Here is a 144,179-nt window from a genome sequence, read left to right as displayed (position 1 = left end):
CTCAAACCAAACAAATATACACTGGAAACACAAAAAATAAAAAGCAACAAACTAAATTGTGTCACCAGAGAAAATCACCTTCACTAAAAGGAAGACAGAAAGAAAGAGAAGAAGGAAGAGAAGATCATAAAACAACCAGAAAACATACAACAAAATGGCAGGAGTAAGCCCTTACTTATCAATAATAATGTTGAATATAAATAGACTAACCTCTCCAATCAAAAGATATCTGGTGGCTGAATGGATTAAAAAAAAAAAAAGACCCAGTGATGTGTTGCCTACAAAAAACACGCTTCACCTATGAAGATGCACATAGACTGAAAATAAAAGGAAGAACAAAGATATTCCATGCCAATGGAAACTAAATAAGAGCAGGAGTAGCTATACTTTCATCAGACAAAAATAGATTTCACAGCAAAAAAACTGTAAGAAGAGACAAAGAATATCACTATATAATGATAAAGGAGTCAATTTAGCAAGAGAATATAACAAAATACATATATGCACCCAACACTGGAGCAACCAGATATATGAAGGAAATATTATTAGAGTTTAAGAGAGAGATAGGCCCCAATACCATAATAGCTAGAGACTGCAGCACTCTGCTTTGAGCATTGGACAGATCATCCAGATGAAAAATCTTCAAAGAAACATTGAACTTAATCTGCACTATAGACCAAATGGACCCAATAATTACAGAACATTTCATCCAATTGCTGGAGAATACACATTCTTTTTTCCTCAGCACATGGATCATTTTCAAGGATAGACCATATGTTAGCTCCCGAAACAGGTCTTAAAACATTCAAATAAATTGAAATAATTTTAGGCATCTTTTCTAACCACAATGAAATAAAACTAGAAATTGATAACAAGAGAAACTTTGGAAACTACACAAACACATGGAAATTTTAAAATATGCTTCTGAATAACCAGTGGGTCAATTAAAAAAAAGAGGAAAAAAATTGAAAAATGTTTTGAAAGAAATGATAATGGAAACATAACATGCCAAAATCTATGGGATACAGCAAAAGTGGGACTAAGAAGGAAGTTTGTAGCTCTAAGTGCCTACATCAAAAAGGAAGAAACACTTGAAATAAATAACCTAATGATGCATCTTTTTTTTTTTTTTTGAGACGGAGTTTCACTCATGTTACCCAGGCTGGAGTGCAATGGCGCGATCTCGGCTCACCGCAACCTCCGCCTCCTGGGTTCAGGCAATTCTCCTGCCTCAGCCTCCTGAGTAGCTGGGATTACAGGCACGCACCACCATGCCCAACTAATTTTTTGTATTTTTAGTAGAGACGGGGTTTCACCATGTTGACCAGGATGGTCTCGATCTCTTGACCTCGTGATCCACCCGCCTCGGCCTCCCAAAGTGCTGGGATTACAGGCTTGAGCCACCGCGCCCGGCCTAATGATGCATCTTAAAGTACTAGAAAAGCAAGGAAAAACCAAACCCAGAATTAGTAAAAGAAAAGAAATAATAAAGATCAGAGCACAAACACATGAAGTTGAAATGAAGCCAGATGTGGTGGCTCACACCTGTAATCCCAGCAATTTGGGAGGCTGAGGCAGGCAGATCACTTGAATCCAGGAGTTCAAAGCTAGCCTGGACAGCATGGTGAAACATCATCTCTGCAAAAAAATTAGTCAAGCATGGTGGCATGTGCCTGTAGTCCCAGCTACTTAAGAGGCTGAGGTGGGAGGATTACTTGGGCCTGAAAGGTGTAGGTTGCAGTGAGCCAAGATCATGCCACTGCATTCCAGCCAGGGCGATAAAAAGAGAAATTGAAGTAAAGCAATAATACAAAAGATCAATGAAATAATACATTGTTTCTGGAAAAGATAAAATTTACAAACTTTTAGCCAGGCTAACTTAAAAAAAAGAAAAAAAAGAAGACCCAAATTAATAAATTCAGAGATTAAAAAAAGAAGACATTACAACTGAAACCATGGAAATTTAAAGGATTACTATTGGCTTCTATAAGCAACTGTATGCCCATAAGTTGGAGATGGACAAATTCCTAGACACATACAACCTACCAAGATTGAAACATGAAGAAATCCAAAACCTGAACAGACCAATAACATAAAAGGAGATCAAAGTTGTAAAAAAAAAAGGTCTCTCAGTAAAGAAAAGCCTAACGGCTTCACTGCCAAATTCTACCAAACATTTAAAGAGGAGCTAATACCAATTATACACAGACTATTCCAAAAAATAAAGGAGAGAGTATTGTCAAACTCATTCTACAACACTAGTATTACCCTGATACCAAAGCCAGACAAACACATATCACAAAAAGAAAACTATAGGCTGCATTCCTTATGAATATTGATGCAAAAATCCTCAAAAATACTAGCAAACCAAATTGAAAAACACTTTTAAAAAGTCATTCATAATAGTCAAGTGGGACTTATCTAGGGATGCAATGATGGTTCAACATAATGCAAATCAATCAATGTCATACAGCATAACAGAATGGAGAAAAAAAAATCTGATCATTTTAATTGATGCTGAAAAAGCATTTGATAAGATTCAACATCCCTGCATAATAAAATCCCTCAAAAAAATAAAGTGGGTAAAGAAGGAACACAACTCAACATAATAGAAGCCCAATATGACAGACCCACAATTGGTATCATATGGAATGGGGAAAAACTGAAAGCCTTTCCTCTAATATCTGAAATAATACAAGGATGCCCACTTACATCATTATTCAATATAGTACGGAAAGTCCTAGCTAGAGCTGTCAGACAAGAAACAGAAATAAAAGGCATCCAAATTGGAAAGAAAAAAATCATAAATTCCTTGTTTACAGATGACATGATCTTATATTTGGCAAAAACCTAAAGATTTTACCAAAAGGGCCGGGCGCGGTGGCTCAAGCCTGTAATCCCAGCACTTTGGGAGGCCGAGGCGGGTGGATCACGAGGTCAAGAGATCGAGACTATCCTGGTCAACATGGTGAAACCCCGTCTCTACTGAAAATACAAAAAATTAGGTGGGCATGGTGGCGCGTGCCTGTAATCCCAGCTACTCAGGAGGCTGAGGCAGGAGAATTGCCTGAACCCAGGGGGCAGAGGTTGCAGTGAGCCGAGATCGCGCCATTGCACTCCAGCCTAGGTAACAAGAGCGAAACTCTGTCTCCAAAAAAAAAAAAAAAAAAAATTTTACCAAAAGAACTGTTAGAACTGGTGAACAAATTCAGTAAAGTTGCAGGATACAAAATCATATAAAAACAGGAAGTACTTCTGTATGCCAACAATGAACAATCTGAAAAAAAAATCAAGAAAGTAATCCCATTTATAATAGCTACAAATAAAATTAAATGCTTAGGAATTAATTTAATCAAAATGTAAAATATCTCTATAATGAAAACTATAAAACATTAATGTAATAATTTGAAGAGGACAAAAAAACATATTTCATGTTTGTGGATGTGAAGAATCAATATTGTTAAAATGTTCATACTACCCAAAGCAATCTGCAGTTGCAATGCAATCCTTACCAAAATACCAATGACATTCTTCATAGAACTAGGAAAAGCAATCCTAAAATTTACATACAACCACACAAGACCCAGAATAGCCAAAGATATCCTGAACAAAGAGAACAAAGCTGGAGGAATCTTGTTACCTAACTTTAAATTATACTACAGAGCTATAGTAACCAAAACAGCATGATACTGGCATAAAAAAAGAAAAGCCACATGGACAAATGTAACAGAATAGAGAACTCAGAAACAAATCCATACACCTACAGTAAACTCATTTTTGACAATGTTGCCAAGAACATACACTAGGGAAAAGACAGTCTCTTCTATAAATTGTGCTGGGAAAACTGGATATCCATATGCAGAAGAATGAAACTACAACTCTGTTACCATATATGAAAATCAAATCAAAATGGATAGAAGACTTAAATCTAAGACCTCAAACTATGAAACTACTACAAGAAAACTTTGGGGAGACTCTCCAGGACATTCAATTGGGCAAAAGTTTTTTAAGTAACATCCCATAAGCACAGGCAACTAAAGCAAAAATGGATAAATGGGATCACATCAAATTATAAAGCTCTACATAGCAAAGGATACGATCAGCAAAGTGAAGAGACAACCCACAGAATGGGAGAAAATATTTGCAAACTACCCATCTGATAGGAACTAATAACCAAAATATATAAGGCGCTCAAACAACTCTATAGTAAAAAATCTCATAATCTATTTTAAAATGGGCAAAATATTTGAATAGGCATGCCTCAAAAAGCAATACACAAATGGCAAATAGCTATATGAAGAAATGCTCAGCATCATTGATGGTCACAGAAATGCAAATGAAAACTATGATGAGATATCATCTCACCCAAGTTACAATGGCTTTTTTTTTTTTTTTTTGAGACGAAGTTTCACTCTTGTTACCCAGGCTGGAGTGCAATGGCGCGATCTCGGCTCACCGCAACCTCCGCCTCCTGGGTTCAGGCAATTCTCCTGCCTCAGCCTCCTGAGTAGCTGGGACTACAGGCACGCGCCACCATGCCCAGCTAATTTTTTGTAGTTTTAGTAGAGACGGGGTTTCACCATGTTGACCAGGATGGTCTCGATCTCTTGACCTCGTGATCCACCCGCCTCGGCCTCCCAAAGTGCTGGGATTACAGGCTTGAGCCACCGCGCCCGGCCACAATGGCTTTTATCCAAAAGACAAGCAATAACAAATGCTGGTGAGTATGTGGAGAAAAGGGAACCCTCATAAACTGTTTTTGTGAATGGAAATTAGTGGAACCACTATAAAGAACAGATTGGAGGTTCCTCAAAAAACTGAAAATAGAGCAACCAGACATCATCCAGCCATCCTATTGCATGGTATATAACCAAAATAATGGAAATCGGTATATCAAAGAGAAAATATGAATTTCCATGTTTATTGAAGCACTGTTCACAGTAGCCAAGATTTGGAAGCAATCTAAATGTCCACCAACAGTTGAATGGATGAAGAAAATGTGATACATATACACAATGCAGTATGATTCAGCCATGAAAAAGAATGAAATCCTGTCGTTTGCAACAACATGGATGAAACTGGAGATCGTTGTGTTGAGTGAAATAAGCTCAGCTCAGAAAGATAAACTTTGCATGTTCTCACTTATTCGTGGGATTTGAAAACCAAAACAATTGAACTCATGTAGATAAAGAGTAGAAGAATGCTTACCAGAGTATGGGAATGGTAGTTGTGAGGGTGGGAGGGAGGAAGAAGGGGATGGCTTATGGGTGCAAAAAAAAAAAAAAGTTAGAAATAAGGAACAAGACCTAGTATTTGGTAGCAGGGCAGGGTGACTATAGCCCATAACAATTTAACTGTACATTTTCAAACAAATAAAAGAATATAATTAATTGGATAGTTTATAACCCAAAGGATAAATGCTTAAGATGATGAATACCCCATTTACCTTGGTGTGATTATTATGCATTGCATGCCTGTATCATAATTTCTCATTTATCCCATAAATATATAGACCTACTATGTACCCACACAAATGTAAAATATTTTTTTAAATAGATTTTTTAAGTGTGCCATTCAAATCTTCTTTTTTTTTCTATATTTTTGAATGATTTGGTGATGAAGTGGTTGTGCTGAATTGCAATGACTGTCTTAATACAATATAGTTTTGATTAATAGCAGCTTAATTTCAATCGAATATAGAAATTATGGAGTCACATTGGATAAGGGCCCACCCTACTCCAGTCTGACTTCATTTAAAAAAAAATTTTTGGGCCGGGCGCGGTGGCTCAAGCCTGTAATCCCAGCACTTTGGGAGGCCGAGGCGGGTGGATCACAAGGTCAAGAGATCGAGACCATCCTGGTCAACACGGTGAAACCCCGTCTCTACTAAAAATACAAAAAATTAGCTGGGCATGGTGACGCGTGCCTGTAATCCCAGCTACTCAGGAGGCTGAGGCAGGAGAATTGCCTGAACCCAGGAGGCGGAGGTTGCGGTGAGCCGAGATCGCGCCATTGCACTCCAGCCTGGGTAACAAGAGCGAAACTCCGTCTCAAAAAAAAAAAAAAAAAAAAAAAAAAAAATTTTTGGTTACAACATAGTTCCATCCTCTCCCTTATTATTGTCATACAAATTACATCTTTATACATTATAAGCCCATTGAAAAGTCTTTAATAATTATTATTTTTTGTGATTATATTTTAAATTGGATAGCAGAAGAGTTACAAACAAAAAATGCATTTATACTACCTTTTATTTTCTTATGTAAGTACCTTGAGCAGTACTGTTTATTTCTTCATGTGGATTCAGTTTATTGCATAGTGTCTTTTGATTGCAGACTGAATGATTCCCTTTATTATTTCTTGTAGAATAAGTCTACAAGCAAAGCCTCTCCTGAGTTTTCATTTATGTGGAAATATATTAATTCTCTTTTGTTTTTGAAGAATAGCTTCTTCGGATGTAGACTCTTTTTCTCTCAGCACTTTAAATATATTTTCCCACTGCTTTCTGGCTCCATAGATTCTGATAAGTCAGCTCTTTATTCTACTGAAGATCCCTTATAAATGTTGATGAATTGCTATTCTCTGTTTTCATAATTTTCATTTTTCTTTGGCTTTCTACAGTCTGACTATGATGTGTCTATGTGTGGCTCTCTTTAAGTTCATCCCACTTGGAGTTTGTGTAACTTCTTGGATATGTAGATTGTTTTCTATCAAATTTGGGAAAATTTCAACCATTATTTCTTTAAACAATCTTTCTGCTCCCTTTTGCTTCTTTTCTCCCTCTGGGACTTTTATAATGCATTTGTGAATATGCTCAATGGTATCCCACAGGTCCCTGAGGCTTTGGTTCATTATTTTATTTTATTGGCACCTCCACCTCCCAGGTTCAAATGATTCTCCAGCCTCAGCCTCCCGAGTAGCTGGGATTATAGGCACATGCCACCACACCTGGCCAATTTTTGTATTTTTAGTAGAGTTTCACCATGTTGGCCAGGCTGCTGTTAAACTCCTGACTGACCTCAGGTGATTTGCCTGCCTCGGCCTCCCAAAATGTTGGGATTACAGGTGTGAGCCTCCGTGCCTGGCCATTATTCTTTAGTCATTTTTCCTTTTGTTCCTTAGACTGGAAAATTTTAATTACCCTGTCCTCAGATGAGCTGATTCTTTCTCTTGCCTGCTCAAGTCTGATGTTAAGCCCCTCTACTGGATTTTTCATTTCAGGCTTTGCAATTTCAACACCAAAATTTCTATTTGGTTCTTTGTTATAATTTACCTATTTTTATTTATAGTTAGGCATTATGGTCATACTTTAGTTCTTTACACATGGTTTTCTTTAGCTCTTTCAAGATAAGAACTGACTTAAAGTCTTTTTTTCTGGTAAATCAGATGTCTTAACTGCCTCAGGAACAGTTTCTATTGATTGTTTCCCTCCTCCCACCCACTCCCCATGTAAGGACCACACTTTTATGTTTCATTGTATCACTTGCAATTGCTTTTGTTTTTGAAACTGGACATTTTAAATAATATAAGGCAGTAACTCTAAAAATCAGATATCCCCTACCCCAGGGTTTATTGTTTTTTGTTCATTTATCTGTTTGTTTGTTTGGAGACAGGGTCCTGCTCTGTTGCCCAGGCTGGAGTACAGTGGTACAATCATGGCTCACTGCAGCCTTGACCTCCCAGGTTCAAGCAATGCTACTGCCTCAGCTTCCTGAGTTGCTGGGACTAAAGGTATGAGCCACTGCACCTGGCTTGGTTTATTGATGTTGCTGTTTGTTGCAGTTCCTTGCTGCTGTTTGTTTAGTGAATTCTCTGGACTAATTTTGTAATGTCTGTATTCCATGTGTTTTGTAGCTACAGAATTCTGCTGGATTAGCTTAAATGATCAGCTAATGATTTAACAGATGTCTTTAAATGCTTTGACCCAATAACTATTTTCCCCTTTTCTGAGTGTCTCTATGTTTGTATATTGGGGCACATCTTCAGTGTTCATATAGTTTTGGCTTAACTTTCACTTCCTGCTTGAATAGGGCCTCAAGTTCAGCCCAAATCAAACTATTGAGACTCCTTCAAGTCTTTCATGGGCATGCCCACTGCCCTGCACATTCACACAGACTTCTAAATCTCCAGTAATGCGTCAGAGCATTTTATTTTTATTTTTAAAATTTTATTTTAATTTTTTTGAGACAGGGTTCTGTTCTGTCACCCAGGATGGAGTCCAGTGGCATGAACATGACTCACTATAGACTCAACCTTCTGGGATCAAGTGAACCTCCTGTCTCAGCCTCCCAAGCAGTTGGGACTACAGGTGTATTTTTTTTATTGTTTGTAGAGGTGGGGGTCTCACTTTGTTGCCCAGGCTGGTCTTGAACTTCTGGCCTGAAGCAATTCTCCCATCTAAGCCTCCCAAAGTGATGGTATTACAGGAATAAGCCACCATACCTGGCCGCAGAGCATTTTAAAGCCTCCTATGAACATCTCACTCTCTAGAGAGTCTTTTTTTTTTTTTTTTTGAGACGGAGTTTCGCTCTTGTTACCCAGGCTGGAGTGCAATGGCGCGATCTCGGCTTACCGCAACCTCCGTCTCCTGGGTTCAGGCAATTCTCTTGCCTCAGCTTCCTGAGTAGCTGGGATTACAGGCACGTGCCACCATGCCCAGCTAATTTTTTGTATTTTTAGTAGAGACGGGGTTTCACCATGTTGACCAGGATGGTCTCGATCTCTTGACCTCGTGATCCACCCGCCTCGGCCTCCCAAAGTGCTGGGATTACAGGCTTGAGCCACCGCGCCCGGCTAGAGAGTCTTAAGTTTATGGTCAGCCTCTTGTTTGCCCCAATTTATGTTGAGATTTATGTGACAGAAAAGTTAAACAATTGCTTTGCAATAAAGTTTTCTTGTGGAGTCAGCTGAAGCCAGGATGTCTGGTCAAATAACACCCTGTGTATGGGGTTTCTCCAGGGAGCTGCCTTTCAGGTCAAATAGTGAAAATGGTCTCAAGATGAGACTTTTTGAGGAGCTCCCAAATCCAGTCTGCCTCCTCCGGTGAAGGCAAGCGTGCTGGTTCTCACAGCTCTCATGTTTGCGAGGCTACTAGTTTTCAAGGCTATCACAGAACTGAAAAAGGGAGATGGGGGTAGATTAAATTCCAATATTGCAAACCCTGCTGTTCTTACCAAGATTCAGTAGTTTTTCTTAAATAAATGCTTCTTGAATTGCTGCAAGCATTTTGTTAATTTCCTCAGTTTTGAAAAGGTTGATTTTGACCAATTTCTAGCATTTTTGTTGCTTTTATAAAGGATTATGTGTACTAAGGTCTTCTCTGCCTTTCCCCACAGCATGCATTTTTAACTACTGCCTGAATCTTAGATTTTCTTGGCTAATTCAGAGCCATTCTTCAAGTTTTCTCTTAAAAATCTCTTCCTCCAGGATACCAAGTAAAAGCTTGACTTACACAAGGAACTTTAGGTGGCCTTCCTATCTTGTTGCTCCTTAACACTAAGTTAACAGGTAGTTACTATATGATGAGATATTCCTCCTGGGGAATTTTAACCTTCTTGAGAATAGGAATACTATCTCTCCCTAACACATATATCATAGGGATAAGGTCAATTTAATGTAAGAAGGCAATCTGTTTTACTCTGAATTTTAAAAAGCCAACAGGTAAAAGTAACGAAAGGAAACCAGAAACTGGGAATGAATTGAATACACTTTCTAAAAGCAGTTCCCTTAAGAAAAACTCCCATTTCACTTATCCTTGTTACTAAATTAATTGCTGCTCCTAATCCTTTTCTAATCTATGCATAAGTTCTCAACTGGCCCTAAGGCATTGGCTTTATTAGCATATGAGTCATTTTGAAGTATAATAAATATTCGGAAAGTCCTTTCTCCTCTCTTGATAATTGTCACTACTTTAAGAGTGTTTTTCCATAGGCAAACACAACAAATTCATCTCTAATTCCATTTGTTGAAACAAGACTGGTGAAGCAGAAAAAGATGGAAAATCATAAAGATGCAGCAGAACAGCTTCATTCTAGCACCTTCTCTATGAGAAAAAAAGAAGAAAGATCAAAGAAATTTAGGGAAAATACTACAATAGAAAATATTTCAGAACCTAAACTTTGGTATGACAGCCAATCTCCAAACTAACCTCTGTACGAATCAGATAAGTGGAATGTTAATTGCTCTGTCACTCATCAGTGTATAAAGCAACCTCTCAGTTTTGTGTTTTCTCTGCCTTATCATGCTGCTACTGTTGGTTGTTGTTGAGAATGGGCTGAGAAATTTAGAAGAGCTACTTGACAAAAGGAAATTGGGCAACTGTGAAGAGGAAAACAAGTGAGATGGCAGCTGGCGAGGATGAAAAATGATGGTTTGAGAGGGAAAGTTGGAAGTGATAATTGGTATATAAAGGTTATGAGGGAAGGCAGAAATACCAGCTACATGCTGAATTAGAACAATTTCCTGCCTGTGTTTTGACAGAGCCTACAGGGTGCTTTGGGTTTAGATATGTAATATTAATTGATTTATAAATCAATATAAATGGAGTTACTTTGGGTTGTTCAGATTTTCTTTTATTCTAGGCTTTGCTCTTCTTTTCTACTTTAATTTTACTTTGATAAAACTTTTCAAAATATTTGGAATTAAGAAGATAGTTTCATAGAGCATCTAGTTAAAAGTGAGGCCAATGGAGCCTCCAACTGAATAGAAAATAATTTTGATAATTTAATAAGTCTATAAACAATATATTGGCTGAAAGCAGCATTTTCTTAGGAACCATCAAAGCTAGCTTCCAAGTCAGGATGCCATACTAATAGTCAGGTTGTATCAACTTCCTTGGAGAATATGCTATGCTTCTGCAACGTGCTTTCTGTCTGTCTAGAATACCTTTCTCCAAGCTTGAATACCTGACAAATTTCCAACACATTCCTCCATATATGAGCTTAAACCAAACACCTCATGCTCAAAATTTTGATACTTTAAAATGTGGTGTGTGTGTAATACATTCTGGAACCAGACTGTCTACCAGCTTTATCACTTCAAAGCTGTGAGTTATTGGGGAAGTCACCTAATTGCTCTATGCCTCAGTCTCTTCATCTGTAAAATAAGCAGGATATTAGTATCTACTTCATAATGTACATGTGTAGATTTAATAAATAATTACGTAAAGGCTGCATATCTAAGCACACATCAAGTGCTCTACAAGTGTGTGATTTTATTCTTCTCTCCTCATGGTTCATTGATTCCTTGTGTATCCACTCTGTCCTTCTGATAAATGTCTGTTATAATCTTTATTGCAAGTAGTTGCCAGAATGTCTGTTTCCCTGGATTATACTATGAACTTGAGAGCAGAAACCATATTTTAGCAATCTTTGTATTCACAGCATTTAGCACAGTACCAGGCACCAATTGTATTCAAAATGTCACCCAATTGCTCTCACACTTGCTCTCATGCTCGCTTTCTTGCACTCTCTCTCTTGTTCTCCCTCTTTGATGGTTCCACTTTCTACTCCAGGTCTATAATTCTCAGCATTTCCTCAAAATATGTCTTTTGTCTACACAAATTCCCTGGATTTAGACTGTCTAGTCTTTGCTGATGACTACAATTTACTTGCCAGTCACATATTCCCACCAGCACTCCAGTGTCTGGCTTGCTATGATCTAGCTTCAGAAACGCTGCCACCTCCTCAAATGAACTCTGTCCCCAAATTCAACTTTGAGTCGTCCCTTTCAAACTACCCTCTTTCTTGCCAAAATTGTGATTGAATTGCCTAGCAAAACTGCTTTCATCATAGTACATTATGTTGTGTTGGGTTTTATATTGTTGGAGTTCAAAATGCTGGAAATCAGAGCTCTATCTCTATATTTCTGAATACCAACACAAATAAGCACAGTCAGTTACAGATAATTATTACACATATATAGATAATATTGATTGAAAATATAATCACTATGCCTACTTCTTCTTGATGGAGCCCTCCTCTAATTTCCTGATGCTCCCTCCATTCCTTTGCTCTCTTTCATTCTTTACGCCTTTGCATGCCTCTTTCATCTTATATCTCGCACAGCTTTAGGCTTATCTCCTCAGTCCATATTCTTTCCTTTTCTTCATTTTTTTTCATATACAAAGTTTGTTTTATAAGGTTCTACTCCTTCACCTAGCATATTCCTCCTAACCCTCTGGCTCCTTACTTCACCTTTCAAAATAAAAACAAACAGGCAATTTGAAGTCAATTGAACATTTCAGGAATGCTTCCCATGCTTTGTAGCTGTAGATATGAGTAAAAAAGATTGTTTGATTCGGCAAAGATCGTTGGAGTAGGGGTTAGGAGTGGCAGTTTCAAAAATTGCAGATTCAGTAAACCCCATATCGTAGTGGCTTAATTAAGGTACAATATGTTTTGGTTAGGGACCAGAAGACAGCTACTGGTGATCATGTATTGAAAGTACTATAATGCAGTTGCTCCGTCACAACTGCTTCCTTGAACATTACTTCTTAAGTTGTTTGGAATGAGTTAAGCTGATTTGCCAGATTCATGTTCTGCAATTAATAAGCAATTCAGTAAGCTAGATAAGATGAATATAGTTATTAGAAAGAATGGCATGAAAAGCACGTATTCCATCTGATTCTTAAATTCAGCAATAAAACAGCTTTATTTAGAGTAAATAGAACCCCAGAAGAGCTTATCTGTTTCCTATTTTTCATATATATATGTCTCTCTGGGAGGCCACAGGGAACTCTAGGATTGCAATTTTAGCCCTCAAAAATAGCATGAGAGACAGAAAACCTCTTGGGATAACAAGGAGGGTGGTGGTATTCAAATGAGCGTGTATCAGATGTCCTTTTCTTAAAACTCCAGGACAAAAAGACAATATTAAGTACATCAGCCTTTCAGGAGACAGATAAAGATGAAAGAGTAGAATTCAGGAAATGTAGAATTTAGGATTGAAAACCAACCAAAACCAAACTTGAATGAGAGAAAAAACATCAATTAACCAAACAAGTAGAATACATTTGTATGGAAGAAGTTGGTTTTTAAAAGCCATGCAAGCATGAAGTTCCAGTACTGATGAAGAACATACTTCTGGTTCTAAAAATGCATCTTGAACATGTTAATGAATGTAATAAATGCATCCAGTATCCAAACATCAAGGAAGGCCTAATATATCTAGAGAAAGTGTTGCTGATACTGGTATGACTAAGAGAACCATGAGATCTGACTGCCTCCAAATAGCATTTCCTTCCCCACTCAACCTCCACATTCTTTTTGACTTCCCCATAACCCACCCCTTTTCTTTTTCTCTTTTACACATTAAACTAGTCCCGGTAAAGGACTAGCAGAGGGTTTCAGAAAGAAGTTTTCCACTGCACTGAATTGACCTACTACAGAAAAGCACAGACTGTGAGGAGGAGGGAAGTCAGAAAACAATACCTTCCCTGATTCTGCAGTCTTCACGCTATCACTGAGATGTGTGTATGTGTGTACCTGCACACATGTAAGGCCCACAGCGTTTGTGGGGTATATACCTCATTCTCTGATCATCATACATTTTTTCTTTCTTAAAGCAATAAGAAAATAAAATTCATAAGAGAAAAATCTGTCTCTCCATGGATAATATTCAGCTCATGTCAGCATAGCACTTTTTTCATGTACTATTATGTGCTTTGCACTGCTACAGTTTTCATATCTTTTGTGATGCCCTTGAGCATCTCAGATGCTTTCTTCTCCTGTTTGCTATTTTGCTGATAAATCAGAAATGTGCTCAACTATTCCCATTTGGTGCACACATACACGTATCCTGTGGTATGTATAGCATACATTTTACATGTGCACACCTAAATATGATATTTAACTGGGAATTAGCATGTCTTTCAGAGGACAGAAATATTTTTCATTTATTCCCATTCCTTGTAATTAGAAAAAAGTATTTCAGTGCATGTTTATTATTTGAAAAACTACTTTGGTGTTACATAAATAATATTGAGATCTTAGGGTTTTTTTTTAAGTCCAATTTTATTAATTAGTTTAAGAGGATGAGAGACAAAAGCTGAATGACTTTCAGCAGACATTTGCAACTGCAATCAAAACCATTTGTGCTCCTTTTCCAATCACCAAAGAGATTAAAATCATAGTCATCTTACTGGACTGTATTTTTGACAGATCCTGTAATAAAGGATAGAGCTGATAATGCAGGTGGTAAGAAATTATTCCCCTGAATGCTGGTAAGGTATGAAAGCTACATTTTTAAAAGAACTGGTTTTGGTGAATAGATTTCAATTGTGTTTGCAATTCAGAGTTATTTTATTCTAGAGATTAAGGATATCTTTATCACCAATGGCTTAGAGTTCTGAAATGAAATATAGATCTAATTCATTTCATTTTCCTGTGTCAGTGATGCTCTTTCCCCCTTTCATAAAGAAACTGGCCACTTAAATTTTAAAAAGTTTATGGGAAGTTTCCATGGTGACATCCTTATCTTGGTAAAACAACGACCTTGGCTGGGTTTTCGGCTGGATCGGATGTGACTAAGGATTTGAGGATTTGATGCATCTTGTGTCAAGCTGAAAATAACACTCTTTTCCACTTGTGAAGTGATACCCGGACTAGCAGAATTTTTCAGCCTTATCTAATTTTGTCCCATACTGATTGTTCTATTCCCATATACTGAGAGTAATCTATTAAGTGCTTGGACTTTCAGGGAAACTTTCTTTTGTTTTCCTTTCTCATCCCTTAATGAGTATCACCAGTTCTGTTTTAAAGGGCAGCACAATCTTTTAAAAAGAGGAACTACATGTTCAATTTCTAGCTTTGTAACTAAGTTATGTGACTTTGAGTAAATCAATTAACCTATCAGATTGAAACTGTTGTTACTTCAGGTTAATATTTTGCTATTTCTATTGAAAATGATGATGATAATGATAGTTGATAATGACATTTTGTTTTTGTGTGAGTGAAATATTAATAATTTTCAGAATGTCATCCCCCTGAGCACATAAGGAATAGCTTCTCTATGAGAACCAGAGGAAGTATAAATAGCTTGTATCCTGAGCCAGAAATAGATCAATCATTTCTTGAGCTTGTGTTAATCATTTGTGCTTTATAACTGTACCAAGAACAAGGAGCCCCCCTTAAAAACTAAAATGTAGTATTTAAGTAATGGGCCAAAACAAAAACCAAACTAAAATGCAATAGGGGGTTTCTAACGGGTGACACTTTGGGTATGGATGAGGTGGAAATCTTCAGTGTGGCTATGAAGCACTGATGATATCTAATGGTGTCATATCAGATACTTGGGACATAGAGTGTTGCAATCAGTTATGTTTTATGTTCACCTGTGTTATTAGTTATGCTTACTCTAAAGTTTTCAAAGGATTTATATTTAGACATGAAGTAAAACAGTCAGAAGATTATTCCAATGGTAACATCACTCAAACTTGCACTCTGATGTGTTTTGTGAATAAGAAAATAGTGTGGAATTAGTTAAATCATTGGAAACTACATATATCTAAAGGTACTCCTATTCCATCCACTCTCAATCCTTTACCCTGTTATTTTTCCAATATTACATATATTTTCTGTTTATTATAGTCTTCTCTCTGACCAAAAACATAAGATCTATGAACTCTAGTAACTGGAGAAATACTTGGCATACAGCTATGATTAAAAAAAAAACTTGTCCTTTGGGAAAGGGATTAAAAAATGTCACCCTGAAATATGCCACTTTGGCATAAGGATTATTTTGAACTAAAGGCAATTAAGACAAATCACTTTATGAGAAGAGTTCTCTGCCCTCCCCTATTTCCCTTATGAAGGCGTCTCCCCTCTCTTGTATCAGAAAGAGAACAGTCCTTATCACTAGAGACAAAGAAGGTACTAAGATGAGTCTATAGAAACAAATCTTACTAAATAACCATTATCTACCATTTAGTTTCCCTAATCTACTTACCCTCCCACAATTTATTGCCCCTAGAAGCCCAAACCTCCTTTCCTTTGTCTAGTCACTTCTCCACAGTTCGTCACCCTTTGTTAAAATGGTATATAAATCCCTGTGTCTAACCACTTCTTTGGGTTTTTTTTTACTTCTTTTCTGTGAACCCCCATGCACATAACATACAATGTGAATGCCTTTCCTCTGGTTACTCTTGTCTTTTGTCAGTTTAAATCACAGGTGGCAGCTACAGAATCTGAGCATAGAGGAAAAGTTTTTTCTCCCCTGTAGTTCAATAGACAATTACCCAGAACCCAAATGCTATATTTTACTATGCCACAGTCTCTATGAACTACCATTACTAATGTTAATCACTGAAGAATAGGCCGGGTGCGGTGGCTCACGCCTGGTTTGTAGCCTGGTTTGTAATCCCAGCACTTTGGGAGGCCAAGGTAGGTGGATCGACTGAGGTCATGAGTTCAAGACCAGCTCGGCCAACATGGTGAAACCCTGTCTTTACTAAATATACAAAAATTAGCCAGGTGTGGTGGCATGCGCCTATAATCTTAGCTACTAGGGAGGCTGAGGCAGGAGAATTGCTTGAACCCAGGAGGTGGAAGTTGCAGTGAAACAAGATTGTGCCATGGTACTCCAGCCTGGGCAGCAAGAGGAAACTCTGTCTCAAAAGAAAAAAATCACTGAAGAATTACAAATTTTAGGAGGGTTTTACTTCATTGCCATTTGAAAAGGGAAAGATGTTATAAAAATCTGATTACCTCTTGGGGGTGTATCACACACATGAAGGCTATTAGTCTAATATGAGAAAAGTTGGCACAAAACAATATGTATAGAAAAGTATGGCATTTGGTATCATTTGAGCACTTTACAGATGTCAGATTCTTCAAGTGCTTTTTGTGTTTTTTTTTTTACTTAATAATCCTTTATGAAGTAGATAGCTTTACTAGCCTTGTTTCATAGATGAGGAAACTGAGGCACAAAAGACCAAGTAATTTGCCTAACACCCAAGATTAGAATCTGGGTTTGAGCCTAGGAAGCCTCCCTACAGTACATACATACTTGCTCACTACACTCAACTACATGTCTATGACAACACTTAGCTATAATAACATGACTGAGGCAAAAATTATATTTAAAAAGGGAGTTGGGGAGTCAAGGAAGAGGTCATCTCCTGGGATCATAATCAAGTGAAAGTTTATAAGGTTACCAAAAGTGAGAGTTTATAAGTGCAGATCTTATCCCTCTGCACTTCAGTAAACATTGTGCATTAGGTGATAGGAAGAAGACAGAGGACAAACCTGATAAGAACTTATCTCACTCTCTAAATCTAGTAACAACAATTCTTTTGCATCATACTAATTTTGAGTAAATCGTTGAATAAGGGGGAAAGATGGCACTACATTCATAATCTTCTATAGGCAACCTGGAGGAGAAGGATTTAGATAGCACAATAAATGGCAACCAAGGTAGAGAAAGAAGATGGATCAAAACCCCATGGGTGAAGAAAAATAGGTGAACAGACCCAGGATGAGTAAGTGGGCTACAGAAGCTTTTATTGGAAATTAAAATGACGGCACAGATAACAATGAAGAGGAAGGCCGGAGAAGTGCCCAGATAGGCCCTTAGACAGGGGTTTTCAGCATTTAAAGACGTGAAAATCAGAATTCTAAGCAGAACAGATTCATATTAATTAAGCTTAACTTACTATTTTACATTAATTTGACATTAAGAACTAAAATTGCCAAGAGGAAATGGATTCTGCTTTTCTCCCCAGTTTATTCTTTCCCCATTGGCATGCTATATGAGATAACTAAATATTTTTTTTCCCCATTTATTTATTTTATTGCATTTTAGGTTTTGGGGTACATGTGAAGAACATGCAAAATTGATGCATAGGTACACACGTGGCAGTGTGATTTGCTGCCTTCCTCCCCATCACCTACATCTGGTATTTCTCCCCTTGCTATCTCTCCCCAGCTCCCCACCCCCCACCGTCCCTCCCCTATTTCCCCCCAACTGACCCCAGTGTGTAGTGCTCCCCTCCCTGTGTCCATGTGTTCTCATTGTTCAACACCCGCCTATGAGTGAGAACATGCGGTGTTTGATCTTCTGCTCTTCTGTCAGTTTTCTGAGAATGATGGTTTCCAGGTTCATCCATGTCGCTACAAAGGACACAAACTCATTGTTTTTGATGGCTGCATAATATTCCATGGTGTATATGTGCCACATTTTCCCTATCCAGTCTAATGTTGATGGGCATTTGGGTTGGTTCCAGGTCTTTGCTATTGTAAACAGTGCTGCAATGAACATTCATGTGCACGTGTCCTTATAGTACAACGATTTGTAATCCTTTGGATATATACCCAGTAATGGGATTGCTGGGTCAAATGGAATTTCTATTTCTTGGTCCTTGAGGAATCGCCACACTGTCGTCCACAATGGTTGAACTAATTTACACTCCCACCAACGGTGTAAAAGTGTTCCTATTTCTCCACATCCTCTCCAGCATCTGTTGTCTCCAGATTTTTTCATGATCGCCACTCTAACTGGCGTGAGATGGTATCTCAATGTTGTTTTGATTTGCATTTCTCTGATGCCCAGTGATGATGAGCATTTTTTCTTGTTTGTTGGCCTCATGTATGTCTTCTTTTGTAAAGTGTCTGTTCATATCCTTTGCCCACTTTTGAATGGGCTTGTTAGTTTTTTTCTTGTAAATCTGTTTTAGTTCTTTGTAAATTCTGGATATCAGCCCTTTGTCAGATGGGTAAACTGCAAAAATTTTTTCCCATTCTGTTGGTTGCCGAGTCACTCTAATGACTATTTCTTTTGCTGTGCAGAAGCTGTGGAGTTTGATTAGGTCCCATTTGTCTATTTTGGCTTTTGTTGTCAATGCTTTTGGTGTTTTGGTCATGAAGTCCTTGCCTACACCTATGTCCTGCATGGTTTTGCCTAGATTTTCTTCTAGGGTTTTTATGGTGTTAGGTCTTATGTTTAAGTCTTTAATCCATCTGGAGTTAATTTTAGTGTAAGGTGTCAGGAAGGGGTCCAGTTTCCGCTTTCTGCACATGGCTAGCCAGTTTTCCCAACACCATTTATTGAACAGGGAATCCTTTCCCCATTGCTTGTTTTTGTCTGGTTTGTCAAAGATCAGATGGTTGTAGATATGTTGTGTTGCCTTCGAGATCTCTGTTCTGTTCCATTGGTCTATATCTCTGTTTTGGTACCAGTACCATGCTGTTTTGATTACTGTAGCCTTGTAGTATAGTTTGAAGTCCGGTAGTGTGATGCCTCCCGCTTTGTTCTTTTTGCTTAGAATTGACTTGGCTATGCAGGCTCTCTTTTCGTTCCATATGAAGTTTAAGGTGGTTTTTTCCTGTTCTGTGAAGAAGGTCATTGGTAGCTTGATGGGGGTAGCATTGAATCTGTAAATTACTTTGGGCAGTATGGCCATTTTCACGATATTGATTCTTCCTAACCATGAACATGTAATGTTTCTCCATCTGTTTGTGTCCCCTCTTAATTCGTTGAGCAGTGGCTTGTAGTTCTCCTTGAAGAGGTCCTTTACATTCCTTGTTAGTTGTATTCTTAGGTATTTTATTCTCTTTGTGGCAATTGTGAATGGAAGTTTGTTCTTGATTTGGCTCTCTTTAAGTCTGTTATTGGTGTATAGGAATGCATGTGATTTTTGCACATTGATTTTGTATCCTGAGACTTTGCTGAACTTGCTTATCAGTTTCAGGAGGTTTGGGGCTGAGACGATGGGGTCTTCTAGATATACAGTCATGTCGTCTGCAAATAGAGACAATTTGACTTCCTCCTTTCCCATTTGAATGCCCTTTATTTCTTTTTCTTGCCTGATTGCTCTGGCTAGAACTTCTAATACTATATTGAATAGGAGTGGTGAGAGAGGGCATCCTTGTCTGGTGCCACATTTCAAGGGGAATGCTTCCAGTTTTTGCCCATTCAGTATGATATTGGCTGTTGGTTTGTCATAAATAGCTTTTATTATTTTGAGATATGTTCCATCGATACCTAGCTTATTGAGTGTTTTTAGCATAAAGGGCTGTTGAATTTTGTCAAAGGCCTTCTCTGCATCAATTGAGATAATCATGTGGTTTTTGTCTTTGGTTCTGTTTATGTGGTGAATTACATTTATAGACTTGCGTATGTTGAACCAGCCTTGCATCCCCGGGATGAAGCCTACTTGATCATGTTGGATAAGCTTTTTGATGTGCTGTTGCAATCGGTTTGTCAGTATTTTATTGAAGATTTTTGCATCTATGTTCATCATGGATATTGGCCTGAAGTTTTCTTTTCTTGTTGAGTCTCTGCCGGGTTTTGGAATCAGGATGATGTTGGTGTCGTAAAATGATTTGGGAAGAATTCCCTCTTTTTGTATTGTTTGGAATAGTTTCAGAAGGAATGGTACCAGCTCCTCTTTGTACATCTGGTAGAATTCAGCTGTGAACCCATCTGGACCTGGGCTTTTTTTGGGTGGTAAGCTCTTAATTGCTGCCTCAACTTCAGACCTTGTTATGGGTCTGTTCAGGGTTTCGGCTTCTTCCTGGTTTAGGCTTGGCAGGAGGCAAGTGTCCAGGAATTTAACCATTTCTTCCAGGTTTATTAGTTTGTGTGCATAGAGTTGTTTGTAATAATCTCTGATAATGGTTTGAATTTCTGTGGAATCTGTGGTGATATCCCCTTTATCGTTTTTTATTGCATCAATTGGTTATTCTCTCTTTTTTTTTTTTATTAATCTGGCTAGCGGTCTGTCTATTTTGTTGATCTTTTCAAAAAACCAGCTCCTGGATTTATTGATTTTTTGAAGGGTTTTTTGTGTCTCTATCTCTTTCAGTTCTGCTCTGATCTTAGCTATTTCTTGTCTTCTGCTAGACTTTGAGCTTTTTTGATCTTGCTCCTCTAGCTCTTTCAGTTTTGACGATAGGGTGTCAATTTTTGATCTCTCCTTGCTTCTCATGTGGGCACTTATTGCTATATATTTTCCTCTAGAGATTGCTTTAAATGTGTCCCAGAGATTCTGGTATGTTGTGTCTTCATTCTCATTGGTTTTGAAGAACATTTTTATTTCTGTCTTCATTTCATTGTTTATCCAGTCAACATTCAAGAGCGAGTTGTTCAGTTTCCATGAAGCTGTGCGGTTCTGAGTTAGTTTTTGAATTCTGAGTTCTAACTTGATTGCACTGTGGTCTGACAGACTGTTTGTTATGATTTTCGTTCTTTTGCATTTGCTGAGGAGTGATTTACTCCCAATTATGTAGTCAATTTTATGGTAGGTGTGATGTGGTGCTGAGAAAAATGTATGTTCTGTGGATTTGGGGTGGAGAGTTCTGTAAATGTCTATTAGGTTTGCTTGGTCCAGGTCTGAGTTCAAGTCCTGGATATCCTTGTTAATTTTCTGTCTGGTTGATCTGTCTAATGTTGACAATGGGGTGTTAAAGTCTCCCACTATTATTGTGTGGGAGTCTAAGTCTCTTTGTAAGTCATTAAGAACTTGCCTTATGTATCTGGGTGCTCCTGTATTGGGTGCATATATATTTAGGATCGTTAGCTCTTCTTGTTGCATTGATCCATTTACCATTATGTAATGTCCCTCTTTGTCTCTTATGATCTTTGTTGCTTTAAAGTCTAATTTATCAGAGATGAGAATTGCAGCTCCTGCTTTTTTTTGCTCTCCATGTGCTTGGTAAATCTTCCTCCATCCCTTTATTTTGAGCCTTTGTGTATCCTTGCATGTGAGATGGGTTTCCTGGATACAGCACGCTGATGGGTTTTGGCTTTTTATCCAATTTGCCAGTGTGTGTCTTTTGATTGGGGCATTTAGTCCATTTACATTTAGGGTTAATATTGTTATGTGCGAATTTGATACTGCCATTTTGGTGCTAGCTGGGTATTGTGCCCTTTAGTTGAGCTGGTACTTGTTGTTCCTTTATATGTGTAGAGCCTCTTTCAGGAGATCTTGTAGAGCTGGCCTGGTGGTGACGAAATCTCTGAGTACTTGCATGTTCCCAAAGGATTTTATTTTTCCTTCACTTACGATGCTTAGTTTGGCTGGATAGGAGATTCTGGGTTGAAAGTTCTTTTCTTTAAGGATGTTGAATATTGGCCCCCACTCTCTTCTGGCTTGTAGGATTTCTGCTGAGAGATCTGCTGTGAGTCTGATGGGCTTCCCTTTGTGGGTAACCCGACCTTCCTCTCTGGCTGCCCTTAGTATTTTCTCCTTCATTTCGACCCTGTTGAATCTGACGATTATGTGCCTTGGGGTTGCTCTTCTTGACGAATATCTTTGTGGTGTTCTCTGTATTTCCTGGGCTTGAATGTTTGCCTGCCTTGCTAGGTTGGGGAAGTTTTCCTGGATAATATCCTGAAGAGTATTTTCCAGCTTGGATTCATTCTCTTTGTCGCATTCAGGTACGCCTATCAAACGTAGATTAGGTCTTTTCACATAGTCCCACATTTCTTGGAGACTTTGTTCATTCCTTTTTACCATTTTTTCTCCAGTCTTGCCTTCCCATTTTATTTCATTGAGTTGACCTTCTACCTCTGATATCCTTTCTTCTGCTTGGTCAATTCGGCTATTGATACTTGTATATGCTTCACGAAGTTCTCGTGTTGCGTTTTTCAGCTCCATCGATTCACTTACATTCCTTTCTATTTTGTCCATTCTCGTTAGCATTTCGTCAAATCTTTTTTCAAGGTTCTTAGTTTCTTTGCCTTTGGTTAGAACATGTTCTTTAAGTTCACAGAAGTTTCTTACTACCCACCTTCTGAAGTCTGATTCTGTCATTTCATCACACTCGTTCTCCCTCCAACCTTGTTCCCTTGCTGGTGAGGAGTTGTGATCCCTTGTAGGAGGAGAGGTGTTCTGGTTTCGGGTGTTTTCATCCTTTTTGCACTGGTTTCTTCCCATCTTTAAGGATTTATCCACCTGTCGACTTCGTAGTTGCTGGCTTTCAGATTGGGTCTCAAATCTTTCAGATTGACATTCTGTTTGCTGATGATGAGGTTATTTCTGTTTCTTGGTTTTCCTTCTGACAGTCTGGCCCCTCTGCTCTAGGTCTGCTGAGGTTCACTCCAGGCCCTGCTTGCCTGGGGTTCATCTGCAGTAGCTGTTGAACAGTAAGGGTTGCTACCAGTTTTCCTCCTCTGCTATCTTTCTCCCAGAAGGATACCCGCCTAGTGTCAATCTGATCTCTCCTTTTTGAGGTGTCTCTTTGGATATATACGGGTCAGGGAGCTGCTTGAGGAGACGGTCTCTTCTTTATAGGAGCTGAAATGGTGAGCTGTGAGCTCTGTTGTTCATTCAGAGCTGCTGGGCAGGTACGTTTAGGCCTGCTGCAGCAGAACTCATAAACTGCTTTTTGTTCCCAGGTGCTCTGTCCCAGGGATTTAGGGCTTTATTTATGAGTTTCCGCTATGCTGCCGCTGTCTTTTTTTTTTTTTTTCCGTTCAGACCTGCCCTGCCCAGCAAGGAGGCAGCCTAGTCACTGTCGGCCTATAGAGGCTTTGCTGAGCTGCTGTGGGCTCCACCCAGGTGCCGAGTGAACTTCCCTGCAGTCCTGTTTATATGGCTGTAGTTAGAACTGCTTTGGCGATGGTGGCCCGCCTCTGTTGAGGCAGAGTCTCTCTGCTGTGGCGGGTTGCCTTGCAACGGCGGCTGCCTCAGCATTGGCCGACTACCTCCGTTGTGGCGGGCTGCCTCAGTAATGGCAGACGCCTCTCCCCCACAGAGCTGGACCATCCTGCGTTCAGCTATGCTCGCTGTGAAACTCTAAATCCAGAGTTTCTGGTTGCTGTTCTTTTGTGGAGGTGGGACCAGTCTAGCCTGATCGCCTGGCTCCCTGCCTCAGCTCCTTTTTTAAGTTGGTATTCCAGTCGCCTGTCGAAGAGGCGCCGGGGTCTGTTTGTTTTCTCCTGCGGCTTCTCACTGTGCTGGCTTAAACAGCGGCACTGAGGTTTGTGGCACTTTTTTTTTTTTTTTTTTTTGCCCTGGAATCTACTGTCCTGGTTCTCTACTCAGTCCCCCTTTTTTTTTTTTTTTTTTTTGAGACGGAGTTTCGCTCTTGTTACCCAGGCTGGAGTGCAATGGCACGATCTCGGCTCACCGCAACCTCCGCCTCCTGGGTTCAGGCAATTCTCCTGCCTCAGCCTCCTGAGTAGCTGGGATTACAGGCATGCGCCACCATGCCCAGCTAATTTTTTGTATTTTTAGTAGAGACGGGGTTTCACCATGTTGACCAGGATGGTCTCGATCTCTTGACCTCATGATCCACCCGCCTCGGCCTCCCAAAGTGCTGGGATTACAGGCTTGAGCCACCGCGCCCGGCCCTCAGTCCCCTTTTTAAACAGATGAATGGGCGACTTCCCATGGCTCCAATCGCCAGCCAAAAGGGCACCCAGACCGGTGTATTTTGTACGGGAACCGCTGCTCTGGGGCGCCGACAAAGCAGCCACGCGGGGCAAAGCAGCGGCACCGGCCAGCACAGCCACGCTGGCCGAAACAGCCGCGCTGGCGACCGTGGAGCTCCTCCGCCTGGGAATTTCCTAGCCTGTGGGCAATAAAAATGCGGCGTCCACTCACCCTCTGTGCTTTCACTGGAAGCTGCAATCCTGAGCTGTTCCTGAACGGCCATCTTGGATCTATCCTACGAGATAACTAAATATTAACAAAAGTTTCATTGGTGAACAAAATATTTTATCTTTCAGCAGGGGCATTCCAAATACCGCTTGTTTGGGGTAATCTTTGCTTGTCTCAGTGACGTTTTGTTTCTATTTTTGAAGCTGGTCAAATCTCCAAATTCCTTTCTTTGGATGTGCTAATGGTTTCATTCAGCCTTCTATCAAGTCTGAGAGTCATTTTCTTTCTTTCAGTTGCCTGAACAATTTTCTCCTCTCATTGACTAGGTGTTAATTTTAAAGCCTCGATCTCAGGGGACATTCAAGTATCCCTTATTGTCATATGATCCTTGATTGGGAGACCCCTCACTATAATTCTAGCCATGTATGAAATGTTCATGTCACTTGCTCTGTAGTTCACTTGGTTCTTGCAATATTCTCCTTTTAGTTCCTTGAAGATCACAAGCTCTCACCTCAGAGATTTCACACATGGTGTTGCTTTCTCCTGCAAAGCTCTTTGTATCCAGCAAGAAATTAATTAATGCCCATTGCTTAAACACATAGAAAACGTCTTTGGGGACCAATTCCTGGACTAGAACACTCCCTTTGTTATTTTCTCTCACAGCACACTGGTTTCATAAAATTTAACAAGATGCGTAATTATATATTTATGTAAATGTTTGCTTATCTAGCTTTTCCCACTTAGTGATGTAAGGGTAAATATGCCAATTCAAATAACAGGTTTAAAATCTCCACATTTAAAATAAGGGAAGAGACCCCCCCCCACCGTTTTTCTTTCAGAATTTCTTTCTCTGCCCTTTTTAAGTGTACATAAATCTTTCTAATGAGTAAATAACCCTCTTGCCAGCCTCACAATACAGGAATATTTTCCCAGTGACCTGAAATGTAATAGCAAAGCCTACCTTTAATCATAAAGATAAAAGAAAATTAGCCATTTTATCTGAGAATATGAATGTAATAAGTTGTATCCACTTACTTGAATAAAAGAGTGAGCTTTCTTTCCATCTTTGCAATTTATTTAGTGATTTGCCTGTGCTCTGCCTCACATTTTGATTTGTTACTTATTCTTTTTTTATTTTTTTCTCAGTGTATCATCCCTCTAATGTTCCTTATTCAATAATAAACTTGTTTTTGACCTCTATTACCTTTGTGGAGACACTTTCTGGGCTTCGAGGAGATTTTGTTTTAATTATATTCCCCTAAAAATGGCAAGCTCCATGAGAATGCTAACTAGGTCTATTTTGTTTACCACCACATTCTCTGTGCATACACAGTGACCAGCTCAGTGTAGAAGTCAAGTAATTGTTCAATGAAAGAATAAATAAAAAATCTGGCAGGAGTCTCTATTTTCCCCTCACTTTTTTCGCAGGGCTATTATGAAGACCAAATGGAGTCAGACCAATTTACTTGGGAGCATTTGTTCTATTGCTATTTTGTAGTAGGATTAAGGACATGTTTAAATCTTCTAATCTTCAGTTTCCTCATCAATAGAATAGGAGTAACAATAGCACCTACATCAGAAGATTATTATGAGGATAAATTGAAAGATTGCATTGAAAATAAGCAATATAGGCCCTGGCACATAAGGAGCAATAAATCAGCTGCTCATAGTTTATTTTAATTGTTTGCTCCAAATAAATAAACATGTTCGTTGGAACTTAAGGACCACAATGATAAGAACAGCTGTAGGTTGAAAGAGGTATGAAGAATTGCCTGTGGCGTCTTGGTAGAAAATTTTGTGATTTTCTTATTCCACCTTATTCCCAGGTTTATTTGGGCTTTTCCATTAAGCTGACACCATGGGACTTAAGTTCTTATTCCAATCCTTCTTCCTACCTTTCTTCAGTTGTCTATAAACAGTACCTCACTCAAACAGGAATTAATAAGTGTGAGACATATCAGGGTACCTATATGCCACAAGCAAGCAAACTGCAAACTTACATTAATAGATTCTGGCCTTTTTCATTTTCTCTCCTGACTGGGGGTAGCTTCTCTCTGAGAAGAACTTTTTTTATTTTTGTATTTATATATTTCTTTATTTCTAAACGTTAAGCTGTAATGGAAGTCAGCTTGTTTTTTTTTGTTTTGTTTTGTGTTTTGTTTTCATTTTCTTAAGCCTCTTGGATTTTTTTAAATTGTACTTTAGGTTTTGGGGTACGTGTACATATCATATCATGCAGGATTGTTGCATAGGTACATACATGACATGACAAGGTGGTTTGCTGCCTCCAACGCCTCATCACCTATATCTGTCATTTCTCCCCATGTTATCCCTCTCCAACCTTCTCACCCCTTACTGTCCCTCCTCTATCCGCCCCCAACAGACTTCAGTGTGTGATGCTCCCCTCCCTGTGTCCATGTGTTCTCATGAAATGCCTGCCTATGAATGAGAACATGCGGTGTTTGATTTTCTGTTCTTGTGTTAGTCTGCTGAGAATGATGGTTTCCAGATTCATCCATGTCCCTACAAAGGACGTGAACTCATTGTTATTTTATGGCTGCAGAGTATTCTATGGTGTATATAACTTTCTATCCTTTTGTCTTAACTCAGGTAAGAGAGATCTCTTCTCCTTATGCTTTCCAGTGGGTGAGCCCAGTAGGATTATTTGTGGATTTAGAATCTTTTAAAACTTCCTTCGTCAGATCTAGAATAAATTATGCTAACATTTTTATGGTTCCTCCTATAGGAGAAGACAAATACTTTTCCCTCTACCCTCCTAGGTTCAATAGCTGGGGCCCGTGGATCAAACTGATAAAAGACAGATGAACAAGAACATTAAACTATAGAGGTTCACATATAAAACTGTGGCTTATGGAAGCAGCAGATGATTGAAGCTTATGTACCATCTTAGGCTGATATGGTTAAGTTTTGTGTCCCCATTCAAATCTCAGGTTGAATTATAATCCCCATGATCCCCATGAGTCAAGGGAGAGACCAGGTGGCAGTAACTGATTCATGGGGGTGGTTTCCCCCATGCCATTCTCATGATAGTGAGTGAGTTCTCACAAGATCTGATGGTTTTATAAGGTGCTGTTTCCCCTTCACTCCGAACTTCTTCTTCCTGCCTCCTTGTGAAGAAGGTGCCTTGCTTTCTCTTTGCCTTCTGCCATGATTGTAAGTGTCTTGAGGCCTCCTCAGGCATGCTGAACTGTGAGTTAATTAAATCTCTTTTCTTTATAAACTACCCAGTCTCTGCTATGTCTTTATATCAGTAGGAAAACAGACTAATACATAGGCTAAATGAAAGAAAAGGGGTTTTGAGGACAGAAGCAGTGGCTCATGCCTATAATCCTAGCACTTTGGGAGACCTAGGTGGGCGGATCACTGGAGGCCAGGAGTTTGAGACCAACCTCATCAACATGACGAAACACTGTCTCTACTAAAAATACAAAAATTAGCTGGGCATGGTGATGCATGCCTGTGATCTCAGCTACTTGGGAGGCAGAAACACAAAAATCTCTTGAACCTGGGAGGCAGAGGTTGCAGTGAGCTGAGATCGCACCATTGCACTCCAGCCTGGGTGATGGAGCAAGACTGTCTCAAAAAACAAAAAACGTAAAACAGTTTGGGCCTTTTGGGCAGAAGGGAGAAGTTATGGGAAGATGAGAGCAGGCAATGGATGATAAATAGGGTTGTCTTGTTATGCAGATAAGAGGCTTTCAGGTGACGAGAATTGTCTCCTGAAGAGTAACTCTCTTCCTGGTAAGATACATGCTTACAAATGGAAATTTCCATTATAAATATACATTTCTTTCATAAAAATGTAAATCTATATTTTATTTTTAGGTAGTTAAGGGAAGGTAAAGAGCTTTTCCTGTCTCTATTGGTTCTCAATTGCCTTTAGCTCAAAACTATCCTATGCCAAAGTGGCAGAATTTGGAGTGGCATATTCTGGTACCTGTCACTTCCCACATCCCACATCCCCATACGCTGCTCTGAACATCCTTAAGTAGATACAGCATGGTCAGAACAAAAACTATCAAGTGTTATGATTTTAAGTATTTTAGAAAAGTTAGGGTGTGTGTGTGTGTGTGTAGCATGAGTGAATAGGAGACAGTTATTCATTAAAGATCACTAAGCCAGGATTAAGAAAGCTGGCTTTCCATACTGAGACTACCAGTGTGTTATGATGTGAACTCAGGCTAATGATTTAATTTCTTCGTTCATTTATTTCTTTTATTAAAATCAGAACTGACTATGCCTTTCTGCAAACTAGTTAGCTGTGCTTGCTACAGCACTCAGCACAAATAAATCACTCCTTATTTGTGTAACCTATAGGTTAATGGAGTGATCCATGGGGAAGTTACATGTGGAAATGATGAGGGGGCATTTTAAATCCCTAGGATAAAAGCTTCCACTGCATTTAATGTACTCTGACTCACCATAGTACTGTCCTCAGAATCCTGTGCTTTCAGAATTTTAGTAATGAAACCTCTAAGAATGGGATTCATGTTATTTTTGACATTTTAGCATTTCAGTCTAATATGGAAGCACTATCTTCAGGAGTCAGCTTAGGCGACCTGTGCAAAGAAAATCGGATGCTGAGATGATTTTATGCTCTGCTTTCGAAACATATCTCACAGTGAGATAAAGTAGTAAGAGTGATTTCCTTGTGTGACTCATAAACTGATTCTGGAGGCAGTTGCAAGAATGAGTTCTACATATTGCTAGAATAACTGCGTAGCTTCTGTAACCATATTTACTGGACCCCAAATCACAACACATGGTTTGAACAAGGATTTTTCCTGATTTATAAATATCTGTGAAAAGTCTTACAAAATTATTAAGTAATAGCTCATTCTACCCTTAATCACCTATATTGAGAATAATAAAATTATAGAACATCTGGATTATCTGTCCTGGACAATTTGGAACTGATAATTACCATGTGTACAGCCAAAATGATTATCTTGATGAGGACAAAATTCCTTTAAATGCAATTATGCTTTCATATTTATTTAAACACTAGTCTTACTCTCTTATAGTCATATCTTGTATTAAAGTATATAAGATGCCCTAAAAAGAAAATAATAACCAAATGACTGAGTCTGTTGCTTTCTTCCTCTGAGTTAATAGATTACCATAGTAGGTAATAATTCCATATTCCACTGTGTTAGAAAAAGGTAGTTACTAATAGACTATGATACAGTTGTTATCTAACCACACCTATATATCAGACAAAATGGCTCAGTGTACATCTCTCATTTGGCATAATAGTGATCTTTGTCACTGAACTTTAGATATATCAAAGGATATATCTGGTTTGTTTTTCGGAAATAGATATCCTGATTTTCCCTTGATATTTACATGGCTATAGGAGACCATTATCCCTGGGACTGGGATAATACTTCTTTTTTAACTAACAATTTTTTAAAAATAATAAAATAAATACATCCCCCGGCCCTTTTAAGTTTCTTCTTTTGAAGGTCAGAATTCAGCTTTTCTTTTTGTTACAGTCGGTGTGTTACAGATTTTTGCGTCTAAGGAGTTTCAGCTTCTCCATATCTCCTTGTGGTCTCCATGTGTACTATACTAGGTTTCTTATTTTCAGTGAGTTGAAGTCACTGCTGCTGGACATGCTAATTCTTTTCTCTGACTATGAACAAGCCTCAGCTTGAGGAAGGTAGAACAAGGATGAGTAACAATTCATAAGCCAGAAGAACCTATCCGGGCCCGCTTCTACTACCTTGCTGCTTGCCAGATTCTTAGGCCTCTCAGAGTTAGACTCCATAACTACAGAATTAGCCAATGTTTGGGAGTTTTCCCAGATTTAATTTGCATGAAAGGCCACCTTTCACAAATACACAGTACCAGAAGGCTGATCAAAGACATTATCCTCTCTAGTTTTTTAAGATGAAAGAGATTCAGTTTGTATCCAAATGAGAAGTGCCTTCAAAAATAGATGGCTATGGGTAGAAGAGTGGGAAAAAAATCTAATTATTATTTAGTTCTTTGTAATTACTTTTAGCCAAAATTGAATTGACAGTCTTGGAAATATTACCAGAAGAATAAAATGGGCAACATATCTTATTATCATACAAACTTAGTTTTATGCTGATATTACAACACTGCCAATCAAATTGGAAACTCAGTTCTTACCTAGTCAGTAGAAATGAACAGTATTTTTTTGTTGTGAATCTCTGTTTTGTAACATTCAGAAAAATCCAGGAGGTACTCTTTTCAGTTCTTTTGGCTACATCTCTGGGTCCTATTTTAAAGCTAACTCTCAAAAAGCATTGCAAAGGACCTCTTCAGAAAAGAGGAGAGGGTGTACTCTGAGACTGTGTTGCCATGTCAACTCAAGATAATTTGAAAATGAAAGCCAAACAAACCAACCAGGATAGGATTTGTGTATTGGTGGTCATGTTAAGACTTTGTAGGGGCCAAAGGGGAAAGTTCTCGTTTGACCTATGAGGGTTTCCTGAAAATCGCTGACAAGATGCAGATGAATATGAGAAAAGGCATACAAATTTATTTAATATACATATATGGGAGACTTCAAAATGAAGACTCAAAGATACAAGTCAAATTGTCCATTTTTATGCTTAGGTTCAACAAACTATGGATAGCTATGTAGATGTATGATTGGGTAAAAAGGGCATGATCTAATGGTAATAGACTGAGTGGGGAAACCCACCAAGGCCTGTCAGTCTAGCTTCTTCTTGGCCTCTCCTTCCTTCTGGGTGTGGGGCAGGGCCCTCTCTGGAATGGGGATCTTATGGCCTATAGTCCAACAAGGTAGGTCAGATGAATTCTTTACGGCCAGTGTTTACACAAAAAGGCGGAGGGAAAATTAGAGTAGCGTTTTTAGGTTTTATGCCTGGCTTTCAGGAAAAGAGGTTCTGGTTTTTCTGACCCTCCTTGGGGAAGAGGGATTCTAGTTTTTATGGTAGCCTCGAGGGAGGAGGGGACAGAGAGACAGGAGGCAAGACAAAGAGAAAAACTTCTGCTTCTGAGAATGCTGCTGAGGCCTTCATTTTGGGGTATCATGTTCTGAGCCTGAATCACTTCAAATGCTCCACTTCAACCTTCATCAAATCCACCAGCTTCATTCATTTTTTGTTCAAAATACATTTTCCAGTATATTTAAACAATCAAATTTAATGGATAGTTTGGACTCTTTTCTGGACGCTAATTTCCTTGCTTCCAACTTTGCAAGAAACTAGAACTGACCGATAGGGGTAAGACTGGATAGAAAAACACTATTTGTCAATAAAATTGCTGTATATATACCATACTTCTACTAAATACTGCACTTAAACACTGAATGCTTGATATAAAATATTCTCAGGCTGCTTAATGTTTTGAACCCTGAGATTGTGTGCATGTGTATACAAAAATGTTTGCAAAGTCAATTTTGTAATCTTTCAGAGAGTACACAGTTAATAGGTGGGTGGCACAATGTGTCAGTTGAAGGAGAAAGTTAAGCTGTTAGAAGCAGTGTGGTGTCATTAAGAGAACATGGACTTTTGACTCAGACAGATGGCCTGTGGCAAGTTATTTAATGTGTCTGTGTTTCAGTTTCTTTAGATTGGAAAACACATATCATTGCTGCTTCAAAGGCCTACATAGAAGATGAGTATAGGAAGTGTTTACAAAATATCTAGCACTGTGCTTGGAACATACTGAGTGTTCAAGAAAAAGTGCTTGTTATCTGAAAATCTAGGCTCCAGAACATTTTAATATGCACTTATTTAAAACAAATATAGTTTTTATTTTCTAAGAATGCTCAGGTTATGGGACTATATTTGATATGAAAAATAACCCTGTTATATAGGAAATATACTAATTATATTCTAATTTACAAGTGACAAATCTGAGAGCCCAGAATGTATGTAACTTTCCCAAAGTAATCCAGTTAGCAAGTGGGAGACAGGACTGAAATGTAGGTGTTTTTGCTCCTAGTCAAGAGCTGTCTCAATGGTACAGAAAACTCATGAGTTCAGAGGGATGAAAATACAAGGAAGAAAGGAAAAACAATTACAACGGAAGTTAAATCAGTTATTTATAATTATTTTGTAGTTTTCAAAGAAGAGGTGATCCTAAGATGGGCCCTTTGGAAATATGTACATTATTATTTATGAAGTCAAAAGAATAAGAAAAAACTGAATTGCTCTGCCCAAGAAAAGGGTAAACTCTTAGATGTGGAATGTGCTTGATTTAGGAGGCCAAAGCCAGTAAGGTAGGCCAGATGTGGGTGTTGGTAGTTAAAAGAAACTTTGGAGGGACAGGAGAGATGGCTCATTAATAAGTTTTCTTTTTTTAAAAAAAAATCATTTATTTAGGTTTTATTTTTTAACTGACACATTGTAATTGTACATGTATATGGGGTAAAATTTGATGTTTCCATACCTATGTTGTACAATGATCAATTCAGGGTATTTAGTGTATTCATTACCTCATACATTTATCAATTTGAATTTTTAAAATAATTTTGGTTTTGGGTGTGATGTAACCCTAACCTCTACTCTCCTAATAAATCATTAGCAAAATGTTAACTTCTTAATAATGGTAGGAGAGTAGATTTTCTTTGTCAGGCTGAAGAAAGTGCCAAAATATATTGCAGGGTTAGTTGGAATAATTTTTATCTTCTTTCCACATCAGTCACATCTAAGTTACAAATGAGTAGATTGCCATCTTTTAAACTTTCAAGAAAATTAAGAGTATTTTACAGGTCTTTCAATGTTTTCTAGCAGAAAGCCCCCATAAATTCTAATATACACAATGGCTAAACCAGTGATATAAAAGAGGGAGGCTGACTGAGTGGAGGGTGTATGCTTCATCCAAAGGGGACTGCCTCAACTCAGACCAGGCAGATGGCTTCAGTGTGGAACTGAGTGTTGCCAGGTCTTCTGATATTCTTCAAAAACAAAGAAACAAACTGGTGATCTGAAATTTTATGTGAAATTTTCTGATTTTAAGATATCTACCATGTTTTAAAAACAAAATGAAATAAATGAGCAAATGGAAAACATTGTGCTGGCCAAAGAAAACAATCTACAAGCTGGATCTGCCTCTGGACCACCTGTTTGCAACTTCTGCCAGCAGTGCCAACACTTGCACATGCTACAAATTAAATTTGAAAAGCATTGGTATACATACATCCTAAACACCCCAGGCTAGGGATTTAATAAGTAATTGTATAAACTGTCTTCTCAGTACCTAAATTTCCTCATCTGGAAAATTAGAAAAATCATCGTGCTTTCCTTATAGGATTGTTGTAAGGATTATATATATTAGTACATTATTCTCTTCATTCACCTTTCATCCATCTTCTACAATCACTCAAAGTCTCAATTTACCTCTAGTTAATCTCTAAGCGATAGTTGCATAGCTAACCAATAATGACTAGATACAAATGGAAGCAGTGTTTATGCCTTTTTCTTTTAATGCTTTCCTTTACTCCCTAGTGCTAGTCAAGAACTAAGTTATGGTTTTGACTAGTACCATGTCTCTCCAAATCTTCCTAAGGCCACAGGTAAATTTCTAACTGATCTCCTGCAGGACATTTCTTGTCAGTGTTCCTACAATGGTATGAAAATGAGCTTTTTGCAGGCACTGTTTTAATCTCACTGCTTTAGTCCTAAAAATTCAATATCTGTTCTTCAGCCACTATTTAAGATCAAGCCGCTTTTGTTGTTTTCAGGTTTTTGAGAAACAAAAGTGGCTTGGTCTCAAGTAGTGGCTTACAAAAATAAATGCTTACCTGAATTCAAATAATACCAGTCAAATCCACTCGACCACATATAACTACTGCATTTTACTTGCTGCATAAACAATCTGCTTCTATCATGCATTATTGTGTTATAGACATTTTTCCAGTCAGTAAGTTTCATTCAATAAATAAAAACAGCATAATATGTAAATAGCTTTCTAATATTCTCTTATATCATGATTTATTTAACCAAATATCTATAAATAAGCATTTAGATATTCACATTTCTTTGCATTTTTAAGCAATGTAAGGACTACCATTTTTATATATAATTTTTTTCCTGAAAATTTTCTGGAGATATATTTCTAGAAAAGGAAGTATTGCTTCGTGAGTATTTATACATAGGTTACATTTTTATACTTGCTGAAACATTGCTTCCTGGAAAATGTATTGTATTTTGTAACTCCAAGAGGGTAAGAATGACTGTATACTTTTCTATATTTGCACCAATGCTGGATATTGTAATTTTCCCTTTTATGAGTTTATCTTTGCAAGGCTTATAAAAGACAAATGCTATCTCATTGCTGTTTTTTGGCTTGGATTTTTTTGTTTGTTTTGGTTTGTTTTTTACATTTCTTAAATTATTTGGTCAAATATCTTCTTATATTATTTCAGGAAAATGCTTTTTGTTTTAATTATGAATTGTCCGTTCCTGCTCTTTGCAAATATTTCTATTAGAACATTCATTTTTTCCCCTTATTTATTTATAAGTACACCTTTTATTAAATCTACTGTTTGACATATATATTACAACTATTTATGAAAATATTTTTCCTATTGTTAATTTTCCATCAACCTATGGGAAGCATGTTGCTTAGAGAATAATGATTGTGATAATAAGTAAAAATCAACATTATAGGCTTTACTATGTATCAATTACTGTTCTAAGTTAATTACATGGATTCATTCATAATCCTGTCTACAAACCTACTATGATTATTTTTATTTTCAGATGAGGAAATTGAAGTACAAGGAAGGTAGTGACTTGGCCAAGGTTTTATAGCAATTATGCTGGACTTGAAACAAGATAATCTGGAAACACTCCATTCTCTTAAGCACTGTCAAAGGTAAACAAAGCCATATAGCACTAAAATGGTAAGGACAGATTTTTTTTTTTTTTTTTTTTTTTTTTTGTGACGGAGTTTCGCTCTTGTTACCCAGGCTGGAGTGCAATGGCGCGATCTCGGCTCACCGCAACCTCCGCCTCCTGGGTTCAGGCAATTCTCCTGCCTCAGCCTCCTGAGTAGCTGGGACTACAGGCACGCGCCACCATGCCCAGCTAATTTTTTGTATTTTTAGCAGAGACGGGGTTTCACTGTGTTGACCAGGTTGGTCTCGATCTCTTGACCTTGTGATCCACCCGCCTCGGCCTCCCAAAGTGCAGGGATTACAGGCTTGAGCCACCGCGCCCGGCCAGGACAGATTTTTTTCAATAATGCTATTGCAATGGGGAAAACAGTGAGCTGAACTCAACTTTTCCCCATCTTTTGATTGTATTATTAGATTTTTTTTCCTATAGATTTGTGTGAGTCCTTATGTATTTGTGTTATTAGATCCTGATAGATAGGTAGTTTGCAAATATTTTCTCCTATTCTGTGGGTTGTTTTTTTACGTTATTGATTGTATCCTTTGCTGTGTAGACGCTAACTTTATGTGACCTCATTTATATTTACTTATACATATCAAATATATAGATAATTGTATATCTTGAATCTTAGTATTTAAAGTGTTGAGTTTTTGTTTGTTTTTAGAGACAGGGTCTCACTACTGTTGCCCAGGCCAGAGTGAAGTGGTGCTATTCTAGCTCACTGCAGCCTCATACTCCTGGGCTCAAGTGATCCTCCTGCCTCAACCTCCTGAGTTGCTGAGACTACAGGTGCATGCCACAACACGTGGCTGATTTTTAAGTTTTTGTAGAGATGGGATTTCACTTAGTTGTCCAGGCTGATCTCAGGCTTCTGACATCAAGTAATCCTCCTATCTTGGTCCCCGAAGTACTGGGATTACAGGCATGCGCTACCATCTCCAGCCTAAGATTCTTTATGCTTTAATTTTTTGTTGGCTTGATTGATTAATAACAGTGAAAGATACATGTTAAAGCTACTAAACACTGTTACATATTTTTTGTCTCTTTATTCCTAGAATTTAAAAATTTGTGTGTGTGACCAATATGAGCTCCACAAATATAGTGTGTAAATGAAGTTAAATCTCTTTTATTTATTCATTTAGTTACTGGAATTCCACACATTTGATCAACAGTAGATCTACTACTAACTGAGGATACCTCCATTCCTTACATGGATAAAAGCTCCAAGGACCTTACTTAGTTCAGCTCCAAAAATCAAATTAGGAAAATGACAGGATTGCTTCTTGGGCCATTATTTCCATTGCCTTTTCCCACCACAAAATTATAATGCATAGGATTCTTCCTGTAATTATAAGTAGATGGTATTTGTGCAGTGGCTTAAGAAAATTAATTATTATTGAAATATTTAGCATTAATTGAATGCTTATTATAACTGATGAAAACAGTAATACACACTTTACATCAAATGAATCCAATATCTGAACAGCCACTGTATAGAAACACCATGTTACTATTTGAATTCTAAGCTCAACCAAGAAGACCAGGCATGTAGGGTTTCAAGGTTGCAGATCTTAATGCCAAGCTCTTAGATTTCATAAGCCCAGACACCATTCAGAGCATCAGCATGTTCCAGGAAACATATGTCTGGACTGTTTCCAGGCCCTCTTCTTTCATGGACCTAGAACTGCTTTCCTCTTTGAAGATCTACCCTAAGGAATCATGTAGGTTAGTTTTTAGGACTCCAAAAGTATCAAAGATAGTGAAATATAGGTATTTCTACCTTATTCTCTTCCTTGAAATTAATTGCATACATAAAAAAGACAAAAACCATATTTATAGGAGATTTGTGTCACATCTAGAACATATAAAACAAAACCTTCTGTTATATGAATTTTAAAAGAAGCCATTTATTTGAAATACTATCTCAAAGAAAATATTTAAGGGTTCCAAATGGACACAATAAGAACAGAAGGACTTAAGTTACAAGCTGGTAGAGAACAGGAAAAAAAGAAAGAAACAAATAAAAGTATTACTAAAACAAAAACTAGAAAAGAAGCAGCAAAAAATAACAACTCTAGCTGAAAACATAGCTAAGGATATGGAAGAGTAGAACAAGGAGAATGAACAAATAAAATGAAAAGAATTTTAAAAATGTAAAGTGTCTTTGGACATGATAGCTAATTAGGACAATTGAATTATACCATGCACATAATTTTTGTACCTGAAGGAGAGAATAAAATTATATTTTTAAAATATAAAAAATAATATAATAAAACCTTCCAGAGATAAAGGAATACCCAACTCTCTAATTAAGTGCAGATTTCCATCATATAGTATTAAATGATGTCTATTAGGAGCACAAAAAGGATGTGTGTGTGTGTGTGTGTGTGTGTGTGTGTGTGTGTGTATTAATGGTGATTACTTCTGATATTAGAAAGGAGGAGTAGGAGGTAAACTCATTCTTATTGTATACCCTGTCAAACTGCTTGAAAATATAACTATTTTGTGTGTTTTTTTAATGATATTAATACTAAAATTTCCCTAAATGTTATTTGTGTCCCTCTTCCCTGCACATGAGAATGACTAGTTTTTTGGGTTTGACAGTTTTTAATGAAAAAAAAAAATTAAGTACTTTGGGAGGCCGAGGCGGGTGGATCACGAGGTCAAGAGATCGAGACCATCCTGGTCAAAATGGTGAAACCCCGTCTCTACTAAAAATACAAAAAATTAGCTGGGCATGGTGGCGCGTGCCTGTAATCCCAGCTACTCAGGAGGCTGAGGCAGGAGAATTGCCTGAACCCAGGAGGCAGAGGTTGCGATGAGCCGAGATCGCGCTATTGCACTCCAGCCTGGGTAACATGAGTGAAACTCCGTCTCAAAAAAAAAAAAAAAAAAAAAAAATTATAGCAAAGCTACCCTTAAGGCTTTGAATGTGATTTGTCCTCATAAGGAGAATCTCATGTTGGGATAAATTGAAACTCATTTCAATTTCTGGGTACAGGCTTGAGGAAGAGGAATAGCACCTACTGAGGAAGGACATGAAGCCTTTCCTGGATCTTTCTCCTCTCTCTTCCTTATGGAACAAAAGCCTTAAGCTACCAAAGGGACAGGACCAAATTCTGTCATAGGCAGACCACAATTGAAGACCGATTGCATCTCAGAGAATGGAATGAAAAAAAGGAGAAACAAAATAAAGCAACAAGAAGACTATCTTTGAAGTAGGGGTAAGAACATATCCTGGGAGCAAATTATTACATATAACCTGTTGCTGGCAGAAGGAACAGGCTCAGTGAAATAACCCATCTCCCAAATGCAGGAGCACAGTACCAAACTAAGACTGAGGATGGACCATAACATCAGAGAATATCTCCCTGCCCCACACCAACAGCCTTCCCAGTGTTAAATACCAATATAATGTCATCAGTCAACCATCTGGTGGTACTAGGTGTTACTAATCTAGTAATACTAATCTAATGTTAGTACAGAGGCAAGAGCAAGACAGACCCTCTGAGGCACAGGTGCAAACAGAAGACATAAACCTGAGGGTGGAACAAACATTGAAAGAAAAAGAATACACCAATCCCAACCTAAGCAGAATATAACACCAGAAGATTTGGAGATTGGAGCACTGAGGGTGCACGATGACAAAACCCAAATCTAGCTCAACCAAAAGCCTGGAAAAAGAATAGGCATGCTCACTTCAAGTCGTAAACTATTTATCATAGTTTCTGTCGCCTGACATATCTGGTTTTCAACAGAAATACACACAATATACAAACAGGCTAAGGAAAACATAATGCCAAATATAAAATAACCAGTAGAACTAGATGAAAAATTGACTCAGATGTTGGAACAAACAAAGAATTTAAAATACTTATGATTAACGTGTTACATGCTCTAGTTCAGGGGTGTGCATGCTTTTTCTGTAAATGGCCATATAGACCTTGTGGGCCCTATGATCTCTGTCACAACTACTCAGTTCAGCCATTGTAGCACAAAAGCAGCCACAGGCAATACATAAATGAAAAGGCATGGCTATGTCCCAATACAGTTTTATTTGCAAAACCAGGTTGTGGTCTTTAGTTTGCCAATTCCTATTCTAGTTGACAAGGTGGATGAATAAACAGAGGGTTTTAGCAGAGAGATGTAAACTACAAAACAGGATCAAGTGAAAATGCTAGAAATGAAAAATACAATCAAAGATATAAAAATATTTTCAATAAATTCATCATTAGACTAGTCACAGTTAAAGAACAAATTCAATGAACTTGAAGAGAGATCAATAAAAATTCACCAAACAGAAAAAAAGACTTAGAATGATCAAACAAACAAAAATCCTGCAGAGCATCTAAGAGCTTTGGGATAATGGGACACTATCAAATGGTCTAACATATTTGCAGTTGGAAGCTTTTTTTTGGGCTTTGTGTGTGTGTGTGTGTTTTGTCAGCTTATAAAATTATATCATTTAATGTTTTTATTTTTAATTTTGTGGTTACATAGTAGCTGTATATATTTATGGGTGCAACTGGAATCTTGGAAGGAAACTGGAGAGAGAATGTGGAAGAAAAATATTTGAAGAGATAATGGCCAAATGTTTTCCAAACATAAAATCACAAATCCGCACATCCAAGAAACACAGAGAGCTTGGAGCAAAATAAATACCGACAGAGAATACACCACAATCAAACTTGAAAACCAAAGATAAAGAGAAAATCATGGCAGCCAGAGAAAAATGATACATATAGGAAAAGAATAACATATCAGATTTCTAGTCACAAGCAATCCAAGGCTGAAGCCATTGTAAAGACATTTGTAAAGTGATAAACAAAAAAGAAAATGACAATCAAGGATTCCATGCTAAGTTAAGTAACTTTGACAAAGAAAGAAGAAGTAAATGTATTTTTTTCAGACAGACAAAAACTAAAAAAAATCCATTGCCAGCACAATTATACTATAAAAAGTTTTTTTTTTTTTTTTTTTTGAGACGGAGTTTCACTCTTGTTACCCAGGCTGGAGTGCAATGGCGCGATCTCGGCTCACCGCAACCTCCGCCTCCTGGGTTCAGGCAATTCTCCTGCCTCAACCTCCTCAGTAGCTGGGATTACAGGCACGCGCCACCATGCCCAGCTAATTTTTTGTATTTTTAGTAGAGACGGGGTTTCACCATGTTGACCAGGATGGTCTCGATCTCTTGACCTCGTGATCCACCCGCCTCGGCCTCCCAAAGTGCTGGGATTACAGGCTTGAGCCACCGCGCCCGGCCTTATAAAAAGTTTTTAAAAATTCTTTAGGTAGAGCAATATGACACTAGATAGATTAGATAAAATATTAGAATTAACAAATGATCTACAAAGTTCTCTGGATCACCAGCTAATATAAAAAACTCTCTCTCACACACACACAAGCATGAAAACTGAAAAAGTTCAAAAAATCATTAATATAGTACTAAAATCAAATGCTATAAATAGATTTAATAAAAATTGTGCACAACATCAACACAGAATACTATGAAACATTATACAAATTAAAGAAGGCATGACTAGATCAAATGATAAATCTCGTTTATTTTTTTATTTTTTTTATTTTTAAACATGTATTTGTAATGAAACAGGCATTTAAAATAAGATGAGCTTGGGGCGTCTTGAAGTGCCAGAAGGTAAGAAAGTGCTCAAAACCCAAACCAAACGTAACATACAATGATGGGGATGCGTGAAAAGGATACGTGAATACCCAATGACCAAAGCAATTTGAGCAACAAAATAAAGTATTATCACATTGTAACCCAAGGTATAAAATACATATCCAGGAGTCTATACTAAATGATCAAATAAACAAATAAGCAGGAGAGAATAGCTAAATCCCCCATGCAGAACCATTCCAAATAATTTATATAGCTACTCCAACCTCAAGGAGGGGTTGCATAAATATCCCTACTTAAACTGTAGGCTGCACATAGTGATTTATCTCTGGAAGGTACAGTAGGATAAGAGGGAAAAGTCCGGGTGCAGTGGCTCATGCCTGTAATCCCAGCACTTTGGGAGGTCGAGGCGGTTGGATTACAAGGTCAGAAGTTAGAGACCAGGCTGGCCAGCATGGTGAAACCCCATCTCTACTAAAAATATATATATAAAAAAGGCCAGGCGTGGTGGCTCACATCTGCAATCCCAGCACTTTGGGAGGCCAAGGCGGGCAGATCACCTGAGTCTGGGAGTTTGAGACCAGCCTGACCAACCTGGAGAAACCCCACCTCCATTAAAAAATACAAAATTAGACAGGCGTGGTGGCACGTGTCTATAATCCCAGCTATTCGGGAGGCTGAGGCAGAAGAATCGCTTGAATCTGGGAGGTGGAGGTTGTGGCAAGCTGAGATTGTGCCATTGCACTCCAGCCTGAGCAACAAGAGGGAAACTCGTCTCAAAAACAAAAAAACAAACAAAAAACAAAAATCAAACAAAAAAACTAGCCGAGTGCAGTGGTGCACGCCTGTAATCCCTGCTACTCAGGAGGCTGAGGCAGGACAATCGCTTGAACTCAGAAGGCAGAGGTTTCAGTGAGCCAAGATCGTACCACTGTACTCTGTCCTGGGCGACAGAGTGAGACTGTATCTCAAAAAAAAAAAAAAAAAAAAAAAAAAAAAAAAATGCGGGGCTGGGGATGGGGAAAGAGTGCCTTTACAGTGGAGGAATCTGACAAAGCCTACTTCAACCAAATGATCAAAGTTAACCTCAACAGTGACAGGTCATGTTGTTACTATGTAACTTTGAAATGATGTGATAAAAATGGCACTTCACCTGTGTCTTCCTCTCCAAAATCCATAACACCAATCTAATCATGAGAAAAACATTGGAACAATCCCAGTTGAGAGACACTCTGCAAAATAGTTGGCCAGTACACCTCAGAACTGTCAAGGCCTTCAGAATCAAGGGAAAGTCTGCCACTCTGTCACAGCCAAGAGGAACCTAAGGAGATATGACACAGCGCAATGTGACATCCCTATTGTGCAGGATAGCAGCTACTCAGAAGGTGTTACTTGGATTTTTTGCAGCTGTTAGTGATTCTCACACCTTTGGACTTCCAGGAGCGGCTCCTACTGCCATGAGAGTTCTCTGGCTTTTCTAATAAGGAAGATTCTGGCCAATTGGTCCAAGAAAGGCCTGGATTTTCTTCCAGGATATTGTCTCTGCAGAAATGCTCCTCAGGGTGGAAGGTGCTGCTGCAGCAAGGCATGTCCTTGTTTTTGCCATGAAAACATAGTTTTCAGGTATGTAGTCTGTGGCTGAAGCAGAAGGTGAACACTCCTCACACTCCTATGTCTTACTGTTGGATCTAAGAGAGGAGCAGTCCCTATGGGTTCCGTGGGATCCACATGTAGCACACAGAATGAGGCACCACCTCCCTTCATCCTCAAAGCTGTCTCTGCCTTGTTCATACAGACAGATGGGGGCATCACAGTGCTGATAGCGCTGATATAACTCTGAGAAAGCCCCTGGCTCAAGTTCCCAGACAGCATCTCTGTCTGGAATATGAATTCCCATTCTCAGCATTTCTTGAGGAAACTCTTTTTGATTGTTACACTGTGGGCATTTGAAGAAATGCTTTGCTGATGTGTGGGCATATTTCTGTATGCACTTGCGGTGATAGATGGCTTGACTACAACACGGGCTCTGGATGTTCTCAATACTCTGTTGGGATAAGTCTTCACAACACAAGATGCAGCTTTCCTCCCCTACACTCCCCTGTTGGATGTTCTGTATTGGGCAATGTTTTTCACAAAATGATTTGTACTCTCCAAAAAATTGTGAAGGCAACCCCTTTCTTGGACACCTCTCAGGTGGCCATCCTCTCAGTTGTCTATCCAATCTGAGAAATGACAGCAAGATTTATCATATTTTCTTCTGCTTATATTCTACAAATTACATTGGTCTCTTTATTGCAGATTCTTAGTATATTGTTTTAATTTCATTCAATGGGTTTTATATTTGAATTATATATCTCAGGGTTGTGTTACAAGGTTGGGCTACTTTTTAAATCTCAGTCATACTTAAGCGCTCCCCGCCCTTTTTAACTCTTTTTATGTTTTCTTATTGAAGGAAGTGTTATTATCAGCTTGAATTCATAACACTTTCTTTTTTGGACTGTACCTTACTCTCAAGATTGGTAATTTTATCGTAATAGTTGGTCTTTCTTTTGTCTGTAGAGAAAGTAAATTTTTCTTGGCTACCACTTTCAAACAGTCTCTCCAATCTTTAGATGTTCCTTTCACATACAATCCTTACTTTAGCTTATACCAAGTAGCTCTAGGTAGTAGAAAAACAAAAGTTGTAAAATATAAAGGAATTTGAGTTAGTCTTTTGATATACCTCTTGTGAAATTGTCTTTTTTCAAGACTTTGAAATTGATATTTTCACAATTTCATATGAGAGTAAAAGCTTGTATTCTTGTCCATGTTTCCTTCCTCTGTCTTTATTTGTATCATTTAATGGTTTATGGGGTGATTGTTAGCAAACCAATATGACTGGAATTCATAACCAAACAAATATATTGCTCATTTCATACAGTCACCTTGCAGGACCATACACATACTCTAGCAGTGTTGACATTGCTGCAAATCTGAGTGAATTTCAATTTTGGGAGCTGTCATCAGAGCCAGTTGATATATAACACACAAAAAATAACTTTCATCAACTTGTAATTACACCTCAATTTGGATCTTATTTGGACAAGTAATGCAAAATTTGTTTTCTAAGCTTTTTTTTTTTTTTTTTTTATTGGCTTGACTTCTGAAGGTAATTTACACCTTCATGCTTTGTGTTCCTACTTGTGCTAATCTTTTCTCCTCTGCCATATAAAGCAGTGATTTTAAGATAAGTGCTTTAATAATAAAAGCACAAAATGCTTGCTGTGGAATTTAATGTAAATCACAAATATAATTTTTTAATGCCAAGAATTATAGTATTTCTGCATTAATGGTGTCTTATATAGCATAATAAATGTGTTCGCCGAACAGTTAGAGAGCAGTATGTTTTTTTTTCAACTGACAAATACCAAAGAGAGTTTGCACCAAGGGAGAAATTTTCACATTAGCGTCACAAATTGTAGATCTTTATGTTTTACTTGAAACATATTTGGAAATCCAAGCCAACAAGCCAGAATAGTTTTTCACTGCGCTTAATTCATTTTTCTTTCTTGCCTTTGGGGCTTTCTCATCTTCCTCTTCATAGATGTCCTCCCTGTATCTGGATGCTTGTGGACTTCTCAAGACAGCACCCCACTTAGAGAGTGGAGGCAAATCAAGTTTTTTCCGAAGTCAATTGATTACTTAACTCTGTTTTTAAAGTCTATCTCAGGCAAAATGGTGAAGTAAATCGAGAGCATCTTCTCTTCACCTTCACCTCCTGATCCTTTCTGTTGGTGTTCTCAAACAGCTCACTGTTCAATCCCCTGACTACCCTTCTAAGCTTCTGGTAACCATCCTTCTACTCAGTATGTCCATGAGTTCCATTGTTTTGATTTTTAAACCCCATAAGTAAGTGAGAACATGTGTTTGACTTTCTGTGCTTGGTTTATTTCACTTCACATAATGATCTCCAGTTCCATCTATATTGTTGCAAATGACAGGATCTCGTTCTTTTTTATGGCTGAATAGTACGTCACTGTGTTTATATACCACATTTTCTTTATCTGCTCCTCTGTTAATGAACACTTAGTTTGCTTCCAAATCTTAACCACTGTGAACAGTGCTGCAGCAAAGAGGAGTGCAGATATCTCTTTGATATACTGATTTCCTTAATTTTACATATATACCTAGGAGTGGGATTACTGGATTGCATGGCAGCTATATTTATAGTTTTTTGAGGAAACTCCAAACTGTTCTTAGTAGTTGTACTACCTGACATTCCCAAAAACATGTATAAGGGTCCCCTTTTCTCCACGTCCTTACCGACATTTGTTATTGCTTGTCTTCTGGGTGTAAGCCATTTTAGCTGGGGTGAGATGATATCTAAACGTAGTTTTGGTTTGCATTTCTCTCATGATCAATGAAGTTGGGCACCTTTTCATATACCTGTTTGCTATTTGTATGTCTTCTTTTACAGTCAAAACTTCCTAAGGTAAACTCATACAGGTTGATGAAAATGGTTTTGGACTTTTCAGGATCATGGAAGTAAGATGGAAGAAAAAAGAACCTTTTGAGCTTTTCAAAACACAGCTTGTAGGCAGCTACCTATGTAACAGCAGTATTCCTGTTGGATATACTTTAATACTCAAAAACATCAAGACAATGTAACTGCTAGACTTGTATTTTGGATATAACTATAAGCAGTTGGAGATGAAAAACTTGTGAATATCTTTTTACGGTTCTATAAATAATAGCATCAGCTTCTCAATGGAAGAAAACAGAATTTTCTTCCTCCTCTTTGGCATTTATGTAAAATGAATGACTTCTGCATATGCTGATACATTTTTGTAGTTTATCTTCTGCCATCCACTGATGTCTAATTGAGCTATTTTTACTAACACTATTATTATAGGCTAATGTGATAATATGTTCTCTGACTGGGAATTATGCCAAAAGAAAAATAGTAATAATAATAGCATTCAATGTTAGCATAGAGCTTTTACAACTTTCAATACCTATCCTCATCGATAACTTTCTTCTCTTTTCCAGACACCTCTACCAGTTAGGGAGCATGAGTATAATCCATACTTTATTGATGAGAAAATTGAAGCACAGAAGGTGTGACTTGTGCACGAGTGCATAGCCAATTAGAGGCAGAATTGTTTTTTTTTTTTTTAATATTACTGTTGTATACCACACCATTTCTACTACAAACAAGTAAAACCAGAGGGAAAAAGACAGCAAACTATTGATTTTTATTTTCTTTTTCCACTTAAAGTCAGAGCAGTCATCATAATAATATCAATGATCAGTATTTTTGGACTGTTCTCATCCATACAAAAGTAAGAATATATTAAACACCTACTGTTTGTCCAACATGACTTAGAGATTCATGAAGGCTAATGCTGTCACCAATTGGTGAACAGAGTTCAGAAGCTCTTCCTATTAGCCTTATTTACTTTCACAGAGTGACTAGGGATGGGAAGAATAGGATAATTACTCAATACTAAGACAATTGCATTTTTTTATAAACTAGTTCTAATTGTCACAGCCAAGGTTCCACCTTCATCTATTATATAGTAAATAGCACTAATATTATTAAGTTGTTATATAATGGAGTATTTTACTTTAAAAATACTTCAGTATATACAGTGTAGTATAAACGTGCACAATTAAAACAACTTCACTGTAGGGATAGTTCATTAGCATTTAAAGTACTTCATATTGGCTGAAGCTATGAAAATTCTGGAAGATAACATTGGAAAAACTCTTCTAGACATTGGCCTAGGCAAGGATTTCATTACCAAGAACCCAAAAGCAAATGCAATAAAAACAAAGATAAATAGCTGAGACCTAATCAAACTAAAGAGCTTTTGCACGGAAAAAAGGAACGGTCAGCAGAGTAAATAGACAACCCACAGAGTGGGAGAAAATCCTCACAATCTACGCATCTGACAAAGGACTGATATCCAGAATCTACAATGAACTCAAATCAGTAAGAAAAAAAAAACACAATCCCATCAAACAGTGGGCTAAGGACATGAATAGACAATTATCAAAAGAAGATATACAAATGGTCAACAAACATATGAAAAAATACTCAACATCATTAATGATCAGGGAAATGCAAATCAAAACCACAATATGATACCACCATATTCCTGCAAGAATAAAAAAATCAAAAAACAGTAGATGTTGGTGTGAATACGGTGAACAGGGAACACTTACTGCTGGTAGGAATGTAAACTAGTACAGCCATTACGGAAAACGGTGTGGAGGTTCCTTAAAGAACTAAAAGTAGAACTACCATTTGATCCATCTATCAATGGATAGATCCATTGATCTATCCCTTAGATACCCACTAAGGGGTATCTATCCAGAGGAAAAGAAGTCATTATTTGAAAAAGGTACTTGCACACTCGTGTTTATAGCAGCACAATTCACAATTGCAAAATTGTTGAACCAACCCAAATGCCCATCAATCGATGAGTGGATAAAGAAACTGTGATATATATATATAATAAAATTAAAATGATAATATAATCTTCACAAAGCTAATGGGAGCACTAAATTAGAATAATCTAAACAAAGGAATTACTACAGTGCCTACTTTAGAGTAGATGCTCAACACGTGATATTTATTGTGTGTGTGTGTGTGTATATATATATATGGTGGAATACTATGCAGCCATAAAAAACAATGAATTAACAGCACTTGCAGTGACCTAGACGAGATTGAAGACTATTATTCTAAGCAAAGTAACTCAGGAATGGAAAACCAAACATCATATGTTCTCACTGATATGTGGGAGCTAAGCTATGAGGATGCAAAGGCATAAGAGTGATACAATGGACTTTAGGGACTTGGACTTGGGGGGAAGAGTAGTAAGGGGGTGAGGGACAAAATACTACAAATTTGGTGCAGTGTATACTGCTTGGGTGACGGACGCACCAAAATCTCACAAATCACCACCAAAGAATTTACTCATGTACTCATATAACCAAATACCACCTGTATCCCAATAACTTATGGAAAAAATAAATTAAAAAATAAAAATAAAAAAATAAATAGTTTAAATTGGAATCTACAAATTAGAAATAGTTACCTAGGATTTCAAATATAATCAAAGCCCATAATGGAGAATTTGTATTTAGAACAAGATACATTAGAAATATATTTCATTGATGGTGTTCAGGAGAGATTGCTGGCTAGAAAGATAATAAGGTCTTATGACCTTACCATAACCAGGTATAAAAATATTGTGAGCCCAGCAACTATGATTCTCTGTGCAGAACTTAATATCCAAAACTCCATTGATTCCATATCCATCTACTTCACAGAGGACTCTGCCACCTGATGTGAGTACCACACTGGCTGCCCCTGCTCTAGAAATATCATTGCATTTATCCAAGGGTAAATCTTTTCTGCAAAGTGTTAGTCTGTGTGTCTCAGGATAGAGAGTGGGAATTAACCTGGGCTGCATGCAGTTATGTTTTTGTAAATATAAATATTTTGTGCACATCACAAAATTTGCAAGGCTTGTTTTCAATGTAGCATACCACATGATGGTGAGGTTTTGCCATAGGAAATCTACAGCCCTCACCAAATGCTGACTACCAAAAGCTCCGTTTAATACCAAAAAGACCTGATAATTCCTAAATAACAAAATTACTGTAGGACTTTTTAAATAGACTGCTTACAGTGTGCTAGACACTCTGTTAAATATATTGCCTATTTTCTCTTATTTAATCTTTAAATCAAATTTATAATTTGTAGGCTTTTTACAAATTTTATTTTTTTCATCTTAATTTTTCTGAAATCAGACAAGATTCAGTGTGTTAAAGATGATATGGCCATAGACTCTACCTCATTTTTCTGATGAGGAAACTGAGGCTTAGAGATTAGGTAACTTGGTCAAGATTTCCAAGTATTAGAGCTGAAATTCTTATTCAGATCTATCTGCTCCCAAATGTAAACATGGGCTTGTGTTTGACAAAATGTAAGATGTATAGCTTGGTGGTATACAAGAATAATTTCAAGTGATAGACAGACATAACCTTTAAAAAGAATAACTCAGTGATAAAGCAGTTTTTTTTTTTTTTTTTTTTTTTTTTTTACAATCTTTTATTTTTCTGACTGCCCAATCAAAAATGACTCACATTAGGCCAAGTACAATGACTCATGCCTGCAATCCCAGCACTCTGGGAGGCCAACGTGAGCAGATTGCTTGAGCCCAGGAGTTCAAAATCAGCTTGGGCAACATAGTGAGACTCTGTCTCAAAAAAAGAAAAAAAAAAATGACTCATATTCAAGTGATTCTCTTTAATATTACTCTATGTTATCTTCTTCAAGGAATTTGTGCTAGCTCAAATTAACCTGCCTATTTATTTGATTTGATTGCTTTTTAAACATCTTCACTCAGTAGGATCCCAAGGAGACTAGTATCTTGAGTATCCATGTACCTAGTAAGAGCTCAACAAATATCAATTATATGAATAGATGAATGTATTATGTCAAAAAGAAAGTTCCAATTTGGTGCTAATGAGTCATTAACATCTTTTTATCATTTGCTAGTTTTCCTTTTAATAGAGGGCAATCAGGCTTGGGGTGAGAACATTTGACAGAAGTATGTAGATAGAGGCTGGTTGTAGTGTCTCACACTTGTAATCCTAGCACTTTGGGAGGTCAAGGTGGGTGGATTGCATAAGCTCAGAGTTCTAGACCAGCCTGGGCAACATCTTAAAACCCATCCCTACAAAAAATACACATGCAAAAAATTATCTGAATGTGATGGCCTGTGCCTCTCGTCTCAGCTACTTGATGGGGAGTAAGGTGGGAGGATCTCTTGTGCCTAGGAGGTCGAGGCTGCAGTGAGCCGAGATTCTGCCACTATACTCCAGTCTGGGTGACAAAATGGGACCCTTTCTCAAAAAAAAAAAAGGAAGTACCTAGTTAGAAATTATACCTGTTATTTATGCCTAGCAATGCTGAATTTCTATTCAAGCTGCTTCTTTTTAAAATAAAGTTATGCAATTACAAAATATGAGTGTGTTAAAAGAAAATATTAAGTAAATAAGTATACAGGCATTGGGAATTTATGGCAATGATTGTGAATGTTACATTTTATCATCAATGAAGATATAATATTTTGTAGTAGAGAAATAAATAAAATGTGCTTTAAAATGCACTTCAACAATAAAATTGAATAGCAAGGTTCTAGAGGAGCTCCAAAATAATTTTTTTTTTTTTCAAACAGAGTCTTTCACTGTCTCCTGGGATGGAGTGCAATGCCGCAATCTTGGCTCACTGCAACCTCCCCGTCCTGGCTTCACATCACGTGATTCTCTTGCCTCAGTCTCCAGAGTAGCTGGGATTACAGGCGCACACCACCACAACCAGCTAATTTTTTGTGTTTTTAGTAGAGACGGGATTTCACTAAGTTGGCCAGACTGGTCTCCAGCTCCTGACCTCGTGATCCGCCCACATTGGGCTCCCAAAGTGCTGGGATTACAGGAGTGAGCCACCGCGCCCAGACTCAAAAGAATTCTATACCATGATTTCTACTCTCAGTTCAAATGGGAAGACAACATGTATTGAGTGATGTTATTCTAAGTGATCAAGAATCCTATCATAATGCAGAAAGAAATTTTTAAAAAGAGAGAAATCAATTTGGGCTTGAGTACACAGGAAAAAATAGCTTTGTAGTTGCAGAATTCAGTTGTGTTCTAAAATAGAATTTTACTAAACACCCACCGACTGATTTAACCAATACCAGTTGAAAATTCACAGTGAGGAAAATGATGTACCAGGCATTCTCACAGAAAGTAACCTAAACGTGCTTCCTCCTGCTCTGAAGACAATCACAATTCAGTGGAGAATTGACTTATAGTGCTTCTCTCCTATGTAAGTTAATATAAAGTAAAAATTGATTCAGTAAAAAGAATGAGCAGTTGCATCTACGAAGGGATGATCAGATCAAGAATAACTTCCTACAGGTGATAGCTTTTGAGGTAAGTCTTTAAGGTTGAAGAACAATATTTGCATAGTTAGGTGAACTAAGAATAGATAACAAACTAAGCTGAATAAAATGTAGAGACAGGAGTCAACATGGTATGTTAAAGAGGTGAAAGGAGGAACATCACACATCAGGGTCTACAGCAGGTGGGGAGGTCAAGGAGGGATAACATTAGGAGAAATACCTAATGTAGGTGACAGGGGAATGGATGCAGCAAACCACCATGGCATGTGTATACCTATGTAACAATCCTGCAAGATCTGCACATGTACCCCAGACTGAAGAAGGAGAAGGAGAAGGAAGGAGAAGGAGAAGAAAAAAAGAGAGATGAAAGGGAACCTGGCTTGTTCGGCTCATGAAAACTGGCTTGATATATGTGGACAAATCAGGGGCACATCTATGTTTGATGAGGTCCTCTTTAAGATAACTATTAAAAAATTATGAATGCAATATTAGGTATGAGCAAGTTATTTAAAATAGGCAAACAAATTTCAAATTTTAGAAAGCGAACAACATTTTAAAAATATAGAAAAATAACAAATATTTTATTATATTATAACTTGAATGCCTCTATAATTCTTTTCTTTATATAAGTTTTGCCTGCTATTTATCGATTGCCTCTTTATAGGATAATAGTTTTGTAATTTAAATGTCTATGGAAAGAATTGAGAGATGATTCCTTTCCCCTATAGTATGACAAAAATTCATCTTTATAATTGTTTAAAAAAGGTTTTTTTAGTTTCACAACTAATTATCAATAAGGTATGACAGATTTAACATTCAGAGAAAAAATAATGTCATGTAAATTTGTAGAATTTTCAAATTTGGTAAAACTTTCAAATTTTCTTTAAATGTGAGCTGAAAGTTTTCTTGGCATTTCAAATTTTCTTGTACAATGACAAATTTTAGACACTCTTTGTACTGGTGGCTCTCATAACAAATTGTCATCAACATCCTCATTGTAATGGAAAATTCTGAGTTTATTTTTGCCAGTGTGAGATAGCTTGTCTACTTCCTTTTAGCCAGATTGCAAAAAGTCCTATGACTCTATTTCCACTTCCAATGCCATCTGACATGAGACAAAATCAGAGTAGATTAAGACAGTGGTCTTGACTGAATGTAGTGAAAGTATGCTACTTGTGCAAATTTTTCAGAAATATATGACCATGTGAACATGTTGCTGAGGCCCTGCCAGGGCCTTGAAAGGGGTCTGTGCAAGTGAGGGGCCCAGAGATTTTTATTAGCTTCTCATAAATTCCACCTCTGAATAAGATTTTTGAGTACTTTGCATGCCAGGATGAGGAGGGCGAATCTAAGAGATATATTGGATGAAGAAGTAAGATATATTGGATAAAGGATGTAAAGTAAGGAATACAGAGTGCTAATGTGAATTTATAAGATGTAAATTCCAGGATAAATTTCTTTGCTAGGTGATAGTCTAGTGGCTCGAGAGCAATTGCTCTTCTGTGGTTGAACTTTGTGTTTCTCTAAGAATCTACTCCCGTAAATGAGAAGTATACAGTAACCATAAAATGGCTCATAAAACCTTTGTTAAAGGCATATTTAACATTTATTTAATCCTTCATGATAATTGGATTCCCATTATCATATTCAATACTGTGTTCCAATATTTAGGTACCTGTGAATAGAATGATTACTACCTTATTTTGCAGCAAACTGACTGATACAAATAACAGTGTCATGCAGGATATTGCCAGCCTATAGAAGCTAAGGGGTAATAAAGAATGGTTAGGGGAAAAGTTCTAATATGCTAAACAGTGAAAAAATACAGTTCATTTTAGAGTTTATCAGCTAAATTCACCTTGAAACTAAAATTTTATGGAAGAATGAACTCTGGATGATGCTGCAGAATAAAAGCTTGGAGCTAAGTTTAACCGACGAGTAATTCTGGGAAAAAGAAATACACTGAAAAAAACATTTTGATTCCTAGTACATTAACCATTTCTATGGTACACCCTGGATGACTCTAGAGAATATCATTTATCTTCTGAAAGGTGAAGCAACAGATAATCCCCAGGAATTAGGTGAAGCAACAACAATAAGATGGCTTTTAGGTTGTCTGTTCTTTTGCTTTGTTTTAGACAGTAACTTATATTGATGTTCAGCAAGTACAAATTATTTTTTATTGTTTATTAGTGTTCCCTGAATAGATGTAACTAATAATGGTCACTGTATCTGAGCATCTACAATCAGCCATTCTAAGTTGTTCTCTGCCTTTCCAGTTTCTAGCAAAGCCTCCAAATTAGAGTTGCAAATTTACTCTCATTATAGCTCACGTGGACAAAGAAAATGAAATGACTCTCAGAATGAAAGAGTCTTTAGAGAAACAGCAACCAAATGGAATGCATAGACAGTGTTGGAATCTTAACTGGAACTAAATCAAATGTAAAAATGTTTTGAAAAAATTAGATACATTTAAATATGGACCGGGGATTAGAGGATAACATGGAATTAGTGTTAATTTGGGGGTTGTATGTGGTAATGGCATGATATATACGTTAGTATAAAGTCTGTATCAATTAGACAATGCATACCAGAGTTTTGTGAGTGAGATGACATGATATCCGGTATTATTTTAAAAATAATTCTGCATCCATACATACAGAGTTCCGACTTAAAAGACGAAATAAAATTGGTAAAATATTGATAATCACTGAAACCGGGTAATGTGGATAAAGAGTTTATCGCACTATTCTCTGCTTTTGTGCAAGTTTGGAAAGATAGATACTTAGTTTTTTCATCTTCAATGTTTCCCTTTACTCTTTGTTGTGGCCCCACACTTCATCCCTCCTTCTTCCTCAGTAGTATAGTTAGTGGAGGACATGCTAATAAAGGCTGGGAAAAAAATCTGAAAGTTATCCACAGATACATCACATTCAAGGGTTTACACACACTGCCACGGAGAAACCAGAACTATGTTTAGGCAATATTACCTCTTAGTTATACTCTTAGGTGATGAATTTGTTAAAATTAATTGAGTTCATACTAATGAAGAACTTTGGTTGAATAAAATATTCTAGCAGTAAATATCACATGCTGAGCATCTACTCTGAAGTAGGCACTGTAGTAATTCTTTTGTTTAGAGTATTCTCATATAATACTTCCATTAGCTTTGTGAGGATTATATTAACATTTTTATTTAGTTATTTTTTTAGTTCTTTCATTTGTTTTATTTATTCTTTTTCTAAAAAAAAAAAAAAGTCTTTTTAACGCAAGTTTTTCAGTGCACTTACAATTTACCCTCTATTTTTTACATACTTTTGTGTGTGGTAGTAGGAATCTAGAGTTGGAAGGAGGGCAATAAGTATGCTTAGCTTACCATCTTTCCCAGACTATTTTCGTCAATGTTTATTTATTTTTTTGTAAATTTTTTTCCCATTTATTTATTTTACTGCATTTTAGGTTTTGGGGTACATGTGAAGAACATGCAAGATTGTTGCATAGGTATACACGTGGCAGTGTGATTTGCTGCCTTCTTCCCCATCACCTACATCTGGCATCTCTCCCCTTGCTATCTCTCCCCAGCTCCCCACCCCCCACCATCCCTCCCCTATTTTCCCCCAACTGACCCCAATGTGTAGTGCTCCCCTCCCTGTGTCCATGTGTTCTCATTGTTCAACACCCGCCTATGAGAGAGAATTATTTTATAAATAATAAATTGATGTAAGGTAACCCATTGCATACAATTGCATGGCCCAAAGTTTTCCTGTGGTAGGGTCTTTCCACATCATTTATGTAATAATTTGATTCTAATTTGAAAGCACAAAAGGGGAAAAAAAAGTGCATATTGCTTATGTCCCTTGCATCAAGTAGGCAATGTGCTAAGCATTTCACAAATGTCACCTCATTTCACAATAAGCTTCCGAAGTAATTATCATCATTGATATTTTTCTCAGAATTGTAGGTGAGAAACTGTCAGCCTCATCAAGTAATTTCTGCAAGATCACACAGCTGATGAATTTGTATTCTCCTACTCAAGATTGCCTGCCTCTGAAGCCTATGTTCTTAAAAGAAAGAAACTACATGCTTTATCTTGTAGATAAGTAGTAAATCTATTAATTCCAGAAATATATATGAAGCACTGACCACATGGCAAGCTCTGTGTTGGATGCAGGAAGGAATACAAGAAAGGTTGCATGAGGTGATTCCTACACTTAGAGAAACTTATGATCTAGCTGAGGAGAGGGGACGCGTACACAATAACAAATAATATGAGAACATATACTTTAGCCTAACAAATGTTAGAAGACAGAATTTGGGTTTTATTAAAATGCAAATAGCACTTTAAAAGATTTGCCACTTAAGCCCTCATAGTATATGTTGAGTACTCAAAAATCAATATTTTTCTGGAACAAAAGTTTGACAAAGTATGCATTTTATGTATTTTTATTTCTAGAATTTAATATTGTTGTTCCTGGGAGTTTGTGGTCAAAGTGCTTTGAAATAAAAATGAATTATACCATTAGGAAATCTTACACCAATAGGTGAATAACGGGAATCACTTTCATAATAAATATCAAGGTTTACTCAATCCAGTAACTTTAAAATATGAAAATACTGTGGCCAGAGAAAACCATTAGGGAAAAGATGTGGTTCCCTTTGGTCTTGAAATATACACTCTTTAATCTTCAAGAAATAGATTACAGCCAGGCGCAGTGGCTCACTCCTGTAATCCCAGCATTTTGGGGGCCAAGGCGGGCAGATCACCTGAGGTCGGGGGTTCGAGGCCAGCCTGACCAACAAGGTGAAACCCGTCTCTATTAAAAATACAAAAATTAGCTGGGCATGGTGGCACACATGCCTGTAATCCCAGCTGCTCCGGAGGCTGAGGCACAAAAATTACTTGAGCCCGGGAGGCGGAGGTTGCAGTGAGCCGAGACAGCGCCATTTCGCTCCAGCCTGGGCAACAAGAGCGAAACTCTGTCTCAAAAAAAAAAAAAAAGAGAGAGAGAGATACATTACATATTCCATAAGCAGAATTCATATTGTCATATTGCAGATCATGTTTAGGGAATTATCCCCAACATTGGAAATGAAACTGGAAAAGTGTCTGATTAAGTGAGATATCTTAACAGATTAGCAATCAGGACATAGGGATTCAGTCCTGGTTCTCCCACGATCAGAGTAATCTTGTACAATCCTTCTTGATGCCTAGTCATCAATTTCTCCATCTTAAACTAGGTGACCCTCAAGGTTTCTTACAGTTTTGGCATCCCAAGATTCTGTAGCCCTGTCTGTAGAATAAGATGCTTTATTCTTGTCTTTTGTATATGCAGAGACTATGTTAGTACCTATACTCGAGGTAGAACTTTCCTCATATACGTTAACAGAGCTACCACATTTGTAGCCAAAATAAGAATGAAACTAGTCAGTGTGTGAAGAGTTGGTTGTGTTGAGAGATGGAGTCAGTAGGATGATTTTGTAATTTTATAGGTATGAGTGCTGAGAAATCTCATGTCCAGATATGCTCTGACCCCAAAGTTAACACTGATGCCAAGGTTACAGTTTAATTTTTTTTTCTTTTCTTTTTTTTCTTTTTTTGATCCCAAGTTAAAGGATGGATAGCTTAGAGAGAAGTAACATTTTGGGCTACATAAGACATAATATCTCATAACTATTTATTTGACAGCATGAGGGTAGTAAAAAGTGGTAAGGGAAAGAGTAACAGAAGGCACCACCCTCAGTCTCACTCCAAGACTATTTTTATTTCTCAATTACAACTAGAGGTGAAAGAATGTGATTTTTTTTTCTTCTTAGTTCAGTCTATGTATTTTTTTCCCCTACCATGTATTTTCTTTGGCAACCAGGAGACCATCAGTGTCTCTTGAGAAAGAGTATGGGGACAATTCTGGAAGCACATGATGTTATCTTGTTCTACAACATAAAAAAGATATTCAACCTCTTTGCTTATTATGAATATAGGAGTATAGAACACCTCCATTATAAAGTATCTCAATATTTCATACCTCATTACCCTGTAGATCAAATGCAGTCACAATTGCACACCTAGTTATGATTTCTCTCCGTGTCCCTCTGTCTCCCCTCTACTCCCATGTGGAATATGTTTCATGTAAGTGCCATCTTTTTCTCTAGACACAGGCATTGTAACAGGCTTCACTCCATATCTCATTTATTTGACTGAGAACCATTTTGTCAGTTCATTTTGTATTTTAATCTTATGTTTGTAACATGATTAAGCTTCTTTAAAAGCAATTCAAGTGGACTTATTTATACTTTTGTGAAATATATTTTAAAATCTATGGCCGCTCACCTGAAGTGAATGAGTGTTATCGTGATGGCCCAGTTAGGCATATCACCTTGAATATTATTTCTTTTTATCATCTCTAAAACAATGATAGCAGGTCTAACACAGCTTTCTGATTAATCATTTCATTCTGCAAAACTGAAAATTATTCATGGAGGGGTCATTTATTCCCTTGTTATATGTATAAAACATTAAAATTCTAGCTGTCTTAAAACATGGGAGCTGTCATGGGTAAAGTTATGAGAGTGCTCTGGTTAAAAAGTGACACTTGAAAGGCAAATACAACATTTTAATAAGCTTAGGAAAGATGCCAAGGATTTAGTGCCTTTTGCAAAACATTGGCTACATTGATTCTAAAACATGCCAGGCATATTTTCTCCTCAACAACCCTGGAAGTGCAATACAAGTACAATACTTTGAAATGTGTTTGCAGGATTATGGGAAGCACACATATTAAATAAAATTCAATTGCTAAAATCTGTTTCTGCCCAGATTAATGAGCGGAAACAAAACATCTGCCAGTAACCTGTGTTTGGCTATATTCCTTTAAACGTACTAAGAAAAGATACAGATGCTTTTCTTTTTTATTTCACTACATGTTTGTAAGCCTTCTGGATGAAAGGGGACTTGAAAATTATTTTCAATTTTCTTTATAGTTATCTTTGGGACTCGTTTAGTCTAGAATATTCTTTTAATTTAGCATATTCCTTTGAAACAGTTTTAACTGTCTTTATGATATTGCTGCCATGGAAATTAGCTCAGCTCTAGGATTGGAACATTTTGACAAAAATCAGCCTCCTGTCATCTTTAAAACTAAATATATGTCAAATGTTTTGTTAGAATGTTTTTAAAGGAAGAAATCAGAGACTATTTTATATCTTAGGCTTTTCAACTACAGAAATATGGGCTACTCTATTTCTACAGGGTAGGCTATAGGTTTACCCAAAACAATATTTGGTTTCTTCTTCTCCTTTTACCAAGGCTTGCCTCTTTTTTATGTCTTTTGATTATTCATGTTACCAGTCTGCAAGCTGGCATTAATATTAACTAATAACCTTTCTAATATTAACTAATAACTTTCTAAGAGGGAGGGTCTTCTCAGGCTACAGAAGAAGCAACACTAAAAAACAGAAGGCATATTTAGCTATCAGAGAAAAAAGGGAACATCAGAACTGTGACTTCTAAAATGGACTCCTAAATTTGGGAAACAGGAGGGTTTCCTGTACCTATTGATGAGGTAACCAAAAGTACGGAGAATGCTTTTTCTTTACTGGTAGAGCAACGTAATTGCACGGAAGAGTGTTTTAGAAGCTATTCCTCCTATGAGTGTCAGCTGAATGAAACTCAATATTTAACTGTTGATGAGTATCTATTACTGTCAGCTGAATGTATTTATCACTGCCACATGCTGTACAGCTTCATCATCCTTCAGGAGAATTCTCTATCAGTCTCAGTTGATGTAGGGCTCATACCTAGAACACAGAGGGCTTATAATTAGTCATTTTGACTTGAAATATAGAGAAAAAAGAAAAGCTATATTTATCTAGTACATAATTATGGGATTTTGATTCTGGTTTTTTGAAATTTCTAGATAGCTGAAGATTAGCAGGAAATGCCATTTTACTTATTTTTCAAATAAACTTTACTTCATAAAGGAGTTTCAGGTTCACAGTAAAATTTAATGGAAGGTATAGAGATATCTCGTCTGTATCCTGCCTGCACATATGCATAGCTTCCCCCACCGATTTTATTTCTATACTGGAATAATACACTCTTTCTTTCTTTCCCATATCCCATAAAATGTGCCACGCAAATTGCTTGCCTTTGTAGTTAAGGAAGGCTTTAAGGCTATCATCTTGATTGAAGATTCATTCTCATTATTCAGAACATTATGTGTAGAAGAGGTAGATTTAGAAAATTGGGGTGAATGTAGGCTGACCCCAGGTTGACTATTAGAGATTAATTTTCTTTTTCAGCCTTTTAAAATTTAAACTCTGATCTCTTCTTTTCTGGTAAAGTGCAGATAAGATACTCAGTAACTTGAAGATGCTGGCTTCTTGAGTTCTGGTTAACAAATATATATTTTTATTCATAGACAAAGCTAAAACTAAGGCAGGATGATTGGGACTTTGTCTCAGAACATAAAAATTGAAAAGAGGCAAAAGTTAATAATGCTCATTCTCAAAAGCTTAGAGACTAGTATAAATGGAAATCTGCCAGAAAGTGGACTAGTAACATACTTCTGTGAACTATATTATAAATTTTAATTTAAATTCAATTAATTCAATTCTGCTGCATTTTCTTTAGTGAGCTTTACCTTCTGAATAAAATATCTGCCTTCCCCCATCAAAAAAAAAATCCTACTTTAACATCATACAAATGTATGTCAATTCCTACTTGTCTACAGGCCAATTTATTTTTCAAAATCTTGTTATTAACATCAATTCTATTTACTTTAGATTGTTATTGATATTGACTTTATGAAAGGTACCTGAGTTAATGGAACTAACTGCATTTAAACAATATAAGATTCTGTCTGTAAAAGTCTCTTGAAATTATACAATTTTGTTATTTTTAAAATAATAAACATGGTTGTTAAGTACTTTTCAGTTCATCTGACTTAGGCAGATCTCACAGATGGAGAAAGAGTGCCAACTTTCTTTCTGTACAGAGATTGCCCTTTAACACCCATTTTTATCCCATCCTGGCACCAGAAAGATCATAGCAGAGTTCAACAAAAGCTCAGAAAAGACAATGGATAGCAGATGTCCATTGTGAAATTTTTAAATGTGGCATTAATCCAGCTGGGAAAGAAAGACCTTCTATAACCATGTTTATAAGTTAAAAATACTGTTGCTAACTTCAAAGACAAAAAATGTCATCCAGTAACTCATAGGTGGAGGATGGTGATGATCAATGGGCAGCTTTTTGGACCAACATACCCACATTTACATCCTGGGATTCTGATGCACTTCAAAAGGAGAATATTTCTCAATAAAGAGCTCAAAAATAAACAAATGCAATACATACTTGTCCAGCAAATACAAACCGGCCTGTGGTAAGGAAGTTTGGGTGGGTGAATGGTGGCAATTTTAGATGGATGGAAGAGATAACTATTGGCATAATTTTTTTTTTCTGCAAAGAAGACATCTAATGAGAACATCCAAGAAGAAATATTTCTGCTTCTGGATATAGAAAATCTTGGAGAAAGTCACACCTGAATGAAATCATATATTCATGGTTATAATAATATCTAATGGTTAAATAAAAAGCATACTTTTGTATTTGGAAAGAAACTTGTAGTCGTTTGTCATATTTTTCACAAGAGAAGAAGATTTGCCTCTGTGACTATTTTTGGATGAGGTTCTCATCTCCAAACTTTAATGTTTTAAAAAATTCTTTCCTGCAAAGATGTGCAGATGGCATCAGGATAACCTTTGATATCTAAATGAGGTCAAAATGAAGGAGGAGAAAGAGACAGCATTTCCAATTTTGGAATAGAGTGTTAGAGATGCAAAGCCTTATATAATGGTATTACTTGATTTAGGGCCTTATAATTAAAGAAGAAAAAAATAATTTAAAAGCTTTGAATAGTCTGTATAACAGAGAAAAACATTATGACACGTTCTTTGTTCACAAAGTTGTAGTGAAAACCTAATACCAAAAAATAGTCATGCTACATGATTATCTGTGTACAAAATCTCAAGGAGCCTACCTAAAAAATCTCTTAGATCCTGTGTTAGTTGTGAAAGAAATTGACAAAAATTTTTAAAAATTAAAAACTCCTAGAATTAACAAGTGGATTTAGCATTGTCACAAAGTTATTACATAAAAATAAATCATAATTTCATATAACAGCAAAGAACAAATCAAATTTTCCAATGGAAATAAAAATTAAAATTACAATATCATTTACAGTAGCCCAAACTGAAATATTTAGGTATACATCTAACAAATCATGTACAATATCTATGTGCCGAAAACTGTAAAATAATGAAGAAAGTAATAAATGAAGAGTTAAATAAATGGAGAGGCCTACTACGTTTATAGACTGGAAAATCCAAAATAGCAAAGACGTTAATTTTCTTCAAATTGATTATTTAATAATCCCTAAAAAACCCTGGCAGGATTTTCTGTAGATGTATTTAAAATGCTGGTTTAAACATGCATATGGAAAAATAAAGGATGTGGAATATCTAAAACAATTTTGAAAAAGAATAAAGTGGGAAGAATCACATTACCTTTTCTTAAGTGTGTGTGTGTGTGTGTGTGTATGTGTGTATAAAATTACACTTTAGGTTCTGGGGTACATGAACAGAACACGCAGGATTGTTGCATAGGTACCTACATGGCAATGTGGTTTGCTGCCTCCATCCCCCCTTCACCTATATCTGGCAGTTCTCCCCACGTTATCCCTCCCCAACCCCCCTACTCTCCGCTGTCCCTCCCCTCGTCCCCCACAACAGACCCCAGTGTGTGATGCTCCCCTCCCTGGGTCCATGTGTTCTCATTGTTCAACACCCGCCTATGAGTGAGAACATGTGGTGTTTGATTTTCTGATGTGTCAGTTTGCTGAGAATGATGGTTTCCAGATTCATCCATGTCCCTACAAAGGACAGGAACTCATCGTTTTTTATGGCTGCATAGTATTCCATGGTGTATGTGTGCCACATTTTCCTTGTCCAGCCTATGATCAATGGGTATTTGGGTTGGTTTCAAGTCTTTGCTATTGTAAACAGTGCTGCAATGAACATACGTGTGTATGTGTCTTTATAGTAGGATGATTTATTATCTATTATATATCAAGTAATGGGATGGCTGGGTCAAATGGAATTTCTATTTCTAGGTCCTTGAGGAATCACCACACTGTCTTCCACAATGGTTTAACTAACTTACACTTGCACCAACAGTGTAAAAGTGTTCCTATTTCTCCACATCCTCTCCAGCATCTGTTTCCAGATTTTTTAATGATCACCATTCTAACTGGCATGAGGTGGGATCTCAATGTGATTTAGATTTGCATTTCTCTAATGACCAGTGATGATGAGCACTTTTTCATATGTTTCTTGGCCTCATAAATGTCTTCTTTTGAAAGGTGTCTGTTCATATTCACTTTTGAATGGGTTTGTTTGTTTTTTTCTTCTAAATCTGTTTTAGTTCTTTGTAGATTCTGGATATTAGCCCTTTGTCAGATGGGTAGATTGCAAATTTTTTTTTTTCCATTATGTAGGTTGCTGGTTCACTCTAATGATTGTTTCTTTCGCTGTACAGAAGCTCTGAAGTTTAATTAGATCCTATTTATCTATTTTGGCTTTTGTTGCCAATGCTTTTGGTGTTTTAGTCATGAAGTCCTTGCCTACACCTATGTCCTGAATGGTTTTGCCTAGGTTTTCTTCTAGGATTTTTATGGTGTTAGGTCTTATGTTTAAGTCTTTAATCCATCTGGAGTTAATTTTAGTGTAAGGTGCCAGGAAGGGATCCAGTTTCTGCTTTCTGCACACAACTAGCCAGTTTTCTCAACACCATTTATTAAACAGGGAATCCTTTCCCCATTGCTTGTTTTTGTCAGGTTTGTCAAAGATCAGACAGTTGTAGATGTGTGGCGTTGCCTCCAAGGCCTCTGTTGTTTTCCATTGGTCTATATCTCTGTTTTGGTACCAGTACCATGCTGTTTTGATTACTGTAGCCTTGTCATATAGTTTGAGGTCAGGTAGCATGATGCCTCCAGCTTTGTTCTTTTTGCTTAGAATTGTCTTGGCTATGTGGGCTCTCTTTTGGTTCCATATGAAGTTTAAGGTGTTTTTTCCCAGTTCTGTGAAGAGGGTCATAGATAGCTTGACAGGGGTAAAGTTGAAAGTATAAATTACTTTGGGTAATATGGCCATTTTCACGATATTGATTCTTCCTAACCACGAGCATGGAATGTTTTTCCATCTGTTTATGCCCTCTTTTATTTCCTTGAGCAGTAGTTTGTAGTTCTCCCTGAAGAGGTCCTTTACATCTTTTTTTAGTTGTATTCCTAGATATTTTATTCTCTTTGTAGCAATTGTAAATGGCAGTTCATTCTTGGTTTGGTTCTCTTTAAGTCTGTTATTGGCGTATAGGGATGCTTGTGATTTCTGCACATTGGTTTTGTATCCTGGGACTTTGCTGAAGTTGCTTATTAGTTTAAGGATATTTTGTGCTGAGACAATGGGATCTTCTAAATATACAATCACATCGTATGCAAATAGAGACAATTTGACTTTTTCCTTTCCTAATTGAATACCCTTTATTTCTTTTTCTTGCCTGATTGCTCTGGCTAGAACTTCCAATACTATATTGAATAGGAGTGGTGATAGAGGGCATCCTTGTCTAGTGCCAGATTTCAAAGGGAATGCTTCCAGTTTTTGCCCATTCAGTATGATATTGGCTATGGGTTTGTCATAAATAGCTTTTATTATTTTGAGGTAGGTTCCATCGATACCTAGTTTATTGAGAGTTTTTAGCATAAAGGACTGTTGAATTTTGTTGAAGGCCTTCTCTGCATCTATTGAGATAATTGTGGTTTTTTTGTCTTTGGTTCTGTCTATATGGTGGATTACGTTTATAGACTTGCATATGTTGAACACATTACTTTATTTTAAGACTAAGTAATTAAGAGATTGTGGCAAACGAATAGACACAGATCAGTGTAATTGAATACAGAGTCTAGTATATACTCAAATAAGTATGAAGAATTGACTTTTGACAAAGGTGCAAAAAGCAATTCAAAGAAAGAAGGGTAGTTTTTTAACAATTAGATATTGATAGGTTAAAAAAAGGAAAGAAAAAAAGAAAGTTTCAACTTAACTTTCACAATTTATATGAAAATTAACTCAACTTGATTATAATTCTAAACTTAAACTGTAAAACTATAAAAGTTTTAGAAAAAAGAAAACACTCAGGGTTTAGGATTAGGCATTAAGTTCCTAGACTTGAAACCAAAGATATGATCTATAAAAGTAAAAATCAAAAATTAGATTTTGTCAAAATTAAAAACTTTTGCACTTGAACAACCATGTTAAGAGACTGAAAATGTTAAGACACAGACAAGAAGGAAATATTTGTAAGTTACATATCCAACAAAGGACTTATATACCAATTATTTAAAAAATACCTTAAAATCAACAAAAAAGGAAATCCAGTTCGAAAATGGGCAAAAAACAGGACAAGATATTTACTAAAGAGGATACACAGACGGTAAATTAGCACATGTAGGGGTGTTCAACTTGATTAGCCATTAGAGAAATTCAAATTAATACCATGAAGTGAATCATACCATATACCTAAAAGAATGACTAAAATAAAAAAGTAATGGCAACGTCAAAATCTGGTGAGAATTTGGAAAAAGCAGACCACTCATAGATTATTGGTGGGAATTTAAAGTGGCATAGTCACTCTGAAAAACATTTTGGCAGTTCTGATAAAGGACCACATATATTTACCATGTGACCCAGTAATCTCACTCCTAGATATTTACCCAAGAGAAGTGGAGACATGTTCACACAACATCCTGTATAAAAATGTTTGTAGTGGCACCATTTGTAATAGTCAAAAACTGTATATAACCCAAATGTCTTACAACTGCTGAATGGATTACAATGGAATACTACTCAACAATAACTTGGAACAAATTATTGATACCGATAACATATATTGCTCTCAAGGGCATTATGCTGAAATTTAAAAAGCTGTTTCCAAAGATTACCTTGTTATGATTCCATTTCCATAATACTCTTGAAATAACAAAATTACAGTGATAGATAACAGATGTGTTTACCATGCGTTAGGGCTACCTGAACTGTGTGACTATGTAGAGATAGCATAAGGGAGTTTCTTTAGGGTGATAAAACAGTTGTGAATCTTGATTGTGATGCTGGTTACACAGATTTGTGCATGTGATAATATTTTACATAATTATACACCAAAAATGAATGCATGTAAATATCATTACAATCTGAATAAAATGTGTAGATTGTTTTACTCCTATGTCAATTTCTTGGTTTGTTAATTGTACTATGGTTTTGTTAGATGTCATTGGAGAAAGTCAAGTGAAACATACATGAGAAGTCTCCGTGCTATTCTTGCAATTACTAAATTAGTTTATAATTACTTCCATATAAAAAAATGAAGAATTGAATGACTAAAAGAATGCATGAGTAAAAGAAGCGATAAACAAACAAACAGAGGCCTGCAACACTGCTTAATTAACTGATGACAATCTGTTTAAAGAAAAGAGCAAAGAATAAAAATTGAAAACATGCTTTTTTTTTCCTTTCATACAGGATATTATTTTATAGTCAATGCTTACTATTCTGGATTCATTAGGAATCCTGAAGCACTGAAGATGTTAAATATTTTACAGATCATTTCTAAGGTTGGCACAGGAATGTCACAGATGGGCTCAAAGATTAACAAAACACACAGGTCTCTGCAAGACACCCAGCAGCGGTATAGTCTATGAGCTATTTGTTTAATACCAGCTGCAACATTTGGAAAGCAGGAGTGGTCTCTTGGGATATGAAGAGAAAGGAACACTGTGAAATTCTACCTGATGCCTCAGAATTTGATATTTGTCTTCTGTTGCCATTTATTATTAAAAAAAGTATATAATACAACTCAAATTTTATTTTTTCTACTTCTAAACAATGATCAAAGTAATATGTGATTAAGGGAAATATTTATTTAATGCTAAAAATTCCTTTAAAAAAGCATAGTGTATAACTGTTACAGTTAACATATCTTTCCCATTAGTGGTGACTCTGTCTTCTGGTCCAGCAGATTCACATTTGTCAAGAGGTTCTGTATTCTTTCAAAGTTTGCATGAAACCAGAGAAGCAGGTACTGACAGTGAAGGGCAAAAGGAGATGGTGGCTGACAGTGAGCTATGAGGGATGAAGGAATACCAGTATGCTTCAGATGGGAATCACAGGTAAAAAACATAGCAATATAATTTAAAAATATTCAATGCTATTAGTGATTATTCTTTCAAACTAAAGGCTTAGTCACACACTGTTTACATTTATAAAGCAGTATTCTTTCTTTTCTCAAGCATTGATGCTTTTGATAAAAATTAGTGTGCAACCAGGTTAATTAATTAAACGTTTATTCAATGGCTACTGTGTGATAATCATTGATTACAACCTAATTTAAAAAAAAAACATACAAGGTCACTGCTTTCATGAAGTTCATAGTACATCAGGGAAAGAAAACATTTAAAAAATAATAACACAAACAAATATTTCACTTTTTAAAAAAATAAAGACTACAAAATCTATAAAGACTTTGCCATAAAGAAAGGCATGGTGCTATGAGGGTAAGTATCATGAGATATACAGTACATATGATTCCTTTTCTAAAGAAATATCATTTAATCTGAGATCCAAAATATGAGGAGCCATTAGCCAGGTGAAGGCAGAGGGGTCATTTCAAGCAAAGGAACTGGCACATGCAGAAGCTTTAATATAGGAAAAGAGCTTGGAGAATTCAGTAAAGTAAAATAAATGTGTCTGGAGGGTAGTAAATAACAAAAACAGTAAACAGAGGTTGGTAAGATAGGCATAAGCAGTTTCAGGTCTGGTCCTGTAGATCACGAAAGGAGTGTGGATCCTATTTTTATTGCAATGGAAAGCCATCAAACACATTTAGGCAAAGGAAGACATGATTAAAGTTTTAATGTTTAAAAAGTTTGCCCAGGCTACTGTAGGTCAAGTGTGGAATTATGAAAAAGGTTTAGTAAGCTATTCAATAATCTGTACTTGTTTTATTCTCCCACATCTTAATATTTTGGAAAAGCACTAGATTCATTCAAGACCATTGGTTTCTCATACTATCTCTGATGAAGTGTATAGCTGTGAGCAAGTCAATAAGAATATCTCATATTTGCCTAGCTTATATTTTTGCAAAGTATTTTATGTAAGTTTTATTTTGCCTCCCAACAGCTGTAACAGGTACATAGATAAGATTTTATCATTATTTGAAAAGGAGCACAAACAACTGTAAAAAGTCATGCACGTAGTTAGTGGCTGCCAGGGAACCAGGGTATGCATCATTTGACTTCTTGTTTAGTTATTTTCTCCAACTCCATCATGCTGACTTCCATGCTCACTCTCTCTCAATTTCTCCATAGGCATAAAGAAAATAATTTCTTTGTCTAATAATCACAGAAATTAAATGGTTCTAATGAGATAAAGGACACACAAAATGTTCAAAAATATGAAGTATAGTTATGTATCTCTTAATGACAGGAATATACCCTGGGAAATACATCCTTAGGCAATTGCATCATTGTGTAACCATCAAAGAGAATTAATATGGTTTGTCTTTGTGTCACCACCCAAATCTCATGTTGAGTTGTAATCCACACATATTGGAGGAGGGGCCTGATGGGAGGTGATTGGATCATGGGAGCAGATTTCCCCTTTGCTGTTCTCATGATAGTGAGTTCGTTCTCACAAGATCCGATGGTTTAAAAGCATGTGACACTTCCCCCTTTGTGCCCTCTCTCTCTTGCTGCCGTGAGAAGAAGGTGCTTGCTTCCCCTTCACCTTCCACCATGATTGTAAATTTCCTGAGGCTTTCCAGTCATGCTTCCTATTAAGCCTTCGAAACTGCAAGTCAATTAAACCTCTTTTATTCATAAATTACCCAGTTACAGGTAGTTCTTTATAGCAGTGTCAGAACGGACAAATACAAGGGTACTTACATAAACCTAAATTATATAACATATGTAGGATATATAGTAAAACATGTTGCTCCTAGGCTACAAACCTGTACTCAACACTGTAGGCAACTGTAACCCAATGATAAGTATTTGCATATCTAAACCTATATAAATGTAGAAAATGTACAGTAAAAATATGGTATTGTAAAACTATGGGACCATCATGGTATGTGCAGTTTGTTGTTGACCAAAATGTCATTATGTGGCTTATGATTATACTATCCAAATGTAGTATCTTGTAATTCTAAAAGCCAGAACTACTAAAAATGCAAGTCAGAATTCTGGGAGATATATACTTTTATTCATTTAAAAAAAAAAAAAACAGGAAAAACAAGGCAACCCCAAAAGACAATACTCCTGTATATATTCTTAGGTAAGAAAGTTGCTCCAGAGCACTATTCACAATAGCCAAGATATGGAAGCAATGTAAATGCCCATCAATGGGTGAATGGATTCAGAAAATGTGGTATATATACACAATAGAATACTATTCAGCCATTAAAAAAAAAAAAAAAGGAAATCCTGTAATTTGAGACCTCGATGAACATGGAGGACATTATGCTAAATGAAATAAGCCAGACATAGAAAGATAAATACTTCATGCTCTAACTTAGGTGTGGAATCTAAAAATTCAAACTCATAGAAGTAGATAATAGAATGATGGCTACATAGTAAGGGGCATGAGAGTCATTTAAGAAGATGTTGGTCAAAGGATGCAAAATTTCAGTTAGGAGAAAAACATTCAGGAGGTCTCTTGTACAACATAATGACTCTAGTTAATAACAATGTACTTGATATGGTTTGGTTCTATGTCCCTACTTAAATCTCATCTCGAATTGTAATCACCACATGTTGAGGGAGGAACCTATAACCCCCATATGTCGAGAGAGAGAAGTGATTAGATCATGGCAGTGGTTTCCCCCATGCTGTTCTCATGATAGTGAGTGAGTTCTCATGAGCTCTGATGGTTTTATAAGGGGCTCTTTCCCTTCCACTTTCTCCTTTCCTGCCAACATGTAAGACGTGCCCGCTTCCTCTTCTGCCATGATTTTAAGTTTCCTGAGGCCTCCCAAGCCAGACAGAACTGTGAGTCAATTAAATGTCTTTCCCTTATAAATTATCCAGTCTTAAGTAGGATCGTTTTATCAGTGTGAAAATGGACTAATACAGTACTGTACACTTGAAAATTGCTAATAGAGATTTTAAATGTTGTCACCACAAAAAATGACAAATATGTGAGGTAATGGACATGCTAATTAGCTTAATTTAGCCATTCCTTTTATATATTTTGATAAATATATACATATAACAAAACATTTTGTACACTCTAAATGTGCGCAATTTTTGTTATCAATTTAAAAACAAAGTTTAATTTTAAAAAAGCTGGTCTGGGATTCCAGCCCTGAATAGGATGGTATTTGCATAAGAAGTTAATACTCACGCTTGTGTGCAATTCTAGACAAGGGCCTGAATCTTATCATTTTTAACTTCCCTGTACCTAGTATAGGGCCTAGAGCACATTAGTCATGCCGTAAATAACTGTTGACAGAGCAAAACTTCAAGACTTTTCTCCAGTCCCTATGGAATGACTCAGTTCGGGAGTGACTCAGTATGTTTGGCTGCATGACATCCCTTATTTGCCTATAGCTATATTTCTTAAGATGAGTTCTAATAATCATTGATTCCAAATAAGTGTTACTAGGTAATCCAGGAAAATGGTTTCACGTTCAGTAAGTCTGTGAAATATTAAAGTCTGCATCACTAACTTAGAGCTTCACAAAATATCAAAGCATCAATAATTCTTGTAGTAAAGAAACCTGCTTAATTTTTTTTTAAACCATCATTTTCCACAACTCTAGAACACTTTTTTTTCCCCCTTCTAATAATTACAAACACCTGATACTTTTTGGAACATGTTTGAAAAAATGCCTTATGCCTTTTATTCTTATCTAACTCTATGTAACCAGAAGAATTAAACTGCCTCTTATTATCATACTACATACCTCTTCTCCTATTCAGGGATTATGGACTAGAAAACCCCTGGTTAGGAATTACTGGCACCCGAAGTTTTCGTAGTTGAATTTTCCTAGCTAAAAAAGTGAATATTAAGAGGATTTATGGCAATATTATGGCTCTTTCTTACATAAAGCATGTCTGAAGGGGCAAAGTCTGATAGGCGTAGGAGAATAGTGGGTAATAAAAGAAACCAAGACTATCTTCATTATTATGTTAAATATGCTTTTCACTAGAAAACAATCTGTCTTACAGGTTATGGGGCAGTCATGCCTAGTATAGGTCATAAAAGACAGAAGGCATCTCATAAATGATTGTTGATTCTCCTTTTCATTATAGGGTTAGAGTCATTTTTCTGAGGATTAATATTTGATCTTGAAAAAGAGGTGTGTGTGTGTGTGTGTGTGTGTGTGCATGCGCGTGTGCCCGCACACACACAAATGCACTTGTATTTCTGTGACCCAGGAATTTCAATTTACGGTATCCTCCCCCCAAAATAAGTGCACATTTGTACTAAAAGATGTGAAAAATTTTACGGTCAAAACTGAAAATAACACAAATGTCAAACAATATAATATTTAGATTAATTGCTGTAAATTCATACAAGAGAACAATGAAAAGAAGAAACTAATACAACATAGAAAAACATAAATGTGCCTCATTTACAATAATGTTGAGTGAAAAAATGCATACTATATTTATTTTATTTATATGAAGTTTAAAAACAACCAATATTGATATATAATGACAGAAGTCAAAATAGTGGTCACATCAGGGGGCTACTGACTAGGAAGTAGTATGAGGAGTTTGAATATGTTCTACATCTGAGTAGTAGTTACACGAATGACGTCAAGGGGTGTCTGCTAGCATGCACAGAAAAGGAATGGCAACTTATGAGGAAACTGTCCAGCGTTTCTCAGGGGTGACAAGTGCTTAATAATGGTCTATATTTGAACCAGGAGCACTAAGGAGCGCCTTAAGAGACAGACGCTAGAGAGAAGAGAGGGAGAATGGAGTACAGGCAGGGGAGGAATCAGTGCTCTGGTTACATGCAGCATGGTGGCCATGATGACCTGATTGCTTTTTCTATATAGTAGAGACAAGTTGTACATTGGGTTGAATGAATTTTATGCTATAACACATGCTGAGAAAGCTAATATGGAATATCTACTGTTTGCCTCTCCATGGAGTTTCTTGATTTAGGGATTGTTTTGATAGTCTGTCATCATGCCCAGAACTCAAATAAAATTCACCAGTTAATCACGATTTCTCAATCAGTACTGAAAACTCATGTTATTTAGCTAGAAGAAAAAGTGTTACAAGAATGATTCAGGAAGAAGGAACAAGATGTGGGAAGGTGTAGAGGTTTGAAAATGCATCGTTCTTTTGGATAATTATAAATATTTCATTATGGCTTGAATCAAAGAGGCATGTAAGAAACTGATGGGAGATGACAAGAAATGTAGCAGTCACCAGATTATAAAATGCTCTCAGTAACCAGCTCCCGTTCCATTGGCATTTAAAACACTTTCTGGGCCGGGCGCGGTGGCTCAAGCCTGTAATCCCAGCACTTTGGGAGGCCGAGGCGGGTGGATCACGAGGTCAAGAGATCGAGACCATCCTGGTCAACATGGTGAAACCCCGTCTCTACTAAAAATACAAAAAATCAGCTGGGCATGGTGGTGCATGCCTGTAATCCCAGCTACTCAGGAGGCTGAGGCAGGAGAATTGCCTGAACCCAGGAGGCGGAGGTTGCAGTGAGCCGAGATCGTGCCATTGCACTCCAGCCTGGGTAACATGAGTGAAACTCCATCTCAAAAAAAAAAAAGAAAAAAAAAAAACAAAACAAAAAAAACACTTTCTGGAAGGACACTGATTAAGTCCATATGCAGTTTCTTGACTTAGAAGTCAGGTAGCATGTAGACAACGTATATTAGAATGAAACAGATATTTAGGGAAATATAGCTATAACAACTTTTATCAGAAGAGAAAAAATTTCATCGAATTTGATTTATGGTGTCCATGTCAAGCATTGCTCTAAGTCCTTCATAAATATTGGTCCATTTAATCCTCACAGCAATTTTCTGAAATAGGTTCCAATATTATCCCTGTATAACAAATCAGACAGTTAAGGCTCGGAGAAGTTACTCAATTTACCTAAGGCGGCACAGCTTGTAAGTAGTAAATCTAGGCTCTAAATCAAAGTAGCCTGGTTCCAGAGTCCGTACACTTGACCATTACACTATGCTGCCTTTTCATTGTCTGATTGACTCAGAAACTATGGTATGCATACACATATTAGAAAAAGCACTCATGAATGTGGATTTCACTAAGAGGGTAATGGGGTATTGGGAACCCACTAAGTAGTGTCTCCTGTAGAGTATATTTGTTTGATAATCATGCATATAAACATGATTGGATGTTCAAGCAATTTAGATTCCACACTATTTGAATTTAAAATGCAAGGACAGTAAAACTTTCATCAGCTTGAAATTACTTTTTAAATGATGTCAATGCATTTCGAGTCAATTTGAGAGGATTAAGGGATAATATGGATTTGCAAAATACTTTCAAATGCCAAGGAACTGTGAGGGCACTTGTAGGATTACACAGTATATTTAACAGATTTAAGCGAAGCTCTGAGTTTTAAATTCTTTGCTTTCACTTTTGAAACTAACTTTACAGAGTGAAATGGTGGCTATACTAGGCACCAAAACATAGGTTACAAGTGTGAACTCTTATGGGTCTAAAGTAGTGATACTTTGAGCCATTTGTTACTGATTACTGATTTAGGGTGTTTCCTTACCACATGACAGAAAAGAAAGAGGGCTGGAAGCCTAGAAACTTGGCAGAGCTCTGCTGCCCCAATCTCACTTCAAACAGAATGGCCATGTTGCTGTCTTTGGAGAGTAAGCATTTGCATAGTTTAAACCACTGATTTCATGGCTTAAAAGCTTTTAAACAACACTGAACATTATTTAATTGTTTTCGTTCATTTCATTTAGTCAAGATTCGCTAAGGTTATACGTTCACACCCATTAGGATGGCTATTGTAAAAAATAAATGAACGTTGGTGAAGATGTAGAGAAACAGGAAAACTTGTGCATTGTTGGCAGGAATGTAAATGGTGCTGCTATTATGAAGAACGGTATGACAATTCCTCAGGAAATTAAACATAGAAATACTATTTAATCCAACAATTTCACTTCTGGGTATTTACTCAAAAGAAGTAAAAACAGGGACTAAACCAGCTATTTGTTTAACCATGTTTGTAGCAGCATTATTGATAATATCCAAAAGGGAGAAGCAATCCAAGTGTCTATCAATAAATTAATATAATAAAAAGTGGCATATTCAGATAATGGAATATTATCCTTAAAAATGAAGTGAATTCTGACACAGGAAAAAATCTGGATAATCCTTGAGGACATTAGGCTAAGTACAATAAGCCAGTAGCAAAAGGACAAACATTATTTGATTCCACTTATATATGATACCTGGAGTAGTCAAATTCATAGAAATAGATAGTAGAATGGTAGTTGCCAGGAGCTGGGCCGAGACAAATGGGAAGTTGTTTAATAGGAAGGAAATTTCAGTTTGGAAAGATAAAAAGAGCTCTGGACATGAATGATGACGGTTGCACAATAATGTACTTAACACTACTGAAATGTATGCCTAAAAATGGTTAAATGGTAAATTTTATGTATATCTTACTACAATGAAAAATACGTTTAGGCCGGGCAGAGTTGCTCATGCCTGTAATCCTAGCGCTTTAGAAGGTCAAGGTGGGAGGATTACTTGAGTCCAGGAGTTCAAGACCAACTGGGGCAATGTAGTGAGACCTCATGTCTATAAAAAATTTAAAAATTAGCCAAGCGTGCTGGTGCATGCCTGTAGTCCCAGCTACTCTGGAGGCTGAGGTGGGAGGGGCATCACTTGAGCTTGGGGGGTGGAAGTTGCAGTGAGCCTTGATCATGCCACTGGACTCCAGCCTGAGCAACAGGGTAAGACCCTGTCTCAAAAAAAAAAAAAAAAAAAAAAAAGTTTAATAAAAAGCCATCATGGCAGGATTTAGACTTGTAAATTAAAGACAAACAGTTTTACTAAAGTCTAGTTGATAAGACATTTGCTACTATTCATGAAAGATACTTCGGTGTACATTATGTTTTTTAGCATTTTTAAATTAAATTAAATTAAATTTTTTTTAGAGACCGGATCTCTGTTGCCCAGGCTGGAGTGCAGTGGTGTGATCATAGCTCATTGCAGCCTCCATCTTCTAGGTTCCAACAACCCTCTTGCCTCAGCTTCGAAAGTAACCGGATCTACGGGTGCTCACCACAAGACCCGGCTAATTGTTTAATTCTTTTGTAGAGATGGGATCTCGTCATTTTGCCCAAGCTTATCTTGAACTCCTGGGGTTAAGCTATTCTCCTGCCGTCATTCCCCAAAGTGCTGGGATTACAGGCATAAGCCAACACATCCAGCCCCTACAGGATATTTTTTAGAAAGTGTTTACTCTGAATTAAGAATTTTGCATTTTGCTTAGTAAACAAAATAATTAGTAAACATTAAGGAAATTAGAAGAAAAGCTCACTAAAGTTATATATCTATGTAGCAAACCAATTCTACCAATCTAAAATAATGGTCCTTAATTACTCTTCAGGCAGTTAGCACTAAATTATTAATGGTCACGTGGCTAGCTACACCGTTCTAACATGCCAATCAGTTTATACAAAATAGTTCAACTAGCAGGCAGCTGTGCTTAGATGTAGCTGAAATGATTCCTGATAGGCTAAAGCTGTTCTTGTACTTTTACTCTGGCTTCAGCAGGTTAAATCTTGTATATTTTTATGGTTCAAACCTAAGGGACTGTTTCAGACCCCAAGACTGGCTATTACTGAAACATTTCATTAAGAACATTAAGAACAGATGGCTTCAAGTTGTTGATATTATCAGCCCAATTTGGAAAGGTTTAGACTTAGAAATCGAAATATTATGAGTCATCCAATGTTACATCGTAAGATCTTTGCAAATCTGGAAATAAAAAACAGAACTTTTAAAGATTAGAATTATTTTTCCAATAGTTAAATGGGACCCATGTTACATTCCACCAACTAGAGCAACTTAGAATGTGAATTGCATCACATTTCTGAAATAAAAAGTAGACTTCCAGAACTGACTTTTCTTAATGTCATATTAATGAAATATCAAGGAAGGCTGCGATGTACCAAAACTTGTTCTACTTGTATAAGTTCTCTCCTGCTTTCTGAAAGCCAACTATAATTGAGGTGGAAAGGTCTGTTAGAACTCTTTCATTTCCATACTATAGAAGAACTTTAGCAGAAAATTTCCAAACTAGGACGGAGTTATTAAACCTGAATTAAGATTCAATTAATCCTTGGTATGTACTACAAGTTGGGGTCTCCACAGCAAAGCCTTTTTTTCTTTGTAGCCAAAACACTTTGTATATTTTGTGAGTTAAATTTTGAAATTGGTTTTATTTTTAATGATTTTTAATTATTTTAAAAGATTTAATTTGAATTTTAAAACTATATTCCATTTTGTCTCCACATGTATTAACTTTCCCATTTCACTTGGAAACTGAAGGACAAGGTGATCGAGTAAAATAGAAAAATACCAGATTCTCCCACTTTTGCTTTGAGTATGTTATGGAGGTAAGGGCTATGATTTGGAGACCAAATACCTAAATCGGCCATTAATTTTTGGGTGCCCTCTTGATAAAGAAGTTTTTGTTTCTGCTGCTGGTCTTTTACTGTTCTTTAAATGGATTTTTAAAAAGGTAACATTCTCATGATTCAAAATTCCAAGTGGGCCAGGTGTGGTGGCTCAAGCCTGTAATCCTAGCCCTTTGTGGGGCCAAGGTGAGAGGATTGCTTGAGGCCAGGAGTTCAAGACCAACCTGAACAGCAAAGTGAGACCCACCCCCCCACCTCTACAAAAGACAAAAAAAAAAAAAAAAAAAAAAAGCTAGCAGTGTGATGGTTTGTGTCTTCAATACCAGCTATATAGGAGGCTGAGGTGGGAGGGATTGTTTGATCCCGGGAGGCAGAAGTTGCACTGAGAAAAAAAAAATTCAAAGTGTACAGAAAGGTAAAAAATAATAAAACCTCTTCCTTCTGTCTCCTAAGCACTTAGATCCATTTCATTGAACCTATTATAAGATTCGTGTTATGCTCCCAGAAAAATTGTATGTATATATATGTGTATGCATACACAAACACACACACAAGTAAATATAAGTATCTTTTGTTTTCATTTTTAAAGCAATGCTGGTGTACTATACACTCATTTATTCACCTCATGTTTTTTCACTTTACAATGTATCTTGAAGATTGTCCCATTTATACATTTATTTATATATTAATAAAAAAGTTCCCATGTATTGTTTTTGTTTCTTTGATTGCTTGAGCCACATAGCATTCCACTTTATTGGTATATCATAATTCATTTTAACCCATTCCCTATAAACAGCATTTAGGTTGTTCAAATTTGTTTTTATTACAATTTTCAATAAACAATCTTGTGCATACATCATTTTTCCTATATGCAAATCTATCTGCAAGATAAACTCCAAGGATAAAAATGCTGTGAAATTGTTGAGCGCCCCCAATACTAATGATAGTTTTTTATGCCTTCTTGAGTAAATTTTGGTACCTTACATTTTTCTTAAATATTATGCATTTCATTGTAATAATCAAATTTGTCTGCACAAACTTGAATAAAGTACTCTTATTATTCTTTTAGATGTCTCCATCTATGGTTAATTTAACATTGTTTCCCTTAAGGAACACCCTCATGTTTTATTTTGATTAGAGTAGCTTAATCATTTGTGGCTTTTATTGTTTTTATTCAAAGAATCAACTATTTTAATAAAATTCATTAATATTTATTTTATCATTTTAATTTCAGACTTCTGATTCACTTTGGCTTATTTTCTGTTTGTTTTATTCCCCCTAACTTTTTAAGCTTGATGATCATATGTTTAAATTTGCATGCTAGTATGTAAGTCTGTGAAATATAATTTGGGCACTGCTCTAGAAGCATCAAATGGGTTCTAATAAGCAGTGTTTTAGCTATCATTATTTGTTAGATACTCTACAATTTAAGGTTTCATTTTCTTTCTGACTTGTTCGAGAGAAAGCATCTAAAACACATTTTTTTGTTACTGGTTTTGTCATTAGCTTTTACTTTAGTTGAATTATGATTAATGAACATTGTTTCACTTTTCTTACATTTTGAAAAATGATTTTTCTTCTAGCAAAATATATAGTCATGGTTTGGGGAGAATGTTTCAAGTGTTTTTTAATAGAAAATGAATTCTATATTCAAGGTACAGAATACGATACATACCGAATAACTTCACCTTCCTGTGTTATTCAGGTCTTCTACATTTATTCTTTGTCCACTGGGTCTAACACAAAATGAGTGCATGAATAAAACTACTGCCAATAATGCATTTCTGCCTACTTTAACAATTTATAACTTATTGTTTTGACTCTATAATAATGTTGAGCCACGTTATTGGGTGCAACATTTAAAATTATAAAATGTTAGCTGTGACCTTTATAATTGTTACAACTTTGTTGTTAATTTTAATGTTTAGCATTATACAATAGTACTTTTTTTGTTTCATTTAGAGCTTTTACATCAGATTCAACCTTGTCTGATATTAAGATAATGATACCTGTTATTCTTCTTTGCACATTCTTTTATTTTCAGTCTTTGTAAATCTCTTCGCTGTAAGTATCTTTTTTCACCCGTTCCCTATAGACAGCATTTAGGTTGTTCAAATTTCTTTTTATTACAAACAATTTTCAATAAACAATCTTGTGCATACATCATTTTTTTGTGATCCACTTAATCAACCTTTTCTTTTAGTGAGTGAGTTGAGCTCATTTACTTTCGGCGAAATGTTATGTTTTCTTTTTGTATGCTTTTAAAAAATCATTTATTAAGTGAATTATTTATTTGCTTTGTTTTCTGCTTCTTCAGATATTTAGAAAAGTTTTATATATTAATATGTAATAATATTTCATTCACTTATGATGAATATTTTATTTAATAATTGTAATTCTCTATTTTTATGTTTATTTTTGTGAGAATATTAATTAGGGTTGGTCAGTAAAGCAGAAGCCATTCTAGGAATTTTTTGAAATTTATTTTTATTTTCATTTTGTTTTTTATTGACAAATAATATTTGTACATATTTATGGGGTACATGAAATATTTTTAAATGCATAAGATATATAATAATCGAGTCAGGTTATTTTGGGTATCATCTCCTTGACTACTTATTTCTTTATGTTGGGAGCATATCAAGTCCTGTCTTCTAGCCATTTTGAAATATACACTACATTATTGCTATTTATAGTCACCCTACTGTGCTATTTAACTCTAGAACTGATTTTTTTTCTATTTACCTGTATGTTTTTACACATCAACCAACCTCCCTTTATTCTCCTGCACCCTTACTCACACACATTTCCCAGCCTCTAGTATCTACCATTGTACTCTCATCTCTATGAGATTCACTACTATAGCTTCTATGTTTAAGTAAGAAGATGTGATGTTTGTCTTTCTGTGCCTGGCTTACTTCACTTCATATAATGACCTTCAGCTCCATCCATATTGCTGCAAATGACATTATTTCATTTTTTATGGCTGAATGAATAGTATTCCATCATGTGCATATACCAGATGTTCTTTGTCTACTGACGGACACTTAGGTTGATTTTATACTTGGCTATTGCAAATAGTGCTGCAATAAAATGGGCGTATAGATATCCCTTTGAAATACTGATTTCCTTTGCTTTGGATAAATACCTAGTAGTAGGATTGGTGGATTGTATGGTAATTCTATGTTTAATTTTTTTTTTTTTTTGAAATCTCCATGCTGTTTTCCACAGTGGCTGTACTTGTTTACATTCCCACCAACAGAGAATCAGAGTTGCCTTTTCTCTGCATCTTTGGTAGTATTATTATTATTTTGGTAGTATTATTATTTTTTTCTTTTTAATAATAACCATTCTAACTGAGTTAAGATGATAAATCATTATAATTTTGATTCGCAATTTTCTAACCATTAGTGATGTTGAGCATTTTAAAAAATATACCTGTTCAACAAATCATGTGTGACGCCTGTAGGGATGTAACTGTACCTTTCAAATATTGTTTTCATATTGCTGTGATGGGGATTTGAGGTTCCCTATGTACCACTGTTTTCAGAAACTGTAGTTTTATACAGGTGCCGACCCTCATTGTGATGTATGTGCTCTGCACATTGACAAGCCGACCGCCATGATAAGTGTTTATCGTGTATAAAGACGCCACTGGACTGGATGTACACAATTGTTAAAGGAATTAAAAACTATTAAAAATGTGTCTTGAAAACAAATAAAAATAAAAAAATAAAAATATACCTGTTGGCCAGTTATATGTCTTCTTTTGAAAAATGTCTATTCATGTCTTTTGCCCGCTTTTAAACTGGATTATTTACTACTGAGTTGAGTTTCTTGTACACTCTGGATATTAGTCCCTTTTTAGATAAATAGTTTACAAATATTTTCTTCCATTCAGGAAGTTGTTTCTTCACTCTGTTGATGGTTTCCTTTGCTGTGCAGAAGATTTTCAGATTAATATAGCCCCATTTGTCTATTTTTTGTTTTATTTGCCTGTGATTTTGAGGCTTTAGCCATAAAATCTTCACCTAGATCAATGCCCTGAATGTTTTGCTTATGTTTTCTTCTAGCAATTGTATAGCTGTAGGTCTTAAATTTAAGACTTTAATCCATCTTGAGTTTATTTTTGTATGTGGCGAGAGATAGCGGTCCACTTTCATTCTTCCGCATGCAGATATCTAGTATTCCCAGCACCATTTATTGAAGAGGGTGTACTTTCCCCAATGTATGTTCTTGGCACTTTTGTCAAAAAAGAGTTGGTGGTCCCCAGGGCCCCAAGATGATGTGCTTGGGCACTGCAGGGGTGAGGCAAAGTTGGGCTGGTGGGGCTTGTCCTCAGATCACTTGTTGATGTGTGCAGATGTTGGCTGTGGTAGGCAGGTGTGGGGTGATCACCAGGTCCCAGTGAAATGCTCAGGTGGAGGCAGCAGCAGCTGCACTATGGCCCCGCTTCTTGGGAGTGTGGTGCTGCTTTCAATGGCAGCAGCCACAGGCAGGTAGCTGGAAAGCGTGCACTTTGGCTCTAGGTGGCGCTGTGGGTGAGTAGCTTGACCTCAGGGCACTTGTAAATGCACAGGAGTCCCACAGCTGAGGCAAAGGGGTAACTGCTAATGGCTTGCACTTCAGCCTGGGCAGGAGCAGCTGGCAGCAACAGTGGCTGTGGCTGAGAGATGTCACTGGGGCTCCAGGGATGTGGAGACACAGGGGCTGTTGAGCCCCAAGGCTGGGTGAAGCCTGGTGAAGGATGGACTCTTAAAATGGACAAGCAATGGGGAAAGGATTCCCTGTTTAATAAATGGTGTTGGGAAAACTGGCTAGCCGTGTGCAGAAAGCAGAAACTGGACGCCTTCCTGACACCTTACACTAAAATTAACTCCAGATGGATTGCAGACTTAAACATAAGACCTAACATCATAAAAATCCTAGAAGAAAACCTAGGCAAAACCATTCAGGACATAGGCATAGGCAAGGACTTCATGACTAATACACCAAAAGCAATGGCAACAAAAGCCATAATAGACAAATAGGATCTAATTAAACTTCAGAACTTCTGTACAGCAAAAGAAACAATCATTAGAGTGAACCAGCACCCTACAGAATGGAAAAAAAATTTTGTAATCTACCCATCTGATAAAGGGCTAATATCCAGAATCTACAAAGAGCTAAAACAGATTTACAAGAAAAAACAAACAAACCCATTCAAAAGTGGGTGAAGAATATGAACAGACACTTTTCAAAAGAAGACATATATGAGGCCAACAAACATATGAAAAAATGCTCACCATCACTGGTCATTACAGAGATGCAAATCAAAACCACACTGAGATACCATCTCATCTCATGCCAGTTAGAATGGCGATCATTAAAATATCTGGAGACAACAGATGCTGGAAAGGATGTGGAGAAATAGGAACACTTTTGCACTGTTGGTGGGAGTGTAAATTAGTTCAGCCATTGTGGAAGACAGTGTGGCGATTCCTCAGGGACCTAGAAATAGAAATTCCATTTGACCCAGCAATCCCATTACTGGGTATATACCCAAAGGATTAAAATCGTTCTGTTATAAAGACACATGCACACGTATGTTCATTGTGGTACTGTTTACAATGGCAAAGATTGGAATCAACCCAAATGCCCATCAATGATAGACTGGATAAAGAAACTGTGGCACATACACACCATGGAATACTAGCAGCCATAAAAAACAATGAGTTAATGTCCCTTGCAAGGACATGGATGAATCTGGAAACCGTCATTCTCAGCAAACTGACACAGAACAGAAAACCAAACACCGCATGTTCTCACTCATAGGCCAGTGTTGAACAATGAGAACATGTGGACACAGGGAGGGGAGCATCACACACTGGCGTCTGTTGGTGGGGCTAGGGGAGGGAGAGCAGGGGGTGGGGAGGGTTGGGAAGGATAACAGGAGGAGAAATGCCAGACGTAGGTGATGAGGGGATGGAGGCAGCAAACCACCTTGCCGTGTGTTTACATATGCAACAATCCTGCATCATCTGCACATGTACCCCAGAACCAAAAGTGCAACAAAAAGGAAAAAAAAAATGGTGCCATGCTGTGGCTGCTGAGGACTCAGGGGGTGTGTGAGATCCAGCATGAGCTCCCCTCTCTGGAGCAGTGCCAACTAACAGTCTCCAGGCAGCTTCCTGTGTTAGTCTCAGGGCCTGGGAGGGTCAAGGGGCTCTCCTGTGGCTAAGATTGCAGGAGTCTATCGTGGAAATGTGAACCACTGGGAGTCTCTCACTTACCCTTTCTCCTGCACTGGGAGGCCTCTCAAGGCTCTCAGCTGATCCTGGATGTGCAAGTTGCTTAACTTCCCTCTTTTTCCTTGTGTTAGATGTTTCTTGTCATTCATCTGTTGAAGTCCAGTGTTCTGTCTTACATGACCTATTCAAAGTGTGACTATCTACTCACTATTTTGGTTCTTCTTTGTGGAGGAGGCAAGTACCTGATGCCTCTATGCCTCTAGTCAGCCATTTCAAAGCCCCTCTTCTTCCAAATGTCCTTTCTAGGAATTTGGTAGGAGAGATTTTAATACAAGGATTTAGAGGTTCGCAACCCTTTGTCAGAGCTACAGAAATACAGTTCAGGGAAGCTTCTGCTGGAGTTTATAAAAACAAGAAGTGGCAGGATTATAAGAAAGTCCATATGACCATCTCAGTTGCCGGAAGTACTGAAAAAAGTGATTCATAGGAATTTACCCAGAACCTAAAATAAACATGAATCTCAAAGAAAGCCACCATCACTAATCTCAGCTGCTCACAGCTTTAAAAGAGTGATTTTTCAGAAAGTTACCTCAAGCCACTGCAAAACTTTTATCTAAATTATCTGTTCATGCAGCTGTTCACAATTGTCATCCATTGTTCAGAGTTGCTAACTGGCTCTTCTGTTTTGTCTTCATGATCTCACACAAGTGCCTTTTTTTGTTGTTTTGAAAGACTTTAATTTGGAATTACACAAGGAAAGGGTTTCTGGGAAATGTAGTTTTAGATTTCTTCTATTCAATGAGGAGGAAACTGTAGGAGAGGATGGCAGTAATAACAAGCAGACAGAACAATAAAAACAAAACTACAAAATTGTATTAAAATCCCTCTTTGTTGGAGCACCACAGTGGTTTTATTTTTCACTGAGCTGCCCCGATGGATATACTTATGATGGGGAGATAATAATAATAACATTATTAAATTAGCATCATAAACAATATAATAAACTGATAACAATATAATAAACTGATAAGTGCTTTGCATATATTGACATTTAATCCTCATAACAACTCTATAAAAGTGAGTGGAAATATTACACTAAATTTTTATGCTGGAGACCCAAGGCAGAAAAGGTTAAGCAAATTGCTCAAGGTTTTGTAGCTAGAAACTAGTAGAGTCAGGATTTATATACAGGTAGTCTGACTCCAGAATCCTTGCTGTTAAACACTGTACTTTTGTATCTATTGTATCTTCCTTTCCTTCCTTCACCTTGTCTTTTATCTATCATTTAATTACAGCTAATCATGTCATTGTTCTTAGTGTTTGACTTCAAACTAACAATAAGCTAAATAATAGTATGCCTCTATTACTTTATATATTAACTTTAATGTTATTTTTGCCCTGAATATTAAAAATAAAGGAAAAAGTACACAAAGATGAATTCCCAGCTCTTCACTTCTCCTACCAAATTTCATTCCCAAAGATTATTACATTTGTAACCCATTCTGGTACCATAACCCCCACAGTTGTTTTAATTTTAGTCCTATGGGGTTAATACTGAAGAGTCATTTTGATAAGTTTTTCCCAGTTATTTCTTCATTGACTAGATTATTGCAACTGTCTTTATTTCCTTGAAGATTTTATGAAGATTTTCTTCTAGAATTGATTGTGGTTGTGGAGTGATATAAAGCCAGTCTAATTATTTTCTCCATACCAGTTACTTGATATTTCTGCCTGAATATCCAAACGGCTCTTCCTCTTTGAGATTCAAGTATTTTACTATGGTATACCTCAGCGTTCACCATTCAGGGTCAATTTTTGAGGAGATGTAGTGAATACTTTCAATATGTGGATTCTAGTTTTATCTTTATTTCTGGAAAAGCTTTTTGTTTATACCATAACTTGGTCCTTCTCTTTTATTACTTAAAAAAAATCTCGTTGAGAAATTTCAATTGGGTGTACATTGAAATTTTTCTTTCTTCTATGTTATTTTCTCTTTGATTCTGATAGCACCTATTTTTTCAGTTAAATTCTGCTTATTAGGCCAGCCATAGTGGCTCATGTCTGTTATTCCAGCATTTTGGGTGGCCAAGGCAGGAGATCGCTTGAGCCCAGTAGTTTAAGACCAGCCTGGACAACATAGAGAGACCCCATCTCTACAAAAAAATATAAGAAAAATTAGCTAGGTGTGGTGGTGCGTACCTGCAGTCCCAGTTACTTGGTAGGCTGAGGTGGGAGAATCACTTGAGCCCAGGAGTTCACGGCTGCAGTGAGTTATAATTGTTCCACTACACTCCAGCCTGGGCAACAGACAGAGAACCTGTCTCAGACTTAAAACAAAAACAAAAACACCTGCGTACTTTTTCTTACTCTATTTGTAACTCACTAAGTTTATGCTAGTATCTATTTTTCCTTGTGCTAGTTCTAATTTTGCCTTCATTTCTGTGTTGTGTTTTCTTTCCTTTGATTTTTTTTCTGAAGTGTTCAAGATTGTCATATCTTCATCTATTGTCTCTTAATATATTATGATAGCTCTTGCATCTCTATGCTCTTCTAGAGAGGATATTGCTTTGATGATTAAAAAAATTATGGTGAAATGTTTTGCCATAGGTTTCATCTCTAATGTTGCAACATTGTTCTTGTAAATTTAAAACAAAATACCACGTGCTTTTTTCTGTCACTATTTCCCATATTTCTGGAAGTATAACTGTATAGATTCTGTTTCTGTAGGTTTTTTGGTGTCGTTGTTGTTGTTGTTATTTTTGAATCGGCTGTTTTTTTTTTTTTTTTTTCAGCAAGCTATTTGTAAGAAGTTCTTGTCTTAGAGAGGACTGGACTCTATTTTTAGGTACAGGTAGATTTGTTTGTGCCTGAGGATTTTTGTGAGTTGTTCTTTTAATTTTTATTTTTTCCTAGCCAAAGGAAATAGTCACCTGTAGATGGTTTTCACAATACCAATCACAATGCCACAAATACAGGTTGCTTCCTGGAAATACGAATCGTCTGTGGGATTCCACATTCACTATTACCCCTCTTGTTTCTAAGAAGAAAATCAGATCTGGAGAAACTCAAACTGTCATTGCATGAACACTTTTTCCACTGTTGAAATTTGAGAAGCTGTCATTTTACATATCAATATGCCCACCTTACATTATGAAATTGAAATTTTCTGGCTCTTTGTAAAATTTGCTGTCATGTTTCTCCTTTCAGTTTCTTTCTGCATCCATGCTCGATTTTAAAAGAAAACATAGTGATATTTTCCTAGATGTCTTAAAGTTTTTTATTTATAATTTAATTTTACTGTTATTGGGTAAATTGTTCTATAGTGTTTTGATCATTTTATATTTATTGGGACTTGTGTAATGATGCTGCAAATAGTCTATGTTGGTGAACATACCATATTCATTTTAAGGAAGGTGTATTTGGCAGTTAATTAGTATTCAAACAATATCATTTAGGTCAGATAGTTAGCATAGCTATTTGGATTCTCTATGCCTTTACTGAATTTTTATTTAAATTGTTCTGTCAATTTGTAAAACTGTGTTTAAAAAAACTCTTACTATGGCTGTGGAAATGTCTATTTCTCCCTTTAGTTCTGTCAATAATACATTGAAAATCTCTTGTTAGCATATACACACTAAAATTTGTTTTGATTTTCTGGATAATTGAATCCTTTTTATTTTGAAATGTCCCCCTGTGTCTCTAGTAATAATTTTGGTATTTACGCATATTTTATCTGACATTAATATAATTACTCAGCCTTCTTATGCTTAGTGTTTGTACGGTATATCTTTTTCTATCTATTTACTCCCAGCCTGTGTTTTATACTTAAAACACAATATTTATGGACAAGGCACAGTTAATTATTGTTGTTTTATTTATTCTGATAACATTTGACTCTTAATTGAAGTATTTAAGTCATTTACAGATAGCATCATTATATATATGGTTTGATTAAGGCCTAATATTTTATTATTTGTTTTAGGTTGGTTTCTTGTGGTTTTTATTCATATGCTCCCCTTTCCTGCTATTTTTCGAATTGGTTAATAATTTTTAGATTAACCATTTATCTGTCATTTTCTTTTGTCAATTGACTTTTAAGTGACACTTCTTTGCATTGGATGATTTTTTAATAATCTGTGTGAAAGTTCACTGATTCTTTCCTTTGTCATCTCAATTGTAATAGTAAGCCCGTTCAGTAAAATTTTTATTTTAGATTGCATTTTTTAGTTTTAAAAGTTACATTTGTGGGGTCAGTTGGGGGGAAATAGGGGAGGGAGGGTGGGGGGTGGGAAGCTGGGGAGAGATAGCAAGGGGAGAAATGCCAGATGTAGGTGATGGGGAGGAAGGCAGCAAATCACACTGCCATGTGTGTTCCTATGCAACAATTTTGCATGTTCTTCACATGTACCCCAAAACCTAAAATGCAATAAAATAAATAAATGGAAAAAAAAAGTTACATTTGTTTCATTTATAGTTAGTATATCTCTTCTGTAATTTTCCACTTTTCATTCATCTACAATGTATTTTTTTAAACAGCACTAAGCATAGTTATATACAAATGGTTTAAAGTCCTAGACTGATAATTCTAACACCTAGGTTATCTCAGAATTGGCATATGCTGGTTGCATTTTCTTTGAGATGGGGTTGCATTGTCCTAGCTTTTATTTTGAATATTATGTTTTGAAGATTCTGGATTTTGTTATATTATTCCTACTACTGTTGATATTTTTGTTTTAGCAGGCTAAATGTGGTTAGATTCAGGCTGAAAACTGTCATACTTGTTATAAGCATTAGCCCAGAACTAAGTTCAGTTTCTTAGGCCTTAGCTACAAGCTGATTTCAGCTTTCCCCCTGCATGTAGAGTTCAGATGTAAACTGGAGACTCAGGCTGAATATTGGGGTTTCTTTTCTTTCCTAGATTACTCCCTCATTCTCTTTCAATCTTTATTGCTGTGGGTTCCTTCACCTGAATGTTTTAGCTCCCCAAATATGTCTTTTGTCCCATAGCACCAACCAAAACAATTCTGGCTGCTCTCAGTGTAAAGTTACAAAAAAAATGGGATTCCAGGCCGGGCGCGGTGGCTCACGCCTGTAATCCCAGCACTTTGGGAGGCCGAGGCGGGTGGATCACGAGGTCAAGAGATCGAGACCATCCTGGTCAACATGGTGAAACCCCGTCTCTACCAAAAATACAAAAATTAGCTGGGCATGGTGGCGCATGCCTATAATCCCAGCTACTGAGGAGGCTGAGGCAGGAGAATTGCCTGGACCCAGGAGGCGGAGGTTGCGGTGAGCCGAGATCGCGCCATTGCACTCCAGCCTGCGGAACAAGAGTGAAACTCTGTCTCAAAAAAAAAAAAAAAAAAAAAAAAAAATGGGATTCCATGGGATTACTTGCTACCAGTTTCTATTCCCCAGGAATATCTACCTACATTTGTTCAGTCTGAAAAACACTCAGGTAGTTTTTTAAATATACTTTTTATAGAATGCATAGCTATTACATGCTGGGGGATCAGGTAATTAAGCTCCCATTCCTTCTTAAGAGAAACAGAATTTCTCTCAAAGCATAATGAATCATAAAGACCAAAAGGAAAGAAGTAAACATTTACACTAGACAAATATAATCAACCAAGAATAGTACAATTAAAGTAATAACAACAGAATAAATATTAAATAAACATTATTATGCATAAAGTCACCCACTATCAAAGGATAAAAATTATTTAGAATATTGATGTGCTTACCAGAGCTTCAAAATTACTTAAAACAAAAATGGATAGGACTATAACGAGGAACTGAGAAAATCACACTTATATTAATAAACTTCTTTCTGTAATTGATAAACACATTACTATGAAGATATAGAAAGTTTAAACTATGCTATTAATAAGGGTGAGTTCTTGAGATGTTATATATATTGATTTCAGTTATTTACTTTCTGGAATAAAATCTGTGTATGATGAATGATAGCTTATACAATTTTATTTTCTCTACCTATTCTTCATCTTCCATAGTATATATTGTTTTTAAACTTTTAGAACTAATTAAATTTCTATGGGGAAAAAAGCACCAAACATTAAAAGGACATTAAAGTTAAATATGTTCAAAAAGATTTTTTAATATCTAGAATTATGTGTGATGCGGATTTAAGGAACAAACAAAAAACACACCCTTTCCCCATTTTGATCAATAATATGAAAGCCTCAAGAACTAAGAGTACATTTGTAACATAGACAGCTGAGCTTCATGCAGACATTAATGAAAATAGTGTTTGGCATTTAACTCCTGAAAATAAAGCTGCTGAATAGAACTACTTCAGTGATCAATATTGTCTAATTCAGAACTAGAAGCCTTTGTAGTTGTAAAGACAAGGAAAAAATAAATCAATTGAGAAAATATTCCAGCTGTGTTAGGTTTCTCAACTTAAAAAAAATGCTATTTATTCTCTTAGTGCATATTCTCCACTAGTACCTATAATGTAGTGAAATAAATACATTTTAAGAACAACAGTATGCCCATGCTACAGTAGAGATATCTGATCCATTAGGGGTTTCTGTCAAAACAGGATATGCCTTTGTGCAAATACTTCTCAAAAGTGATGTCAAATCACATTGATGCGTAATGTGTTACTGTCCATGTAATTAGTACAGTAAAGGTTTATTTCTCTATTTATAACATAATGAGTTTTACATAATCTCTACAATGGTGGCATTCTCGTTCATAAGTATTCTGATACGTTTTGAATGGGAAGAAAAATAAAAGTTATATATTGTGGTTTGAGAATTCACCATAACCAACTACATTCTATAGCTTAACATGAACTTCGTATATATTTTTAAAAGACTGCTGGTTTTTATCAGTTGTTAACCACTGTGTAAAACTATAGTTTTCCCTCCTACTTAAAAAGTCAGAGGTTTTTAACTCGTGTACTGTGAATAGTTGCTATTATGAATTATAGAGGTCATTAATTTCCCCACAAAATTTGGGGAGTATCGTACATATTTTGGAATACAGATTGGAATAAGTCTACTTTCAGGTGATTTTTCAGTGCTTCGTAAGAAATGTGTCTTTTATTTATGGCTGATTTTGAATCATTTGTTTTCCTTTACTCTACTATAATTTCACTATGATGCACCTAAGTATGTATTTTTTCCCGCTGGGGCTCTGTGTCCTTCTTGAATTTGAGGTCACATGCATTCCATCATTATGGAAAATTTTTCTCATCTCTTTGAAATTGGCTCACATCAATCATTCTATTTTCTTCTTCAAGATTTCCTACAAAAGGTATGGTATATTAGACTTTCTCCCTGTGTTCTTGACTCCTAAACCTTGCTTTCATATAGTTGATACATTTATTAGGCTGTGTTGTATTCTATACTCAATTCTATCTTTACTCTTGGCTAATCTGCTATTTAACCCATCAATTGAGGTTTTCTATATCAAAGACTTTATTTTCATTTATAAATGTTTACTCGTTTTGTTCAAATTGGCCTGTTTTTAATTAAGAATCTAATTTTTTCTTACACTTTAAATTCTTTCTTTTATGTAGTTTACTGTTTAAAATACTTATTTTGTACGGTCATTCTCAGATTGTTCTTTTGTTGTCTCAAATTCTGAGCAGACATAAAAAAGAAGAGAAACATTATCAAGCATTTGTGGTGATTGGGTTATTTCATTTCATGCTGTGTGATTTGAAAAAATTAACTCATCTTAAATGTGGTTCCATGAGAACCCCTTGTCACTTTGGTCATGGGAATATCCTTCCAAAGTGGTGTTGCATTTCACTTATATCATGTACTCTAGACTATCACTAGCTCAGAATCAAATTTAAGTCAATTTCTTGCATGACTGGGCCATATAAGAACTACTGGTGTTTTTGTTATAACTCCAAGTAAGGAATGGATCAACGTCCTGAATTCAAATGGAAAGCTTTCCTTTAATGTGGAGCAATAAGGTCCCTTGTTATTTCTTGTGGCGAGTGGATGGATTTTAAGTTTCCCATTTTGCCTAAAGTATAAACTTTGAGGGTCCCATCTTTATGTAGGAATCTCATTTCCAGTTCCCATTTGCATAGTCCCAAGGCCTTGAATTATTCCTTTACATGTTTTTTTTATGATCAAGTAGCTTCATCACCCAATAACCTCCAAATCTTTCCCTGCCCAATTTTTTTTGGGAGAGACAATGAGTAAACACATTGCTTACTTCTCTGACTTTCCATTCTCGTCCTCCTCTTCCTTCTCCACTCCCTTTTCTTGTTCCTTTTCTTCATATTCTTTGCATATAACATGTTAGTTTTTCTTCTCGTAAAGTCTTATATGTTTTTAAAATAATATATTTTATAAATTCTATTTTATTTTCTAATTGACAAATAATAATTGTACATATTCATTAGATCCATAGCGATGTTTTAATACATATAATGTATAGTGACAAATCAAGGTAATTAGTATATACATTATCTCAAATATTTATTATTTCCTTGTGTTTGGAACAATTCAATATCTTCATTCTAGCAATTGAAACTTATAAGATATTGATTGTTGTTCGCTGTAGTCATCCTATAGTGGTATAGGACACTATAACTTATTTGTCCTATCTAGCTGTAATTTTGTATCCTTTAGCAAAGTCTACTATAAGCTTTTTAAACAATAGTTTTTCTAGCACTTAAAAAATGTTTGTGGAGTACAGTTTCCAGATGAATTTAGATGACCACATTGACAATATCAGAAATCCCTGTTGAAATTATCCGGTTTTCACAGTGTAGATTGGTATTTACTTTATCACTCTTATATAATGTTTAAACTGGAAAGAAATTAGTTTATAATATATTCCAGAAATTCCAAACTGTAAGCTTCTAGGAGTCAGAAAAGAGACAAAAATGTGTGAAATGTCTGGATGCAAGACAGTAAGACGTGGTGGGACCTTGTTGTACACCTGAAAAGGGTTTGACCCACCTAAGGGCATTTGAAAACATCTAACACTAATCTGGACAAACAGAATGCTGTTTATAGTCTCTGATTATATATTAACTCCCTTATTCTATATATAATGAAATTGAGAACAGAATATATTTTGCTTAATTAGCACAGGTGATCACTTGAGTCCCCTTCCCAACTGTCATGACTACCATAAACTTATGAAACAACCAGCAAATCTTGCAAACTTTATAGTGAAATATTAGATTGTTTGGTACAGACTACATAGTATAGGAATTCAGGAAAGTGACAGAGAAAGTATTAAACTTTTCAGTATTATCATCCTCAGCTCTCAAATACTGGACCTTAAAATCCTCTTTTAGCTGCAAAATGGTATCTTATTTTCTTATAAAATGATCACTAATTAGCTTAGCTTGATTGTAGATAATGCTTAGCAAAGATGTGGCTGTGAATAAATATTCCTTTACCCAAAATGGGTAAGATCTAGAGGTATCATTTCTTTTGTCAAATAAAGCCCAACCAAGAATCTCAATGTGAAGCAAAGCACATTCTTTTTTTTTTTTTTTTTTTGGGGGCGGGGTTTCGCTCTTGTTACCCAGGCTGGAGTGCAATGGCGCGATCTCGGCTCACCGCAACCTCCGCCTCCTGGGTTCAGGCAATTCTCCTGCCTCAGCCTCCTGAGTAGCTGGGATTACAGGCACGCGCCACCATGCCCAGCTGAATTTTTGTATTTTTAGTAGAGACGGGGTTTCACCATGTTGACCAGGATGGTCTCGATCTCTTGACCTCGTAACCCACCCTCCCCGGCCTCCCTAAGTGCTGGGATTACAGGCGTGAGCCACTGCGCCCGGCCGCAAAGCACATTCTTAATCATGACTGCTGAGATAGAGACTGTGGACTTCAACACAAAGATGGAGAAAGATGTATCAAGAGGGGACAGAGCATTACTCAGATGTTATTAGCTGCTTTTCCTGCATAATGTTGCCACCCTTGATCAAGCATCTCCTTAGAAGAACATCAAAGAGTCCAGAGAAACTTCTGAAGGATACTTTTTCTCCAGTGAATGCAAACATTGTACAAGAGGATTTTCCAAGAAAAGAGTAATTCATTCTTATCTATGACACTGCACAGTTACAAATAAAATTATCTATCTTATTTATTCCTCAGAAAAACTTTCTGAAGTTATAGTAATTATGGATCTATTATTTATATGAAGGTACTGAAGGCCATGCAAAGTATATATTTTTTAATGAATTCACATGATCAGTAAGTAGCAGAACCAATACTCTAATTCAGATGTTATGATTACAAATCATGCTTTTTTATATTCCTGCATGCTACCATCACACATATCAATTTACCAGATAGGCAAGATCAAAATTGAACCTTACTGTGTTATTTTTGTTAAAATGAATGTTTCCTATCTCATACGTGCTAACATTAATTTGACAAATGTGTTCCCTTGGCTCATAAATAATTTTGGTTTTTATTGTACATACCACATTGTTCAACCTTGATTCAGGTGGCCCAGTTTTTATTTTTGTTTTTAACTTTTTGGAGAGAAAAATCTGGAATTTCTAGCGGAACTTTTTGTTCGAGAACAATTAATCATAATATATTTTAATGAGAAAAAATAGCAAGTCATGTGGAAAATGGAGAAATAGTCTAGGCTTAATGTAAGGAAATGAGAAAACTATATTTGTAAATAAAATTGTCTTTGATAAACATCATCTTAAGAGGCAGTGAGAGATTGTATACTGGGAAGAAATGAGAACTTAGACTAAAAGCTTCACACATTACAATCTTAAAACTGGATCAAATTTACCTCCACCAAACAACTTCTCTAATTGATATGAATGCTGATCACATTTTTACTTTGTGATCTCTCAGGCCATAGGCCACATGTATTAAGTAGCACTTGTTGATCGGCTTTGAATCAAATATTTACTGAGCCTGGTTCGACATTTGAAGCTTCAGGGAGCTACAGGGGGGAATAAAGGACAAGGGAAATTCACAAATTACTAGATGGTAGACTATTTATTTTGCATTTTCAAAAAAGCATCAAGAAAGAGTGTGGGTCTAAGATGAGGAAAGTGTCATTTGCAGGGGACATGAAATTAGTTTGCTCTCAAAATCAATCAATATTTCTAATTAGTTCTGATGTGTGTATACAATTTTGATTCCATTTTCACTCACGTACAAAGGAGTTTTAGATGACTGATTTGCAAATATGCCTTTAAGTATTTATATTTACTTTCCTTCATAGATCATAATATTCTAAAGTTGTGAACCCTGTTCTTTTGTATCTACACGAACACATACGTGTATACACACATAATCTCCTGCTGTGTACTATATTTTGCTTACACTGACTATAGAAAGTAGATGTTTGAATAACCTATGGCACAGTAGGAAGTCATCACAAGAACATGAAGAGAGGTGTGATGGGATAAAAAGAAACTAATTTTAGTGTTGGTCATTTCATTATGCTGTGGTACCAGGCACAAGGGTAAAGAGGGTCAGAAAGAAAGTTATAACCAAGTAATTTGGTAACCAGAACATGAACAGAGTCTACAAGCCTAGTGACAGGGAGAAGGGCTTAGGAAATGATAAAGCAGTGGCAATAGACTAAGTTATGCTTTGAATATGTAGTAAGCAGTAGAAAATGATCCTGATGTGGCATGCTTGATTTCAGAGGATATGATATTGCCTTTCTCAGAGAAAAAGACATAAGACACAGAAAAGATCAGTTTCATTTTCACTCTTTGCCTTTGATTAGAAGAATTGTAGTAATTAGATAGATTTGAAACTGGGAAGAAAATCAATGAAACTAGTTATGATGACATACATGCATGCATACATTTATTTATTTATTTATTTATTTATTATTTTGAGGCAGAGTCTTACTCTCGCCTAGGCTAGAGAGCAGTGGAGTGGATTCTGGGCTCACTGCAACCTCCGCCTCCCCAGCTCAAAAGAGCCTCCCACCTTGGCTTCCTAAGTAGCTGGGACTACAGGCACATGCCACCACATCCAGCTAATTTTTATATTTTTCTAGAGACGGAGTTTTACCATCTTGCCCAGGCTGGTTTTGAACACTTGGGCTCAAGCAGTTCGCTTGCGTCCACCTCCTAAAGTTCTGGGATTACAGGCGTGAGCCACTGCACCCGATAGCACTAAATATTTTTAAAGTGGAGGTGTTTCACTTCATTCATACACTCATTAAATACAAGTTTCTTCAATACTCGTTTATCAGGCACTATTCTAAACACGGAGAGTGCCAAGCTGAATAATATATGTTCTGTATCTCAAGGGGTTCTAAAAGATTTTGTTCAGTAAACAAATGCTTTGTTTTTCTACTACTGATTTATGTGTTTAGATACAACCAGAGAAATAGAAAGGAAACAATATTAGAGTTGCCTGTGTAGTAAAATAAGTCACGGTAAGTAGTTTAATAAGACACAGAAAAGTCCCATTTAACAGGAGGATCCCACTCTTATTTGGGTTTTGATAGGTTAGGGGCAAACACATTTACATGGGCAAAGTGGGATATAATAGTCCAGATCACAGGGAATGGGCTAGTTGGTTTCTTGATCTGAGCACAGTAAAGGGATTCCACTTTATAACCAAGGCTTTGCATTATAGCCACTGATGTTGAAAACAAGGAAACATCACAAGTGAATACTAGGACTCCAAGCTCAGGCTGAGGCTGCAAGTACTGATGGTAAATATTTCCTTAAGTATAAGTCAAAGTAGTAGCTCCAGTTTTTAGACTTCAGATAGTCTTTGTGTGGTTTTGCAGTAATAATCTATTTCTCATACTCTAAGAAGAAGCAATGTAATGTGAATCTCCTTCACAATTTATTTTTAAGATGACATTCACTATTAAACTATCAGTTCAAATTCTTGTTTGTGGCAAAACTAGGAGACTTACTATTTTCTTCAGCAGTTTTCTTTGCTGGAATTTAATGTGCTAATATAATTCCTGAATGGCTCAATGATATCATGTAAGTCTCTGCTAAGTGAAGAATGTGAAATGTGGAATGAAAACTTTTTACAAGCAAAATTATTTGAAAGATAAATTCATCTTAAATGTGAAAATGTGTTCTAGCTAAGTAGAAAGGAAATTATTTTTTCATCAGGCTTATATCCTATTACCACTTTTGAAAATGAAGCATTACAACATTACTAATTTGCTGTTTTAGTGGTAGTGAACATTTGTGGACATGTTTTTGGGGGCATTCACTTACATTTCTCTTAGATATATATGTAAGAATGGATGTGCTAGGTCATATGGTAACTTTATATTTACCTTTTTTGCTTTTTATTGAGGTGAAATTCAATTAAATAAAACCCATCATTTCAATAATTTTAAAGTATGCAATTCATTGGCTTCTAGTGCATTCACAATATGGGGCAACCAATAACTATATCTAATTCCTGGACATTTTTATCACTGTAAAACAAAATCCTGTACCCATTAAACAATCAGTCTCCATTTCTCTCTGCCCCTATTCCCTGGAAACAACAATCTGATTTCCATCTCTAGGGAATGGCCTATTCTGGACATTTATATAAATGGAATCATACAATATATGGCTTTTAGTGTCTGGCTTATTCTATTTAGCAAGTTGTTTTCTAGGTCCCTTTATGTTGTAGCATGAATCAGTACTTTACTCCTCTCATGATAAAATAATAAATTCCATTGTATGGGTATATCACATTAATGGATTAATATTTATGAAGCCATTGATAGACATTTGTATTGATTCTTCTTTTTGGTTATATGTGAATAATGCTGCTATAAACATTTATGTACAAATTATTCAAATACTAGTTTTAAATTCTTTCAGGCATATACCTGGGAATTGGATTGCTAACTTAAATGGTAATTCTATGTTTAAAATTTTGGGTAATTGCTGCACTGTTTCCTGCAGAGGCTGCATGACTTCAAATTCCATGCAGCACTGTATGAGTGTTCCAGTTTCTCCAAATCCTCGCCACCACTTGTTATTTTCTCTGTTTCATAGTAGCCATTCTAATGAGTGTCACATTGTGTTTTTAATTTGCATTTCCCTAACAATTGGTGATATTGGACTTTTTTTTTTTTTTTTTTTTTTTTGACACGGTTTCACTCTGTCACACAGGCTAGAATGCAGTGACATGATCACAGCTTACTGCAGTTTTGACTGCACAGGCTCAAACTATCCTCCCAGTTCAGCCTGCTTTGTAGCTGGGACTTCAGGCACATGCTACCACACCTGACTAATTCATTTTGTGTTTTTTGTGGAGATGGAGTTTTGCCATGTTGCCCAGGCTGGTCTTGAACTCCTGGGCTCAAGAGACTTTCCTGTTTGCTTTGGCCTCTCAAATTGTTGAGATTACAGGCGTGAGACAGCATGCCCAGCTGAGCTTTTTTTAATGTACTAATTGATTATCTGTATTTCTTCTTTGGAGAAATGTCTATTGAAGTCTTTTGATTTTTTTTTTTAAATTAGATTGTTTATTTACTGTCATTGTTTAGTTGTAGGTGTTCTTTATATATTTTGGACACTAAACACTTGTCAGACATGTGATTTGTAAATATTTTCTCCCTGTCTGTGGGTTACCTTTTTCACTCTGTTGATTGTGTCTTTTCATGCACAGAAATTTTGAATTTTGTATAACCCAATTTATCTGTTTATTCTCTTGTTGCCTGTCTTTTTGGTGTCATATCCAAAGATATCCATACTCTTTTTTAATATAAGAATTTATTACCTTAAATGTATCTCTCAGTACTATTTTTGCTGTATTCCGTCAGTTTTAGTATGTTTTCATTTTAAATCATCTCAAAGTATTTTCTAATTTCCTTCATGGTTTCTTCAATGACCCATTAGTTAAGAGTACAGTCCTTAAATTGCATGTATTTGTGAATTTTCCAAACTTTCTATTGCTATCGTTTTCTAGTTTTATTCCATTTTGGTCAAAGAAGATATGTCATATGATTTCAAGCTTTTAAAATTTAATGAAAATTGCCGGGCGCGGTGGCTCAAGCCTGTAATCCCAGCACTTTGGGAGGCCGAGGCGGGTGGATCACGAGGTCAATAGATCGAGACCATCCTGGTCAACACGGTGAGACCCCGTCTCTACTAAAACTACAAAAAATTAGCTGGGCATGGTGGCGTGTGCCTGTAATCCCAGCTACTCAGGAGGCTGAGGCAGGAGAATTGCCTGAACCCAGGAGGCGGAGGTTGCGGTGAGCCGAGATCGCGCCATTGCACTCCGGCCTGGGTAACAAGAGCGAAACTCCGTCTCAAAAAAAAAAAAAAAAAAAAAAAAAATTTAATGAAAATTATTCTGTGTCCTAACATCTCTGGGAGATTGTTTCATGTGCATTTGAAAAGAACATGTATTTTGTTGTTGTTGGGTAGAATGTCATATATAGATATAACATTCACATCTCCTTCTAGATCCCCAATAAAATGTAAGATCTTTTCAAAGTCCCTATGGACATCTCGTTCCCAAGGTTTTTGGCTACCTTTTTTGGCCCCACCTGATATGCACCTTAAGTATCTGAATTAAAGCATTTTTCTCTAAATGTTTTTAACAAACATCCCAGGAAAAAGGCTCTTTTGCTGGGCCAGCTCCAAGTGCGGTAAAATAAAGACAGCCTAGCAAACGGTGTCTTCCAGTGAATCAAGACAAGTAAACAATGAGAATTTTTCTGGGACTGAGGCTTTGAAAAGGGCTCCAACTTTGTTCTGTCTCCTCTTAATGGCTGCCAGACTTCTGGTTTTCACCATGATTGTGGGTCGTTGTTTTTCAAGGCTCTTTCAGACCTCAATGGAGAAGTGTAGAAACTGAGCCAGTTAAAAAGCCACAAAGCTCACTCTTTGTACTGAGATTCAGCTTACTTTCTAAAATAAGTGCTCCCTGGGTTGCTGCAAGCTTTAAGTTAATTTCCAGCATCCTGAAAATGTTGATTTAGACAATTTTTGCCGTTGTTATTGTTGATTTTCAGATGTCCTCACTCTGCCATTTTTTTTTTTTTTTAAGACGGAGTTTCACTCATGTTACCCAGGCCGGAGTGCAATGGCGCGATCTCGGCTCACCGCAACCTCCGCCTCCTGGGTTCAGGCAATTCTCCTGCCTCAGCCTCCTGAGTAGATGGGATTACAGGCACGCACCACCATGCCCAGCTAATTTTTTGTATTTTTAGTAGAGACAGGGTTTCACCATGTTGACCAGGATGGTCTCGATCTCTTGACCTCGTGATCCACCCGCCTCGGCCTCCCAAATTGCTGGGATTACAGGCTTGAGCCACCGCGCCCGGCCCCACTCTGCCATTTTCATTGATATATTTTAGATTTTAGCACTTACTTGACTGATTACAGTTGACCCTTGAACACGGGTTTGAACTTATATGTGGATTTCCTTCTGCTTCTGCCACCCCTGAGACAGCAAAACCAACTCCTTCTCTTATTCCTTCTCTTCTGCCTACTCAACATAAAGATAATGAGGATGAAGATCTATACGGTGATTCACTTTTACTTAATGAATAGTAAACATATTTTTCTTTCTTATGATTTGCTTAAAAATATTTTTTCTCTAGCCTACTTTACTGTAAGAATCCAATACACAATACATGTAACATACAAAATCTGTGTTAATCAACTGTCTATGTAATCAGTAAGACTTTCAATCAACAATGAGAGTTCTTTTCCTGGGTAGCTTTCTTTTCGCAGAACTCTGCCCAAAATGTTCCAGCCCACTCAGCTTCCCTGATTTCCATCTCAATTCTGGGAAACAACCCTGTTCTGGATGAGCTGCTGCTACTACTCTCTGTTGTGAAGTGTGCCTACACACAGAAAGCCAGTAGTAATTACAGGGCTCAACTCACTTATTTTCCTTGTGTTGCATGTTGTCTAATGTATATTTCATATATTTGGTCTAATTTTCTAGTTATTTTCAGTGGGAAGATAAATCCCATCTCTGATATTTCACCATATCCAAAAATAAAAAATACATGTTATGCACTTCTCTACTGCCCACAGCACATTTCATTTCTAGTGTTATGGTGAGTGCTGAATAAATGTGTAAATATGGAGATGATTGAAGACATCCAGGACTTATCTTTTAATTTCAATATAATTATGACTCAGCCCTAACCTCAGATATAAATGGATCATTAATTTGGCAAGTGATCATTTTTTAGATTGAATTGCCTGTCTTGGCATTAAAATTTATGTATTGTGAAAATGCAAATTATATTTGAATGATCAAGTAGTATCAAGAAAGGCCATTTTATCCCTGAGATTTTCCTTGGAGAGACGTGGGTGACTCAAAAGTGTGTTCCCACTCACTCTCTTTTATCTCATAACTCTTTACTTCTCATTAAGAAAAATTTCCTTTCCTGCATTTTAGTAAGATAAAATCTTGATTAATCACAACCTAACTAAGCCTGTAATTGATGTATTTTTCTATGGTATTATATCTGTCTTTCTGTTTTATTTGTTCAAAGGAAACTAACAGCAAGAAAAATTTGCTGTATTCATTCAAAAGTAATGAGGGGAAAATGGAGAATTATGACAGTTTCTCTAGAAAACTTACCTTACTACTTTATAAAGTACTACAAATGGTGGAAAAAAGGGAATCATGAATCACATGCATACTCTCAGCTCCCATCCTAACACCATGCAAAGCCCTGCATTGCTTATATCCCCTTCCACATAAACTCTTCTGGCTTCCCTTGAATAAATTGTTTTCTATTCTATATTGTCTTTGAACTTCTTTTGAAGAGATGCTTCTCTTTGACATAATTTATGAGGGAAAAGAGGAGAAGAAAAGACAGACTGACTTTGTGGGGGTCTCATGTTCTCTGAAAAAAATGGAATCTTACAGTTGGATAACCAGAAATTAACAATTTTTTAATCTCAATTTTTTAATCTTTTGATATATTTGTTTATTCAACAAATTCCTATTCAAAACCTATGCTGTGCCTAGCCATGTGCTAAGGTGCTAGAGATTCAGAGATTAGATTCATTTCCAACTCTCTGAAAAGCTGAATATTTCAAACTATGGGGATTTCAGTGACTCCTAAAATCATTCGTTTCATTTCCAGGCTCCCTGGTAACCATATTTCTTTTTTCTTATGTTAAGCCTAGAGTCATTTACCTGCCATTTTGCACAATCCCTCTAGCTTTGTTCTCTGGACAACACTTAATAAGTCTATCTTACATAATAAGCTTTAAAATGCTCAACATTGCATTTAGTACATATCAGGTACTCAATAATGATTTGTCTAATGAGCAGATAAAGCTCGAATTGAGCTCTCATCCTCATGCTCCAATTATCTTTTCTAAACAAGTTCATTACTGATTTCTTGACTAAACAACCCCAGTTGGATTAAACATCACTAATGTGACATATTATTCAATCCTCAACAACCTTTCTAATTACTTTCCTCTGACATTTTAACTTGTTACAATTATCTTAAAGATGAGAGTGAAACCATATACTCCCAGGATCACTTAAAGGTAGAAGAGATGGCCTGAAGCATATATGCTGTTTTTCAGACACTTTATTCTAGTCACCTCTATCTGCTATATTTCAATTTATCAAGTGTTCACACTGAAATAGAACTTACAGCTTAATTTTAACTTATTCTTTATGGCTGAAAAAGTGAAATGCTGAATATTTGCCCAAGGTCACACAATTAATTAACAGTAGAATTCACAAGTGTTTTTCAAATTAGGAGTGTTATTGATTAGATAGGGAATATTTTGGAAAAGTCTGTCAGGACACTTACTGGAGTTAAGTGGGTAAGAGCCAGCAATGCTAAAATTGAACAACATCCAGGAAGGATTGCCCCATGTGAAATGAAAATAGAACCCCCATTGAGAAACACTGCAAGCTCAGATATGATGACTCCTACCTGTAGCATCATTCAAAATGATAATTTTGAGAACTCTGGTAAATTGAATTACAAGCCTCAATTCATGTGACTTGCTTTGGCTAATGGGATGTGAGTAGACCTAATACAAAGCAGGTACTTGAACTATGCTCACAAAATTGGATGTGGCCTCTTTTGCTTATGTCATCACCACCAGAAAACCGCTTGTCTCAGACAAAGATGAGAAACACGTGGAAATGAATATTACTTGTTACCATCGAGTCAGCCTAGATTAGCTGATATGAAAATGTAAAATAAATGTATATTGTTATATACCACTGAGATTTTGTCGTTCTACAATAGCTAATTGATATAAAACTCACAAAAATCTAGTGATTTGAACACTGTTTCCCAATGTGTGTTACATGATAGTAGCCTCCTAAGATGCTCTCAGGTTTGGTACAGATGGAAAACCCTGTGATCAAAGAACTTCAGGAAACAATGATTAGTTTTTCATATAACATATTATTCAGAAGTTCTACTGAAAAAAGTGCTATAAGTTTTTTTTAAAAAAATTTATTTGGAGCAGCCTAAAAAGAAAAGAATTGAAAATTAGCCTGAAATTAGCCTCAAAACATAGAACATTGTTGACAAAAGTAAAATCATTAAGGCACATTAATAGTTAAAAAAAAAAAGGGGGGGGTTAAAAAGTCAAAGAACTTGTTTAGTCCAGCAGATAAGGAGATTGGAAGTTGTCTCTCTATCCTAACAACAAGTAAAAATCTGAACAAACTGAAAAATCAATAACTTTTCTTAGATCTATAAGAGAAGTGAGGCTGTAGGGCAAACTGCTGCCTCCCTGAATTGGAGACAGACAAGTGAATACAGAGGCACAGTTTACTGGAGCAGAAACCCATTAGTAGAAACCTTTGTGGGTACTACTACCAGGGTAGGAAAACCTGAATGGTAATTAACAAATTGCTGGAGGCTCAGTGTGGACAAATTTGAAGGTGGAAAACTCCAGGGGGACTCAGTAGGGATTGGGGGGTCTGCACGTTTTTGCAAGTTTTACTTCCAAGAGCTTGATCATGTTCCAACAGAGAATATTGGAGAAAAATACCTCTGTGCTTCTGGCAATGGTAGAGAAGTGGACACTTTGAAATATGCCAGAGCATTCTGTTCTTTTAAATGAGTCCTACCCTTAGGAGAAAGTGTTTAACTAGAATCTGCACTACTAGAGCTTTTTCAGAACCTAAAAGACCCGTGAGAAGGGAAATACCCAATTCCAGCCCCCTCCAATTATCTTGTACCATCTAAGGGAGAAAAATTTTACAAAAAGAGAGAAACATTTGTGAAGCACACAGTCTAGAGACAGACTCAGTTAAAGATGGAGGCCTAATTATAGAACTATAGAAAACTTCCATGCCCCCACATTACTAAAAGCCTATTTACAACAGTTCTTTTACCCAGTACATCAAGTCTCAGTATCAACTAAAAGCTACAAGACATACTAAGTGGTAAAAAGCACAGTTTGAAAAGACAATACAAGCATCAGAACTAGACTCAGCTATGGCAGGGATGTTGGTATTTTCAGACTGGAGATTTAAAATAGCTATAATGTATACACTAAGTAAATAGTCATTATATAAGAATGACAGAGAGATGGAAATTCTAAGAATCAGAAATATACTAGAGATTAAAAACACTGTAACAGACATAATGAATGCCTTTGGTGGGCTTATGTGTAGACTAGTGTTGCTTAGGAAAGAATCTCTGAGCTTGAGGATTTCTCTGTAGAAACCTTCAAAACTGAACAGCAAACAGAAAAAAAAAATTACTACAGTAAAGACCAGAAAAGAGTATCCAGTAGCTGTGGGACAACTACAAAAGGTGTAAAATACAAGTAATGGGATACAAGAAGGAGAAGAGAGACAGAAAGGAACATAAGAAATATTTGAAGCAGGGACTGGCAAGATGGCCATCTAGGAACAGCTTTGGTCTACAGCTCCCAGCGAGATCAACACAGAAGGTTGGTGATTTCTGCATTTCCAACTGAGGTACCTGGCCCATCTCATGGGGACAGGTTAGACAGTGGGTGTAGCCCATGGGGAGCAAGCCAAAGAGGGTGGGAAATTGCCTCACCTGGGAAGCTCAGGAGGTTGGGAAACTCCCTCCCCTAGCCAAGGGAAGCCACAAAGGACTATGCCATGAGGAATGGTGCATTCCAGCCCAGACACTATGCTTTTCCCACAGTCTTTGCAACCTGCAGACCAGGAGATTCCCTCAGGCTCCTATACCACCAGGGCCCTGGGTTTCAAGCACAAAACTGGGCGGCCATTTGGGCAGTTGCAAAGCTAGCTATAGGAGCTTTTTTCCATACCCCAGTGGTGCCTGGAATGCCAGCGAGATGGAACCATTCACTCCCCTGCAAAGGGGGCTGAAGTGAGGGAGCCAAGTAGTCTAGCTCAGTGGATCCCACCCTCACAGAGTGCAGCAAGCTAATATCCACTGGCTTGAAATTCTTGCTACCAGCACAGCAGTAGGAAGTCGACCTGGGATACTGGAGCCTGGTGAGGGGAGGGACGTCAGCCATTACTGAGGCTTGAGTAGGTGGTTTTCCCCTCACAGTGTAAACAAAGCCACCAGTTAGAACTGGACAGAGCCCACTGCAGTGCCGCAAAAATACTGCAGCCAGACTGCTTCTCTGGATTCCTCCTCTCTGGTCAGGGTATCTCTGAAAGAAAGGCAATATCCCCAGACAGGGGCTTCTAGATAAAACTCCCAACTTCCTGGGACAGAGCACCTGGAGGAAGAAGCAGCTGTGGGCACAGCTTCAGCTGACTTAAATGTTCCTGTCTGCTGGCTCTGAAGAGAGCAATGGATCTTCCAGCACAGTGCCTGAGTTCTACTAAGGGAAAGACTGCTTCCTCAGGTGGGTCCCTGACCTCTGTGCCTCCTGACTGGGAGACACCTCCCAGCAGTGGTTGACAGAAGAGCTCCTGCTGGCACCTGTCGGGTACACCTCTGCGATGAAGTTTCCAGAGGAAGGAACAGGCAGGAATCTTTGCTGTTCTGTAGCCTCTGCTAGTGATAGCAGGCAAACAGGGTCTGACGGGGACCTCCAGCAAACTCCAGCAAGGCTGCAGCAGAGGGGCCTGACTGTTAGAAGGAAAACCAGCAAACAAAAAGGAATAGCATCATCATCAACAAAAAGAATATCCACACAAAAATCTCATCCAAAGGTCAGGAACATCAAAGACAAAAGGTAGATAAATCCACAAAGGTGAGGAAAAACCAGCACAAAAAGGCTGAAAATTCCAAAAATCAGAACACCTCTTCTCGTCCAAAGGATCGCAACTCCTCACCAGCAAGGGAACGAAACTGGACAGAAAAGGAGTTCAATGAATTGACAGAAGCAGGCTTCAGATGGTGGGTAATAACAAACTCCTCCAAGCTAAAGGAGCATGTTCTAACCCAATGCAAAGAAGCTAAGAACCTTGAAAAAAGTTAGAGGAATTGCTAACTAGAATAATCAGTTTAGAGAGGAACAAAAATGGCCTGATGGAGCTGAAAGACACAGCACAAAAACTTCATGAAGCATACAAAAGTATCAGTAGCTGAATTGATCAAGTGGAAAAAAGGATATCAGAGATTGAAGATCAACTTAATAAAATAAAGCGTGAAGACAAGATTAGAGGAAAAAGAATGAAAAGGAATGAAAAAGCCTCCAAGAAATATGGGACTATGTGAAAAGACGAAATCTATGTTTTATTGGTGTACCCAAAAGTGACAAGGAGAATGGAATCAAGTTGGGAAACACTACACTAATGTAAGCCAGAAACTCAGATCTATATAAAGAACAGAAGAGCATATCAAAGAAGCAATAAATAAGGGTAAAATAAAAACTTTGATTTTTAAAATTCTTAATTGAACTAATAGATATCAATTTGCTCAAAATAATAGATTAGTATTATTTTGTTACTATAAGGCACTCATACTACCCATAAAGCAATATAGTGCTTTTTAATAGTGGACATGGATTAGTTATAAATGTATATTGCAGGCTGGGCACAGTGGCTTATGCTTGTAATTCCAGCACTTTGGGAGGCTCAGGCCAGTGAATCACTTGAGGTCAGGAATTCGAGACCAGCCTGGCCAACATGGCAAAACTCTGTCTCTCATAAAAATACAAAAATTAGTCATGCCTGGTGGCACACACCTGTAATCCCAGCTACCTGGGTGGAGTGGGGTGTTGCCGAGTCAGGAGAATCACTTGAATTCGGGAGGCAGAGTAACAAATATGGTAGATATTAATCCAACTATATCAATAATTGCTTTCATTGTCAATGGCCTAAAGGCACCAACTAAAAAACAGAACTTGTCACAGTAGATAAAAAAAAAACAAGCCCCAGCTCTATGTTGTCCACAGGAAACCCACTTTAAATATAAAATAAAATTCAATTAAAAGTAAATAGATAAATATATTCCATGCCAAAACTAACTAAATGAAAGCAGAAGTAGCTTTATTAACTTCAGAGAAGGTAGAGTTCAGAGAAAGAAAAATTATCAGAAATAAAAAGGAGCATTATATAAAAATAAAGCAATCCATTCTCCAAAAAAACACAATCCTCAAATCTATGTGCCTAAGAAAAGAGCATCAAGATACATGAGGCAGAAATTCATAGAACTGCAAAAAATGAATGAATTCACTATTATGGTTGGATAAATCAATACCATTCTATCAGAAACGATCAGATAAAGCTGGCAAAACCAGTTACACCACAGTTAAAGTCAAAAACATTATCAATCAACTGCATATAATTGACTTCTATAGACTACTTCATTTAACAACAGAAGAATATGCATTCTCCTGAAGTGCACATGAAACATTCACCAAGATAGATCATGTTCTTGACAATAAAACAAATCTTAGCAATTTTAAAATAATGGAAATTATACAGTGCCTGCTCACCTGCTCTCAGGTCACAGAAATCAATAAGAGAATGACAGGTAGAAAATCCCAAATCACCTGGAGATTAAACAACATGCTTCTAAATAAGATATGGGTAGAAGAGATCTCAAGAGAAATATAAAAACATTTTGAAATAAAGGCTGGCTAGTCAAAATCACTGGGATGCAGCAAAGCGGTATATAAAGAGAAATTTATAGCATTCAATACATACATTAGAAAATAAGAAAGATCAAAAAGCAATCTAAGCTTCCACATTAGGAAACTAGAAAAATAAGTGCAAATCCAATCCAAAGTAAGAAGAAGAAGAAAATAAATAACAAAAATTAGACCAGAAAGCAATGAAACTAAAAACAGGAAATCAATAGAGAAAACCAATGAAACCAAAAGCTAGTTCTTTGAAATGGACAATAAAATCAATCAGCTTCTAGCCAGGGTAACTAACATTTAAAAAGGGCACAAATTACTAATATCAGAAATGTAACATAGTACATCAGTATAGATGACCTGGACCTTAAATACTTAAAGAATATTATGAACAACTTTATGCCCACAAATTTGATAAACTAGATGAAATGGACCAGTTCCTTGAAAGACAACATCTGCTGAAACTCACAACCTGAACAGGCCTATATCTAATAAATAAATTTGATCAGTAAATTATAACCTTCTCAGACAGAAAGCACCAGGCCCAGATGTATTCACTGATAAATTCTACCAAACATTTCAGGAAAAATCATACCCATTCTTTACAATCTTTTTCAGAAGATAGCAGCAAAAGGAATACATCCAATTCATTCTATGAGTCCTACATCATAGTATTATCAAAATCAGGCAGAAACATTGTAAGATAACTATAGATCAATATCTCTCATGAACACAGACACAAAAATCTTCAGCAAAATATTAGCAAATTTAATCCACTATTTTTTGTTAAAAGAATTATATACTATGACTAAATGGGGTTTTTCCCAGGAATGCAAGGCTAGTTTTACATTTGAAAATCAATTAAGGTACTCCATCACATTAACAGGCTAAAGAAAAAAAAATGCATGTTAATATCAATAGATTCAGAAAAAGCATTCGAAAAATCTAACACCCATTTATGACAAAAACTCTCAGTAAACTGAGTATAGAAGGGTAATTTTTTCAACTTGATAAAGAGTATCTTTAAAACACTTATAGTTATTATCATACTTAAAGGTGAGAAACTAAAAGGTTTCCCACCAAGATGAAGAACAAAGTAAAGATGTCTCCTCTCACTACTTTATAGCATCACAGTGGAAGTCCTAGCTCATGCAGTAAAACCGAAAAAAAAAAAAAAAAGGAATAGAAGGTATAAAGATAGTGAAGGAAGAAATAAATAAAACTCATTTTTGCAGATGACATGATTGTATATGTAAAAAATCTAAAAATCTTGACAAAGAAATCCTTGGAACTAATAAGCAATTATAGCAAGGTTATAGGATACAAGGTCAATATACAAAAGTCAATTGCTTTTCTATATACCAGCAATGAACAACTGAAATTTGAAATTAAAAACACAAAATCCTTTATATTGGCACCCCTCAAAATTAAATACTTAGGCTTAATTTCAACAAAATATTCACAAGATCTATTAGAGAAAATTACAAAACTATTTTTACATAAAGATTTCCTATACTTTATATTCATTGCAGCGTAGTTCATAATAACCAAGATTTGGAATCAAACTAAGTGCCTATCAACAGATGATTGGAAAAAGAAAATGTAGTACATATATGCCATGAAATATTATGCAGCCATAAAAAAGAATGAAATTATGTTTCTTGCAGCAACATGGATGGAGCTGTAGGCCATTATCCTTTAAGATTTGACTGCCCTGGTCGATTTCAGACTTGATGTTAATTCCTTTAACAAAAAATAGTGGATTAAATTTGCTAATATTTTGCTGAAGATTTTTGTGTCTGTGTTCATGAGAGATATTGATCTATAGTTTTCTTATAATGTTTCTGCCTGGTTTTGATAATACTATGATGTAGGACTCATAGAATGAATTGGATGTATTCCTTTTGCTGCTATCTTCTGAAAAAGATTGTAGGCCATTATCCTAAGTGAACTAAATCAGACACAGAAAATCCAATTATTGTATATTCTCATGCAATATTCTCATATAAAATGCTCTATTCTAAGCGAGAAATAAACAATGGGCACACATGGACATAAAAATGGAGATAATACACACTGGGGTCTCCAAAAGGAGAGGATTTGCGGGGAGGGTTTAAAAAATTAACTATGAGGTACAATGTCCACTGTTTTCGTGATGGGTACACTAGAAGCCCAAACCTTACCATTACTCAATATATCCATGTAATAAACCTGCATATGTACCCCCTGAATCTAAAATTATTTTTAAAAACCCTGATGAAAGTCATCAAAGACTAAATCAATGGCCATGTTTATGGATAAGAAGACACAATATTGTCAAGATATTGGTTCACTGTTACTTGATCTATAGATCGAACATAATCCCAAACAAAATCCCAGAAGGTAATTTTGTGTGTATCAACAAACAGTCTAAAATTTATGTGGAGATTCAAAAGACAGTGATTAGCCACCACAGTATTGAAGAATAACAAATTTGGAGGACCGATATTGTCCTAATTTAAGACTTACTATAAAGCTAAATTAATCAAGGTAGTGAGGTTTCAGCAAAAGAATAAACAAATAGATCCATAGAACAGAATAGGGAGCCAAGAAAGAGGCCCAAGTAATACTGTCAACTGAATTTTGACAAAGAAGCAAAGCTGGCATTGATTGTGGCTTTTGCAGGTGCATAGTGCAAGCTGTCAATGGATCTACCATTCTGGGGTCTGGAGGACAGAGGCCCTCTTCTCGTAGCTCCACTAAGGAGTGCCCCAGTGGGGGCTCTGTGTGGGGGTTACCATCTCACATTTCCCTTCTGCACCGCCCTAGCAGAGGTTCTCCATGAGGTATACTCTTAGCATTTGTTCTAGGAGTCGTGCTCTTTGGTATTTACCCAAAAAAGTTGAAAACTTATGTGCATGCAAAAACCTGCACATAGATATTTATGGCAGCTTTATTCATAATAGCCAAAACTTAGAAACAACCAAGATGTCCTTTAGAAAGTGAATGGATAAATAAATAATGGTAATCCAGACAGTGGAATATTATTCCACACTTTTAAAAAAAAACAGCCATCAAGACATAAAAAGAAATGAAGAAATCTAAAATCCGCATTAGTAAGCAAAAGAAGGCAAACTGAAAAGTCAACATAATGCATCATTCCAACTATACGACATTCTAGAAAAGGCAAAACTATGAAGATTGTATTAGTCTGTTCTCATGCTGCTAATAAAGACATACACAAGATTGGGTAATTTATAAAGGAAAGAGGTTTACTTCTCACATTTCCACATGGCTGGGAGGACTCACAATCATGGTGGAAAAGCAAAGAGGAACAAAGTCATGTTTTTCATAGCAGCAGGCAGAAGAGAGTTTGTACAGGGAAACTTCATGTATAAAACCATCAGATCTCGTGAGACTATTCACTATTATGAGTACAGTATAGGGGAACTGCCCACATGACCCAATTATTGCCACCTGGCCCCACCCTTGACATGTGCAGATTATTACAATTCATAGTGAGATTTGGGTGGCAACACAGTCAAACCATATCACTCTGCCCCTGGTCCCTCCCAAATCTCATGTCCTCACATTTCAAAACCAATCATGCTTTCCCAACAGTCCCCCAAAGTCTTATCTCATTTCAGCATTAACTTGAAAGTCCATAGTCCAAAGTCTTATCTGAGACAGGGCAAGTCTCTTCCACCTATGAGCCTGTAAGATCAAAAGCATGTTAGTTACTTCCTAGATACAATGAAGGTACAGTCATTGAGTAAATACACCCATTCCAAATGGGAGAAATTGGCCAAAACAAAGGGGCTACAGGCCCCCATGCAAGTCTGAAATCGACCAGGGCAGTCAAATCTTAAAGCTCCAAAATGATCTCCTTCAACTCCATGTCTCACATCCAGGTCATGCTGATGCAAAAGATGGGTTCCCATGGGCAGCTCCACTCCTGGCTGTTTTCATGGGCTGGAATTGATTGTCTGTGGCTTTTGCAGGTGCATGGTGCAAGCTGTCAATGGATCTACCATTCTGGGGTCTGGAGGACAGAGGCCCTCTTCTCATAGCTCCACTAAGGAGTGCCCCAGTGGGGACTCTGTGTGGGGGTTTACCATCTCACATTTTCCTTCTGCACTGCCCTAGCAGAGGTTCTCCATGAGGTATCCCCCAGATATCCTAAATCATCTCTCTCAAGTTCAAAGTTCCCCAGATCTCTAGGGCAGGGGCAAAATGCTGCCAGTATCTTTGCATAGCAAGAGTGACCTTTACTCCAGTTCCCAAAATGTTCATCATCTTCATCTGAGACCACCTCAGCCTGGACCTTATTGTTCATATCACTATCAGCATTTTGATCAAAGCCATTCAACAAGTTTCCAGGAAGTTCCAAACTTTCCCACATTTTCCTGTCTTCTTCTGAGTCCTCCAAACTGTCCCAACCTCTGCCTGTTACTCAGTTCCAAAGTTGCTTCTACATTTTCAGGCATCTTTACAACAGCACTGCATTCTACCAGTGTATATACAGTAAATACTAATTTACTGTATCAGTCTGTTTTCACACTGCTAATAAAGACATACCCAAGACTGGGTAATTTATAAAGGAAAAGGTTTTATTGACTCACAGCTCCACATGGCCAGGGAGACCTCACAATCATGATGGAAATTGAATGAGGAACAAAATCACATCTTACATGACAGCAGGCAAGAAAGAGCTTGTATGGGGAACTCTCACTTATAAAACCATCAGATCTCATGAGACTTATTTACTACCACAAGAACAGTAAGGGGGAAAAGTGCCCCCATTATTCAATTATCTCCACCTGGCCCCACCCTTGACACGTGAGGATCATTAAAATTTAAGCTGAGATTGGTTGGGGACACAGCCAAACCATATCAGAGATGATACAAAGATCAGTGGTTTCCAGGGTTATGGAGGAAGAAGGGGTGAACATGTGGAGTAAAGAGGATTTTTAAAGCAGTGAAACTACTATGTGTCATACTATAATGGAGTTTACATGTCATTATATATTTAACCAAACCCATAGAATGTACAAGACCAAGAGGAGATCCTAATGTCAAATACAGAGTTTGAGTGTAATGATGTGTCAGTGTAGGTCCATCAATTGTAAGAAATGTACCACTCTGGTTGGGGGATATTAACAGTGGAGAAAGCTATGCATGTCAGGGGGCATAAGCATAGGCAAAATATCTATACTACTGCTCAATTTGGCTGTGAATGTAAACTGCACTTAAAAATAAAGTTTATTAGGCTGGGCATGGTGGCTCACACCTATAATTCCAGCACCTTGGGAGGCCGAGGTGGGTGGATCACCTGATATCAGGAGTTCAAGACCACCCTGACCAATATGGTGAAACCCCATCTCTATTTAAAAAAATACAAAAAATTAGTCAGATGTGGTATCAGGCACCTATAACCCCAGCTACTCAGGAGGCTGAGGCAGTAAAATCGCTTGAACCCAAGAGGCAGAGGTTGCAGGGAGCCGAGATCACGCCATTGCATTCCAGCCTGGGCAACAAGAGTGAAACTCCATCTCAAAAAATAAAAATAAAAAAAGATAAAGTTCATTAGAAAACATTTATTTCTACACAAATCCCATTTCCACATACCTATTATGACCCAGATATGTTAAGAAAATCTTCATTAGAATATATTTACTAAGAGAATCAAGGTGGATTTGGGATTTTAAAGAGGATTTTCAACCAAAAAATGATTAAAAAAAAAAAATCTAACATTCAATTGTTAGAATATGGCTATAACTCAAGTATTCTGGTTGTTGAGAAAAAAAACTGTATTATCATCACACGCCTCTCCTCTATCTTCAACCTCTTTCTGTTCACAGTTTCTGCACCTTAATTTGTAAATATGCACAAGGCCATTTCATCTTTAAAAACAAATCAGAAAGCAACAGACAAAATATCTACTGAACCTGGTTTTTCTTTTTCAACATATCTCTTTTCTCTTTTCTTTTCTTTTCTTTTCTTTTCTTTTCTTTTCTTTTCTTTCTTTTCTTGAGACAGGGTCTCTCTGTTGCCCAGGCTGGAGTGCAGTGGTGTGATCTTGGCTCACTGCAAACTCTGCCTCCTGGATTCAAGTGTTTCTCCTGCCTCAGCCTTCCAAGTAGCTGGGAATACAGGCATGCACCACTACACTCGGCTAATTTTGGTATTTTTAGTGGAGATGGGGTTTCACCATGTTGGCCAGGCTGGTCTCAAACTCCTGATCTCAGGTGATCTGCCTACCTTGGCCTCCCAAAGTGCTGGGATTACAGGCATGAGCCATCGCCCCCAGCCCTTTTCTTATTAGTCATAGTTATAAAAGGGACTCTGCAGTGGTTACCTTCATTTTCTCACACAACTTTTCTTGCTCATTAAAAAAAATAATAAATTATTTACAGTTTTGCATAATACATATTCGTTTTGAAAAATAAAATTCTAACATATTGGAGTATATATACTGTGTGTGTGTGTGTGTGTGTGTGTGTGTGTGTGTGTGTCTGTGTGTGTGTGTGTGTGTATGTGTCTTTAAAGGTGGATTCTGGAAACAAACACTGGGGCAGATATGCTGATGTAAACAAGAGAATCCTTCCGAGGCTTTCCAATCACTTGCAGAAGAGAGAAGGTATTGAATTTGACTCTCCCTGATATTGTGCAAGAACCACGGGACCAGCAACAGAATCAATGGTTTATTTTTTTAAAGAGATTAGATTTCATAGTTATCCAAGGGAACCCATCTGGCACAAACATATCAGAATGAAGTATACTTGCTGCTTTGTTTATATGGTTCCATGGTGCTTGCCAGATTATTCTGACTTCCATAGTCTTAAAAGGTTGATGTACTGGTGTCTTGAGCTGCTTCTAGACCCTGAAGATGAGAGAGAAATTGGGAGACCCGAGAGCAAAGAGGCATTCTCCATGCACTTTAGCAGAGAGAAATAATTAGCAAACATCTGAAAACCAGTCATTACTTGCTGATCAACTGCATGTCAAGGAACTATAATGCTGTGATATGTATGATTCTGTGAAAGCCCAAAATCATGAGAAGATAGAGAAAAAGAAAAACTCAGTTAAAAAAAAATGAGTACAATGGAGGACAAAAATCAGTCTAAATACCTAAAACAATTGGATCCCAATGAAATCAAACTGATGGCAATGATAAAGGATAGAAGAAGAAGAAAAAGAAGGAGGGGAGGAGGAGAACTGTTAGAACACACAATAGATTTTATGGTTCTAGTAAAGAAAAGATTATTGATTTTTGAAATTCAACAAATGGTCATTGCTGAAACATTACTTAGTAATCTGGAAAATTAAGTGTAAAAATATTTTATGTAGATCAAAAATATGAAGAGATAGGAATGTAGAGGGAAAAGATAAGAGATTTAGAGGAGCGGCCGGGCGCGGTGGCTCAAGCCTGTAATCCCAGCACTGTGGGAGGCCGAGGCGGGTGGATCACGAGGTCAAGAGATCGAGACCATCCTGGTCAACATGGTGAAACCCCGTCTCTACTAAAAATACAAAAAATTAGCTGGGCATGGTGGCACATGCCTGTAATCCCGGCGACTCAGGAGGCTGGGGCAGAAGAATTGCCTGAACCTGGGAGGCGGAGGTTGCGGTGAGCCGAGATTGCGCCATTGCACTCCAGCCTGGGCAACAAGAGCGAAACTCCGTCTCAAAAAAAAAAAAAAAAAAAGAGATTTAGAGGAAAATTCCAGAAGTCCTGACTTGCCAATAACTGCAGGTCTAAAGAATTTTAGCTAACGTTTACTGAGCACGTGAAATTTGCCAGACAATCTTCCTAAGGGATTTATATACATTAACTAATTTAAACATCAACAAAACAAAGCAAAACAGCATATGAGGCAGGTACTGCTATGATCATTAACTTTGTTTTACAGGTAAGAAAACAGGAGCATAGAGAAGTTCAGCAAAATTCCCAGAATCAAAGAGTTTTTAAGTGGGAAAGTTGAGATTTGAACCGAAGTGGTTTGTGCACTTAACCAGTGTACTATACTTTTTTGTGCAAGAGAAAAATGAATAGATGGAAGATGATTGATATTAAAATAAATAATAAAATATAACTTTTTGATATAAAAATACTCCAGTTTGCAGACTGAAAAGGCTACTAGGCAGGATTGATGAAAACCCAAATTCCTGGTAAAATTCCCTAATTTCAAAGAAAAAAAAATAAAAAGCTTCCACTTAGCAAGATCTGTTTGCTCACAAAGAAAAAGAATCAGACTTTTCATTTCAAAAGTAGAAAGCTAGAACAATGCTTCTTAGATTTTAATGTTTGTAGAAATGTTCTAGGGTTCTATGAAAAAGTAAATTCTGATTCAGTAGGTCTGGGATGGGGTTATGAAGTCTGAAATTATATCAAAATTCCAAGTGATGACAAAGCTATTGAGAGCTAACCTCCAGAATAGGGAAAACACTTATTAAGAGAGAAGAGAGCTGTGATTCTTTATAACCTTGGAGGCACTGTAGAACACCAAACTCACTACAGATGGGTAAGATGATGCCAGGCAAACTTAACAAATGTTTAATGGCCAGCTAAAGGTGATTTACAATGAGCATTTAGAATCTGGAGGAGGTGCCATCTCAGAATCAGTTACCACTTACTTGCCAAGATTTCCCAGAGTGTGGCCTTCTGAAAGCTGGTGTCAAAGGAGCAGAGTGTAGAGCTCCCCTAAGACACAGAAAGTCAGGCTAGATATGAAAATTAAACATAACTCCTGATTGACATAAAAAACTGGTTAAGGGTATTAAAAACAGAGTATACATACCTCAAATTTCAGAAAGCAGAGTTTAAAGCACAGAGAAATGCTCAAGCAATGCTGAAGATAATGTCAAGAATGTCCTCAAAATATTTGGATTCTGTAGATAACTGCATTAATTGAATGTGTAACAAATCCCAGACCCAGCTCAATCACAGCTTAGATGTGAACTCAGACTACCACCTTATTGCCTGGCACATGAAGAAGTGTGCCCTTTTCTCAGGATTAAAATAATATACTTCAATCTCTACAATTGTTTTATATGATATCTGGCATACAATAAAAATAAGGTAAAAGATGCAAAGAAGGAACATATGACCCGTGATTAAGAGGAAAAATCCATCAAAAGAAGACACATGGTCACTCAGATCATGGAATTAGCAGAGAAAGGTTTTAAAATAACTACGATAAATGTGTAAAATAGTCTAAAGGAAAATCTGACCAACATGCATGAAGAGATGTGAAAGATAGGCATAGAAATGCCAGCTATATAAAATAAAAAGAAATGGAAATTCTAAAATTAAAAACTACAATATCACAATTAAAAATTCATTCAGCAGGCTAAATAACAGAACAAACACAGCAGAATAAACAAGGCAGTGAACTTGAAGAAAATAAATGGAAATTTATCCTAACTGAAACAAAGGGAAAAAAATATGATAGGTTATCTTTGTAATGAAAGTCCAACAAAGAAAACAGAGGAAGAATAAAGCAGAAAAAATATTTATAGAGATTACAACTAAGAATATTCCATGATTGATAAAAGATCCCACAGATCCAAGAATGTCAGTGAATCTGAAGCAGTTTGCTCTGGTTTCTTTCTAGTTTGGTCTCTGTTGTGAGTGGCCATAAGCCAAGATAGGTACTCTCTAGGAGAGCCCTGGGGCTGAAGGGAGGGAGTTAGGCTTGGTGTGTATGTCAGGTGAGACGTGATGAGGAGGTGAAACCGAAATGCATATCTGGGGGCCAAGGCCTTCTGCTCCCTAAAGGTTCACTGAAAAATCACTGACATGAGGCAGATTGATTAATAGGAAAAAAAGGATAGACATTTATTTAATGTATACATACAGGACCCTTCAGAATGAAGATCCAAAGATTCAGGAGAAACTGTACATTTTTATGCTTAGATAAAATGAAGTAGACAGTCGTGTAGGCGTATGATAGGACAAAAAGGGTACGATCTAATGCTGACAGACTGAGTAGGGAAATCCAGCAGGGCCTGTCTGTCTAGATTCTTCTAGGCCTTTCTGAGAACACATTCCTTCCTTCTGGCTGAGGGGCAGGGCCCTCTCTGGAATGGAGGTCTTATGACCTACAGTCAAACAGTAGGTCAGATAATTTCTTTGTTTCTTTCTTTAGCTTTGAAAAACCTTTATTAATTTTTAAATTTAAAAATTATGACTTATTCCAATAAAAATCCAAACAAAATTGATGAAAGGAATTATAGAAAACCCTCCTTTGCTCCAATCTCCCATTTCCATTTCCTAATGGATAGAACAAATAGTTCTTCAATGTGCAAAGGATCCTTGCAGAATCCTTTTTCTTTTAATTTCCAAGAATTTCCTATGAGCATTTTACTTTATAAGGTCTTCCCACACTTTCCACACTTACAAACGCTAGATGAATTGTATATCAAAACTCATTACACAGCAATACAGCAATTTTGGCTCTGAGCCAGCTTCTGCTGGTCCATGACTGGTGCCCCAGAAAGAAATTATTATGGGCTGAACTGGGAATCAAGAACATTGTGATATAAGTATTTTATCCGGGAGAGAGACCCAAGATGGCTGATCACTAGCAGCTCGGGATTGTAGCTCCCAGTAAAAGCGCAGAGAACGAGAGGACGCCACACTTTCAGATGAATTTTTGTTGCTCACGCACCAGGAGATTCCCAGTGGAGGAGGCCCACGGGTCGCCAGCACGACTCTTGTGGCCGGCGAGGCAGTTTTGCCACTGCCTTGGTGCGGTGGTTCTTGGTGCAGAGTCAGAAAAGCACCATCAATCATAACGCCACTGCTTTGGCCGGCGCAGTGGGTTGCTCAGATTTTAGCGCTGGGGATCAACAAGTTGGACTTCCACTCAGAAACCCAATTATAAAGACTGTAATTATAAAGGCTACAGATGGATAAATTTATAACGAAGGGAAGAAAACAGCCTAAAAAGGCTGAGAATACCCCAAATCAGAATGCCTCTCCCTCTACAGGGGATCACAGTTCCTCATCAGCAACAGAACAAGGCCTGATGGAGAACGAGTGTGTTCCATTAACAGAAGCAGCCTTCAAAAGGTGGATGATAAGAAACTTCTGTGAATTAAAAGAACTTGTTCTAACTCAATGCAAAGAAACTAAGAACTTTGAAAAAAGGTTTGATCAAATGTTAACAAAAATACACAATTTAGAGAGGAATATAAGTGAATTAATGGAGCTGAAAAACACAACACGAAAACTTCATGAACTATGCACAAGTTTTAACAGCCGAATCAATCAAGCAGAAGAAAAGATATCAGAAGTCGAAGACCAACTTAATGAAATAAAACAAGATGACAAGATTAGAGAAAAAAGGAATAAGCAAAGTCTCCAAGAAATATGGGACTATGTGAAAAGACCTAATATACGCTTGATAGGTGTACCTGAATGTGACAAAGAGAATCAATCCAAGCTGGAAAATATGCTTCAGGATATTATTCAGGAAAACTTCCCCAACCTAGCAAGGCAGGACAATATTCAACTCCAGGTAATACAGAGAACACCACAAAGATATTCCTCAAGAAGACCAACCTCAAGGCACATAATCGCCAGATTCACCAGGGTTGAAATGAAGGAGAAAATACTGAGGGCAACCAGAGGGAAAGGTCAGGTTACCCATAAAGGGAAGCCTATCAGACTCACAGCAGATCTCTCAGCAGAAACCCTACAAGCCAGAAGAGAGTGGGGGCCAATATTCAACATCCTTAAAGAAAAGAACTTCGAACCCAGAATTTTACATCCAGTCAAACTAAGCTTCATAAGCGAAGGAAAAATAAAATCTTTTGTGAACAAGCAAGCACTCAGAGATTTCATCACCACCAGGCCTGCTTTACAAGAGCTTCTGAAAGAACCACTACACATAGAAAGGAACAACCAGTATCAGCCTTCCTAAAAAATACCAAAAAGTAAACAGCATCAACATAATCAAGAATTTACATCAACTAATAGGCAAAACAGCCAGCTAACATTAAATGGCAGTATTAAACTCACATATATTATTATTAATTCTAAATTTAAATAGACTAAATCCACCAATCCAAAGACACAGACAGGCAAAAAAAGCCAAAGCTCATCGGTATGCTGCATCCAGACCCATCTCACATGCAAGGATACACAAAGACTCAAAACAAAGGGATGGAGAAAGATCTACCAACCAAATGGAGAGCAAAAATAAATAAATAAATAAAAAGCAGGAGTTGCTTTAAAGCAACAAAGATCGAAAGAAGCAAAGAAGGATATTACATAATGATAAAAGGATCAATGCAACAAGAAGAGCTAAAGATCCTAAATATAAATGCACCCAATACAGGAATACCCAGATGTATAAGACTTATAAAGAGACTTAGACTCCCACGCAATAATAGTGGGAGACTTCAACATCAATATTAGACAGATCAATCAGACAGAAAATTAACAATGATATCCAGGATTGGAACTCAGATCCAGAACAAGTAAACTTAATTAACATTTATAGAACTCTCCACTTTAAATACACAAAATATACACTCTTATCAGTACTACATCACATCTATTTACAGGTTTAAATGAAATATTGGTTGGCTGCTTGTTTGTTATTTTCTTCCCTCATTTTTTTTTTCATGTCTCTATTATTAAGCACAATTATAGGCATGCCCATTTTTGACTGCATTCTAGCCCAGGCAATAAAGCAACACCCCTGTTGTCTCTCCCTCTTCCTCTTTCTCTTTCTTCCTCTCCTTCATTTTTTTTTTTATTCTTTTTCTTTCTTTCTTTTTTTTTTTCTAGAAAAAAAAATAAGTATTTTAACCACAATTTCTGACCTTGTTGCTTTCTTTTCTTCATTTCTTTTTTTTTTAAATCGTACTTTAGGTTCTGGGGTACATGTGCAGATCATGCAGGATTGTTGCATAGGTACACACATGGCAAGGTGGTTTGCTGCCTCCATCCCCCTGTCACCTATATCTGGCATTTCTCCCTGTGTTATCTCTCCCCAACCTCTCCACCCTCCTTCCTTCCTTCTTTCCTTTCTTTTTCTTTTCTTTTCTTTTCTTTTTTTTGGCAACAGAGTCTTGCTCTGTCTCCCAGACTGGAGTGTAATGGTGCAATCTCAGCTCACTGCAACCTCCACCTCCCAGTTTAAGGGATTCTCCTGCTCAGCCTCCTGAGTAGCTGGGATTACAGGCACCTGCCACCACACCCAGTTAATTTTTGTATTTTTTAGTAGAGATGGGGTTTCGCCATCTTGGTCAGGCTGGTCTCACACTCCTGACCTCAGGTGATCCACTGGCCTCGGCCTCGCAAAGTGCTAGGATTACAGCCGTGAGCCGCCACATCTGGTCCAGATCATTTCTTTATGGTCAGTTTTTACACAGAAAGGTGGAGGGAAAGTTAGGGTAATATTTTTAGGTTTTATGGCTGGCTTTCAGGAAAAGGGGTTCTGGTTTCCATGACCTGCTTTGGGGAAGAGTGATTCTAGTTTCCATGGCTAGCCTTGTGGGAGAATGGGACTGAGAGACAGGAGGGCAGAAGGTCAGAGAAAAACTTTTGCTTTTGAGGCTGCTTCTGAGGCCTTCACTTTAGGGTATTGTTTTCTGAGCCTCAACACACAGAACAAGTAATTTATTGCTTATGGATCCCAGAGAGGTTAGGGGTGCCAGCAGGAGGTCAATGGGAAGTCAAGAGGCCATGAGGGACCTCAACAAGTGGGTGGAGAGTTAGAGAGAGCAAGAGAGAGACAGAAGTTATGGGATTATGCATTTATTAAGGTCCATGGGCATTATCCCTCAGGCTCTTCCATAGGGCTGTGGATTGGCTAGTTCAAGACAATATGAACAAAGTGGGGAACTTATTGACATGACTTTGGAATTGACTGACCATTGGGTTTTATGGTGGTCAACAGCTGTGGAATGTGTTGAATTTGGGGTCAGTGAGATGAGGAACAAGTGAATCATATGGCAAACCACTGCACAGGGAGGGGAGATTTTAATTAGGCTAAATGTGATGGGATATGACTGGGTTTCCAGCAACTTATCTCAGGCCTAAAAATGAGTGCTGAGGCAGGCACTACATTAAATTTATGACACAGGTTAAAATAAAAGGAAGTCACATCGAGTCACATCATTGTCAAACTACTAAAAACAATATATATATATATAAAAACAATATATATATATGCATTCATGTATCTATATATTTATGTATCTATTATCTATCTATAGGTAGTGAGCCTTGTGATAGGTTGCCAAGATCCTTCTCAGGTTTGGAGCCAAAGGATTTAATTTTCAAAAGTTACTGGAAGTACTCTTGACTGAGCCTTCAACATCCAGCCCTCTCCAGAAATTGCCCTTATTGGACAGAGATAACTTCAAGGTCACAGTTTCTTTCTGGGGACAGCCTATATTCAATTACTAGTGTCAACATGAGAATATAAAGCCTCGGTTCCTTCAATGAATTGTCAAACAAGTTTGAAAGTTCATCCCAGTTTCATGATTCCCTGGGCTAGGCTAACGCCTTTGTTGAGACTGCTTTACATCCTAGCTCCTCTACCAAATCTTGCTTCATTTTTTTCTGCAGTTATTAATCTGAAGAATATCTCCAATAAAATTCCTGTACAGGAATCATCATCTAAGAGTCAGCTTCCCCAGAAAACCAAACTACATATGCAACAATATATGTATACATGTGTGTGCATTGTTTATAAGACTATTGACACTGAAAATAAAAAATAATACTGTATTGTGGAGTATATAATACATACAGAAAAAATATATTTAAAAAATAACCCAATAATTGGAAATGGATAAATGAAATTATACTGTTAGAAGGTTTGTACATTGGCCGTGAGGTAATATGATGTTACTTGAAGATAGATTATGATAAATTAAAGATTTATGTTCCATTTCCTAGAGTACTCATTTAAAAATATGTTTGAGCTAAAAAGTCTATAGGAGAAATAAGATTGAATACTAAAAGTATTCAATTTAAACATAAAAAGAAGGGAAAGTAGGAACAGAGGGAAAAAGGACAAATGATAGGTTTTTAACAAAACATATCAAGAATTACAGTAAGTATGAAAAGAGAAATGATCCACTTAGCAGACAGTGATTGTCAGACTGATAAAAAATCAAGATGCAACTCTGCTGTTTATTTTAAAAAGGGATGTTATAAAAAAGCCACAGAAAGATGGAAAGGAGAAAGAGGTAATGATAAAGCACATGCAGAAAATGTGAATAAGCATAAGAAAATCTATTGAGGTAGGAAATCAGCAGGACTTGTTTACTTAGCACTGGCCATGATCCTGCTGATCTAAACAGGATGTAGCAAAGAAACCAGCCCAAACCAGCTGGGACTTGGAATTAATACATTTGCATAAGATAATCCCACCAATGCCGTGATAGTTAATAAATGCCGTGGTAACAGCCCAGAAATTGCCTTATATGTTTCTGGGAACTCCTCACCCTTTTTCCAGAAAGTTCATAAATAGACCTTATTTTGCATAAAATTAAGAGTATATATAAATATAGCTAGCCAGCAATCCATGAGTGCTACTCTGTGCTTCCCTGCCTATGAAATAGTCCTGCTCCATCTATGGAGGAATCATTTTGCTATATATACTGTTGCTCTAATAAACTTGCTTTCTTCTTGCTGTCGGTTCACTCTTTTTTTTCTCAATTTATTTTATTTTATTTTTAATCTATTTATTTATTTTGAGACTGGGTTATGAGACTGGCCAATTTTTGTGTTTTTTGTAGAGATGGGGTTTTCCTATGTTGCTCAGGATGATCTCAATAGAACTCCTGAGTTCAGGTAATCTACTCTCCTCAGCCTCCTAAAGTTCTGGGATTTTAGGCCTGAGTCACCGCGCCCAGCCTGTTGGCTCACTCTTGAATTGTTTCCTGAGGGAAACCAAGAACCAACCCAGACTGAGCTCTAATTTGGAGGTTTGTCTGCGTCACTGTGGCTATACTAATATCAGATAAAGTAGAATTCAAGGCAAGGAGTTTTACTCGTGAAAGAAATTGAAATATTTTACCCCAAAATATATTTCCTTGACATCGAAATGTCCCTGCAAAGCTGTCATTTGTGGGACAAGTTTGCATCTGTGGATCTGTAGAGAATCTGCATTAATACAGCCAGCCCTTCCTTTGTCCAGATCTAGAAAAGATTAATTGAGTTTGATACATTTAAAGGTCTGTAAAGGTATATTGGCCATCTATTTTGCCACTTGTGAGGTTTCGACTGCATAAGGAAACCATCTTTGTTTACTAACCCTCTTCCTTTTGCCCTCCCATAACCTGTCTTGCCGCCAAAGCTTATTTTTAGCCATGCTCTGTGCCCGTATTATTTCTACAACCTCAAGATGACAGACAGATATGCTTTTGTACCCCAATGGGAGATTGGGTCTTTGTTCTAAAAGCTCCTGTGTATACACATTAAATAAATCTCTACACCTTTTCTCCTATCAGTCTGTCTTTGTGAGTTGATTTTTTCATTGAACCTGCAGAGGACCAAGGGTTTCCCTTGGCCCCTTCGCTAACAATAAGTGTAAAAGTGTCAAATAATCAAGGAGCCCTAACAACCAAAAACATGGAGGTACCTAGTAACAGAGCTTCAAATGCAATAAAGAAAAACAGTGTGGAGTAAAGTAAGAAGAAAAAGTCACAATCATACTTGGAAAATTTCACACCCCTGACTTAGCAATTGTCAGAACAATTAGCCAAAATATCGGTAGCAATACAGATTATTTGAAAAATACTATCAATAAACATGATATAAATACAATACTACAATATACCTAGGAGCTGCAGATTACATATATTCCTTGTTAGTACACATAGAATGTTCACTAAGATAGACTTTATGTAGGCAGCAAAATACATCTCGATATATTTCAAGTGATTCGTATCCGAGAAGACTTATTCTCTGGCCACAACATAATTAAAATAGAAATAACTGAATATAAATTATCTAGAAAATTACTAATATTTAGAAATTAAGCAATATATTTCTAAATAATTGAAAGGTCAAATATGAAATTCCAAAGGAAATTAGAAAATATCTAGAACTGTATAATAATGAAATGGTAAGGAAAACACAACATACCAGAATTTGTGTAATGCAGCTAAATCGGTAAGAAATTTAAAAAAAATTATTATATTGGGACATAGAATTTTTTAAAATAGTGGTGAAAGCTTCCACCTTAAAAAGCCAAGGAGGTATACTAATCTTAATTCCCCAAAAAGTCAAACTCATAGATATATTAAGTTGGTGCAATAGTAATTGTGGCTTTTGCCATTGAAAGTAATGAGAATTTAAAAATTTTTAAAAATTGCCATTACTTTTAATAGCAAAAAACACAGTTACTTTTGCACCACCATCATTGTCAGCTAACTACCACAAGAACAGAAAACAAAACATCACATGTTCTCACTCCTAAGTGGGAGTTGAACAATGAGAACACATGGACACAGGGAGGGGAACATCACACACCGGGGCCTGTCAGGGGGAATACATCTTGGTATTGCTGGTATTCTGACACCAGGTCATTAAGGTTGCTCTTGGCCTCGGTGAACTCCATCTCATCCATGCCCTCGCCAATGTACCAGTGCAGGAAGGCCTTGTGCCTGAACATAGCTGTAAGCTGTTGGGAGACGCATTTAAAGAGCTCTTGGATTGCTGTGTTGTTACCAATAAAGGTGGCTGACATTTTTAGCCCCGGGGGTGGGATGTCACAGGCGGGAGATAGGGGAGGGAGAGCATTAGGAGAAATACCTAATACATGTGGGGCTTAAAACCTAGATGATGGGTTGATAGGTATGGCAAACTACAATGGCACATGTATACCTATGTAACTAACCTGCACTTTCTGCACATGTATTCCAGAACTTAAGTAAACTTAAAAAAAAAAAAAAGAATTGTCCCTACAAAAGTAAAAAGAAAGCAGAATAATTGCCACTAGTGGCTGGGGGAGTGGGGGAATGGAGAGACGTTGGTCAAAGGGTATGAAGTTTCAGTTGGACAGGAAGAATAAGTTTTTGAAATGTATTGTACAACATGATGACTATAGTTAATTATAATGTATATTTCAGAATTATTAAGACAGTAGATTTTAAATATTTGCACCACAAAATAACAAAAGTATGTGAGATGGTATATGTTATTTAGCTTGATTCAATAATTCTATAATGTATGCATATATTGAAACATCACATTGTACCCATAAAGAAATACAATTATTATTTGTAAATTGAAAATAAAATAAATGCAAACAAAAGCTAAGGGGGTGATAATTCAGACTCCAACTCAAAGTAGAATACAGTGATAAAGATAAGAACAATAATCAGCAAAATAGAAAATAAACAATAGTTCCTTGAGAAATTTTTTTTTTTTTTTTGAAATGGAGTCCAGCTCTGTCGCCAGGCTGGAGTGCAGTGGTGCAATATCGGCTTACTGCAACCTCCACCTTCTGTGTTCAAGCGATTCTCCTGTCTCAGCCTCTCAAGTAGCTAGGATTACAGGCGCCTGCCACCAAGCGGAGCTGATTTTTGTATTTTTGGTAGAGACAGTGTTTCACCATTTTGGCCAAGATGGTATTGATCTCTTGACCCTGTGATCCACCCGCCTCGGCCTCTCAAAGTGCTGGGATTACAGACATGAGCCACCATGCCCAGCAGAGAAAACTTTTAAGATATAAACTATCAAGAACGTAGAAGAAAAACAATGAGAGAAAACATAAATAAGTATTAACAACAATAAAGAAGGAGATCTTGGGAGATCATTCTTCATGAATCTCTCATGTTTCCATGCAGTCTGATATGCAGTATCTGCCTGGGCTCACTCCACGTTACCCCCATCGGACTTGTGGGGCAATGGGAATTGATGAGAACAGGTAGTTTACGCTGCCTGCTATGCCATGAGTAATGAGCTTTTAAAATTCATTTGGGTTCATTGTTTCCTTATAGGCTGACTTTAGGTAAATGTGACCAATAACAAAGGAGCTACAGTAGTCACTGCTGCTTAGAAATCGGTTGTTCACATCACAGGAAACAAAAATAAAATCTCTTAGCAAATAATAGAAGAGGGAAAACTTTGCAATTTATTTTGAAAATTATTTGTACAGATTTTATAAAATTTGTAATTTATTAACGTGTATTATAAAACATGATAAGCACATCAGTAAATAAAATTATAGACCAATATCCCTCATGTGCAAAGCTGCAAAACTATTAATAAAATATTAACCAAACAAATACAGCAATATATAGCAAGGATAATGCATTATGAATATGCTGGTTATCAAAAGAATGCACAGTTATTTATGTGAAAATCCTGAGGAATTAATAAGAATGACAACAGTGCACAACTAGAACTAACACAAAATCAATTGTGTTTATTGCAACAAGAAAACTAGAAAATAAAATGTAAAACAAATGTATGATAGTTTCAAAAATGTAGATATATTGTAATAGAACTAATGAAAGTTGTATAAGACTTTTACACTGAAAACTGTAAAATTTTTGTGAAAGAAATTATATAAGACCTATACAAGTGAAGAAACATAATCTGTTAATAATTTTGAAGACTTTTAGTGGTTAAAATGCCAATTTCCTATAAATTGATATGTAGAGAAAATATAATCCCAATCAAAATCCACAGAGTTTTTGTAGAAATCAGCAAGTTGATATTAAAATTTATGTGGACTACCTATGGATTTTATGTGTACTTCCTGGATTCAATGATAATCCAAACCTCAGCATCACACAATATACCTCTGTAACAAACCTGCACATGTACTTTCAGAAGCTAAAATAAAAGTTGAAAAAATAAATAAAAATAAAAATTAATGTATTTAAAATAAAGTACAGACAAAAAATTTATATATGAAAATGCAAAGGACAGAATGGCCAAGATACTCTTCAAAAAGACAAAGCACGGGACTTACACTACTGATTTCAATACTTATTATAAATCTACCTTGAAATTAAGAAGCACTATTCTGAATTAAATTTGAGATGAAAGAAGAAATCAAAATTGAAATTAAATATTTTATTTAACATGCAATTTTAAAAACCTTCATGCTGAAATCTTATGTCAAGACTAAAATGATGCTCACTGGGAAATGTCGAGTTTGACAGACATATATTATTTAAAAATACAACGACTGAAAAGTTATCCTGATATTTTAATTCTAAGAGATTAGAGAAAGTACAATGAAGTAAAGTTAGGAAGGTAAGAGAAGGGAAGTAATTAAAAAGGCAAGCTGAAATTAATGAAATGGGGAACGATACTATAAAATTATAGGAAGAATAAATACAACTAAACCTGGATCCTTTGAACAGTCAATAATGTAGATAAACTCATAATAAGTGTTATTAAAAGATAAAAACAACAGAAAATGCAAATAAAGGTGGGGTTAGTTATGGAAATTGTCACAGTCCAGGTTGCTATAACAAAATAGACTGAGTTTTTTAAATAAACAATAGAAATTTACTTCTTACAGTTCTGAACCCTGCAATTCCAAGATCAAGAAAATGGCAGATTTGATGTCTGGTGAGGGCACATTTTCTGACTCATAAATGGCAGCTTCTAGCTGTGTCCTCACATGGTTAGAGGAGCAGGGTTCTGGTCTCTTCAGTCCCTTATAAAGGTACTAATCCCATTCATGAGTGCTCCACCTACATGACCTCATCACCCACCAAAGCTCCCTCTCTTAATAACATCTACTATGATCTGAATATGTCCGCCAGTCTGTGGTATTCATTATAGCAGCACAAAACAGACTAAGACACTGTCACATTAGGGATTAGGTTTCAACATAGGAATTTTAGGGGGAAAACAAACATTCAAATCATAGTATTCCACTCTGGCTCTCAAAATTCATGTCCTTCTTACGTGCAAAATACATTCATTCCATCCCAGTCACCCAAAAAACTTAACGCATTCTAGCAGCAACTCAAAGTCTAAAGTCCAAAGTGTCAACTACTATCATTTGTCAGATATGGGTAAAACCCGAGGTACAATTCATTCTGAGGTGAATTGCTCTCCATCTGTGAACTTGTGAAACTAAACATGTTATGTGCTTCCAAAACACAATGGTGGGACAGGCATAGAATAGCCATTCTCAGTCCCAAAATGAGAACAGAAAAAAAGAAAGGAGTAACAGGTATCAAGTGAATCCAAAATGCACTGGGGAGATAACATTAAACCTTAAGGCTCAAAAATAATTCTCTTTGGAGAAGTGAGAATTCCACATTACGGACCCACTGGGATGGGGGTGGGTCTTGCCTTCACAACCCACTGGTATTGTGGCCCTCCCACCACATATTTGGGCACCATGCCCCCACGTGGTAGCAGCTCTTATGCCTGGGCCTGCTCGCACAGTAGTTTTCTGAGGCGTCCTCTCACTTACTGAGGCTTTTGCACTCTCAGCCAGTGATGGGAGAGGCAGCCCTGATAATTTCTGTATTACTTACAAGGTCATTCATCCATTGTCCTGGACAACAGGTCCTGGATTCTCTTTAGATGTCAGACTAATCTTATCAGATTGTCATTTGGCCACACCATCACCACACCTTGGCATTCTTCTGCTAGTAAGCTTTCTCATTGTTCACAATAGAGATAGGCTAAGAATTGTCCAAATCATTAAGTTCTGCTCCCCTTTTGATTAACAATTCCGTCTTTAAATTATGTCTCTCTTCTCACATTTTACTGTAAGTCGTTGAGAGGAACAGGCCACCTCTTTGGTACTTTGCTTAGATATTTCCTCAGCCATGTATCCAGTTTCACCGCTCACAAGTTCTACCTCCCATGAAATATTGGGACTTAAACATCATTCAGCTAAGTTTGAAATGAAGCAGGGAACATTCTTGAGGGTCTGCTGGGGGTCCCCTCTAAGCATAAAAATAGTGAAACGTATTGAGTTCCTTCAAGGGAAATTCTGAGCACCTAGATAGCTTTGAGAAGTAAATGAGCAACCTGATAAGCAAGGAAGTAATAGCTTAAAACAATGGCCATGGAAGTTAGATACCTGAGATGTTTTGTTCCCTATAGAAAAGAAAAATAACATCTTAACATATCACTGAGTTATTTTTCAGATACCAGGACTCCCAACAAATGGACCCTCTGGCATGTAGACCACAGATAAGGGGGAGTTGAGGACTGCTTTTTGTTCTAAGTTTCTTTCTGAGGGTCCTGGAAGAAGTCATGCCAAGGGCCAGACTTAACATTCTTCTCTGCTGACCCCAAGTCTTTAGACAAAGCTTCTTTTCTTTAACCGATCACATCAGAAAATCTGTGAATCTACCTATGACCTGTGAGCACAACCTTCCCTTCCCTGCTGTTCAATAAGTCCTGCCTTTTTAGGTCAAACCAATGTATAGCCTCCATGTATTGATTTATGATTTTGCCTGTAACCTCTGTCTTCCCCCCTTTAAAAACCCTACATGTAACCCATCAGGGAGTCCGGTCTTAAGCATGAGCTTCCCAATTCTCCTTGCTTGCCACCTTGAAAATAAATGCCCTCGTTTCTTTCATTGCAAAACCTTGGTATGGTAGTTTTGTTTCACTCTGCTGGATGAGTGGACACAGTTAGGTTCTGTAACAACCCACTTGCCAGTTTATAAAAAGAATGGTCTTTCCTCCATAGGCCAATAACATATCCTCATTTCTGAGGCCTCATCAGAATGGCCTTTGTCATCCACATGTCTACCAACATTCTGTTCAAGATTACTTAGGTATTCTATAAGAAGATATAGGCTTTTTCTACAACTGTCCCTTTTTCTTTGAGTCCTCACCAGAATCACCCTTAAGTGTCTGTTCATCACAATGTAAGCTTTTTCTAGCATGCACCTCAAAACTTTTCCAGCTTCTCCCCATTACCTGTTTCTAAAACTTCCACATTTTTAGGCATCTGTTACAGTAGCACCTCCAATTCTTGGTTAAATTTGCTATCTTAGTATGTTCAGCCTACTATAACAAAACACCACAGACTTGAATGGCTAATAAACATCAACAGAAATTTTCGCCGTGAGCATTGAAGGAGTCTATGGGTCGGGATACAAGGCTTGGGCTCCTGCCTGGTGAGGGGTGACAGAGCAAATGAGGAGATGAAGCAGAAGCATGTGGAGTGAGTCATTGCTGAAGAAAGGAAGACTTGCTGATGGGCAGAAGATTAGTCAAGCAATCACTATGTTAACAGGCACCAGTATTTTTCCTTTCTCTATATGATGAAGATCACAGATCCAAACGTATTCATAAAGCTAAAGAGGCACCATTCGTCCCCATTGGAATGGCAGGTTTTGCAGCAATTGCTGCATATAGATTATAAAATTGAAGAGCAGGGAAAATAATAAAATCCCCCTTCATCTGATCCACATTCATGGGGCAGTCCAAGGCTTTGTGTAGGAGCCATGACTGTTGGTTTGGGCTATTCCACGTATTTGGAATTCTGGGCAAAACCTAAGGCTTAGAAGAAGAAATCCTATCTTGGTCTTTACATTAGTCTGTTCTCACATTGCTATGAAGAAATGCCTGAGACTGGGTAATTTATGAAGGAAAGACGTTTAATTGACTCACAGTTCTGCATGACTGGGGAGAACTCAAGAAACTTATAATCATGGCAGAAGGGGAAGCAAACACATCCTTCTTCTTATGGTGACAGGAAGGGGAAGAAGAAAGCTGAGCAAAGGGAAAAGCCCCTTATAAAACCATCAGATCTCATGAGAACTTACTATCATGAGAATAGCATGGGGGAAACCAGACACATAATTCAATTACCTCCTACTGGATTCCTCCCATGACACATGAGGATTATGGGCACAAAACTTTAAGATGAGATTTTGGTGGGGACACAGCCAAACCATATAATTCTACCTCTGGCTCCTCCCAAATCTCATGTCCTCACACTTCTTTTTAAAAATTCTTCTTTTTCTTTTGAGACAGAGTCTTGCTCTCTTGCCCAGGCTGGAGCACAGTGGCATGATCTCAGCTCACTGCAACTTCCACCTCTCATGTTCAACCAATTCTCATGCCTCAGCCACCTGAGTAACTGGGATTACAGGCATGTGCCACCACGCCTGGCTAATTATTATTATTATTATTATTATTATTATTGTATTTTAGTAGAGATAGGGTTTCACCATGTTGGCCAGGCTGATGACAAACTCCTGACCTCAAGTCATCCAGCCACCTCTGCCTCCCAAAGTACTGGGATTACAGGCATGAGCCACCACACCCAGCAACATCCTCACATTTCAAAACCAATCATGCCCTTCTGACAGTCCTCCAAAGCCTTTACTCATCCCAGCATTATCTCAAAAGTCCAAGTCCAACATCTCATCTGAGACAAGGCAAGTCTCTTCTGCCTATGAGCTTGTAAAATCACAAGAAAGTTAGCTACTTCCTAGATACAATGAGGGTACAGGCATTGGGTAAATAAACCCATTCCAAATGGGAGAAATTGGCCAAAACAAAGGGGCTACAGACCCCATAGAAGTCCAAAATTCAATAGGGCAGTCATTAAACCTTAAAGTTTCATAATGATCTCCTTTGACTTTATGTCTCACATCTAGGTCACACTGATGCAAGTGGTGGGCTCCCACAGCCTTGGGCAACTCCAACCCTGTGGCTTTACAGGGTATAGCCCTCATCCTGGCTGCTTTCACAGGCTGGCATCGAGTGTTTGTGACTTTTCCAGTTGCATGGTGCAAGCTGTCGGTGGATTTACCATTCTGGGGTCTGGAGAACAGTGGCCCTATTCTCACAGCTTCACCAGGCAGTGTCCCAGTGGAAACTCTGTGTGGGGGATCCATCTCCACATTCCCCTTCTGCACTGCCCTAGCAGAGGTTCTCCACGAGGACTTTGCCCCTGTAGCAAACTTCTGCCTGGATATCCGGGCATTTCCATACATCCTCTGAAATCTAGGCAGAGGTTCTCAAACCTCAATTCTTGACTTCTGTGCACCTGAACACCCAACACCAGGTTTAAGTCAACAAGGCTTCAGGCTTGTACCCTCTGAAGCAATGACCTGAGCTGTACATTGGCCCACTTTAGCCATGGCTGGAGCTGAAGTAGCTGGGATACAGAGCACCATGTCCTGAGGCTGCATAACTCATGGGGGCACTGAGCCTTGCCCAAAAAACCATTTTTCCTTCCTAGGCCTTCAGCCTGTGATGGGAGGGACTGGTGTGGAGGTCTCCGACATGCCCTGGAGACATTTTCCCCATTGCCTTGGTAATTAACATTCAGCTCCTCATTACTTAAGCAAATTTCTGCAGCCAGCTTGAATTTCTTGCCCCCAACTGGGGTTTTCTTTTCTATCACATCATCAGGCTGCAAATTTTACAAACTTTTATGCTCTGCTTCCTCTTGAACACTTTGCCACTTAGAAATTTTTTCTTTCAGATACCCTAATCATCGCTCTCAAGTTCAAAGTTTCAAAGATCTCCAGGGCAGAGGCAAAATGCCACCAGTCTGTTTGCATAGCAAGAGTGATCTTTACTCCAGTTTCCAACAAGTTTTTCATCTCCATCTGAGACCACCTCGGCCTGGACTTCATTGTCCAGATCACTATCAGCATTTTGGTCAAAGCCATTTGAAAAGTCTCTAGGAAGTTCCAAACATTCCCACATTTGTCTGTCTTCTTCTGAGCTCTCCAAACTGCCTGTTACCCAGTTCCATGGTCACTCCCACATTTTTTGGGTATGCTTATAGTAGCACTCCAGTCTCTATGGTACCAATTTACTATATTAGTCCAACCTTATGCTGCTATAAGGACATACCCGAGACTGGATAATTTATAAAGGGAAGAGAAGAGGTTTAATTGACTCACAGTTCTGCAGGGTTAGGGAGGCTTCATGAAACTTACAATTGTGGCAGAAGGGGAAGCAAACACGTTCTTCTCATGACAACAGGCAGGGGAAGAAAGAGAGCCAAGCAAAGGGGGAAGCCCTTTATGAAACCATCAGATGTCCCCGAACTTACTCACTATCATGAGAGTAGCATGAGGGAATCCACTCACATGATTCAATTTCCTCCCACCAGGGCCATCCCATGACACATGGGGATTATGGGAACTATAATTCAAGATGAGAGTGGGCTAGGGACACAGCCAAATCGTATCAGTTTTGTTGGAGAATCTTGCTTTAGTTAAACACCTCATTACTGAAGTTACATGTTAATGTTTAAAAGAAACTATGTGAGTGGGTTCAGATGATAATATGGTATTTTGAATATTGGCTTCCTTTCTTGAAGGCTTGATTTTTCTAGTGATCAAATTACTAGTGACTAATTCACCAACTACGTAATTCAGGGAGGTCAAGTTGACAAGGAAGAAACACGTCACCTAATTGCACTTGATGGTGTCAAAATATCCACCTTCTGAAACTGCTAAGATGAAATTAGTTCTAGAGAAGATTGCAGGCTGACCCTGAAGTATTTCCTGTTTGCTGCAAAATCTCACATCTTTTGGATGTTATTTAAGAGTCCTATTTACCCCAGTTAATGTAACTTTTTTTTCTGCCTGTCTTGTGGACTGGCTGTCTATTTTAGAACTCCGTCAAAAAGTCCACAGAGTATAATTTGTAAAGCCACCTACAACTGAAAGTATATGTGTGTGTGTTTAAACCAAATTTAGAAAGTATACAGTAGAGCTGCATAGTAGTGATATTTATTAAAGAATCACAGTTGTAAACATGAGAATAACTTAATTATGGATTATAGTTTCATTCTTTTGTAACTGTAAAATTATACTTTTGCTGCTGTTATATTAGAATAATTTTCAAATGTCATCTTGAAATAGAAATGCATATTTTAGGCACTCATGAAAAGGTAAATAAAGAACACTTTTTAAATGTCTGCATTGTTTATTTTTTCCATAAGAACTGTAAACATTAAACTAAACAAATTACCTATAATGGAATTAATGATTTATGAGCAAGTTGGTTTTACCAGACAATATACACAAACTTTGATATACTACAGAATGCTTTATTACACTTGTAAAATTCTCTTGCCTAACCTGAATTTACATTCCATGGGAATAACATGGTACGCATATAGCTATTAAAGTACATTAGCATGTCAAAAACTAAAAATAAATGAACACTAGAAATTTATTTCACACAGTTCTGGAAGCTGAAAATCCAAGATCAAGGTGCCAACATGGTTAGGTTGTGGTGAGGGCTGGCTTCCAGACTTCAAACTTCTGGCTGTGCCCTCACATGGCAGAAAGAAGAAGGGAACTTTCTTGGTCTCTTTTACGAGGGCCTTAATCCTATATATGAGGGCTATGCCCTTATAACCTTATCAGCTCCTAAAGGGCACACGTCTTAATACCATCAACTTGGAGCAGTAGGATTTCAATGTATGAATTTAGGGAAGACATAATCAAACTATAGCAGGAATGTAAGGTTACATATTAGGCTGCTCTTGCATTGCTATAAAGAAATACCTGAGGCTGGATAATTGTAAACAAAAGAGATTTAATTGGCTCACATTTCTGCAGGCTTTACAGGAAGCACGGTGCAGACATCTGCTTCTGGTAAGGCCTCAGGGAGCTTTTACTAATGGCAGAAGATGAACTAGGAGGAGGCATGTCACACGGTGAGAGAGGGAGCAAGAGAGACAAGGAGGAAGGAAGAAGTCCCAGATTCTTTTTTTTTTTTTTTTTTTTTTTTATACAGTCTCACTGTATCAGGCTGGAGTGCAGTGGTGCAACCTTGGCTCACTGCAACCTCTGCCTCCCAGGTTCAAGTGATTCTTCTGCTTTGGCCTCCCGGTAGCTGGGATTATAGGCATGTGCCACTACGCCTAGCTAATTTTTGTATTTTTAGTAGAGACAGGGTTTTGCCATGTTGGCCAGGCTAGTATCAAACTCCGGACCTCAAGTGATCCACCCGCCTTGGCCTCCAAAAGTGCTAGGATTACAAATGTGAGCCACCATGCCTGGTCTAGTCCCAGACTCTTGTAAACAGGCAGATCTCTCGTGAACTAACCGAGCAAGAACTCACTTATCACCAAGGGGTTGCCGCTAAACCATTCATGAGGAATCGACCCCCAAGATCCAATCACCTCCCACCAGGCCACACCTCCAATATTGGGACTCACATTTCAACATGAGATTTTGGAGAGGACAGATATTCAAACCACATCAGGATAGCTCAACATTAGAAAAATTATTAATAATCTCTCATATTAAAAATATTGTAATAGGAGAAACATGTAATTATAGCAAAATATTGCCAAAAGACATTTGATAAAATTTATAAGCCATGCCTAGAAAGAAGGAAGGGAGAGTGAGAGGGAGGAAGATTTTAAAAAAGAAAAAAAAAACACTTTAAGAAAGTATAGTACTTTCATGTTTGCTGTTGACATACTAGAAACCCCCGTTGTTCTTTCATTCTGTGCCTGCAAGATCCAATCATTTTTTAACCAAGTGAGGGCTATGAGTTAAAGCCTATTTAAGATCCCTACATTTGTTTTGTGAACAATGAAATGTATATATAGGGACCCAAAGAGGGAACTAGGTTATGAGCATCCTTGTAACATGTTTCAATGTATGGATCTGTCGTAATTTTTTTCTTTTATGCTTTTAAACATCAGGCATCCATGTTCCTATACACCTGCCTAAAGAAAATTTAACATTTTCCCATATTTACCTCAAATATTTTATTTCAAAGGAACAAAGAGTAACTGATAAATTTGAAGTTCGCCCTCAATTCTATTCCATGTCCTCGCCGCTATTCTACAATTTGGTGGTTATAATTTCCATGGCATTGTTTAAACTTTTACAATATATGTAAAAATAGGAATAAAACGTAAAATATAAATAATTCTTGTGCATTATATAAATGGTATCATGTTGTATGTAACAGTTTTCAACTTACTTTATATATGTAATGTTTTACATTGTACCTGATTTAGATGATTAGAAACCCATTTCAATCACTAAGGATACTGAATTATATTTCATTGTAAAAATATACCATACGTTCTTTATCTATTCACAGGTTGATAGACATTTTAAAATATTTTAAAATTTAAAAGCACGTTGCAAAGCACATTTCTATATACATATGTAGTAACCACCCTAGGATATAAGCAAAGCGAGGAATTCATTGATTAATTTATTGGTCTCATATTTAATGAGCACCTATTATTTCCAAAGTTCTGTTCTAAGAATTGGTGATGCAGCAGTGGGCAAAAAAGGTCCCTGTTTGGAAACTTTGTTTTAGTGGCGGAGACAGCCCTCTGTGTAGAAAGAAATTTGAAGGTCTTTATTGTATAGATGTTATTTTATACTATGAGATTAGACTGTTAGGTGATCATATAAGTGTAGATAGAAAAGATACCTGAGTACTGATTCCTGGGACTTACTTATGTTAAATTGAATAAATGAGAGGGACAAACAAAGAAGACTAGGAACGAGCATCTAGTGAAATAATAGAGTTGAGAAAATAGTATTCTGCAACTCAATCAGAGAATATGTTTTGTGGACAAACTTGTCAAAGTCAAGTACAGCAAGCAATGATCTTTGGATTTGGCATAGTGGAGGTCATTGATCACTTTTACAAGAGCTGTCTCAGTGGGGTTTAGGGCTTAAAGCTTTATTTGGGGGATTTCAAGACAGAAATAGAGGAGACAAACTAGTAAGAGATATTACAGAGAATTGTTTCAAGGAATTTTGACAGAAACAGGAGCAGATAAAATGGCTTGTCTTTTATTAGATAGAGAAATGTGTGGGATGAAGGACGTGTACAATTAACAGCATGTTTTGTTTACTGATGGTAAAGATCAAGTTAAGAAAAAGAAATTATGGCTCATAAAAGGGAACAAATTGCTGTATTGATGTCTCCAAGTAGGTGTTAAGGGATGAGATCCAGTGCATGAGTAATGGGACTGGTTTAATAATACTCCCCACTATGTTGTATAATGTGCACTCTGCACTATTGTTCAGAACAGTCCCACATTGATTGAATCACAAGCAGTCCACACATGGTAATGGAAGGGAAGGCCAAGTGTGTGTGTACTGACTGTAGACGTACTACTGACTGGGAGTTTGTGGAAATTCTCTCGTGATTGCTTTAGTTTCCTCAGTTAAAGAGAAGCAACTATCACAAGCTAAAAGCAAAGATGAAACAGAAGGTATTGGGAATTTGAGGAGTAAGAAGAAGGTATAATACAGTTTTCAAAAATGAATGGACTAGCATAATACAATAGAACTTCAAGGAACATTGAGGGCTTACCTGAAGTTCATATTTGTGAATTTAAATAATGAACCCAGGCATCATGTTAGCGGACTTTTTCTCCATCCATATTAAGGTGTGTATGAAAGTGGAGAAAAGATAGTTAAATTTAAATAGAATTAATGATTTGGCAGGCAAAAATGAGATAGAAAGAAAAAGGCAAGAGAAGTAAGGGTATATACAAAGGCTGGAGTATCATGATTGTCTGTGGAATTTCAATGGTGTAAAGAGGCAAGTGAATACAAAAGATGTTTGGGAGACAGCCGAGAAGATAATAGAAGAAATAAATGTAGTTAAATAATCAGTGGAATTAAGTTTTTTCTGGCATTATCTATTATTGGAATCAAGGTTCTAGAAGAAAGTAGCTAGAAAGATAGCACATGTAGTTGAAGAGTAATGGAGTGCTTAAAATTAAGAAGATGGAGCTATTTATGGTAATGGAAATGTCTAGGGTACAATTTGTGGAGTGTGTAATTGAGGTAGTTTGGAGGACCAGCCTATTGGAAGAGAGGATATAAAGCAACTGAGATAAATATTTCTATAAAAATGTCTCCATACTGGCTTCACATCAGAATCCCCTAGATAAATTAAAACAAAAAAATGCCCCAGTCTCATGCATACATATTCTAAATTAATTGATCTATGGTAATGCTTTTAAAAAGACTTCCCAGAGAGATAGCATGGGGAGAAATGCCAGATATAGGTGAAGGGGAGGAAGGCAGCAAATCACACTGCCACGTGTGTACCTATGCAACAATCTTGCATGTTCTTCACACATACCCCAAAACCTAAAATGCAATAAAAAAAAAAAAGACTTTCCAGCTAATTAAAATGTGAGAATAGAATTGAGAATAACTGGTATTATACGAATTTTGAAGTTAACCATCAATGGTGACAGGACCTGTACTGGAGATTGTGATAAAAAGCCTGTGATATTTTATTCCCATGATTTTAACAATCACAACCCAGAGTAGATCTTTTGTCCACATCTTTGCTTTGAGCTTCACTTGTACATATCCAACTACTATCATACATTTCTCCCTGGATATGACACTTGCACCTTATCTCAGAAATCCAAAATTAAATGTACCCCTATCCCTCTTTCACCTGTGCTCACTTTTTGTATTCCTTTTTTGGTTAATGGCAGCAAATATTAAATTAAGGAATCAGGGAGGCATCCTAAATTTCTAGATTGTTTCTCAATTCATCTTTGCACTGACTATCTTAATACATATTCAATAGGCCAAAGATTCATATGGTACTATTAGTAAATAGCTCTGAAATCTACTCCCAATGTTATTTTTTTATAACTTCTCTGTTATTCCAGTCATTCATAATCACAATTTGAATAGGCTCAAAAGTAGTTCCTAAGCTTGTATATTACTTTTTACAATCTATACTCCATAGTGCTGTCAGTGATCTTTTAAAAACAAAAATCTAATGATTTTATTCACCTTAACACCTATTATTTCCAAATTGCTGATCCATACTATTTGCTCTATTGCAGGAAAAAGCTGTACATTTTCAAAAATATTAATTTTATCTCATCCTTTAAAATTTTGTTTTATATGCTTTACAATGTATGTCTTATATTCATCAAGTAATACATAAATAAAGAAGTGACATTTTGAACATCCATGTTCAGTTAATTTTTTTTAGCTGATTGGGTTGCATCACCAAAAATTAGGAGACCACTGACTCCTAAGAAGTCCAAACTACTTAGCATTGTATGTGAGGCCCCTCTATATTCTGCCTTCTCCCTTTTCAAATTTCAAGAAACATCGCTTGCTTTTCAACAATCGTCTACAAAGAATGTAAACAAGACTTTTTCTTTCTATCTTCACTACTTCGGTATATACCACTATTTATTGCACTTATCTAAGATTATTATATATTCTTATTCATGCCAGATTTTTCCATTAATTATGTTTTATGAGTTTAGGGGCTCTGACCTTCTCTTCCTATCCAAATTTTCTAACACAGCACCTGACACATAGTAGGCATTCCATATATTTGAGTTGGTTAGACAAATACCCATTTCCTGCCTACTCTGTTCTTTGGCTGAAGTTGTATAATTTCAGTTCTCTGTGGCCTTATATGTTTGGAATAACATTCCTGTGCTCAGTTGACAATATGCTTTTCTTAAAATTTATTATCAATTCTTACGAGGAGCTTTTCTTTAATCATTACAGGAGCACAGGTGAAGATTAGAGAAGGTAAGTCACTACTTTGTGTCTTATTACACAATGATCTGCAAACATTTCTTATTTTCTTGTCACATATTCTATTCATTACCCATTCTGTTTTTAAATCATACGTTTATAAAGCAAATATGCAGGTTATTTTATATGAATTAAATAAAAGGATTTTACAGGTGTTTATAATAGGTTTTAAAATCTCATTATACCAGAATTACCTATTTGAGAGCTGAATGAAAAAAGTGAATTATTTTGACTTATAACTTGGATTTCAGGTTGAAATGCTTTTTCTTACATTGATATGTTATTAATATTTTTATTTGTGTCTATTTTAATTTCTTCAAAATTACAAATTAATTAATACAAGTGTATATTTGCTAAAATTTAGAGGGTACAGAGTAAAATTTGGAAGCCTTCTTTCAATAGTGTTCCCTATTTCCCTCACTATAGGTAAATATACTATACTATTGAAGCCTTAGTCTATGTCCTCTTCCTTGTTCACTTGGTAGTTCATGAATACATTGTTTCAGTAGTTATCTACTGAATACCTAATTAGTGCCACATAGTATGTTGGGACACAAGGATAAATAAAAACAATATGATTTCATGGAATTGACAGTGGAGAAGAAAGGACAAACAGTGAATGAGTACACAGGTAGTCAATAACTTCTGGATGGAGTAATACTCTGAAGAAAGCAAACAAGAGAATGAGCTACTGATTGGTGGAGGCCCCTTTAGACATGGTGTGTTAGTCTGGTGCCTCTGAGAAACAGCCACCAAGATAGGATTAAAAGTGCACAAGGTTTACTGGGGAAAATGCCTGTGAAAGAAAACGTAGAGGGGGTCAGAGGAAGCTGAGAGACCCTTGATGATGATGTAACTTCTGTGAGGAAAAGAAGAAAGGAAATAAAATATAGAACTAAAATTCTTTAAACATTCTGTAGACATTTCAGTTAATGAGGAATCATCAAGCTAAAGTTCCTTATCAAAGGAGCTCTGTATCACCTAGGAAATAACTTAGCAACCCTGTTAGACCCAGACATTGGCTGGGAGCAGCCCATATGAAGTGAGGCCTTGAGTAAGAGTCTACCTGGTCAATTATATACTCTGCAGTTGGGGATCTGCAAAGAACGAATTCATCACTGCTTCATATGGTGTTCAAAAGAGACTCTCTGAAGAGGTGAAACTTAAGTTGAAACTTCAATGATGAGAATGAGCCAGTGGTTTCAAGAGTTAGTGAAAGTGTGTTCTAGTCAAAGGGGCAAGTGGGGACAAAGGACTTGAATTAGGAAAGATGTAGTTTGACCCAGGATTAGATTGGGAGCTCCTAGACTGCAGGAAATTGCAGTGTGAGAAGAAGTTTCAGCAAGAGGCAAAAGCCAGATTATGTAGGGTTTTTAAGGCCATAATAGAGTTCATTTTTTTTCTTCTTTTTATCACAAAGCAGAGATAATCTATAGAAAAATTTTAAGCAGAGGTGACTGGTGTAATTTACATTGTACAAGCATTTCTTAATCTCCTATGCACACAGTGTATTGAAGGCACAAGAGAGAAGACAAGGAGAAGAGTTAGGAGGCTATGCAGTATTACAGGGGAGAGAAGATGATATGTTGGACTAGGGTGGAAACAGTGTCCTGCAGACAGACTCACGGTTTTCCCTTTCATAAATATATTTAGTAGATTATACATATTCTCTGACTTGCTTTTTTAAAATAAACAATATATATACTTTAGAGCCTCTTGCATGTCAGTTCTATAGCTCTACTGCTTTCTTTTATAATCTATACATAGTATTCCAAGCCATATTTAATGTATCTATTTTTCTATTGCTGGACACTTAAGTAAATACATTTTATCTTCCCTTTGTTGAATAATGCTATAATGAATAGTCTTATAAGTGTCCAATTGTGAATATGTACCAATGGAGTTGTGTAAATACTTAAAAATTTAATAGGCATTGACAGTTATTCTCCTAAAAGAGTGTATTAATTTATACTGCCATCAGGAGCATATGAAATGTATCCTTGCTTCACATTTTACTGACACAAGACAGTGTCAGTAAAATGCCATTATCAATCTTTTTTATTTTTTTCAAGTAAGAGGGAAAATGATTGTTTTTAGATGAATCGTATTGAGGAAAAGAGAAAACAATTTTGTTGCATTTAAGGCACATGACAGCACCTGCTGGTCCTTTCTATTGCCTTAACCACATTAGAAAAACCAAATATTAGTATATTAGTTTCCTGGGATGTCATAAGAAATTTCCACAAACTTAGTAGCTCAAAGCAACAGAAATTTATTTTCTCACAGTTCTGGAGGCCAGAACTCTGAAACCATGATGTTGGGAGGGCCACATTCCATCTGGTTCTAGGAAAGAACAATTTCCATGCTTCCTCTAGCATCTGGTAACTGTCAACGTTCCTTGGTATTTTGGGGTTTGTGGCTGCATCATTCCAATCCCCGGTTCCTTGTTCACATTGTCTTTTCCGCTGTGTGTCACAGTTCCCTCTGCCTCTCTCATAAAAATACATGTGATGGCATTTAGGGCCCACCTGGGTAATCCAGGATACACTCTTTTTCTCAAGATCCTGAGCTTAATCAGATATTTTGCCATATAAGGTAATACTTGTTCTTCTGCCATATAGTATCATAGTCACAGGTTCTGGGGATTAGGACATGGATATATCTTTTGGGTGAGTGTACTATTCAGCCCAGTACAAAGAAAAAAATGGACTCATGCTTCCTCCCCTGTGGACATCAATGAAAGGCAGTGGTAGAGGGAGGAGAATTCAAGATTCAACAGATCCCCTAATTGCTAACAAAGTTTGAGAAACTTGTTGTATGTCTACATTTCTGCTTCCTTTCATGCCAATTACCTCTTCATAGCTTCTGCCCTTCATTGTCCTGAGATGTTAGTCTGTTTTAAAATTTCTTACTAAGTTGTATAAAATGTTTATACCTTATAATATTTAGAAAATATGTTAAAAACGTTTTTACCAATTTATAATGCATCTCTTGGGGATAGGTGAGTGGGTTGGGGCTCTTTGCCATGGGAGATTTTAATGACTGTAAGTTCAAGTTTACTTACCTTTTTATTTTGTATTTCACAGAGTTTATTTTAGTTAAAAATAAATGGAATCATGTACAAATTGTTTTGAACCTCTTTTTGATTTGGTATGAGTATTTCCACAGCATATGCATAATTTTTACCATTTATGGCTTTTGAGGGTTTTGTTTTGTTTTATAATAAGCTGGGTAAACAATGATTCTGACTCATTATGTGTCCAGCACCGTGATACATGCTTCATAAGTATTCAGTTACTGAACCTTTTAGAGAAATATGAGTATCTTCATTTTACTGCTGAGTAAGCTAAAATTTAGGTCAGTTTAGTAGCTCTCCCAAAATCAGATAGTAAGTAGTAGAACCCAACCACGGGTCCAGTCTGTAAAGAGTATTCTATTCCACTGAATATTTTCCTTTTATATACTCCACTCCTTAAAATATAGGTCTTCAAATAACTGAAGGCCATCTTTTTCACTTTAGGAAATTAAATGAATTTTCTGAAATCAAAGAATTCAAAACATTTGCTCCAGTAGTAAAGGGAAAATGTATGTTAGTTTTTTGTTCAAATATAATGTAGACAATATGTGTAGAGATGGAAGTGGGATTTGTGGGTGAGGCTCAAGGGAGGCACAAAGCAGCATATTAGTAAGCACATAAGCAGGACATAAGAGTCACTCTATTAACTGCATCTTTCTGATTGAGGTAAATTATAGCCACATGAATGCCCTATTAGCCATGCTGTCATCCAGATAAAATTAAACAGCAAAAATAATTTTCTCCATGCAAAGATTAAAATGCAAATCTTCTGCACAAATGTTTAGACATAAACATTTAAGCACAGACATTTAAATAAAGAAAATTTTCTTTCAGATAGTATGTTTGAGTTAAAATGAGTTTTCAGGTCTGATTCTTTAAGCATATTAGAGGTAATAAGAGGTAAACAAAAAATATATAACTCATGATAAAAGATAATGTTACTTTTAGTATCTGATTTTAGTTAGCTTTTAGTTAGGAGGGGGATTTATTGGTTTCTGTTTTTGCTTTTTAGTGGGGGAAATTACATAATGAAAATGGACGTTATGACGGATATTTTAGTAGCAGCATCCACAGCCATCCGGTACAATATAGACAACACAGTATGCAGACCATCTGGGCTTATTGGCTTTATCCTGCAAACTAGCTAGGCATGAGTGATCCTCTGAAGCCTAATTCCAATGCAGCCTGGTTTGCCTGTTTCAAAAGAATTCCATTTGTCAATATTTTGGAGCAGGTGGAAAGCCATTCTGGAGTATCCTGCTGAGGTTTATGCAAATAGCTGGCTTAACTGGACTGTGGGCTCAGATTTCCTACAGTCAGAGCACTGAGATTCAGGTATGATTTGGCTTATATTTCCCTCTCAACTGAATTTATTTTTTTTCTACAGTTTCCTTTAGCTCTTTTGACCAAATCATACCCTGTTATTACTTTGTACAGTGTTTCTCAAATGAAAGAAATAAGAGTATGATCACAGTTAATAGTAGATAAGTTGAAATAATTCATAAAATATTATCTGAGGACTTATGGTTGTGTGAAGTAACTTTTGATCCAGAAGGCATCTGGATGATTCTGAATAGAGATGACTACACTTATAGTGTAGTCTATATATAGATGCCTCTGCTTACCTTATAGTGCTTGTGAAGAATTGGATGAGGTACTATATGAGAAGGCATTGACATAAACAACACACTCTACCAATATAAGATATTAAGTTAGAGTGAAAGAGAAAGTGAATGAGATTAATACAGTAAGGAGTTTTAGACAGGGCATGATGAAACAGCCCCCACCTTGAGTTTCCCATTTCTGACTCAAAAGGTAATTACCAAACAAAAGGTAATTTGTGTGGATAATAACATACTTGCTACAATGAGTAAGGGCAGAATATGAGGACAGAGGAACAGCATGGGCTAGACTTCATAAAGTCTTCCTGGCCACTGTACAGTACAGCAGACACTGTTCTTTGCCTACCCAAAATCCACCCCTACTTCCTTTCTTTATTGCTGATAGAGTTCTGGTTTTTGTGCTCAGATAAGATGGCCTACATGCCTCTGTCTATGGTCCCAGAGATTGAAATTTGATCTACGATGATCATGGTCATTATGTGGTTGGTCATTCATTGAATGGGTATGTGATCCAACACTATGCAATGAGATGATGTCACTAGGTGATGTCTCTAAAGGAGTGTCTCAAATGATTTTCATCCCTGATAAAAAATACTCTCATGAGGAGAAACTCCGCTTTCGAACAATATTGTGCATGCCTCACTCATCCTGTAAATTTAGAAACAATAAAATTTCAGACTATTTCAAAAACCAAAGGAGAAGGGAATACTTTCAAACTCATTCTACAAGGCCAGTATTACCCTGATACCAAAGCCAGACAAAGACACATCAAAAATAACAACAACAAAACTACAAGTCAATATCTCTGATGAATATTGATGGAAAAATCCTCAACAAAATACTAGCAAACTGGATTCAACAATACACTAAAAAGATCATCCATTATGACCAAATGGGATTTATCCCAGTGACGCAATGATAATTCAACATATGCAAATCAACCAATGTGATACATCATGTCAACAGAATGGAGGACAAAAACCATATGATCATTTACATTGATGCTTAAAAAGCCTTTGATTAAATTCAACATCCATTCATGGCAAAAACCCTAAAAAAACTGGATGTAGAAGGAACTTACCTCAGTATAATA

At 36.9% G+C, this 144,179-nt stretch overlaps 1 pseudogene; it reads right to left on the bottom strand.

The window, feature by feature from the left end:
• Positions 1-42,429: 42,429 nt before the first annotated feature.
• Positions 42,430-116,705, bottom strand: LOC116531928 (annotated as a pseudogene).
• Between the last annotated feature and the right edge of the window lie 27,474 nt (positions 116,706-144,179).

Source organism: Sapajus apella, unplaced genomic scaffold, assembly GCF_009761245.1.
Source record: "Sapajus apella isolate SASKATOON/1434 unplaced genomic scaffold, GSC_monkey_1.0 scaffold73, whole genome shotgun sequence".
In the NCBI taxonomy this organism is placed as follows: Eukaryota; Metazoa; Chordata; class Mammalia; order Primates; family Cebidae; genus Sapajus; species Sapajus apella.
Note: the sequence above shows the minus strand (reverse complement) of the source record. Positions and strands in the feature narration are given on the sequence as shown.